The 121256-nt window shown below is 45.0% G+C and overlaps 2 protein-coding genes across 2 annotated transcripts; one reads left to right on the top strand and one right to left on the bottom strand.

Annotated features, from left to right (window-relative positions):
• Positions 1–4152: 4152 nt before the first annotated feature.
• On the bottom strand, positions 4153–70476 carry LOC139226157 (myeloperoxidase-like). The gene is made up of 15 exons (XM_070856797.1): positions 70404–70476; positions 67580–67673; positions 57974–58149; positions 57552–57684; positions 54595–54724; positions 52702–52908; positions 44107–44461; positions 43076–43236; positions 40098–40356; positions 35883–36053; positions 28319–28556; positions 18854–19059; positions 17295–17456; positions 9601–9619; positions 4153–4279 (listed from the first exon to the last, which is right to left on the bottom strand). The coding sequence occupies exons 1-15, from the start codon at positions 70474–70476 to the stop codon at positions 4153–4155; spliced, it is 2511 nt and encodes an 836-aa protein (XP_070712898.1).
• Positions 70477–74629: 4153 nt separating this feature from the next.
• On the top strand, positions 74630–80989 carry LOC139226156 (putative nuclease HARBI1). The gene is made up of 3 exons (XM_070856796.1): positions 74630–74766; positions 79960–80413; positions 80495–80989. Exons 1-3 carry the CDS (start codon positions 74630–74632, stop codon positions 80987–80989), a joined length of 1086 nt encoding a protein of 361 aa, XP_070712897.1.
• Positions 80990–121256: the final 40267 nt, after the last annotated feature.

Genomic DNA, 121256 nt, shown 5'->3' with positions numbered 1-121256 from the left:
GTTATTGCCCAGGGCAGCTGCAGGGGGCGAAGGCCAATTTCAGGGCTGGGCGATGCACATGGAAATGTTGTCATGATCTTGGGGCACAGAAGATCGGGGCACAACACCGTAGTGCCACCGCTAAACTCCCGCCGAATATGGCCAGAGTCGTGCCCGGGCGGTAAGGCATTTGCAATCCCTGGGGGCACTAAAGGGAGGTGCAAATGCACTGAATTTCTAGTATTTATCTTTCTAATGTTAAACAGCAGCTGGGGTGTAAATCCTGTAAGAAATTGTGAATTGGAAGAGATAACTTGAGACCAAAAAGTCTTTTCAGACTGGTGATAGAATGGAAGGGTTAATTCCATGGTACAATAGCTAAAGCTACTTGAACAGTGTGAACATAAATAACTTAATAGGCAGCTCCAAACATCTGAAGGCCAAGAATAGCATGTCTGTCTCCAACTTGGGAGGAATAACAGGAAAAACACGAGAAGAGGAGGGTTTCACCTAAGAGTTGAGACAAAGAACTTGACATATCATAGGTTTAATGATCCTGTCCATATCCGATAACGGGCCCACCCCTAAAAAGATAATAAAAGAAAGACCTAGAAAACATTTCAGGGCAGACAGTGAAGATAAGAACTGTTCGTGCCTGTAATCGTCTCTCCGATTGGGACTAATAACAGCTACTTGTCATGGTCGTATGTGTACTATGTCTATCCTGATTGTGTGTTGTGTTTGACTATATTTGAACTACTGCTCCTTAAAATGCTTTATGACTCCTAAGACCCTTTGGGTATCTGGGTAACTGTGTGTGATCTGTAATTCTAATGTTACAGTGGTGTCAAAAATGGGAAGCACAGTGTTAGGAAACGTTTTGGGTATCTGTGTGTGACCTGTGATCCATTTGAACAGTGGTGTCAGAAGTGGGATTCACAGTATTAGGAGTTGCAGGCTTCCGGTTTAGTGGTGGACCGGAGAGACTTAGTCAACCGCTCCTTAATCGGCGCTTAGACTGAGTAGTTTACTCCCTGAAAGAAGGAAGAGGGTGGGAGCGTGTCAGGTAAAACCTAACACAAAATGGAGGGAGCTTATTATCGAGAAAATGTCGCAAACATAGAAAATGTCGCAAACTAGGCCATTCCGCCCTTCGTGCCTGCACCACCATTCAATAAGATCATGGCTGATCACTCCCTCAGTACCCCTTTCCTGCTTTCTCTCCATTCCCCTTGATACCCTTAGCCATAAGGGCCATATCTAACTTCCTCTTGAATATATCCAACGAACTGGCATCAACAACTCCCTGCGGTAGGGAATTCCACAGGTTAACAACTCTCTGAGTGAAGAAGTTTCTCCTCATCTCAGTCCTAAATGGCTTACCCCTTATCCTTAGACTATGTCCCTTGGTTCTGGACTTCCCCAACATCGGGAACATTCTTCCTGCATCTAACCTGTGCAGTCCCGTCAGAATTTTATATGTTTCTATGAGATCCCCTCTCATCCTTCTAAACTCCAGTGAATAAAGGCCCAGTCGATCCAGTCTTTCCTCATATGTCAGTCCAGCCATCCCAGGAATCAGTCTGGTAAACCTTCGCTGCATTCCCTCAATAGCAAGAACGACCTTCCTCAGATTAGGAGACCAAAACAGAACACAATATTCCAGGTGAGGCCTCACCAAGGCCCTTCTAAACGAGCAGGAGAGACGAGTTGGAGATAACGAGGGAAAAGATCTATGCTGCATGTTACACCATCTGAGAACTCAGCAAAGGAAGGAAAAAAACTGGGAATTAGAGAATAAGTTGCTGAGACGACAATCAGAAAAAAAAGAAAATGAAACCGGCACAGAAATTTGTGCCGAGAAAAATAAAGCACAAGATTTGCTGAGTGAAAGGAACCTTAAAATTGGATTACGGTAAAAAAAATGCGTGGTCTAATTTTAAATCAGTTTGAATGTTTAAAAATCACTGTCTTAAGTGTAGTGTCCCTTTTTTTAAAAAAAAGCCTGTATGAATGTTTCGAAGCTACAAGCTAAGGGAAGCTCCGCTGTCTTTCCTTTTGTGTAGAATCATGATGTTTGTTGCATTGTGAAAACTAAGTTTTCTCCAGGTATATTCAGGTTTTTTTACAGTCTAATAACAGCTACTTGTCACGGACGTATGTCCAGTATGTCTATGGCTGATTGTGTGTTGTGTTTGACTATATTTGAATTGCCGCTCCTTAAAATGCCTTATCCCTAAGACCTTTTGTGACCTGTGATCCTAATCTTACAACCCTCTCGGATTTATTATCTGGCCATAATGTTCAGTTGCTGACAACATATGATTGAGGCTGAATGTCCTGTGGATGCAGAGAATCTGATTATAGCAGATACAACAACCGACCATTGTGTCCTGATATGAATATCAGAGATTCACTTCTATGAAAGCCTCTATGCACGATCAGAATTAGTTATTCTGCTACAGATCAATGAAATACAAAATCATTCTTGTTCTCATTTTGTAAAACAGAACTATCCTTACTGTTCACAGTCTGCTCTTGAAGCTAATGATCAGAGTGCAGTTTGTGATTGACAGTATTCACAGTACAGCAATTCAGCAATTCCTGTACAGGGAGGTTATAAGACATGAATTTACATACATGGTAAATTCTATCTATGTGTGTGTAGAATTGCATTCTCAAGACAATAAGGTCCCATTGCCTCACCCTTAGGTAACCAGCTTTGAAGAGATTAAAATGATATTGGATCAATTTGCTAAAGTTCTATAGTTTGGCCCAGGTGTGAACTATTGAGATAAAGTTGTCAGGAGCCAAAGTTAAAATTTTTGACACTAAAGTAGGAGGAGTAGATGAGACAGAGAATGCATCAAAAGATTCAGAGAAAATTGGCAAGTCAGTCAGGCAGACAAATGGCAAATGAGTTTTATCAATGACAAAGTTTGCACAATGGCTAAAAAAACACATGAATGCAGTGAATGGGACTCAATTGGCAGAGGGGGCGTTAAGAAGCTTTAAGAAACATTAGAAATAATTTCTTCACTGAGAGCGATAATCATTGGGACCAATTTGTCAGGCAGTGTAGTAGGGCCAAGTTGGGAATATTCAAAATGCTGCTGGGTATTTTATAATGGGAGAGTTACAATGTTAATAGAGAGGAGCTTCAATACAAAAGTTCAAATATTAAAGAGATGGGTGACAGTGGGAGAGTTAGTGTGAAAGAGATGGGCTTCAGTGGGGGCTGAGAGGCCTTTGCTCAACCCCTAACATTTTGTTCAGTTTGAGTAGCAGAAAGCTGCTCAGTGCCTTGCCTGGGGTGCTACTGTGGATTGTTCCTTTAACGTACCTTCAATGGGGAAGATATTGGAGGGAGATAAAGCAAACTATAAGGGAAAATGTCCAGAGAGTGAATTGAGGGAATCATGTTTGCTGTGTGGTTTGGAAATTGTTCCAAATTCAGGTCTGAAAATCTCTCTTAGAAATGGTTATTATGAAAATGTAAGTCACAGAACGACTGGTAAAATTTCAGCTATTTGGATAAATGACTCCTGATCCCCCTGGTGTAATGATTGTGGAGAGGAGTTTGAGACTGAGCCAGGTAATGGGATCAGACCTCTCAACTGAGACTAGGTTTGCTCTTCATGTTAGCAGCGTCAAGTATAAAAGCAGCTTTTGTGTTGAAAAGACACCATCAGTGGCTCCTAGTTTCCCTGCTCAGGTTACTAAGGAAACCCAGGAGCAGATCCCTCTAACATTCTACTGGTAAAGATTACTGTGTGCATCTGGAAATAAAGGAAACGTATTAAACTGTAAAGAGTAAGTGCCCCAGAAAATAACTGAGATTGGTTATGCCAACTTTCGAAAACAAAACCTCTAACCAAATTTGATCACCAGCAGCTAGCTGAAGGATTGTGCTTCCTGATAAAATATTTATCCCGTTTCTGATAGTCTGCTTTGAGATAACCACTGTAGCACCATTTTTTTTAAGAAACACAATTGTAGCTCTGCTTGTTCCACAGTAATATGAAAATTGATATACCCCAGGTATACGACAAGTGAATTTTCCTGTTTGGCGATTGTAATGTCCCTGGCCATTGTAGATCTCATGTCCACATGGAATTGGTACCCCAGGTTTCAGAAATTTTGCTGTAAGTTGTACAGAAAAGGCTGACTTCTTCAGGTCACATTGCTTGCAATCTCCTTTAGGTCCTGGTGGTCCAGTGTCACCTTTATCTCCAATGCCTCCTGGAAGTTCTTGATCTGAAAAAACTGCAAGAGTAGATCATCATGTTTATCTGTAGATCTAAAGATGTAAGACTTATTTACCAACGTTACTTGCATCATCTGGAGCCAAGGCTAAAATCTATCCAGGAGGAGAAGAACAATGTGAGACAAGAGGGCCGATTTTAACTCAGGGCAGAAATGGGCGAGCAGGGGCAGAGGCGGGCGGGAAATCATGCTGACCTTGGCAGTGTGAGAACTGGGTGATTTTAACTCCCAGGCCTCATCTGCGAGCATCTGGTCAGTTTCTTGTCCAAAACTATCGGGAAGCATTCACTGGCCAACAGGCATGAGAGGAATGTCAGATGGCAGGAGGCTGCTACTGGGGATCGAAGGAACGGTTTCAACTGGCAGTGCCTCTCCAGTAGTTTAGGTTCTCAGTTAAGGGGGGTAGGGGCGGGGAGGGGTGGTGGCGGTGGTTCTGGGAGTTTAAGTTAAGCAGCGAATATCAAGGCTTCGAAATTAAAGAACATAAGAATTAGAAGCAGGAGTAGGTATTTGGCCCCTTGAGCCATTCAATGAGATCATAGCTGATCTTCAACCCCAGCTCCAATTTCCTGCAATATCCCCCATTTCCCTTAGTCCTCTTAATATTCAAAAATCTATTATCTCTGTCTTAAATATACTCAATGACTGAGCATCCACAGCCCTCTTGGGTAGAGAATTCCAAAGATTTACCACCCTCTGAGTGAAGAAATTTCTCTTCATCTCAGCCCTAAATGACCGACCTCGTATTCTGAGACTTATGCCTGGTTCTAAACTCCCCTGCTAGGGGAAACATCTTCCCTGCATCTACCCTGTCAAGCCCTGTAAGAATTTTTATGTTTCAATGAGATCACCTTTCATTCTTCTAAACTATAGAAAATATAGGCCTGGTCTACTCAATTTCTCCTCATAGGACAATCACTCCATCCCAGGAATCAGTCTGTGAACCTTCATTGCACTCCCTCTATGACAAATATATAATTCCTTAGGTAAGGAGACCAAAACTATACACAATACTCCAGGTGTGATCTCACCAGGGCACTATATAATTGCAGTAAGACATCTTAGGACCAAAATTGCCTCTCTTGCATAGGCCCGTTAGAACTTCAAATCAGCGGCCACGCTGCGGAGTGCAGTGGCCACCAAGCTCCCATTAAATGGCCACCGATATCGGTATTCCCCTGACATGGTCTTGCAGCGTTATGCAGCACCACACACCTTCCCCCACACTTCCGTGGCGGTGATTGACAACACTCTTAAGTGTGTCATCACTGCGTGCACCGCCAAGGTCCCAGGAAGCAATCGAGATACCCCTTCAAAGGTCATGCGGCTGCTCGATGGTTCCAAGAGTTGCTTTTTTCGGGTGTTGTACCGTTGCAGATGCATAGCGCCGAAGGATCTTAAAGATTTATTGATTTAATAGGATTTCGTGTTTGGCGACTTTTTTGTGCTGTTAGACTTGCAGTGCAAGGTTTCAATGTGCACTGCTTGCCGAGTGCTGGAGGTGCCTTCCAGCTGTAGAAGAGGGAGGCCACTTCAAGGAGGCTGCGCTTGTAGAGGGTCTTACATAAGAACATAAGAAATAGAAACAGGAGTAGGCCATATGGCCCCTCGAGCCTGCTCCGCCATTCAATAAGATCATGGCTGATCTGATCATGGACTGAGCTCCACTTCCCCGCCCGCTTCCCATAACTCCTTATCCCCATATCTTTTAAAAAAACTATTTCTGTCTATTTCTGTCTTAAATTTATTCAATGGCACCCCACTAGTTACTGGTTGCCAACCAGAGAATGAACCATTTAACCCGACTCTCTGTTTTCTGTTAGTAAGCCAATTCTCTAGCCATGCTAATATATTACCCCCAACCCCGTGAACTTTTATCTTGTGCAGTAACCTTTTATGTCATAGGACATAGACAGGCTATGTGGGCAAAAATTTGGCAGATGGAATATAACATTGGAAAGTGTGAGGTCATGCACTTTGGCAGAAAAAAATCAAAGAGCAAGTTATTATTTAAATGGAGAAAGATTGCAAACTGCTGCAGTACAGCGGGACCTGGGGTACTTGTACATGAAACACAAAAGGATAGTATGCAGGTACAGCAAGTGATCAGGAAGGCCAATGGTATCTTGGCCTTTATTGCAAAGGAGATGAAGTATAAAAGCAGGGACATCTTGCTACAGCTATACAGGGTATTGGTGAGGCCACACCTGGAATACTGTGTGCAGTTTTGGTTTCCATATTTACGAAAGGATATATTTGCTTTGGAGGGAGTTCAGAGAAGGTTCACTAGGTTGATTCCGGAGATGAGGGGGTTGACTGATGAGGAAAGGTTGAGTAGGTTGGGCCTCTACTCATCGGAATTCAGAAGAATGAGGGGTGACCTTATTGAAACGTATAAGATTATGAGGGGGCTTGACAAGTTGGATGCAGAAAGGATGTTTCCACTGATGGGAGCGACGAGAACTAGAGGGCATGATCTTAGAATAAGGGGCCGCCCATTTAAAATAGAGATGAGGAGAAATTTCTTCTCTCCGAGGATTGTAAATCTGTGGAATTCGCTGCCTCAGAGAGCTGTGGAAGCTGAGACATTGAATAAATTTAAGACAGAAATAGATAGTTTCTTAAACGATAAGGGGATAATGGGTTATGGGGAGCGGGTGGAGAAGTGGAGCTGAATCCCTGATCAGATCAGCCATGATCTTATTAAATGGCGGAGCAGGCTCGAGGAGCCGTATGGCCTACTCCTGTTCCTATTTCTTATGTTCTTATGTGGCACCTTGTCAAATGCCTTCTGGAAGTCCAAATACACCCCATTCACTGGTTCCCCTTTATCCACCGTGTTTGTTACATCCTCAAAGAACTCCAGAAAATTTGTCAAACATGACTTCCCTTTCATAAATCCATGCTAATGAATTTTGTTTTTCCAAATGTCTTGCTACTGCTTCTTTAATAACGGACTTCAACATTTTCCCAACCACAGATTTTAGGCTAACTGATCTATAGTTTCCTGCTTTTTGTCTGCCTCCTTTTTTAAATAGGAACGTTACATTTGCAGTTTCCCATTCTGCTGCGACCTCCCCGGAATCCAGGGAATTTTGGTAAATTACAACCAATGCATCCACAATCTCTGCCTCTACTTCTCTTAAGACCCTAGGATGCAAATCATCAGGTCCAGGGGATTTATCTGCCTTTAGTACCATTATCTTACTGAGTACCACCTCCTTAATGATTGTGATTGTGTTAAATTCTTCCCCCCCACCTCCATAGCCCCTAGACTATCCACTGTTGGAATATTGTTAGTGTCCTCTACTGTAAAGTCTGATACAAAATATTTGTTCAGAGTTTCTGCTATCTCCATGTCCCCCATTTATAATTCCCCGGTCTTGTCCTCTAAGGGACCAGCATTTACTTTAGCCACTCTTTTCCTTTTTATATACCTATAGAAACTCTTGCTATCTGTTTTTATATTTTGTGTGAGATTACTTTCATAGTCTATCTTCCCTTTCTTAATCATTTTTTTAGTCGTTCTTTGCTGGTTTTCAAAAGCTTCCCAGTCTTCTGTCCTCCCACTAGTTTTGGCCACTTTGTATGCCCTTGTTTTTAATTGGATACTGTCCTTAATTTCCTTAGTTAGCCACTTTTCTCTTACACCCTTTCCTCCTCACTGGAATATATTTTTCTTGAGAGTTGTGAAATATCTCCTTAACTCTACACCACTGTTCATCAACCATCCTACACTTTAATCTGTTTTCCCAGTCCACTTTACCCAACTCTGCCCCTTCATAGTCTCCTTTATTTAAGCTTAGTACGCTGGTTAGAGATCCAACTTTCTCACCCTCCATCTGGATTTGAAATTCAATCGTGCTATGGTCATTCATTCCGAGGGGATCCTTTACTGGGAGATTGTTTATTAATCCAGTCTCATTACATAGGACCAGATCTAAGATAGCCTGCCCCTTGGCTGGTTATGTTACATACTGCTCAAGGAACCTGTCCCTTATGCATTCTATGAACTCCTCCTCAAGGTTACCCTGACCAATTTGATTTGTCCAATCAATATGGAGGTTAAAATCACCCATGATTATTGCTGTTCCCTTTTTACAAGCCCCCACTATTTCCTGGTTTATGCTCCAACCAACAGAGTTGCTACTGTTAGGGGGCCTGGAGACTACGCCCAACAGTGACTTTTTCCCTTTATTGTTCCTTATCTCCACTGTGGAAATGTATTTTTATCTAAGCTGTACCACACGGTATTTTTGTGCCTTTTTTAATATATAACAAAATGGAGTCCTGGTCCTTCCAGAAATTTCTGCATAAAGCAGTCGGCTTGCATAAACAGCTAAACCTGGCTTGAAATGGCTGATAGCCACCAGACAGCTAGGAGACAAGTCCCGCTGAAGACAAATACCACCCATGGTGCTCTCCTATTGTCTATACGACACCAGTTCCACTCTACCCCACCCTTTTGGAAGTACTCAAACCACCAGCCATTATCTCTTGTAGAGACCTCATCCATTTGATGCAAAAAGATAACTGACCAGGAAACTGGACTATCCTGACACAATGCAAGGCAGGTAATAGCTTATTACCACACTCTCATCGAGTAATGACCGGCTGGCCAACTAATAACCCTGACAAAAGGAAATATCTGGAAACCATGTCAGGATAAGGATGTAGTAATTAACTCTTTATCTGTATTCACTGACTGCGAGACAGAGCCAATACACAGGGAGAGGCCATAACTTGAGTTTTACTGTATAAATATCTCGTGAAATTGTACCATTAGAAAGGTGTTCACTTAGCCATTGACTGAGTGTGACCTTTCCCTTGCTAGCAAGTAAATTAAAGAAACTTCTGCCGGAGCTGAAGGTGTCTGAGTCGTTTATCGGAGGTCGAGATTTCAACACCACCCAAACTGTTTCAACATGCTTATCATTTGAGCCAATATCGATTCTTACTATTGCAGTGATTCCATCCTTTTATCAATAGAGCTACCCCACCTCCTTTTCCTTTCTGTCTGTCCTTCCAGATTGTCAAGTACTCCTGAATATTTAATTCCCAGTCCTGGTCACCTTGCAACCACGTCTCTGTAATGGCTATCAAATCATACCCATTTGTCTCAATTTGTGCCGTCAACTCATCTATTTTATTACAAATGCTACGTGCATTTAGACAAATTGCCTTTTAAGTTTTTTTTTCCCTTTTTTCCTGCTTGTTTCCTACTCCTTCAAACTCACATTCTTTAATTTTGCTTTCTAATTCCAGCTTTACTCCCCTCCTTACTGAATCTATTTTCAGGTTCCCATCCCCCTGGAAAGCTAGTTTAAACAGCGCTAGCAAACCCCCCCCCCCCACGAGGATATTGGTCTCGGCTCTGTTGAGGTGCAACCCGTCCAGCTTGTGCAGGTCCCACCTCCCCCAGAAGCGGTCCCAATGCCTCAGGAATCTAAAGCCCTCCTGCCCGCACCATCTCTCCAGCCAAGTATTCATCTGCTCTATCCTCCTATTTCTGTACTCACTAGCTTGTGGCAGTGGGATTAGTCCAGAGATTACAACTTTGAGATAGGGGAAGTGCTTGCAGTCCAACGCCTCCTGCGCATTGTGCGTGCCGCCGAGGCACGGAGGAGGAGGAGGCGCCGGAGGCAATGCTGCAGAAGCAGCAGGCATCATAGCAGACCAGCGTGGAGAGGGCCAGGGAGATGGCCACAGAGGGCAAGCAAGAGAGGTCCCACACGAATGCCCTCAGCCAGGAGGAGAGTCTGGTACGCCACCCCCCTCCACCAGCTAATGGGCGAGCAGCCCAAGAGGCAACTTGTACAGAAGCCAGATGCTTGGCAGCAGCAGCCTGCAGAGTTGGAGGAGGCAGAACAGCAGCAGGGAGCAGCCAATGAGCCACCTCGCATGCCAAGAAGTGGGGGCGAGACAGCATAATGCGGAAGGGTCTTCCACCATCAACTGGCATACACACATATGAGTGATGATCAGTGCCTTCGCACACTGAGATTCCGGAAAGATGACGTCACTGTAATCTCCTGTAGCCGGAATTGGAACCACAGACAAGGGTGAGTTCAGCCCTGAGCGTGGCATCGAAGATCACTATAGCCCTCAAAATGTATCGTGTCCACGTCAGCCGACCCAGAGCTATCCAGCCTAATCCCATTTTCCAGCTCTTGGCCCGTAGCCCTGTAGGTTACGGCACTTTAAGTGCACATCCAAGTATCTTTTAAATGTGAGGCTTTCTGCCTCTATCACCCTTTCAGGCAGTGAGTTCCTGACCCTCACCATCCTCTGGGTGAAAACATTTCCCCTCATATCTCATCTAAACCTCCCCCCAATTACTTTAAGTATATGCCCCCTGGTTGTTGACCCCTCTGCCAAGGGAAACAAGTCCTTCCTATCTATTCTATGCAGGCCCCTCATAATTTTATACACCTCAATCAGGTCTCCCTTTAGCCTCCTCTGTTCCAAAGAAAACAGACCCAGCATCTCCAATCTTTCCTCATAGCCAAAATGTTCCAATCCAGGCAACATTCTTGTGAATCTCCTTTGCACCCTTTCCAGTGCAATCACATCTTTCCTGTAATGTGGTGACCAGAACTGCACATAGTACTCCAGCTGCGGCCTAACCAGTGTTTTATACAGTTCAAGCATAACCGCCTTGCTTTTGTATTCCATGCCTCGACTTATAGAGGCAAGTATTCCATATGCCTTCTTAACCACTTTATCAACTGGCCTGTTACCTTCAGGGATCTGTGGACCTGCACTCCAAGGTCCCTTTGTTCCTCTACACTTCTCAGTGACCTACCATTTAATGTGTATTCCCTTGCCTTGTTAGACCTCCCCAAATGCATTACCTCACGCTTATCCGGATTGAATTCCATTTGCCACTGTTCTGCCCATCTGACCAGTACATTGATATCTTCCCGCAGTCTGCAGTTTTCTTGTTCATTATCAACCACACAGCCTATTTTACTGTCATCTGCAAACTTCTGAATCATACCCCCAACATTTAAGTCCAAGTCATTGATATATACCACAAAAAGCAAGGGTCCTAGTACTGAGCCCTGCGGAACCCCACTGGATACAGCCTTCCAGTCACACTAACACCCATCAACCATTACCCTTAGCTTACTGCCTCCAAGCCAATTTTGGATCCAACTTGCCACTTTGCCTTGGATCCCATGGGCTATTACTTTTGTGACCAGTCTGCCATGTGGGACTTTATCAAAAGCTTTGCTAATATCCATATACACTACATCATATGCACTCCCTCATCGACCCTCCTGTTTACCTCCTCAAAAAATTCAATCAAGTTAGTCAGACACGACCTTCCCTTGACAAATCCATGCTGACTGTCCTTGATTAATCCATGTCTTTCCAAATGAAGATTTATCCTGTCCCTCGGCATTTTTTCCAATAATTTTCCCATCACCGAAGTTAGGCTGACTGACCTGCAATTACTCGGTCTATCCATTTCTCCTTTTTAAAATAAAGGTACAACATTAGCAGTCCTCCAGTCCTCTGGCACCGCAGCTGTAGCCAGAGAGGATTGGAAAATGATAGTCAGAGTCTCTGCTATTTCTGCTTTTGCTTCTCTTAACAGCCTGGGATATATTTAATCTAGGCCTGGGGATTTATCCACTTTCAAAGCTACTAAGCCCCTTAAGCATCAACTGGATAAGAGGGGAATTTCACAGTGCAAACACAACACCACAGTCACACCACTGAAAACAGCATTACCACCGGGAATTAAGACTCCGCTCCATTTATGACAAAAAAAGGGAAGTTTTGATCTTGTTACCACCACAATCGTATCGGCAGTAATGGACGGCCAACAGTGGTGCGACCACCCCGTTTCGGGCGGAGGGCAATTTCAGGCCCCTTTACTCTTATACTCAAATCCTCTTTTAATAAAGGCCAGCATACCATTGAATTCTTAATTGCTTGCTGTACCTGCAGGTTATCTTTCAGTGATTCATCTACAATTGATTCGTAAGCTTTGTGCTGCTGATGATTAGCATGATTGTAGCATAATGCACTGCTGAGCGGCTGAAAGCTCAGCAGGGGGCCCAAGTTCGCATGAGGCTAGCTCCAATTAAAGCTAACCTGCACTACACAAAGGCAGAGTGCTCCTCTTAAATAGGAGATGCCTTCTGCCTGCAACTGGAACATAGGAACATAGTAACAGGAGTAGGCCATTCAGCCCCTCAAGCCTGTTCTGCCATTCAATAAGATCATGGCTTATCATACTGTGATCTAACTCCATGTACCCGTCTTTGGCCCATATCCCTCAATACCTTTGTTTAACAAAAAGCTATCAATCTCCGATTTAATATCCAGCATCAATTGCCATTTGTGGAAGAGAGTTCTAAACGTCTACCACCCTTTGTGTGTAGATGTGTATCCTAATTTCAATCCTGAAAAAATACTCTAATTTTTAGTCCTAGAATCCCCAACCAGCATAAATAGTTTTTCTCTATCTATCCGATCTGTTCCCCTTAATATCTTGAAAACTTCAATCAGATCACTCCTTAACCTTCTAAATTCTAGGGAATATAACCCTAATTTGTTTAATCTCTGCTCATAATTTAACCCTTGAAGTTCGGATATCATTCTGGTAAACCTATGCTGCAAGGCCAATAGATCCTTCCAAAGGTGTGATGCCCAGAACTGCTCGCAGTACTCCAGATGTGGTCTAACCAGAGTTTTATACGGCTGCAGCATAACTTCTACCCCTTTGTACTCTCGTCCTCTAGATATAAAGGTCTGCATTCCATTAACTGTTTTGATTATTTTCTGTACCTGTTCATGACATTTTAATGATCTATGTACCTGAACACCCAAGTCTCTTTGGACATCCAATGTTTTTAGCTCTTCACCATTTAGAAAGTATCCTATTCTATCCTTTTTAGGTCCAAAGTGGATGAGTTCACATTTTCTTACACTGAATTCCATTTGCCATGGTTTTGCCAGGTGATTGAGCAGCTGATTGAAGTGGCTGGGAAGACAGTTTTCACCAAAGTTATAATGATGACACAACGGAGAGAGAACATGCACCAAGATTTTACGATGCAGCACTGGAGGCCTTGGTCCAGGAGGCCCTCCAGGCAACAGCCCAGAGTGCAGTTGGAGCAGACAGCCACTGTGATAAATACCAGCAGTGTAGCCCTGAGGGTGGGACACAGTGCAGAAAGGAGTTTAATGACCTCACAGAAGTTAAGGTCAGTGAATTCACCTTCAAATGCTACTAGCCTCACACACTGCTCATTGCACCACCCACTATCACTCACCTACCAACAATCTTTACCAAACACAACTCACACCTTGCATTCATAGCTTTATCTCACCCGCACATGCTTACTGCTGCTGCAAGCCTCACACCTACATCTTGCAGCTTGAACATACTGTCAGCTATTCAACCATGACAGCCACATCCCCAAAACATATTACACTCACTGACACACTTCCCTTTCTCTTACAGGAAAGGTGGTGCATAACCGATGCCAGAAGAATTTAAACGGCAGGGGACAGGCTTGCCAGTATGACCTCACCCCTATGGAGGAGATGGTACTGGCAATTCTTGGGCAGTGGTGGGGCTGAAATTATACAAGATGCCAGTATCCTCATACATATCCTCCTCGCATCCCACTTCCCCCTCATCCCACAATCTCTTCTGATTTGCAGTGTGCACATGGTGTAAGCATGTACCTCTTGCTTTCCCCCATCCCTTCCCGCACCACAACCCACCCTTGTGCCTTTCTCACCAAAGAAATCCAGCCTGCCCAGCCAGTGCTTCAACATGAAGGAGAGGAGAGTGAAGAAGAAGAAACACCATCACTCGATTTCACACACCTAGCCACCAGCTCAGATACTGACACTTGTTGTACTTGAGGATAGGTTAGACATGGGATGTGCATGTTGTGAGACACCAGGCACGAGTTGGCTACCGCTAGGGCGTGACAAAAGTGTAGTGCAGGTGCCACCTATCCAAAGGAAGTGGTTGCACATGAGTTCTGCTGCACAGTACTCGGATGAAGACTTCGATGAGGAGGCCTACAGAATAGTGCTGATGGATATGCACAATTAAATGGTTAGTGCATTGGCAGACCTGCCAGAAAGCCTGAATGCAATGTCAAGGAGCATGGAGGAGACCAACTCCAGCCTTGCACAGGGCTTTGGCTGAGCTTGGAGCCCATCCTTTCCAGCATGGAAGGGATGGACAGATCCATGAATGCAATTGTAGACCCAACCATCATGAAGCGTCTGATGGCTGAAGTCTCAGCTTCCATTGCATGGCTGAAGTCTCAGTTTCCATTGCAGCATAAGCAGAAGCCACCAACGTCTGAGTGCCATAATGGAATCTCAGACTGAAATCATGCAAGCTCAACTTGCTGCCACACAAGTACAAACTACTGCCATCACGGCTGGGTTCTCTAGTGTTTAAAGGGGCTTGCAGGATGTCACAGCAGTTTTGCAATCTATCCTCCAACAGATTACTAGGATTGCTGCAGCATTTCCCCAGAGGAGTGGCAATGGATCCGTGGAGGCCAAATCTGCTGTCCTCTCTCAGGATGACAATATTCGTACTTCCACCACTGCCACTCTGCCAGTGCCCTTGCTGTTGCCTGTCAGCCAGCCAGACCAGACGCTGCTGCTCATGCCGACATTCTGCAGTCTACAGCCAGGCCTTCTAAGCCCAGAGCTGCCACAAGATGTCCTGCAGCACCATCTACAGTTTCTGACCTGAAAGTCAGCAGCCTTCCGCCAGCACTGCTGCAATCTCTGGGGTAGCATTGCCTAGGAGCACTAGGATAGGCAAAGTCACACACATGACAGGCACTAAGTGATGGAACAAAGGCGATGAGTTAAATTTTTGATATAATATTGAATGGATAGGTGTATGAAATTGGATTGGAGTATGTGCTTTTTGGTGGCTTTTATTTCGGCATTGTGGCCAATGGGATGCTATGATGGTTAGTAACAGAGGGAACATAAGGCGTGGAACTAATGTTGAATGGGGAATTGGCACTGTGTTCACTGGTACTACAGGCGGATGATTCAATCCCGGATATCTCGGCCAGAAAGGGGCTGTCCCCCTTCCTTCTGCCTATCCATTCGCTTCCTCCTCTTCCATTTCCTCATCCTCCTGCTCCTGAGCTCATGGCCGTATCCCTGGTGGCAAGGACTGTGCCCTTATAATGGCCATTTTGTGGATGATACAGCAGATTATCACGAATCGGGACACACTCTCGAATGAGTACTGTAGGGTTCCTCCAGAGCGGTCCAGGCATGGGAACTGATGCTTCAGCACCCCGATGGTCTGTTCTGATTTTTAGTGTGGCTCTCGTTGTATGCATGTTGACCATGTCTGGTTGGATTGGGGAACAGAGTCATGAGCAAGGTGGTCAAGGGTTAGCCCTTGTCACCCAGCAGTCAGTCTCTGGTTTGTCTTGGTGGCTCAAAGACTGAGAGAACAGTGGACTGGCACTGAATAAAAGCATTGTGACTGCTGCCAGGATACTGGGCATTCACCATCATGAAATGGTGAGCATAGTTGCACACCAACTGTACACTCAGAGAGTGGAAACATTTGCGGTTGTGGTACATCTCAGCATTTAGAAGCGGTGCCCGCAAAGACACATGCATACAGTTGATGGCACCCACTATCCTGGCAAAACCACGTGTATGCTCTGCCTTCTTCTCTCTGTTCAGAGAGAAGACAATGAAGCCACCTCCCCTGCCATAAAGAGCTTCTGTCACCTCTCATGCAGCAGTGTACCGTGAACTGTGAGATGTTAAAATGTCGCTTGCTCCAGCCTGTAAGGAAACCGGCACAAAGAAATTCAGGGCCACAGTCCCCTGATAGTGTTGTCCTTGCCCTGATGTGAAGCTGCAGGTCTGTTTGCAAGAGGAGGCAGAGTTCTGTGAGTACCTCCTTCATAAAGTGCAAATGCCGCACACACTGCTTCTGGTTCAGGTCGAGGTAAAGAATTGCTCTCTGAAGACCAGAGGTGGGTAAGGTCTCCTATTGAGAGCCCTTCACCCCCTCAACTTACTCCCTCTGCGAGCAGCTTGTCCCCTTCTTCACTGTCTCTGCTCTCTCTCCCTGCCTTGCTGCAGGCCAAGGGGTATGACAACTAGAGCACCAATGACTGGGAGCAAGTGGTCTGACCAGAACCCTTGAATTCAGAAGCAAGACCTTCTCCACTTGTAGCACCACTACTTGTCACCTCGCCAAATGTAACCAACTTAAACAGAGTCGGTACAAATTCATCAGCACTTGACCCGAGAGTGTTTGATGTTCCCTTTAAATATTGCTGGTAGAGGATCTTTGCAGCTGCTGAATGCATGTTCAGTCATGCAAGGTTAAAACAGGGCATTGAGGATTAAAATGGCATCAAATCAGCTTGATGTCAAGATTTGCCTACTCTACGTACTTCTGCCGCACATTCCCAGTGCAACTCACCAAGCGCGGCCCATACCGGAATTGTGCATGGGTTGTTTTGCATGCGATTTTTGAACCAAAACAGCACGTGTACCTCCCAAACCACAATTGGACTTTTAGGCCATATTACGTGAAAGAAAAACACATAGAAATTATTGCTCCTTGAAAGCGTGAGATAGAGGTATATTTTAATGACAAATTATATACTGAGGGATAAAGAGACTGTAAGGCCCAATTGTGGAGTATTTTGCTGTCATATTCGGGTGTAGTAGATATGGAGAGTAGTGTCAAATAGAATTTCATGCTGTAAAATATGATGACAGAGTTGCAAGTCTCTGAGAAGTTGATAAAGTGTTTATGGGCGAAATACAATAAAATGTTTTGGGTTGGTTTTCACCATCACTGCCTGGGTGATAATCTGGTGGAACGCATTGCTCCCCTGTTGTTGATTTCAGTGGGATGAGGATTAGACGGGTGATCCGCTCTCCCAGATTAGCACTCAGATGATGAAGGTGAAAATTACCGCCTTTGTGTTTATATTCAAACCTTTAACACTCAAAGTAAAACAATAGCACTCACTCAGGCTTTGGATTTCAGCTCTTACCTTTACAGCTAGGTGGTACAGAGTTCCACTGTCCATCGCTCACACATGTTATCGTAGTCTCTCCCACCAGCTTGAATCCAGACTTACAGGTGTACCTGACCGAGGATTTACAGATTGAGAAATGGCCGTGAGTGACAACAGGAATGGTGCCACAGGGGGTCACTGTAAAGGGAACAAGTAGACACTGATAGAGTTACTGGGAATATTTGAAGAAGTGTTGTGTACATCACAGCACAATGCTCGGACTACTCGAAAATAAAACAGGACAATTAGTGCGAACAGACAAATGTAAAGTGAATCTCTGTGGTATGGAAGGTGTGGAATATGGAGACAGCTTCAATTCTACAGCATATTTGGCACGTGTAAGAACAGAAGTTAAAGTGAAATGAGTAAAGCCCATCCAGCCAATCACTTGAGAGAGAAGGATTTGTTGTGTCATGGAGCAAGCCCACAGCCATTCAATCACCTGAGAGACAACCAAATACAGGGAAGAACAGAGTGGCAGTTCTCCTTGACGCATTAAGGTAGTGAAACAAATCTCCAGGATATTAATCTACTTGTATAACCCACATTAGCAACACTGAGCAGTTACAGTCGACAGATGATTCATCCATGGTTCCAGCAGAATAGGAACCTTCTTTTATAATATCAACCATCTCTGTCCATTCTTACATGATATGCATCCCTGGAAAGAAAGTACTTATCAATACTTTTTAAATCTATCTCCAGGGAGAGTGGCAAACACTACCATCTATGCCGTGGGAGGCTATCAAACACTATCATCTATGCCGAGGCAAACACTACCATCTATGCCAAGGGAGGTTATCAAACACTACCATCTATGCAGAGGAAGATTTACAAACATTATCATTTAACTCCGAAGACTCCCAACTTCAAGTGTCAACCATGGCTCAGTTGGAAGCACTCTCGCCTCTGTGTCAGAAGGTTGTGGGTTCAAGTCTTATTCTGGAGATTTGAGTACAAAAATCTAGGCTAACACTCAGAGGTGCTGTATTTTGGATGAGATGTTAAACCGAAGGTGGTTGAAGAGATCAAATACGAAAGGCCACAAACTACAAATTAAGAGCAAATAGGCTAACAGAATTGTGGAATAAATTATCAGGAAAAGGACATCAAAGTAGATAGCATAAATGGTTTCAGGAGGCAGTTAGACTTGCTGCTGGGGAGAGACATGATTGAGGGATTGGGTGAGAAGATGAAGGATAGGGTGAGAAGATGAGTAGGTGGGGTTGAGTGATATGATGAGGAGGTGGCTATGTTAACGGGTCTAAATTTGTCCTTAACTCCATTGGTCCTTCATTTTTGCGGACTTCGGAACACTAGAGCAGATAGAAAAAGTTGCAGCAGACAATAAACACTTCTGAATAAAAAGTTTCAATCACTAAAAGAGAGAAATGTTAATGGAGTTCAGAGTCCCAGCTCTCAGATTCTCTTTGCCCGTTTCTTACACCAGCAGATTTGCTTAGGTTTTATACTCAAACATAAATGAACCTTAATGTCAGGTTTGTGGAAGCTGGGCCCAGCCAGAGATACCATACCTTTCACATCCTCCTTCCAGGCACTTAGGTCAACTTGTGGTATCTGGTTGCAGTGTACATATCCTTGTGGGTACGGTTTGAATCCAAATGCATCCCGAGGAAGAAATTGAATCCTGGTATTATCACAGATTATCCTGGACATGGAGATTTGGGCAAGAGCCTGACGCTGGCTACCAGTAAAAACTCCTTCATTTTCCCACCAGAATCTAAAGAACAAAGAGAAACATCATTGTGAAGTCACTGAAACGGACAAATCTGACCTAACTTGTTGACTGCAAACAATCCGTAGAGAACAATCTGCATTCACTGAGCTGAGTATAGCAGCTGGATGACGGGGAATACTGGGAGGAGACAGGACTTTCACTGATCCTACATTTAGCAGGTGTATGATGAGAGGGAGCGGGTGGACTTTCTTCAATTTGAGGAACAGATTCAGTTTCACACTCTGAAGATTTAACTAGGATTGTCCATTGTGTTCACTGTACAGGATGAAATCCACGGCACGGCCTTGGACAATGTGGACCATTTTCCATACCTCATGAGCCTACTATCAGCAAGGGCAGACATCGACAACAAGATCCAACGCCACCTCCAGTGTGTCAGCACAGTCTGAGGAAGAGAGTGTTCGAAGACCAGGACCTCAAATCTGGCACCAAACTTATGGTCTACAGAGCTGTAGTGACACCCACCCTCCTATATGGCTCAGAGATGTGGACCATATACAGTAGACACCTCAAAGCACTGGAGAAATACCACCAATGCTGCCTCCGCAAGATCCTGCAAATCCCCTGGGAGGATAGACGCACCAACGTCAGTGTTCTCGATCAGTCCAACATCCCCAGCATCGAAGCACTGACCACACTCGACCAGCTCCATTGGGCAGGGCACATCGTCTGCATGCCTGACACGAGACTTCCAAAGAAAGTGCTCTATTCGGAACTCCTACACGGCAGGTGAGCCCCAGGTGGGCAGAGGAAATGTTTCAAGGACACCCTCAAAGCCTCCTTGATAAAGTACAACATCTCCACTGGCACCTGGGAATCCCTGGCCCTACGTGGAGGAAGAGCATCCGGGAGGACGCTGAGCACCTTGAGTCTCGTCGCTGAGAGCATGCGGAGGACAAACGCAGACAGTAGAAGGAGCATGCGGTAAACCAGACTCCCCACCCACCCTTTCCTTCAACCACTGTGAAAAAGGAACGGCAGTAGTCATGGGGGATTTTAACCTACATATCGATTGGTCAACTCAAATCGCACGGGGTAGCCTGGAGGAGGAATTCATAGAATGCATACGGGATTGTTTCTTAGAACAGTATGTAACAGAACTTACAAAGGAGCAAGCGATCTTAGATCTGGTCCTGCGTAATGAGACAGGAAAAATAAACGATCTGCCAGTAAAAGATCCTCTCGGAATGAGTGATCACAGTATGGTTGAATTTGTAATACAGATTGAGGGTGAGGAAGTTGTGTCAGAAACGAGCGTACTATGCTTAAACAAAGGGGAGTACAGTGGGATGAGGGCAGAGTTGGCTAAATTAGACTGGAAACACAGACTAAACGGTGGCACAATTGAGGAACAGTGGAGGACTTTTAAGGAGCTCTTTCATAGTGCGCAACAAAAATATATTCCAGTGAAAAAGAAGGGCGGTAAGAGAAGGGATAACCAGCCGTGGATAACCAAGGAAATAAAGGAGAGTATCAAATTAAAGACCAATGTGTATAAGGTGGCCAAGGTTAGTGGGAAACTAGAAGATTGGGAAAATTTTAAACAACAGCAAAGAATGACTAAAAAAAGCAATAAAGAAAGGAAAGATAGATTACGAAGGTAAACTTGCGCAAAACATAAAAACAGACAGTGAAAGCTTTTACAGATATATAAAACGGAAAAGAGTGAATAAAGTAAATGTTGGTCCCTCAGAAGATGAGAAGGGGGATTTAATAATGGGAAATGTGGAAATGGCTGAGACCTTAAACAATTATTTTGCTTCGGTCTTCACAGTGGAAGACACAAAAACCATGCCAAAAATTGCTGGTCACGGGAATGTGGGAAGGGAGGACCTTGAGACAATCACTATCACTAGGGGGGTAGTGCTGGACAGGCTAATGGGACTCAAGGTAGACAAGTCCCCTGGTTCTGATGAAATGCATCCCAGGGTATTAAAAGAGATGGCGGAAGTTATAGCAGATGCATTCGTTATAATCTACCAAAATTCTCTGGACTCTGGGGAGGTACCAGCGGATTGGAAAGCAGCTAATGTAACGCCTCTGTTTAAAAAAGGGGGCAGACAAAAGGCAGGTAACTATAGGCCAGTTAGTTTAACATCTGTAGTGGGGAAAATGCTTGAAACTATCATTAAGGAAGAAATAGCGGGACATCTAGATAGGAATAGTGCAATCAAGCAGACGCAGCATGGATTCATGAAGGGGAAATCATGTTTAACTAATTTACTGGAATTCTTTGAGGATATAACGAGCATGGTGGATAGAGGTGTACCGATGGATGTGGTGTATTTAGATTTCCAAAAGGCATTCGATAAGGTGCCACACAAAAGGTTACTGCAGAAGATAGAGGTACGCGGAGTCAGAGGAAATGTATTAGCATGGATAGAGAATTGGCTGGCGAACAGAAAGCAGAGAGTCGGGATAAATGGATCCTTTTCGGGTTGGAAATCGGTGGTTAGTGGTGTGCCACAGGGATCGGTGCTGGGACCACAACTGTTTACAATATACATAGATGACCTGGAAGAGGGGACAGAGTGTAGTGTAACAAAATTTGCAAATGACACTAAGATTAGTGGGAAAGCGGGTTGTGTAGAGGACACAGAGAGGCTGCAAAGAGATTTGGATAGGTTAAGCGAATGGGCTAAGGTTTGGCAGATGGAATACAATGTCGGAAATTGTGAGGTCATCCACCTTGGGGAAAAAAACAGTAACAGGGAATATTATTTGAATGGGGAGAAATTACAACATGCTGAGATGCAGAGGGACCTGGGGGTCCTTGTGCATGAATCCCAAAAAGTTAGTTTGCAGGTGCAGCAGGTAATCAGGAAGGCGAATGAAATATTGGCCTTCATTGCGAGAGGGATGGAGTACAAAAGCAGGGAGGTCCTGCTGCAACTGTATCGGGTATTGGTAAGGCTGCACCTGGAGTACTGCGTGCAGTTTTGGTCACCTTACTTAAGGAAGGATATACTGGCTTTGGAGAGGGTACAGAGACGATTCACTAGGCTGATTCCGGAGATGAGGGGGTTACCTTATGATGATAGATTGAGTAGACTGGGTCTTTACTCGTTGGAGTTCAGAAGGATGAGGGGTGATCTTATGGAAACATTTAAAATCATGAAAGGGATGGACAAGATAGAGGCAGAGAGGTTGTTTCCACTGGTAGGGGAGGCTAGAACTAGAGGGCACAGCCTCAAAATACGGGGGAGCCAATTTAAAACCGAGTTCAGAAGGAATTTCTTCTCCCAGAGGGTGGTGAATCTGTGGAATTCTCTGCCCAAGGAAGCAGTTGAGGCTAGCTCATTGAATGTATTCAAGTCACAGATAGATAGATTTTTAACCAATAAGGGAATTAAGGGGAGAGGGCGGGTAAGTGGAGCTGAGTCCATGGCCAGATCAGCCATGATCTTATTGAATGGCGGAGCAGGCTCGAGGGGCTAGATGGCCTACTCCTGTTCCTAATTCTTATGTTCTTTATGTTCTTATGTTCACTGTCTGTCCTACCTGTGACAGAGACTGTAATTCCCATTTTGGACTGTACAGTCACCTAAGAACTCATTTTTAGAGTGGAAGCAAGTCTTCCTCGATTTTGAGAGACTGCCTATGATGATGATGATGATGATGACAGGATGGATAGCATTTTTGCCTCCTTTTGTCTTACATCATTACCACTTCTGTCATTTAATCATCTCCTGTCCTTTACATAATCATATACCATTGGGGCATAAATTTGTCTTGGTCAGTAGTGCAAAGCTAGCAATAATGAATTAGCTGTCCGCTTTGCAATACCACCCAAGTCAAATTTAAACCCCATTTTTATTTTCTCTCTGCCCCCATTTCCTTTCATCTGCAACACTTTCTGATTCTGACTACGTTTCATCGACCTGGAACGTTAACCCTACCTTCCTCACTGCACAAATATTGCCTAACCTGCTGAATGCTTCAGCAAATGTCTGGTCACCATGTTTGCAAGCTGATATCTGTGGTTAGACACTGACTCCCAAGTGTCATCCCCTTGTGTGCTTATGTCCCATGGTTCCTAGATGGGCCCTGAAACCATTGCCTTCCAGACCAAAGCCAGAGCTGTACTAACTGCATCTCCTAATTAAATGGGGTAGATTTTAACTCACGACATGGAAGGATCAGACAGCAGATAGAATGCTCATCCATTCCTGCAGACAGAATGGTTGAGCCATGTCAAGAGCCGTCGGCAAGCTGCACACCCAGACCAGATGTCCCACTGCAGCTCAGCAACCATCGGGTGACACAGTCATAGTCAGTGGGGATGCAGGCAAGCAGTTTCAAAGGGGATCTGCTCGCAGGGAATGGGGAGGCAGATGTCCGGTATAGCAGCAGCCCAGGGTATTTTGATGAAATGGAGAGGAGTACTCCTGTTCCCTCTAACCACCATAAAAATAATTCCAAACTTCCCTTTTCTGCTTCACTGCCCAGTACAACTGGGTGGAGTGTGCACGGTGCACGCGCCACTCTTGAAATTGCATCGGGGTCCGTATGTCACAGGGTCATGATTCACACCGAGTACTGAGGCTCACGGCTGAATCGCAGGTATGCCTGGACTTTCCTTGAGAAGTTCCTGGGCAAAATGAGGGTGGGTGAGTTTCAAGCGAGAATGGGGCCATAACGGCAGTACTGTGATTTTAGGGCCACTGCTGCCCCATTTCCGCAGGCAGGCTGAGTTAAAACCGGCGTTAACGTCAATGTTTGGTATTTATATCATGGAAAGATCTCACTATATTTCTATTTATTTATTGTTCCACTGATGTTTGACACAACCATTTACTGTAATGTTGTTTCCACTTTTGTTTATCTTTAAGCTTCCTCAGGAGGCTGAGTGATTAAGGCTGGCTTTGGCTCTTCATGGTCTCAGTTGGTCTCCAATTGATTGATTGACTGATCAAATGAGGCCATATGGGTTGAATTGAAGAACAAAAAAAGGGCGATCATACTGCTGGGAATGTAGCATAGACCCCAAACAATCAGAGGGAGATAGAAAAGCAAATATGTAGGCATGTTTCTCAGAAGTGTAAAAACTGTAGGACAGTAATAGGGGATTTCAACCACCCTAATATTAACTGGGATAAAATAAGTGTGAAAGGTATAGAGGGTACGGAATTCCTAAAATGCATTCAGGAGAACTTTTTTGGCCAGTACATAGCAAGCCCAACAAGGGATCTGGACTTAGTTTTATGGAATGAAGCTGGGTAGGTGGAAGGGGTATCAGTGGGAGAGCATTTTGCTGCTCGTGATCATAATTCAGTTAGATTTAGGTAGTTATGGAAAAGAACAAAGATAGATCAGGAATAAAAGTTCTGAATTGGTGAAAAGCCAATTTTGCTGAGCTGAGATGGGATTTAGCCAAAGTGGACTTGAAACTGCTCATGTAGTAACCTTGTTTAAGAAGGGAGAAAGGGATAGACAAGTAATTACAGGCCTGTCAGCCTAACCTCAGTGGTGGGAAAATTATTGGAAAAAATCCTGAAAGACAGGATAAATCTACATTTGGAAAAGCAAGGATTAATTAGGAACAGTCAACACGGATTTGTTAAGGGAAGATCGTGTTTGACTAACCTGATTGAATTTTTTGAGGAAGTAACCAAGGAGGGTTGATGAGGGTAGTGTGTATGGACTTTAGCAAAGCTTTTGATAAGGTCCCACATGGTAGACTGGTCATGAAGGTTAAAGCTCATGGGATCCAGGCAAAGTAGCAAGTTGGATCCAAACTTGGCTTAGAGGTAGGAAGCAAAGGGTAATGGTTGATGGATGTTTTTGTGACTGGAAGGATGTTTCCAGTGGGGTTCCGCAGGGCTCAGTACTGGGTCCCTTGCTTTTTGTGGTATATATTAACGATTTAGATTTGAATATAGGGAGTATGATTAAAAAGTTTGCAGACAACACTAAAATTGGCTGTGTGGTTGATAATGAAGAGGAAAGTCATGGGCTGCAGGAAAATATCAATCTACTGGTTAGGTGGGCAGAGCAGTGGCAAATGGAAATTAATTCAGAGAAGTGTGAGGTAATGCAATTTGGGAGGGCTAATAAGGAAAGGGTATATAGATTAAGCGGTAGGCCACTTAATAGAGTAGTTGAACAAAGGGACCTTGGAGTGCTTGTCCACAGATCTCTGAAAGTAGCAGGCCAGCCGGATAAAGTGGTTAAGAAAGCATACGGAATGCTTGCCTTTATTGGCCGAAACATAGAATATAAGAGCAGGGAGGTTATGCTTAAATTGTATAATACTTTGGTTAGGCCACAGCTGGAGTACTGCATGAAGTTCTGGTCGCCGTATTATCGGAAGGACTAGAGAGCACTAGAGAGGGTGCAGAGGAGATTTACTAGGATGCTGCCTGGAATGGAGAATCTTAGTTATGAGGACAGATTGGATAGGCTGGGTTTGTTCTCATTGGAACGGAGGAGGTTGAGAGGAGATCTCATTGAAGTGTACAAAATATTGAGGGGCCTGGACATAGTGGATAGTACGGGCCTATTTCCATTGCTGGAGGGGTCTATTACGAGGGGGCATAGTTTTAAGGTGGTTGGTGGAAGGTTTAGAGGGGATTTGAGGGACGGCTTCTTTACGCAGAGCGTTGTGGGGACCGGGAACTCATTGCCTGGAAGAGTGGTGGATGCAGAAACCCTCACCAAGAGATGGTTGGATGGGCATAACCTGCCGTAACCTGCAGGGTTACGGACCGAAAGCTGGTAATTGGGATTAGACTTGATAACCTCTTGTTGGCCGGCACAGATATAATGGTAAGTACTGCAGGGAATCGAATATGGCCAGGGTGATCTCCTGGACTAGTTTCGATCGCTTGGATGGGTCGGAGAGGAATTTTCCCAGATTTTTTTTTCTCCTAAATTGGCCTGTATTTTTATCTGGTTTTTGCCTTTCCCAGGAGATCCGGTTGGAGTGGAGTATAGAATGTTTTAGTGTATGGGGTAATGCAGTTGTGTGGGGCGGACCTGTTGGGCTGGGTGCTCTTTCATAGGTTTATATGTAACTTTCAGGGCTGTTGACCGAGGGCCGTGCGACTCTTTGTCGGTTGGCGCGGACATGATGGGCCAAAATGGCCTCCTACTGCACTGTAAATTTCTATGTTTCTATGAAACAGCTACTTGAAGGTAAATCAGTGTCAGAGTAATGGGAGGCATTTAAACAGCAGATCCTGAGGGTTCAGAGCAAGTATGTTCTCTTTAAAAAAAAGGGTGGGACTAACAACTCTAGAGCCCCCTGGATGTCAATGGAAATACAGGGTAGGATAAAGAAAAAAAGGAAGGTTTATGACAGATACCGAGGGCTCAATACTGCAGAAACTCTAGAGGAGTATATAAAGTGCAGGGGTGCAATTAAAAAGGAAATTAGGAATGCAAAGAGAGAGCAGGAAAACATTTTGGCAAGTAAAATCAAGGAAAACCCAAGATGTTTTATAAATATATTAAGAGCAAGAGCATAACTAAAGAAAGAGTAGGGCCTCTTCGAGACCATAAAAGTACTCTGTGTGGAGGTGAAAGACAGGTATGGTTGTTAATGAATACTTTGCATCTGTTTACACAAAAGAGAGGGGCGATGCAGACACTGCAATCAGAAAGGAGGAGTGTGAAATATTAGATGACATAAACATAGTGAGAGAGGCTAAGCAGTTTTGAAAGACACAGATTAATCAAGGACAGTCAGCATGGATTTGTTCATAAAAGGTCATGTCTGACTAACTTGATTACATTTTTTGAGGAGGTAACAAGGAGGGTCGATGAGGGTAGTGCGTTTGATGTAGTGTATATGGATTTCAGCAAGGCTTTTGATAAGGTCCCACATGGCAGACAGGTCACGGAAGTAAAAGCCCATGGGATTCAGGACAAAGTGGCAAGTTGGATCCAAAGTTGGCTCAGAGGCAGGAAAAAAAGGGTAATGGTTGATGGGTGTTTTTGTGACTGGAAGGATGTTTCCAGTAGGGTTCCGCAGGGCTCAGTACTAGGACTCCTTGCTTTTTGTGGTATATATCAATAATTTAGACTTGAATATAGGGGTTATGCTTAAGAAGTTTGCAGATGTTACTAAAATCGGCTGTGTGGTTGATAATGAAGAAGAAAGCTGTAGACTGCAGGAAGATATCAATCAACTGGTCAGGTGGGCACAACAGTGGCAAATGGAATTCAATCCGGAGAAGTGTGTGGTAATGCATTTGGGGAGGGCTAACAAGGAAAGGGAATACACATTAAATGGTAGGACACTGAGAAGTGTAGAGCAACAAAGGAACCTGTGAGTGCACGTCCACAGGTCCCTGAAGGTAGCAGGCCGGGTAGATAAGATGCTTAAGAAGGCATATGGAATACTTGCTTTTATTAGCCGAGGCATAGAATACAAGAGCAGGGAATTTATGCTTGAACTGTATCAAACACTGTATCAACTCACAGCTAGAGTACTGTGTAGTTCTGTCACCACATTACACAAAAGATGTGATTGCCCTAGAGAGGGTACAGAGGAGATTTATGAGGGTGATACCTGGACTGGAGAATTTTAGCGATGAGGAAAGATTGGATAGGCTGGGTTTATTTTCTTTGGAACATAGGAGGCTGAGGGGAGACCTTATTGAGGTGTATAACATTACAAGGGGCCTAGATAGAGTGGATAGGAAGGACCTATTTCCCTTAGCAGGGAGGTCAACCAACAGGAGGCATAGATTTAAAGTAATTGGTAGTTGGTTTAGAAGGGATTTGAGGGGAAATTTCTTCACCTGGAGGATGGTGGCAGTCTGGAATGCACTGCCTGAAAGGGTGGTAGAGGCAGAAACTCACCACATTTAAAAAGATCTTGCATGTGCACTTGAAGTGCCATAATGTACAAGGCTACGGACCAGGAGCTGGAAAGTGGGATTAGGCTGGAAAGCTCTTGTCGGTCGGCGGTGACACGATGGGCCGAAATGACCTCCTTCCGTGCTGTAAATTTTTATGATTGACACAAGACTCGTTTATGGAGAGGAAAAGCCCAGTGACATAATCTTCACAGTTTTCTGCACAGAGATGGAAAACCATCACCACAATCTCAACATGCTCTACCCAGCAAGACAACTAAGGACTGACTGAACCCATCACAAACCAGGCTGGCAGATTGGAGTGTCAGGAAGTCCTGGGTCTCTGATCTGAAATCCCTTGATTTGAAGTGGAAACCCACAACTCAATGAATGTGAAAGCTTTCAGGTGTTTTTGTTCTGGTAATATTGCCCATTACCTGTCTCCATCTCTCAGGTGCTTGAATTGCTTTCCGATTAAACAGGCGAACAAAGGGCCCAACTTTCCACCTTCCTTGAAGGGTTCAGAGATTCCCCCCACCCACACGTCAATGTTGTCTGGGGTACCGTACAGGTCGAGGAGTTTTCTTGCTAATCGTGTATTTTTGAGGACTGTAGAAAGTTCATCCTGATTTTTGGGTTGTGAAAGACCACAGAATTTCCGCCAAGCATTGTAACCTGTGACATTGAGAGAGAAAAAGGTAAAGTACACCTGTAAACTAATGTGTGTTAGTTGCACTAGAAAAAGTACACAATGAACTCTGTTTTATGGCCACACAATATCCCGAGCTTAGAAAGGCTGATGTGTGATCTGCTGCTAGGACTCCGACAGTACCTTTTTGAAGCTAACCAAGGTTTGTGGAATGGTATTTTATCTTGTTATAACTTGTGGGAGATTTGGTGGGTGGGGGGAATTTGGTGGGGGAGCGGTTGCGAGTGTCGAACAGCTTCTACTTGGTGTCTCCCTCCAGAAGCACTGCCTGAGATTAAGCACTCAACAGATAAAAAGGGTGTGCACAGGAGTATTAAGACTTCATATACCACAGACTACGCCACCACAACCCACAAACCTATTTTTGATGTCCATTAGAACTCACATCAGCCTTTTAATCACTGTAATTTTACACAACTGGAAGATGATTCCTTCATTGGGCACCCTGTGAAACATGTGATGCAAATGCTGTGTAGCAAAGTAACCACAGAACCTATAGTAATTAGTCTGCAGTCATTGCAGAATATGTAAAAGTTAATCTGCAGTAATGATCAAACACATAATAATTAATCAGCAGTAATAAAAGAATATGTAGTTATTTTTCTGTAATAAATACTCCGCAGTCATTCTTCTGCAGTAATCATAGAATATGCAATGATCACTCTGCAGCAATTATATGATAAGCGGTAATCATGATATCGCACTCACCGAAGTAATCACATAATTTACATTCTCTGGGCTCAAGTTTAGGCCTGAGTTGCTCCTATTTTTTTGGAGCAACTAATTTAGAATGGAGCATCTTAGAAATTGCAATTCTCGGCATTAGTTTGCTCCAGTTCTAGTGAGTTAGAACAGTTTCATTTCAGAACAGATTTTTTTTTTCAAAAGTGGGTGTGTCCAGCCACTTACGCCTGTTTTGCAAGTTTAGCAGCGAAAACTTACTCCAAACTAACTTAGAATAGAGTAAGTGTAGATTTTTGTACGCTCAGAAAAACCTTGCCTACACTTAGAAATCAGATGTAGGGAACGAGAGATGGGGGGGTGGGGGGGTGGGGGGGGTGGCGGAGTTTACAAACATAAAACACTTCACTTTTACAAATAAAGAGCCATCATCAATAATAAATGATAAATAAATCAATAAATCAACCAATAAATCAATCCAAAAAAATTAATTTAAAAAAAAAATCAATAAATAAAAAATTAAGTTTCTACTCACCGACTGCAGCACCGGGAGCCCTCCAATAGCTTGCTGGGATGGGGCCCCCCCAGTGTCTCTCTCTCTGTCTCTGTCAGTGTCTCTCTCTCTCTGTCAGTGTCTCTCTGTCAGTGCCAGTGTCTCTCTGTGTTTCTGACAGCGAGGGGTGGGGGGAGGGAGGGGGGAGGGGAGAAGAGGAGGGGGAGGGAGGGAAGAGGGAAGGGGAAAGAGGAGGGAGGGAGAGAGGGGGAGAGGAGAGAGAGGAGAGGAGGGGGAGGAGGGTCGTGGGGGAAAGGAGAGAGGGGAGAGAGGAGAGGAGAGGGGGAGGGAGGGAAGAGGAGGGGGAGGGAGGGGAGAGGAGGGAGAGGAGAGGGAGGGAGGGATGAGGGGAGGGAGGGAGGGGGAGAGGAGAGGAGGAGGGGAGGAGAGGAGGAGGGGAGGGAAGAGGAGAGGGGGGAGAGAGGAGAGGAGGGAGGGGAGGGGGGGGGGAGAGCCGGAGCAGGACCTGAATGGGTGGGGGGTGAGCCGGAGCGGGACCTGAACGGAAGGGGGGTTGGGGGGGTGCGGAGACGGAGTGGGACATGAACGGGAGGGAGGGAGCGGGAGCTGAAGCTGAAGCTGAAGAGGATGGGGGCACGAGTCCAACCTTCGCCACCCTGGTGAGCCCATTCGGCCAGGGCTAGGGCGGCGCGCACTGAAAACAGTGCCAGGATCTCTGCACATCTCTAGCGCGCATGTGCAGAGATCCCGACACTATTTTCAGCGCCGGGACCTGACTCCGCCCCCGATCACTTGTGCTGCGCCACGCCGAGCACGAAAATGTCCTGAGGAGACCGGAGAATCACAAGGTAAGTTTTCGGCGCCCTTTATCTTCCAGAAAGTCGGCGCACCTTATCGAGATGCACCATTTTTCTAGAGGACGGAAACTTGGGCCCATTATTCTGTAGTTATCCTATCTATAAAATAATCACTTTGCAGTAATTATATAATATGCAGTAATTACTCTGAAGTGATAATGGATTATGCACCCTCACTTCTTAGTTGGAAGACTGGTTTCAATCTCCACTGCAAAGATTTGAACATATAGGCTATGACTTCAGTGCAGGAATGAAGGAGTATTGGAGCTGTCATGCTTTGGATGAGATGTTAAACCGAGGCCCTTTCAGGTGGATGTAAAAGATCCCATTGCACTATTCAGAGAAGAGCAGGGGTGTTCTCCCTGGTGTCCTGGCCAATATTTATTCCGCAACCAATATCAATAAAACAAATTATCTGGTAATTTATCTCATTGCTGTTTATGAGACCTTACTGTGTGCAAATTTCTTGCCACCTTTTCCATGCATTATAACAGTGACTAAACTTCAAAAGTACATCATTGGTTGTAAAATACTTTGGAGCTTCCTGAGGTTGTGAAAAATGCTACATAAATGAAAATACCTCCTGGCAATTATTCACTACTGAATATCCTCCAGCAAATACACCCTAGTAAATACTCCCTCTGTAAATATTCTCCAGTTAATGATCCCAGTTATGTGCTGTCTGGTAAAGGCTCCCTGCTAAACACTTCCTGGTAAATGCTCCCTGGTATTCCAGAGGGATCAGCCAATTGAACGAAGACAACCTGAGAATAGATTCATTAGGGAGGGAAGTAAAGCTGGCATTGTAAAGCTAAAATGTAGAAAGTGAATTTGAATGACAGAGGAAACAAGGGAAAGAAGTCAACAAGGAGGATTGGCTGTATTCAATGCAAGAAGTATAGCAAATAAGGCAGATGAACTGAGAACACAGGTAGACACTTGGGAATGTGATATTATAGCTATTACAGAGACATGGCTAAAAGCAGCTCAACATTCCTGGTTACAGGATTTTCAGACGGGATAGAGAGAGGAGTAAAAAGGGATGGGGAGCCGCGGTATTGATTAAAGAAGCTATTATAGCTGTTAGGAGGGATGATATGTTAGAGGTATCATCAAACGAGGTCATAGGGGTCAAACTGAAAAACAAAAAAAAGGGGCAATCACACTGCTGGGAGTGTACTATAGATTCCCAAACAGTGAAAGGGAGATAGAGGAGCAAATATGTAGGCAAATTTCTGAGTAGTGCAAAAACTATAGGGCGGTAATAGTAGGGGATTTCAACTACCCTAATATTAACTGGGATAAAATTAGTGTGAAGGGTATAGAGGGTACGGAATTCCTAAAATGCATTCAGGAGAACTTTTTTAGCCAGTATGTGGCAAGCCCAACACAGGAGGGGGCTTTCTGGATTTAGTTTTAGGGAATGAAGCTGGGCAGGTGGAAGAGTATTTAGGTGCTAGTGACCATAATTTAGTTAGATTTAAGGTAGTTATGGAAAAGGACAAGGATAGACCAGGAATAAAAGTTCTAAATTGGGGAAAAGCCAAATTTGCTAAGGTGAGAGGTGATTTAGCCATAGTGGACTGGAAACAGCTACTTGAAGAAAAAAGAGTGTCAGAGCAGTGGAAGAGATCCGAATGGTTCAGACCACATATGTGCCCTTAAAGAAAAAGGGTGGTACAAACAAATTTAGAGCCCCCTAGATGTCTGGGGACATACAGGTAGGATAAAAAAAAAAGGGAGGCTTATGACAGATACCGAAGGCTCAATACTGCAGAATCTCCAGAAGAGTATAGAAAGTGCAGGGGTGAAATTAAAAAGGATATTAGGAAAGCAAAGAGAGAGCATGAAAAATTCTTGGCAAGTAAAATCAAGGAAAACCCAAAAATGTTTTATAAATATATTAAGATCAAGAGGATAACTAAAGAAAAGGTAGGCCTATTGGAGACCATGAGGGTAATCTGAGTGTGGAGGCGGGAGATGTGGGTATGGTTCTTAATGAATACCTTGCGTCTATTTTCACAAAAGAGAGGGGCGATGCAGACACTGCTATTGGGGAGGAGGAGTGTGAAATATTAGATGAAATAAACATAGAGAGGAGGTATTAAGGGATTTAGCAGCTTTGAAAGTGGATAAATCCCCAAGCCCGAATGAAATGTATCCCAAGCAGTTAAGCGAAGCAAGAGAGGAAACAGCAGAGGCTTTGACCATCATTTTCCAATCCTCTCTGGCTTCAGGTGTGGTGCCAGAGGACTGGAGGACTCCTAATGTGGTACCTTTGGTTAAGAAGGGAGAAAGCGAAAGACTGAGTAATTATATCCCAGTCAGCCTAACCTCGGTGGTGGGAAAATTATTGCAAAAAATTCTGAAGTACAGAATAAATCTTAATTTAGAAAGACACGGATTAATCAAGGATAATCAGCACGGATTTGTTAAAGGAAGGTTGTGTCTGACTAAATTGATTTAAGTTTTTGATCAGGTAACGTGGGGTGATGAGGGTAGTGCATTTGATGTATTGTATATGGATTTTAGCAAGGCATTTGATAAGGTCCCACTTGGCAGACTGGTCATGAAAGTAAAAACCCATGGGATCCAGGGCAAAGTGGCAAGTTGGATCCAAAATTGGCCCAAAGACAGGAAGCAGAGGGTAATGGGTGGGATTGGTGTTTTTGTGACTGGAAGGCTGTTTCCAGAGGGGTTCTGCAGGGCTCAGTACTAGGTCCCTTGCTTTCTGTGGTATACATCAATGATCTAGACTTGAATATAGGGGGTATGATTAAGAAGTTTGTAGATGATACTAAAATCGGCCGTGTGGTTGATAATGAAGAAGAAAGCTGTCGACTGCAGGAAGATATCAATCAACTTGCTGGAATTCTTTGAGGATGTAACAAACAGGATGGATAAAGGGGAACCAGTGGATGTGGTGTATTTGGACTTCCAGAAGGCATTTGACAAGGTGCCACATAAAAGGTTACTGCACAAGATAAAAGTTCACGGGGTTGGGGGTAATATATTAGCATGGATAGAGGATTGGCTAACTAACAGAAGTCGGGATAAATGGTTCATTCTCTGGGTGGCAACTAGTAACTAGTGGGGTGCCGCAGGGATCAGTGCTGGGCCCCCAACTATTTACAATCTATATTAATGACTTGGAAGAAGGGACTGAATGTAATGTAGCCAAGTTTGCTGACGATACAAAGATGGGAGGAAAAGCAATGTGTGAGGAGGACACAAAAAATCTGCAAAAGGACATAGACAGGCTAAGTGAGTGGGCAAAAATTTGGCAGATGGAGTATAATGCTGGAAAGTGTGAGGTCATGCATTTTGGCAGAAAAAAAATCAAAGAGCAAGTTATTATTTAAATGGAGAAAGATTGCAAAGTCCTGCAGTACAGCGGGACCTAGGGGTACTTGTGTATGAAACACAAAAGGATAGTATGCAGGTACAGCAAGTTATCAGGAAGGCCAATGGAATCTTGACCTTTATTGCAAAGGGGATGGAGTATAAAAGCAGGGAAGTCTTGCTACAGCTATACAGGGTATTGGTGAGGCCACACCTGGAATGCTGCGTGCAGTTTTAGTTTCCATATTTATGAAAGGAAATACATGCTTTGGAGGCAGTTCAGAGAAGGTTCACTAGGTTGATTCCGGGGATGAGGGGATTGACTTATGAGGACAGGTTGAGTAGGTTGGGCCTCTATTCATTGGAATTTAGAAGAATGAGAGGTGATCTTATCGAAACATATAAAATTATGATGGGGCTTGACAAGGTGGATGCAGAGAGAATGTTTCCACTGATGGGGGAGACTAGAACTAGAGAGCATGACCTTAGAATAAGGGGCCGCCCATTTAAAACAGAGCTGTGGAGACATTTCTTCTCTCCGAGGGTTGTAATTCTGTGGAATTCGCTGCCTCAGAGAGCTGTGGAAGCTGGGACATTGAATACATTTAAGACAGAAATAGACAGTTTCTTAAATGATAAGGGGTTATGGGGAACGGGCAGGGAGGTGGAGCTGAGTCCATGATCAGATCAGCCATGATCTTATTGAATGGCGGAGTAGGGTCGCGGGACCGTATGGCCTACTCCTTTTCCTATTTCTTATGTTCTTAACTGGTCAGGTGGGAAGAACAGTGATAAATGGAATTCAATCTGGAGAAGTATGAGGTAATATATTTGGGGAGGGGTAACAAGGAAAGGCAATACATATTAAATGGTAGGACACTGAGAAGTGTAGTGAAACAAAGGGACCTTGGAGTGCATGTCCACAGATCACTAAAAGTAGCAGACCAGGTAGATAAAGATAAGATGGTTAAGAAGGCATATGGAATGCTTGCCTTTATTAGCCGAGGCATAGAATGCAAGAGCAGGGGGGTTAGGCCACAGCTGGAGTATTGTATGCGGTTCTGGTCACCGCATTACAGGAAGGATGTGATTGCACTGGGGAGAGTATAGAGGAGATTTACGAGGATGTTGCCAGGAGTGGAGAATCTTAGCTAGGAGGACAGATTGGATAGGCTGTGTTTGTTTTTCTTGGAACGGAGGAGGCTGAGGGGAGACCTTATTGAGGTGTATAAAATTATGAGGGGCCTAGATATAATGGATAGAACGGGCCTATTTACCTTAGCAGAGGGGTCAACAACCAGGGGGCATGAATTTAAAGTAATTAGTAGAAGATTTAGAGGGGATTTGAGGGGAAATTTCATCACCCAGAGGGTTGTGGGAGTCTGGAACTCACTGCCTGAAAGGGTGGTAGAGGCAGAAACCCTCACCACATTTAAAAAGTACTTGGATGTGCACCTGAAGTACCGTAACCTACAGGGCTATGGATAATGGCTGGAAAGTGGGATTAGACTGGATAGCCTCTTGATGGGCCGAAAAGGCCTCCTTCCGTGCTCTAAATTTCGATGATTTCTGAACAGGTGAGATACCCAGAGGTGTGATTCAGATCAGATTTCTGCACTCTCTGGTTAATGAAAAATGATCCCACGGATTGTTTCCCAGCTCCTCAGCCACTGCCTGCCCTCTGGTACCTTATACTGGGCACCAATATTCACATCAGCTTTTCCACACCTTTTCCAATCAGCACTGGGATGAACCAGCTGTTCTCTGTGAGTGAACCCAATATTTTGCTGCTGGCTTTATGCTAATGTGACTCGAGATAATGAAATTGTTGGATTAATGACATTTTAGCAACATGTTTTTCTGAGTTATACTCTACACTGTGTTTGCCTTCCTGTTACCTGGGATTCCATGATCTCGGGAGCGCTGCATATTCAAAGAAGCCAGGTCCAGCGCTAAATGAGTGGTCATCTTAAACAGCTTCTCCCGCAGTTCGTCTGGCATCATATTTTTCCCCGTTTGCAGTTTTGCAGGTTTGCCCAATAATCCTCGCATGATGGGTTCGACTCCACCTAACACACACACACACACACAGTGTAAAACTCACTTTGTTAATCTATTTCCTAGTTTTTCATTCCACTCTCCAACCTGCAGCTGGTGGTAGAGTGACCGACTGTTAAAGATCTCCAACCATGCAGCACAGCAATGTCTGTGACAATGATTATTACCCAAGAAAAACACAGTTGAAACAAGCTACTCAAGATGTGCCATGTTCCCCAATGGATTCATATTTCTAAAGCAACATTGATATAAGACAGAACAGCACAACAGATCAACCCTTCCTCTTGACAGGCAGGAGTCAGAGGATAGACCGTGGCTCATTGCATTACAGCTGTAAACTGTAACTGTCTCTTATCAGGTAGCGTCCTGTATCAAAGCCTAAGGTGAATCTGAATGGTGGGAGCTAGGATTTCACTCGAAATGAACTCCTCAGTTCTGACTGTGCTGAATATTCACAATAAATAATAACTTGCAGCGCAGTAGAATTGAGATTCGAGGCTTCTACGCAACTTAACCCAGAACAGAATTCTTTCTTTATCTGAGTTGAAGAAGTGAGTCATTGATGGATTTATGATGCCCAATATTTATTACAATACAAACAAAGCAGATCAAAGCCAACCCACCCAACCCAATAACAGCAGGTGTTTGGCCTGCTCCATGAGAAACATGAACTCAAAAACCAAACCAGACTGTATGAACAGTGTGAGAGACTGGTCAAAATTCAGACTACATTCTTGAAGGCATGGTGGAGGAAACCAGATCCAACACAGAGCAAATGAAAAGCACCTGAACTTCAAGAAACTGAGAGTGGGTTAAAATCCTCTTGTTATTGTCATGTATGTATGCTTGGGCCACCAGGTGGCGCCACTGTCGAAGGTCATTGGGCTGTACGCACGTGCGTGTATAAAAGGCAAGCCATCTTGTAATGTAATCACTTTCGGCCCTAATAAAGCAGAGCCAGGTTTGTACCTGTGTTAATTTGCAGTATTCAGTCTATCGAGTTATTACATACGTAACAGTTAATAAACATAAAAGAGTGTCCTGAACTGTTGATATCCCACGGGCTGCAATGTTCAAAATGAAACATGCAGGATCTTGCTTTGTGTTTGAGCATGATGGGCCGGTATTTTTCTGACCTTGTTGGTAAAATGAGAGACTGGGATATCTGTCCATTTACATGATCTCACTAGCACCTGACCGTGGATTGTGAAAAAATATCATCAGCCTAGATTAAACTGTGTACCTCTGGTCTTCTATCAAGCCCCACATTAAATTTGTGCCGGGGCAGTGTAGACTGAGAATAAATGCATCATTACTATTCCAGGTAGCTTCTTGTTGATGAAGCTGATGGGACTTTTAGACAGGGGCCTTTATAGGCACAGGGGTGGAATCAATGACATCCTGCATTTGCGTGAAATCGGAACAGTGTACTTTGAGTGTGCTGCTCCTGCCTACTGCTGGGGCAGAGAGGGCCAGGAGAAACACATTGCAATATTCAGCTCTGTTTCGTACATCTTATTCACTTACAGCTAGAATCTAGTTACTGCAAACACCACGCTTTGTGCCCTTTAATGAAGTCCAACAGTGCTCGCAATATCAGTCCAATGTCTCAGGTTGACGATGCTGCATACAAATATAGACATAGAAAATAGGTGCAGGAGTAGGCCATTCGGCCCTTCGAGCCTGCACCACCATTCAATAAGATCATGGCTGATCATTCACCTCAGTACGCCTTTCCTGCTTTCTCTCCATACCCCTTGATCCCTTTAGCCGTTAGGGTCATATCTAACTCCCTCTTGAATATATCCAATGAACTGGCATCAACAACTCTCTGCGGTAGGGAATTCCACAGGTCAACAACTCTCTGAGTGAAGAAGTTTCTCCTCATCTCAGTCCTAAATGGCTTATCCCTTATTCTTAGACTATGTCCTCTGGTTGGACTTCCCCAACATCGGGAACATTCTTCCTGCATCTAAACTGTCCGCTCTCGTCAGAATTTTATATGTTTCTATTAAATCCCCTCTCATCCTTCTAAATTCCAGTGAATACAGGCCCAGTCAATCCAGTCTCTCCTCATATGTCAGTCCTGCCATCCCGGGGATCAGTCTGGTGAACCTTCGCTGCACTCTCTCAATAGCAAGAACGTCCTTCCTCAGATTAGGAGACCAAAACTGAACACAATATTCCAGGTGAGGCCTCACTAAGGCCCTGTTCAACTGCAGTAAGACCTCCCTGCTGCTATACTCAAATCCCCTAGCTATGAAGGCCAACATACCATTTGCCTTCTTCACCACCTGCTGTACCTGCATGCCAGCTTTCAATGACTGATGTACCATGACACCCAGGTCTCGTTACACCTCCCCTTTTCCTAATCTGCCGCCATTCAGATAATATTCTGCCTTCGTGTTTTTGCCACCAAAGTGGATAAACTCATATTTATCCACATTATACTGCATCTGCCACTTGTTTGCCCACTCACCTAACCTGTCCAAGTCACCCTGCAGCCTTTTAGCATCCTCCTCACAGCTCACACCGTCACCCAGCTTAGTGTCATCTGCAAACTTGGAGATATTACACTCAATTCCCTCATCCAAATCATTAATGTATATTGTAAATAGCTGGGGTCCCAGCACTGAGCCCTGCGACACCGCACTAGTCACTGCCTGCCATTCTGAAAAGGACCCATTTATCCCAACTCTCTGCTTCCTGTCTGCCAACCAGTTCTCTATCCACGTCAGTACATTATCCCCAATACCATGTGCTTTAATTTTGCACACCAATCTCTTGTGTGGGACCTTGTCAAAAGCCTTTTGAAAGTCCAAATACGCCACATCCACTGTTTCACCCCCATCCACTCTACCAGTTACATCCTCAAAAAATTCTAAAAGATTTGTCAAGCAGAATTTCCCTTTCATAAATCCATGCTGACTTGGACCGATCCCGTCACTGCTTTTCAAATGTGCTGCTATTTCATCTTTAATAATTGATTCCAACATTTTCCCCATGACTGATGTCAGGCTAACCGGTCTATAATTACCTGTTTTCTCTCTCCCTCCTTTCTTAAAAAGTGGTGTTACATTAGCTACCCTCCAGTCCATAGGAACCGATCCAGAGTCGATAGACTGTTGGAAAATGATCACCAATGCATCCACTATTTCTAGGGATACTTCCTTAAGTACTCTGGGATGCAGACTATCAGGAGCCGGGGATTTATCGGCCTTCAATCCCATCAATTTCCCTAACACAATTTCCCGCCTAATAAGGATTTCCTTTAGTTCCTCCTACTCACTAGACCCTCGGTCCCTTAGTATTTCTGGAAGATTATTTGTGTCTTCCTTCGTGAAGATAGAACCAAAGTATTTGTTTAACTGGTCCGCCATTTCTTTGTTCCCCATTATAAATTCATCTGAATCTGATTGCAAGGGACCTACGTTTGTTTTCACTAATCTTTTTCTCTTCATACATCTATAGAAGCTTTAGCAGTCAGTTTTTGTGTTCCCAGCAAGCTTCCTCTCATACTCTATTTTCCCCCTCCTAATCAAACCCTTTGTCCTTCTCTGAATTCTAAATTTCTCCCAGTCCTTAGGTTTGCTGCATTTTTTGGCCAATTTATATGCCTCTTCCCTGGATCTAACACTATCCTTAATTTCCCTTGTTAGCCAAGGTTGAGCCACCTTCCCCATTTTATTTTTACTCCAGACAGGGATGTACAATTGTTGAAGTTCATCCATGTGATCTTTAAATGTTTGCCATTGCCTATCCACTGTCAACCCTTTAAGTATCACTCGCCAATTCACGTCTCATACCATCGAAGTTACCTTTCCTTAAGTTCAGGAACCTAGTCTCTGAATTAACTGTGTCACTCTCCATCTTAATAAAGAATTCTAGCATATTATGGTCACTCCTTCCCAAGGTTGCTAATTAGTCCTTTTTCATTACACATCACCCAATCTAGGATGACCAGCCCTTTAGTTGGCTCCTCGACATATTGGTCTAGAAAACCATCCCTAATACACTCCAGAAAATCCTGCAGTAATATTAAAGGTTTTACTTACCTTCCTTTATCAGTCTCCAGGGAGTGAAGAAAGTCTCATGCAAGAGCAGGGTTTTGTACTCGGGGTGCTCCTGGTAGTTTTCATCTAAGCGGAACAGTTTTGGCTGAATGGTGAGATGTCCGAAACGGAAAGCTGCCGTTGAGAAAACATTGGCAATACTGGGATCTACAAACTCATCATAGCCTGCGTATTCTGGTAGATATTTCTGCATTGCATCCTTCCCGATTATCAGGGGAACATAGTCTCTGTGATTTAATATCTGCCGCAGTGAGAAAAGTCATTGTTCAGTGTAACTTGATCAAAAAACAATAAACTGAAAAAGGGTCAATAAGTGTCGTGTTAGAAAAAGATCTCTTCACCTCTGCATTGGCTACAAGTGTGGCCCAGACAGAGAGATTCAAGGATTCTGCTATTGCTGGGTCTAGGAGTGCGTGAGACACAAATTTGCGCTTTTACCCTGGGACTTGGGCTAGTATTGGAGTTCAGAAAGCATTAACAGCTACCACATATCACAATTAATAGATTCTCTCCATTCATACCCCGGTAGGTGCATCTCATGTCGGCGACCCATTTACCTCAGCAAGAAGAAATCACCTGAATTCAACAGGCCTCCTGACCCCAGAACAGGGGCACCCCACTGTCTGACCCCAGAACAGGGGCACCCCACTGTCTGACCCCAGAACAGGGGCACCCCACTGTCTGACCCCAGAACAGGGGCACCCCACTGTCTGAGCCCAGAACAGGGGCACTCCACTGACCCCAGAACAGGTGAACCCCAATATCGACTTCAATGTTGTTCCTTGGTAGCTGAAGCCACAACTCCATTAATCTTTTCGCAAATGCAAATGCAGTGAAACCAATCTCAGTCACTGTGTAAAGCCTATTCTCTATTTACAATCTATATTAACGACTTGGAACAAGGAACTGATGTAACGTAGCCAAGTTTGCTGACGGTACAAAGATGGGAGGAAAAGCAATGTGTGAGGGGAACACAAAAAATCTGCAAAAGGACATAGGCGAAGTGAGTGGGCAAAAAATTGGCAGATGGAGTATAAAGTTGGAAAGTGTGAGATCATGCACTTTGACAGAAAAAAAATCAAAGAGCAAGTTACTATTTAAATGGAGAGAGATTGCAAAGTGCAGCAATACAGCGGGACCTAGGGGTACTTGTGCATGGAACACAAAAGGGTAGTATGCAGGTATAGCAAGTGATCAGGAAGGCCAATGGTATCTTGGCCTTTATTGCAAAGGGGATGGAGTATAAAAGCAGGGAAGTCTTACTACAGCTATGTAAGGTATTGGTGAGGCCACACCTGGAATACTGTGTGCAGTTTTGGTTTCCATATTTACGAAAGGATATACTTGCTTTGGAGGCAGTTCAGAGAAGGTTCACTAGGTTGATTCTGGAGATGAGGGGATTGACTTATGGGTCAAGGTTGAGTAGGTTGGGCCTCTACTCATTGGAATTCAGAAGAATGAGAGGTGATCTTATTGAAACGTATAAGATTATGAGGGGGCTTGACAAGGTGGATGCAGAGAGGATGTTTCCACTGATGGGGGAGACGAGAACTAGAGGGCATGATCTTAGAATAAGGGGCCGCCCATTTCAAACAGAGCTGTGGAGAAATTTCTTCTCTCCGAGGGTTGTAAATCTGTGGAATTCGCTGCCTCAGAGAGCTGTGGAAGCTGGGATATTGAATAAATTTAAGACAGAAATAGACAGTTTCTTAAACGATAAGGGGATAAGGGGTTATGGGGAGCGGGCGGGGAAGTGGAGCTGGGTCCATGATCAGATCAGCCATGATCTTATTGAATGGCGGAGCAGGCTCAAGGAGCTGTATGGCCTGCTCCTGTTCCTATTTCTTATGTTCTTATATTTCGGCTTATTTGTTCTTGGGGTGTGGGTAATACTGGCAAGGCATTATTTATTGTTAAACCCTAGTTTCCCTGAGGTCAACTACATAGGCCAGAAATTTGAGGAGGGTGGCAGGTTGGGGTCTGGGGTGCTCCGAGGTGGTTGGGAAACATGTGAGGTCTCCGTTTCCTGCTTGCAGCCAGCCAGATTGAGGGCTGGCTGGCTGTGGCAGGTAGGTCTAGGGGTGCACAGAGGAAAGAAGAAGGGCTTGCTTGGGGTCCGAGCCGATAATTGGATGGATTGGGAGGGTGGGTAGAGGATCGGGGGTTGGGCTGGACGTTAAATGGATCAGGAGGTCTGGCAATGTATCGGAGGGAAGGGAGGATCAGGGAGGATCAGGGCTGGATTATCGGTTGGCGCCGGGGGGAAGGGGGTGGGCGGTGCAGCGGTTAAGGAAAGATCGTGGCCACCTCAACATCATTGCTGTGTGAGGGGGGTGGGGAAGAGGTGGTGATCGGAGGCATCATGATGGGATCTCCGATCGGGGGGGAGGCTTAGGCAGGGAACCTTGATCCAGGAGGTAGATATAAAGGCACTTACCTCTTGGATCCAGCAGTCCCTGCCTTGCTGTAACTGCCGGGTTTCACATATTGTGTGTAACCCGTCCACATGAAGTTAATAACAAAATGGTGGTTAAAAAAAGAGGCATCCTGCTCCTTATATTTAAATTGACATTCTGCCCCCTGGGCATGGATTGGTCTCCCGTCCTATCCCGTCCCCCCACCCCCGTTCCACCTCCATTAAAACAGGAAGTGGGTGGGTTGGAGGTGGATCAGATCGGAAATCCCATTTATAACAATTTAACTACACCCATGCTCCAAATCCACTCTTTTTTAAGGTTAAAATTCCCCCCCATAGTGTGAGATTGATGTCACATGTAGGCCAGTCCTGGTCACGGTGACTGGACCCTTTCCTGAAGGTTGGGTTATTTTTTTAAAAATCTGTTATTTGCCTCAAATGACCAGATTTATTAAATTCCATTTCACAACTTGCTATGGTGGGATTTGAACGTTTGTCGGCCAGTCGCATAACCACTAGTTTACCAATGACATTTTCTCTCTACCTGTTGAAAAGCTCCCAAGATTTTTCTCGCTTCTTGGTAGGTTGTATTTCCACTCCAGTGTGGGTTCAGTATCTTCAGCTCTCTCGCTAAGCGATTGTGTTCCCGTAGAAATAGTGTGTGGAATGTTAACAGCCCCAGCTGTTCGTTCACACGTACATCACCTGTGGTGAAGATGTTTGGTGTTGACAAGAGTTACCTTTGTACTGTTAATGAAGGAGGACAAACACGCAGAGAAATACCCGATAGAACAGGCACCTGAGCATAGATTACAGGGTGCAGTAAAATTGGGAGATTCCGTGGCTTCGTGCAGCACGAGGGTGAAGCTCAGCGAGGATTAAAGATCACATCTGAACAACGAGATAGAGCCACCCCATCAATAATAAAACAGTGGATCATCCTTGGCATTGCTTATGGTGAGTCGATGCACCTGTTCTCTTATAATGGGACTTGCTAAAGTCCAACACCAAACATGGCTCCTCCTCCAGAAGAGTTAGAAATCCTCTCTTCCAAATGGGCAACATTGCAGCTTTCCCCCTCTTTCCTCCTGCTCAGAGTCTTTCTTCCTCCTTCTATTTTGCCCCTCCTCTGCCTAATTTGATTTCACTCTCTCTGTTTATCTCTTTCTTCCTGCACCAACACAGGGTGATGTCCTATTTTTTTGTGCCCCCCCTCAAGATGGTCCCCGTCCCCACACCTCTCCAGGGGGTCACTCTCTTTCTGGTTTACCTGCTCAATATTTTCTGTCTATCAATTACTTTTCATTCTCCTCATAAAGGTATATATGCTCCCATTTCTCCATAATACTTATTGTCATTGGATTCCAGCACAGAATGTGCACTCAACCCGCCACATTGGATGCTTTGTCACCCGGTTTAAGTCTGTCAACCAATTTCCATGTTGCCCCTAACACCTTTCAATCTCAGTTCTTTGGATGTGTCTTAAACAATAGCGGGGTGCAGCTGTGTATGTGAAAGGAATGACCCGTTTGGGGGTGGCGCGTGACAGGATTTCTTTATCCAGCCGTTACTCACCAGCTATAAAACACGGAGTTGAATTTTGACTGGTGACACAGCTTTCCCCCATTCCTCCACAAAGGTTGCTTGAAATGGTGTTAAAAGGTAAATATTCTAGTCCATTGTCAGAGAATTCTTCATTGACAGCTAACAGGCCGAGTTCGTCGGTGAGGTTTCTGAGTTTATTGGCCAGACACTCTGAGCTGGCATAAACTTCATTCACATCGAGGAAAGTGGTGACAGAGTTGATCTGCTGACGAGTGTTAACATCTCCAAACATTGAGCCCAGCTCACCACTGCCACACGCAGGAGCCGATCGGAAGAAAGGCATGCACATCTTAGTATCCTTGATCCTGGTGTCATCTTGAGGTATCTGTCAGTGAGGGTCCAAAACATGTTTAGAAATAGTTAGTCATAAACAGTTCTACAAACACTAACAGGAGGAAGATAAAGAAGATTAAGACTCAACAGAATAGAAGCAGGTTCGCTGGTTAGACTGTAAGCTGGTTTAGGAGTAGAATACGGATGGTAACTGGAAGAAGCTCTGTCAGGAGTCAGTGGGTGAGAAGGTCGGCCTTGCAGCTCTAGTTTTTCAGGCACTAAGCCTCCAATATGGTGAGCAGGAAGCGTGTGCTTAATCCTAGCCGGAGGTGCGCTGCCCACCATATTAGTAAAGGTTAATGAATCGGTGTGCAGTGCCCTTGCCTGATATATTGCATATACAAATATGTGGCACGACACATGCTTGAGGCTCCCTCTGCAAAATGAGTCTGCCCTGAGGCAGCCGGCGCCAGCTGCACTCAGGAAAACCAGGCCTACATGCGGCCTTCAAGACTGCTGAAAGGGACCACCTATTAAGCTGCAAACAACAAGGTAAGTTTTTAAAATATAATTTACTCAATGTGGAGCAAGGAGAAGCTGCTCCCAATGCCACATTCAAAGATCGCTGGCTGCTGACGAACACCGACTTCACCCCACCAATCAGTGACGATCCCCACAGCTCTCCCTTCCTGATGAACTCTGATCCAATTGGAGCCCCATCTGCCAGATCAGGTGGATGTAAAAGATTCAGTGGCACTATTTTGAGAAGAACAGGGAGTTTTCTTGCTGTCCTGTAAATTAGCTCCCGCTTCCTTTTTTTTGGGGATGTGGGAAGTAGGCGTCACTGGCAATGCCAGTATTTATTGCTTAACCCTACTTGTCCTTGAAAAGGTGGTGGTGCACCGCCTTCTTAAACAGCTGCAGTCCGTGTGGTGAACGTAATCTCACAGTGCTGTTAGGGAAGCGACGATGAAGGAATGGCGATATCCTTCCAAGTCAGGATGATGTGTGACTTGGAGGGGAATGTGGAGGTGGTGTTGTTCCAATGCGCCTGCTGCTCTTGTCTTTCTATGTGGTAGGCGGGTTCGGGAGTTGCTGCCAAAGAAGCTTTGGTGAATTGCTGTCATGCATTTTGTAGATGGGACACGCAGCTGCCACGGTACGCTGGTGGTGGAGGGAGTGAGTGTTTAACCACATGAAGAATTTTTAGCCTATCCTGGGAACACAAGCTCTCAATGAACACACCAAGACAATTAATAGTCGCTTATTAATTTCTTGTTTGTCCTTTTTGTACAATAGCATATGGATAGATTTATGATTCAGGATTTGTATCGTACTATTCGGGGAACACTACACCAAAAACTTAAACATTACGTCAGAATGAAACAGAATGGAGGTCTCGCATAACTCGCAACATTTCATAACGAGCAACAAAAATATATCCCAATGAGAAAGAAAGACTGTAAGAGAAGGGATCATCCGTGGCTAACGAAGGAAATAAGGGAGGGTATCAAATTGAAAACTAAGGCATTCAATGTGGCCAAGACTATTGGAGGCCAGAGGATTGGGAAATTTTTAAAAGCCAGCAGAGAACTTTAATCATCAAAAAATAATTAAGAGAGGGAAGATAGATTATGAAAGTAAACTAGCACGAAATATAAAAACAGTAAGTTTCTACAGGTACATAAAAAGGAAAAGAGTTGTTAAGTCCTGACTCTAATGTACTGACTTACATGAGGCACATGCTGAAGTCAAGGTCACTCAGGACCTGCACCTTTAATTCCAGCTCTCCAGTGCTGCACTTGCCTGAGACCTCCCTTTGTATACCAGTCGGACAGGTATGGAGTGTCTCCTGCAAGTACACCCCTGGTGGTGAGGTATGCTTATTGTTACAGGTCATATCCAGTTACAGTCATGTATAGCATGGTAAGATACAGTTACATACAGTAATGTGAGATACATGACATCACCCTCCCCCAAGGTCTTCTTGCCTTTATAGATTCAGTCTCTCAGGTGGTCTGGGCTCTCACGTGGAGTGTCTTAGTTGTGGTTCAGTTGTTTGCCTTGGTGCCTGTTTTTTGTTCGGTGTGATTGCTGGTATCTCGCCTGGGCTGTCTGTTTCGTTCGGTGTGATTGCTGGTATCTTGCCTGGGCTGTCTGTTGAGACTGCCCTTTCCTCAGGTTGTTCCACCTGTATGTCCACCAGGTGTGGTGTGAGTTCCACATTGTAGTCTGCCTCTGGTTCTTCAGTGTTATCAGTGAATCTACTTTTCACTTGGTCTACATGCCTCCGGCAGGTTTGGCCATTGTCCATTTGTACAACCAGTAGCCTGTTTCCCTCATTGTCTGTTACTGTCCATGCAAGTCATTTGGAACCCCTGCCATAGTTTAGCACAAACGCTTTGTCCCCTATCTCATTCCACCTCCCCGTCGAATTTCGGTAATGGTACTCAGTTAGCTTTTGACGCTTTGTCTCAACAATTTCATGCATGTCTGGGAGGATTAACGAGAGCCTGGTGTTTTAAGGTTCATTTCATCAATAGTTGCGCGGGGGGAACCCCAGTCAACGAATGCGGACGAGATCTGTATGCCAGCAGCAGTTGCGACAGGCGGCTCTGCAGCGTGGGACCTTGGATTCTGAGCATGCCTTGTTTAATGATCTGCACTGCTCACTCCGCCTAGCCATTGGAGGCCGGCTTGAAAGGTATTGTCTTAACGTGATTTATACCTTGGTCAACTATAAAATCATGAAATTCTGCGCTGGTGAAGCACGGACCATTATCACTGACCAATATTTCAGGAATGCCGTGCGTTGCAAACATGGTTCTAAGGCTCTCCACAGTGGTGGAGGTGGTGCTCAAGTTTAAAATGGTGCACTCGATCCATTTTGAAAATGCATCAATGACTACGAGGAATATTTTGCCCATGAATGGGCCCGCATAGTCTACATGCACCCGCGACCACGGTTTGGTGGGCCAGGGCCAGGGGTTTAGGTGGGCCTCCCCGGAGGCATTACTGAGTTGGGCACAAATGGTGCACTGACGGACGCAGAGCTCCAAGTCCGCGTCAATGCCAGGCCACCAGACATGAGATCTGGCTATGGCCTTCATAAGGACGATCCCCGGGTGCTCGCGATGGAGCTCCCGGACAAACGCCTCCCTGCCTCGTAAGGGCATAACTACTCAGCTGCCCCACATCAAGCAGTCTGCCTGTAGTGAGAGTTCATGCATGCGCCTATGGAAGGGTTTGACCTCCTCGGGGCCGGCATCGTGAGCCTCTGCCCAGTCACCGGTTAAAACGCATCTTTTAACTAGAGATAACGTGGGGTCGCTGGTCGTCCAGGCTCTGATTTGGCGAGCCGTCGTGGGCGAACCTGTGGATTGAAAGGCATTGATTGCCATGACCATCTCATAGTCCTGTTCGTCGGACCCTTCCGTGGTCGCCAGGGGTAGCCTGCTAAGCGCGTCGGCACAGTTGTCTGTGCCTGGTCTGTGCCTTATCGTGTAGTCGTAAGCCGCCAGCATGAGTGCCCACCGCTGAATGCGCGCCGAGGCATTGGCGTTGATTGTCTTGAACTCGGATAGTAGGGACGTGAGGGATTTGTGGTCGGTTTCTAACGCGAACTTGGCCCCGAAAAGGTATTGGTGCATCTTTTTCACACCGTACACGCACGCGAGCGCCTCCTTCTCAAGCATACCGTACTCATGCTCCGCCCGTGAAAGTGACCTGGAGGCATAAGCAACGGGCTGCAATTTACCTGCATCATTGACGTGCTGTAAGATGCACCCGACCCCGTACGCTGATGCATCACACGTAAGGACTAACTTTTTATCTGGGTCAAAAAAGGCTAAAACACTCTTGGAACATAGAAGGTTGCGTGCCTTATTGAAAGCGCGTTCTTGGGTGTCCCCCCAAAACCAATCGCACCCCTTTCTGAGTAGCACGCGGAGAGGCTCCAGCAGCGTGCTCAAGTTCTGCATAAAGTTCCCAAAGTAATTGAGTAGCCCGAGAAAGGCGCGCAGTTCCGAGACATTCCGGGGCCTGGGTGCCAGGCGAATCGCTTCGGTTTTGGATTCTATTGGGCAGATTCCATCAGTGGCAATCCTTCTGCCCAAAAATTCAACCTCGGGCGCGAGAAACAGACATTTGGATTTCTTAACTCTTAGGCCTATCCGATCGAATCGACTTGGTACTTTCTCCAAATTGCAGAGATGGGATTCGGTGTCCCTGCCCGTGATGAGTATGTCATCTTGATACACAACCGTCCCCGGGATGGACTTGAGCAGACTCTCCATGTTGCGCTGGAATATAGCAGCTGCCGACCTGATGCCGAATGGCCTCGATGTGTGTTGATGGTGGTGAGTAGCTTAGACTCTTCGGTTAGTTCTTGCGTCATATACGCAGATGTGAGGTCAAGTTTCGAGAAAGGTTTTCCTCCAGCCAACGTGGCAAATAGGTCCTCCGCTCTGGGCAGCGGGTATTGGTCCTGTAGGGAGACTCTGTTTATGGTAGATTTGTAATCCCCACAGATTCGCACGGATCCATCAGGCTTCATGACGGGGACGATGGGGCTTGTCCAGTCGCTGAATTCCACGGGAGAACTTATGCCTTCCCGCAGAAGCCGGTCCAGTTCGTTTTCAATCTTTTCCCTCATCACATAAGGCACAGCTCTAGCCTTTTGATGGACCAGTCTGGCATTCTGTGTGATGTAGATTCTAACTTTAGCCCCTTTGAAGGTGCCCACACCTGGCTGAAAGAGATGCTCAAAACGGCTTAGAACTGTTGAGCAGGAGGTCCGTTCCTCTGACGACATGGTGTGAACATCATCCCATTTCCAATTGAGTTCTGCTAGCCAGCTTCTCCCCAACAGGGCTGGGAGATCCCCGGGGACAATCCACAGGGAAAGTCAGTGCAACATCCCTTTGTGTGTGACTGAGAGCATGGCACTGCCAAGGACCGGGACAATTTCTTTAGTATAGGTCCTTAGTTTGGTGTCGATCTTTGTGAGTTTTGGTCTGTTGCTTTTGTGCGGTCACAGCTGTTCAAATTGTTGAACGCTCATGAGGGATTGACTGGCCCCCGTGTCCAGTTCCATGTTGACGGGTATCCCTTTGAGTAGAATCCTCATCATAATTGGAGGCGTCTTGGTGTAAGAACAGTGGACATTGATCGTGTTAACCCGCTGTACCTCGGCGTCCCGTGCACTGTTCCAACCATCTTCTGGTCCGCTTTCCGACCCTTCCGATTCGTATACCAGCCGAGCTGCTGTTTTTCTGCACATGCGAGCCAGATGCCCTGTGTAGTTGCAGTTTCTGCAAACGTCATGCTGAAATCGACACACCCTGGTTGAGTGCCTTCCCCCACGTCTGCAGCACAGACCGTTTCCATTGTTTCCGAAGGATGAGCTGCGTCTGGCTGATCTCCCTTGAGCTTCTCTCAATCTGTTGTTGATTGCTCGCATTGTGGGTTGATGAGGTGTGATCGGCCGTTCATGTGGCCCTTGATTTTGATGGGTTCTGGCGCCACTAGCTGCTGTTGAAGGCCTGCTCTCCTGCCTTTGTCTGTGTGTGGGGCTAGCGGTTTGTTTCACAATGTGAACCCCTTGTTCTGATGCCTCATTGGTTGTCGTACCCGAAGTATAGATCAGCCTTGTTTCTTCTTCGCCTGCCAAGAACGTCTGTGCGACCAGTGCTGCTGCCTCTAGAGACAAGTTCTTAGTCTCTATAAGCTTTTGGAATATGCATGTGTGGCCTATTCCTTCAATAAAAAAGTCTCTCAGTACCTCTCTTCTTAGTTCATCGGGGAATTCACATGAGCTAGCCAACCTCCGAAGTTCCACCACGTCAGGTATGCTTTGGCCCACACAGCATCTGTAGTTGTAGAACCTGTGTCTGGCCATGTGTAGGCTGCTCGCTGGCTTCAGGTGGTCTCTCACCAGTGTGCTCAACTCCTCAAATGACTTACTTGCTGGTTTCTCGGGTGCCAGCAGGTCTTTCATTAAAGCGTATGTTTTCGAGCCACAGCTGGTCAAGAGATGGGCTCTTCTCTTGTCTGCCTTATCGTCGCCCAGCCAGTCTTTGGTCACAAAGCTTTGCTGGAGCCTTTCTATAAAGTCATCCCAATTGTCTCCAGCATTGTATTTCTCATCTGAGCTGTTGGTAGCCATTCTGTGGATTCTGTGATCCTGTAACTCGTCGCCACTGTTAAGTCCTGACTTGAATGTACTGACTTACATGAGGCACATGCTGAAGTCAAGGTCACTCAGGACCTGCAACTTTAATTCCTGCTCTCCAGTGCTGCACTTGCCTGAGACCTCCCTTTATATACCACAGTCGGACAGGTATGGAATGTCTCCTGCAAGTGCACCCCTGGTGGTGAGGTATGCTTATTGTTACAGGTCATATCCAGTTACAGTCATGTATAGCATGGTAAGATACAGTTATATACAGTAATGTGAGATACATGACAAGAGTGGCTAAAGTAAATGTTGGTCCCCTGGATGATGAGACTGGGGAATTAATAATGGAGAACATGGAAATGGCAGAGATGTAGAACAAATATTTTGTATCGGTCTTCACGGTAGAAGACACTAAAAACATCCCAATAGTGGATAATCGAGGGGCTATGGGGAGGGAGGAACATAATACTATCACTATCACTAATGAAGTAGTATAAGGTAAAATAATGGGACTAAAGGTGGACAAGTTCCCTGGACCTGATGGCTTACATCCTAGGGTCTTAAGAGAAGTGGCAGCAAAGATAGTGGATGCATTGGTTGTAATCTACCAAAATTCCCTGGAATCTGGGGCGGTCCCAGCGGATTGGAAAACCACAAATGCAACACCCCTATTTAAAAAAGGAGGCAGACAAAAAGCAGGAAACTATAGACCAGTTAGCTTAACATCGGATGTTGGTAAAATGCTGGAGTCCATTATTAAGGAAGCAGTAGCGGGACTTTTGGAAAAGCATGATTCAATCAAGCAGATTTAACATGGTTTTATGAAAGGGAAATCTTGTTTGACAAATTTGCTGGAGTTCTTCGAGGATGTAGCGAACAGGGTGGATAAGGGGTAACCAGTGGATGTGGTGTAGTTGGATTTCCAGAAGGCATTCGATAAGGTGCCACATAAGAGGTTACTGCACAAGATAAAAGCTCATGGGGTTGGGGGTAATATATTAGCATGGATAGAGGATTGGCTAACTAACGGAAAACAGAGAGTCGGGATAAATGTGTCATTTTCTGGTTGGCAAACAGTGACTAGTGGGGTGCCGCAAGGATCGGTGCTGGATCCTCAACTATTTACAATCTATATTAAGACTTGGATGAAGGGACCGAGTGTAATGTAGCCAAGTTTGCTGATGATACAAAGGTGGGTTGGAAAGCAAATTGTGAGGAGAACACAAAAAATCTGCAAAAGGATATAGACAGGCTAAGTGAGTGGGCAAAAATTTGGCAGATGGGGTATAATGTGGGAAAATGTGAGCTTATCCACTTTGGCAGAAATAATAGAAAAGCAAATTATAATTTAAATGGAGAAAAATTGCAAAGTGTTGCAGAACAGAGGGACCTGGGGTCCTTGTGCATGAAACACAAAAAGTTAGTATGCAGATACAGCAAGTAATCAGGAAGGCAAATGGAGTGTTGGCCTTTATTGCAAGGGGGATGGAGTATAAAAGCAGAGAAGTCCTGCTACAACTGTACAGGGTATTGGTGAGGTCACACCTGGAGTACTGCATACAGATTTGGTCTCTGTATTTAAGGGAGGATTTACTTGCATTGGAGGTTGTTCAGAGAAGGTTCACTAGTTTGATTCCAGAGACAAGGGGGTTGACTTATGACAATAGGTTGAGTAGGTTGGACCTATACACATTGGAGTTCAGAAGAATGAGAGGTGATCTTATTGAAACTTAGAAGATAATGAGGGGGCTCGACCAGGTGGATGCGGAGAGGATATTTCCACTCTTAGGGGAAATTAAACTAGGGGACATAGTCTTAGAATAAGGGGCTGCCCATTTAAAACTGAAATGAGGAAAAATTTATTTTCTTAGAGGGTTGTAAATCTATGGAATTCTCCGCCCCAGAGAGTTGTGGAGGCAGGGTCATTGAATATATTTAGTGCGGAGATAGACAGATTTTTGAACGATAAGGGAGTCAAAGGTAATAGGGAGCGGGCAGGGAAGTGGAGCTGAGTCCATGATCAGATTAGCCTTGTTCTTATTGAATGGCGGAGCAGGCTTGAGGGGCCAAATGGCCTACTCCTGCTCCTATGTCTTATGTTCTTATGTTCTCACCTTAATTGGGAAACAAGGACTTTTCTGAATACAAGTTTTTTCACAGTTGATGCCATCATTGAAGGTTTGGAGGCTGCCAGATACAGGGCTTAAACTCATGTCGTGATCAATCCACTGACCCCACTGCATAAATAACTGGCTTGTTTCTAAATCCAAGGGCACGTTTTTATCATGTGTTTTTAAGATTTTGTTGGACACATCTCGGACCTGGAGTAGAAATATAAAACATTAATTACATGAAAACAAGACAAGGCTTATTCATCATTGACCCATCTTTGTTGCACTCTCACCTGCTCTTCTGTGACATGTTAGCACTTAGGGGACACTGAGTAAGGCTGAAGACATCTTAAATGAGGCTGTCAACTTAAAGCCAATTACCACCACATTATGGAGCGGTTTTGTGCTGTGAGCCTGCAACCACTAGAAACTGGGTTGATTCTGTGCAAAAATAACCTATAAAGGAATTTTACAGGATGAAGAGAGAGCAGAGAGCTTCATCCCCCCTGACTGGGCTGGATTTAACTCTAGGTGAAAGTAAACTGTACTAATGCCAGTCCCCGATATTGTGGGGTTCAGTACAGATAATCAGAAACCTATTTTCTCACCACAGTGAATCTGATTTGTTTCTAAGAACATAAGAACTAGGAGCAGGATTAGGTCATATGGCACCTCGAGCCTGCTCCATTACTCAATATGATCATGGATGATCATTGACCTCAACTTCACTTTCCCACTCGATCCTCATATCCCTTGATTCCCTTAGAGTCCAAAAATCTATCGATCTCAACTTGAATATACTCAACAACTGAGCATCTCTCTGTGAAGAAATTTCTCCTCATCTCAGTCCTAAAAGCCGACCCCTTATCCTGAGACTTTGCCCTGTTGTTCTAGACTCTCCACCCAGGAGAAACAGCTTCTGAACATCTATCCCGTGAAGCCCTATCAGAATATTAAGGGGTCGAAATTCAGTACTGCCGTTTTTGAGGCGGTGTCATTGCATGAGTGCTGACTTTACCGCCAGGCATTAAGTGCAGACTCAAACTGCCAAATTCAGTTTTTACGCTCAAAGATGAGAGAGCAGCGCTGAAAAGTGGCATTGCGCACTCATTCTCGGGCTGCTGCCTTACTAGCTGAACAACAGGAAGATAAGGGGAAAAAAAAAAAAATTCTCCTACCCACACACAAACTTCCCCATTGTTACAACTAATGAAAAAAATGAAAAAATAAAGAAAAAAAACTTACCTTGCTCTCTGGCCAATTCCGCCCGAGTTCCGTTGCTTATTCACCACTTTTTTCAAGCTGTAAGAACGCCTGCCGGGAAGGCCGGCGTTCAAACGAAATATCACAACAGAGACGTCAAGGAGGCATTGCACGCTGGATGATGTCACCACGCGAGTGACATTAGGTGGCGCAGCATTAGCTCTTGGCACCTCTGTCAAAGAGCCTACTGAAATTCTGCGGAGGCGTGGACACCGCTTACCATCGAAGGTAGGCCTTTGCCGCCCGTTAGCCATCTCCCGCTGACGGTAACAGATGGCGGTATAAATTGAATTTTGGCCACAATAGATGATGATGGAACCACCAATCACTATGCAGTATTCTCATTGATAAAAATGGGAGCTCTGTTTGTACGGACTCCCATTACTATCAATGAGAAAACCCCCTAAAACACCGAAACACAGCATAATAAATAAATAAAACCCCTCACATATTTAATTAGATCATCTCTCATTCTTCGAAACTCTAAGAGTATAGGCCCATTCTACTCAATCTCAATCCTCTCATCCCAGGAATCGATTGAGTGAATGTTCATTGCACCGCCTCTAAGGCAAGTGTATCCTTCCTTAGGTACGGAGACCAAAACTTGTTTCTGACTGATGTGTGAACAGTTACCAGTGGCAGACGGTATCCAGAATATAATTTGCTTGGAGTCCATCCCAGTGGAATTGAAACTCCATCCTCATAGCGAGCTGGGAGCCATCGGGTGACCGGTGTGTTGGACGCTCCCAGGCGAGGCTTCCTCCTGCAAATCAGGAAAACAGAACATTGATTTCTTTTCCCCCAATGCATCAGTTTCTTATATCAGAAGTGTCAATGGTGTTTTCTTTGAGATTGTGAGGTTTGATGGTAGATTTGCAAAGGTTCCCTCTCCTCAGGCTCTGGCCCACTCCTTTACAAAATAGCTAAATCACCTCTCCTCAAAAAACATACCGTAAACCCCTCTGTCCTTGCAAACTAGCACCCACTTCCAAAATCTTGAATATGTGTTGTTATTTGGTTTAAGAACTGTTGTTGGTTTTAGTCCAGTGTGAGTAAATTATGTAGGTGCAGGTGTATCGCTGTTACCTTTGGGTACAGTGTGTGGATTGTATTGCATTTGCTAGAAGAGTTTCATTCTAACTCCATTCATGTAGCGAATTTATTACACATAATATATTATGAAATCTCAGCCAACATACGCTGATTATGGAATCTGCTTAAATCTTCATTCATTTATGAGCTACACTCAATATTCATTTATTAGAGTTCATTAATCAAATCTTCAATCGTTTGATTGGTTGGCGCAATTTTAGGCACTGGTGCCCATCCTAACTTCATTAAGGATCGAAGTCCATCCTTCGTTCATTGGTGAGGACTCAGGCTAACCTTCATTTGTGCCTGGAAGCCTGGACGATGTTCTAATCGTCACATGATAGAAAGCTATTGACAATGTCACAGAGACTAGAACACTTTCACTTTATTTATTCAGAAGTGTACATATTGGGGGGATATTGCGGTTGGAGGCTTCCTTTGTATGAATGACTTCGACCCAAAAAAATTCGACAAAAGTACATGGTGGTCCCTGAGGAATGTAGGATCCTGGTCGGAGGCCTAGATTTGCTGCGCAGCTCATGGAAAGATGTCTTTCGGGTAAGTATGTAAATGCTGGAGTCTCGTGGGCCTGGACCACCAACAGGGCTGCATCATCGCACAACCCTCTTCTCAATCTTCCTCGCTGCCATGCTCCACCTCACAGTCAACAAGCTCCCCGCTGGAGTGGAACTAAACTACAGAACCATGGGAACCTATTCAACCTTCGTCGTCTCCAGGCCAGGTCCAAGACCTCCCCAACCTCTGTCGTCGAGCTACAGTATGCGGACGATGTCTGCGCACATACAGAGGCTGAACTCCAAGTCATAGTCAACGTATTTACTGAGGGTACAAAAGCATGGGCCTTACGCTAAACATCTGTAAGACAAAGGTCCTCCACCAGCCTGTCCACGCTGCTCAACATTGTCCCCAGTCATCAAGATCCACGGCGTGGCCCTGGACAATGTGAACATTTCCCATACCTCGGGAGCCTCTTATCAACAAGAGCAGACATTAATAACGAGATTTAACACTGCCTCCAGTGTGCCAGTTAAGCCTTTGACCGCCTGAGGAAAAGAGTGTTTGAAGACCAGCTCCTCAAATCTGCCACCGAGTTCAAGGTCTACAGGACTGTAGCACTACCCTCCCTCCTGTATAGCTCAGAGACATGGACTATGTACAGTAGACACCTCAAGTCGCTGGAGAAATACCACCAACGATGTCTCCGCAAGATCCTACAAATCCCCTGGGAGGACAGATGCACCAATGTTAGCATCCTCAACCAGGCCAACATCTCCAGCATTGAAGAACTGACCATACTTGATCAGCTTCGCTGGGCAGACCACATTGTTCGCATGCCAGACACGAGACTCCCAAAGCAAGTGCTCCACTTGGAACTCCTTCACGGCAAATGAGCCAAAGGTGGGCAGAGGAAATGTTACAAGGACACCTCTAAGCCTCCCTGATAAAGTATCCCCACTGACACCTGGGAGTCCCTGGCCAAAGTCCACCCTAAGTGGAGGAAGTGCATTCGGGAGCATCGCCGAGAGCATGCAGAAATCAAGCGCAGGCAGCGGAAAGAGCATGCGGCAAACCTGTCCCACCCACCCTTTCCCTCAACGACTATCTGTCCCAACTTTGACAGGGACTGTGGTTCTCATATTGGACTGTTCAGCCACCTAAGGACTCATTTTTAGAGTGGAAGTAAGTCTTCCTCGATTCTGTGGGACTGCCTATGATGATTGGACCACCAATCACTATGCAGTATTCTCATTGATAAAAATGGGAGCTCTGTTTGTGCGGACTCCCATATTATCAATGAGAAAACCCCCTAAAACACCAAAGCACAGCATAATAAATAAATAAAACCCCTCACATATTCAAAATTAATTGAAATTAAATGTAATAGAAAATAAATATATTTAAAAAACATTTTTTTCATGTGTTTTAATAGTGTTGAAAATAAACTTATCCTAATGGACAGGGTTTTTAATATAAAAATTATTGTTTAAATTAAATTTTTATATGTTTTAAAACTCTTACACTGGTAAAAGTAAGCTATGCGCCTGGTTTTACCAAGTGTAAAAGTTTGAAAGACATTTACTGGGCAAGAGTTGGGCAAATCGCCCAATCTCTCCCGCGCGGATATCCTTCTCCCGAGGATGCGGAGGATCTGTCTAGAGAAATCTTGACAAATTGGAAAAGTTGTTTTTCGGTGTATGTGCATTGCGCCCCGAAAACCGGCTTTTGCGAGGTCTCGCCAGGTCCGTGCGCACTTCGTACGGATCTGGAGAGGTCGGAATTTTCAGCCCCATGGACTTTTTTCCACTCGATTCTTCAAACAGAATTGACTGACTACTACTGTAAACACGGCCCACACTTTACCATTAATAAATATTAATCAGACTGAAGATAGAAGCATTTAGTGAATGGCGATATTTGTGTAGTATTAAATCACTGAAGTGGAGTAGACAATGCTCACCAAACTAGCCAATTCCTACCTGTTGTTGCACTCGGAGGTGAAGGTCCTATATCGGTTTGACCAACAGTCATCTTTACAGACTGGGGGCTGACGTATGGCTAGACAGCCTGTGCCACGTGCAATGGTATCCAGGTCAATTGCTGCTAACAAATCTGCAAGATACATACACTCATTATCAGTTCTAATCACTTACAAAGTCACACACAAGTTGCACCAGTTAAACCACAATCTCACTTTCTGATACTGCAGAAGTACCACAGCTACGGTTGTGAATGGAACTTATCTTCACATGGCTTAGTTTGTTGCACATCTGAAAATTCACAGCAATATCCAGCACAAACCCATCCAAAAAAGACGTCGGTGGTAATGAGTCAGGGAGACTGAGTCGACAAAATCAGTAAGTGTTTCCTGTAGATTTCCCTCATCTGTTTCTAAACTGACCTGATGCATTTAATGAGCGTTTGTGGACTCGGTCAACATTGTGTTGGATGAGGCTCAGTGCAGTTTCCATGTACTCCGCAGATCGCACTGCAATCCTGGTCTCTGCCAGAGGGTGCTTGAAGAAGCGCAGTAGGTCACTTGGATTCAAGGATCTTTTGCTCAGCTGCTCTTTTTGGCTGGAAGAGGATAGGCTCAGATTAGATGGAGATATCAGTCAGAAATTCAGTTCATGAAAATAAACTGAAGATACACTGACACGGTGTTACAATAAACAGTTCAGTTATACAGGCCCCACATACTGATCAATGACTTAGATGAGGGAACCGAATGTAATATATCCAAGTTTGCTGATAATTCAAAGCTAATTCGGAAAGTAAGCGGCGAGGAGGAAGCAAAGAAGCTGCAAAGGGTTAAGTGATTGGGCAAGAAGGTAGCAGATGGAGTACAATGTGGGGAAATGTGAAATTATCCAGATTGGCAGGAAGAATGGAAAAGAATATTTTTAAAAACATGAGAGACTAGAAAATGTGGTATTCAGAGGGATTTGGTGTCTCTGTGCACAAATCACAGAACGTTATCATATGAGCACAGCCAGCAATTAGGAAAGCAAATGGTATGTTAACCTTTATTGCAAGGGGATTGGAGTATAAGAGTAAAGAATTCTTGCTGCAATTATGTAGGGCTTTGGTGAGACCATACCTGGAGATCTGTGTATAGTTTTAGTCTCGTTACCTAAGGAAAAATATACTTGTCTTAGAGGGGGTACAACAAAGGTTCACTAGATTGATTCCTGGGAATGGGAGGGTTGTCCTATGAGGAGAGATTGAGTAGAATAAGTTTATATTCTCTGGAGTTTAGAAGAATGCGAGGTGATCTCATTGAAACATACAAAATTCTTAGGTGACTTGACAGGGTAAATGTGAGAGGTTGTTTTTTCTTGTTTGAGAGTCTAGAACTAGGGGTCATAGACTAAAATTAAGGGTTCGGCCATTTAGAACTGAGATGAAGAGAAATTTCTTCACTCAGAGGGTTGTGAATCTTTGGAATTCTCTACCTTAGAGGGTTGTGAATACTCAGTCTTTGATATATTGAAGACTGAGATCAAGAGATTGGATACTAAGGGAATAATGGGATATGGGGATAGGGCAGGAAAGTGGAGTTGAGGTAGAAGTTTAGACATGATCTTATTGAATGTCAGAGCTGGCTCGTGGGGCTGTATAGCCGACTTCTGCTCCTATTGATGAGCAACTCCATCATAAGAGGCACACATTAGGATATATGTGCCTGGGCTTTCCGCGGGGATTCTCCATTTACATGATAAACAGCAAACAGAGTCTATTTTAAAATTCTCTATCAACCACAGCAAAATCACCTGATAAAAGCAAAACACAGTGAGTAGAGGATAGTTGTACCTCAACAGAGCTAGTGCTGTTGGGGAGGGTTTAAACTAGCTTGGCAGGGGGGATGGGAACCTGAGAATAGATTCAGGGAGGGGAGTAAAGCTGGAATTGGAAAGCAAAAATGTAGAAAGTGAATTTGAAGGACAGAGGAAACAAGGGCTAGAAAGTAGTCAACAAGGAGGTCCAACTGTACTAAATGGTATATACTTCAAACTAAGGAGTAAAGCGAATCGGGCAGATGAGCTGAGCACACAGGTAGACACTTGGGAGTATCGCTATAACAGAGACATGGTTAAAAGAGGGGCAGGTATGGCAGCGTAACATTCCTGGTTACAGGATCTTCAGACGAGATAGAGAGGAGAGTAAAAGGGGAGTTGGGGGTGGGGGGGAGTCGTGGTATTGATTGAAGAAACTATTACACTAGAGGAATCATCAAACAAGGCCATATGGGGCAAAATGAAAAACAAAAATGTGATGCTCTCACTGCAGGGAGTGTACTATAGACCCCCAAACATTGAGAGTGAGATAGAAGAGCAATACGTAGATATATTTCTGACAAGTGCAAAAATTATAGGGCGGTAATAGTAGGGGTTTCAACTACCCTAATATTAACTGGGATAAAATTAGTGTGAAGGGTATAGAGGATACGGAATTCCTAAAATGCATTCAGAACTTTTTTAGCCAGTATGTTGCAAGCCCAACATGCGAGGGGGAAGTTCTGGATTTAGTTTTAGGGAATGAAGCTGGGCAGGTGGAAGGGATATCAGTGGGACAGCATTTAGGTGCGAGTGACCATAATTCAGTTAGATTTAAGGTATTATGGAAAAGGACAAGGATAGACCAGGAATAAATGTTCTAAATTGGGGAAAAGCCAATTTTGCTAAGCTGAGGTCATTTAGCGATACTGGACTGGAAACAGCTATATGAAGGTAAATCAATGTCAGAGCAGTGGAAGGCATTCAAGGAGGAGATCCGGAGGGTTCAGACCACATATGTGCCCTTAAAGAAAAAGGGTGGTACTAACAAATTTAGAGCGGCCTGGATGTCTAGTGAGATACAGGGTAGGATAAAGGAAAAAAGGGAGGCTTATGACAGATATCGAGGGCTAAATACTGCAGAATCTCCAGAGGTGTATAGAAAGTCCAGGGATGAAAATTAAAAAGGATATTAGGAAAGCAGAGAGAGAGCATGAAACATTCTTGGCTAGTAAAATCAAGGAAAACCCGAAGATGTTTTATCAATATATTAAGAGCAAGAGGATAACTAAAGAAAGGGTAGGGCCGATTAGAGACCATGAGGGTAATCTGTGTGTGGAGGCGGAAGATGTGGGTATGGTTCTTAATGAATACTTTGCGTCTATTTTCACAAAAGAGATGGGCGATGCAGACACCGCTATCGGGGAGGAGGAGTGTGAAATATTAGAGGAAATAAACATAGAGCGGAGGTATTAAGGGGCTTAGCAGCTTTGAAAGTGGATAAGTCCCCATGGCCCGGATGAAATGTATCCCAGGCTGTTAAGCGAAGCAAAAGAGAAAATCCAATGATGTTTTACAAATATTTAAGAGCAAGAGGATAACTAAATAAAGCAGAGGCTTTGACCATCATTTTCCAATTCTCTCTGGCTTCAGGTGAGGTGCCAGAGGACTGTAGGACTGCTAATGTGGTACCTTTGTTGAAGAAGGGAGAAAGAGATAGACAGCCTTACCTCAGTGGTGGGAAAATTATTGCAAAAAATCCTGAAGTACAGGATAAATCTTCACTTAGAAACACACAGATTAATCAAGGACAGTCAGCACAGATTTGTTGAGGGAAGGTTATGTCAGACTAACTTGATTTAATTTTTCAAGGAGGTAACCAGGAGGGTCAATGAGGGCAAAGCATATGGTGTAGTGTATATGGATTTTAGCAGTGCTTTTGGTAAGGTTCTACATGGCAGACTTGTCACAAAAGTAAAAGCCCATGGGATCCAGGGCAAAGTGGCAAATTGGATCCAAAATTGGCTCAGAGGCAGGAAGCAAAGGGTAATGGTTGATGGGTGTTTTTGTGACTGGAAGGATGTTTCCAGTGGGTTCCGCAGGTCTCAGTACTAGGTCTGTAAAGTCGTGACCCTGCATTACAGACTTACACGAGGCACATGCTGAAGTCAAGGTCACTCTGGACCTGCACCTTTATTTCACAGCTCTCGAGTGCCGCACTTGCCTGAGACCTGCCTTTATATACCTGTGTGGAACAGGTATGCAGTGTCTCCTGCAAGTGCACCCCTGGTGGTAAAGTATGCTTGTGGCTACAGGTCATATCTAGTTACAGTCATGTATAGCATGGTAAGATACAGTTATATACAGTAATGTGAAATACATGACATCACCCTCCCCCAAGGTCTTATTGTCTTTATAGATTCAGTCTCTCAGGTGGTCTATGCTCTCGCGTGGAGCGTCTTAGTTGTGGTTCAGTTGTTTGCCTTGGTGCCTGTTTTTCTTTCGGTGTGATTGCTGGTATCTTGCCTGGACTGTCTGTTTTGTTCAGTATGATTGCTGGTATCTCGCCTGGGCTGTCTGTTGAGGCTACCCTTTCCTCAGGTTGTTCCCTCTGTCTGTCCACCAGGTGTGGTGTGAGTTCCACATTGTAGTCTGCCTCTGGTTCTGCAGTGTTGTTGGTGAATCTATTTTTTACTTGGTCTACATGCCTCCGGCAGGTTTGGCCATTGTCCATTTGTACAACCAGTAGCCTGTTTCCTTCCTTGCCTGTTACTGTCCCTGCAAGCCATTTGGGACCCCTGCCATAGTTTAGCACAAACACTTTGTCCCCTATCTCTTTCCACCTCCCCCTCAAATTTCGGTCATGGTACTCAGTTAGCTTCCGACGCTTTGCCTCAACAATTTCTGTATGCCAGCAGCAGTTGCAACAGGCGGCTCTGCAGCGTGGGACCTTGGATTTTGAGCATGCCTTGTTTAACGATTTGCACTGCTCTCTCCGCCTGGCCATTGGAGGCCGGCTTCAACGGTGCCGTCTTAACGTGATTTATGCCGTGGTCAACTATAAAATCGTGAAATTCTGCGCTGATGAAGCATGGACCATTATCACTGACCAATATGTCAGGAATTCCGTGCGTTGCAAACATGGTTGCGAGGCTCTCCACAGTGGTGGAGGTGGTGCTCGAGTTTAAAATGGTGCACTCGATCCACTTTGAAAATGCATCGATGATTACGAGGAACATTTTGCCCATGAATCGGCCCGCATAGTCTACATACACCCGCGACCACGGTTTGGTGGGCCCGGGCCAGGGGCTTAGGGGGACCTCCCTGGGGGCATTACTGAGTTGGGCACAAATGGTGCACCACCGGATGCAGAGCTCCAAGTCCACGTCAATGCCAGGCCACCAGACGTGGGATCTGGCTATGGCCTTCATAAGGACGATCCCCGTGTGCTCGCGGTGGAGCTCCTGGACAAATGCCTCTCTGCCTCGCAAGGGCATAACGACTCGTCTGCCCCACATCAGGCAGTCTGCCTGTAGTGATAGTTCATGTATGCGCCTATGGAAAGGTTTGATCTCCTCGGGGCAGGCATCGCGAGCCTCTGCCCAGTCACCAGTTAAAACACATCTTTTGACTAAGGATAACGTGGGGTCGCTGGTCGTCCAGGCTCTGATTTGGCGAGCCGTCATGGGCGAACCTGTGGATTCAAAGGCATCGATTGCCATGACCATCTCACAGTCCTGTTCGTCGGACCCTTCTGTGGTCGCCAGGGTTAGCCTGCTAAGCGTGTCGGCACAGTTGACTGTGCCTGGTCTGTGCCTTATTGTGTAGTCGTAAGACGCCAGCATGAGTGCCCACCATTGAATGCGCGCCGATGCGTTGGCGTTTATTGCCTTGCAATCAGATAGCAGGGAGGTGAGGGATTTGTGGTCGGTTTCTAACGCGAACTTGGCCCCGAAAAGGTATTGGTGCATCTTTTTCACACCGTACATGCACGCGAGCGCCTCCTTCTCAACCATACCGTACCTGCGCTCCACCCGCGAAAGTGACCTGGAGGCATAAGCAATGTGTTGTAATTTACCCGCATCATTGACATGCTGTAAAACATACCCGACCCCGTCACATGTAAGAACTAGCTTTTTACCTGGGTCAAAAAAGGCTAAAACACTGTTGGAACATAGAAAGTTGCATGCCTTATTGAAGGCACGTTCTTGGGTGTCCCCACAAAACCAATCACACCCCTTTCTGAGTAGCATGTGGAGAGGCTCCAGCAGCGTGCTCAAGTTCTGCATAAAGTTCCCAAAGTAATTGAATAGCCTGAGAAAGGCGCACAGTTATGAGACATTCCGAGGCCTGGGTGCCAGACGAATTGCTTCGGTTTTGGATTCTGTTGGGCGGATTCCATCAGCGGCAATCCTTCTGCCCAAAAATTCAACCTCGGGCGCGAGAAACAGACACTTGGATTTCTTAACTCTTAGGCCTATCCGATCGAACCGACTTGGTACTTCCTCCAAATTGCAGAGATGGGATTCGGTGTCCCTGCCCGTGATGAGTATGCCATCTTGAAACACAACCGTCCCCGGGATGGACTTGAGCAGACTCTCCATGTTGCGCTGGAATATAGCAGCTGCCGACTTGATGCCGAATGGGCATTGATTGTACATAAAAAGGCCTCGACGTGTGTTGATGGTGGTGAGTAGCTTAGACTCTTCGGTCAGTTCTTGCGTCATATACGCAGATGTGAGATCTAGTTTCGAGAAAAGTTTTCCTCCAGCCAATGTGGCAAATAGGTCCACCGCTCTGGGCAGCGGGTATTGGTCCTGTAGGGAGACTCTGTTTATGGTAGACTTGTAATCCCCACAGATTCGGACGGATCCATCAGGCTTCATGACGGGGACGATGGGACTTGCCCAGTCGCTAAATTCCACGGGTGAGATAATGCCTTTCCGCAGAAGCCGGTCCAGTTCGAGTTCAATCTTTTCCCTCATCACATAAGGCATAGCTCTGGCCTTGTGATGGCATCCTGTGTGATGTAGATTTTAACTTTGGCCCCTTTGAAGGTGCCCACACCTGGCTGAAAGAGATGTTCAAAACGACTTTGAACTGTTGAGCAGGAGGTCCATGTCTCTGATGACATGGCGTGATCATCATTCCATTTCCAATTTAGTTTTGTCAGCCAGCTTCTCCCCAACAGTACTGGGAGATCTCCGGGGACAATCCACAGGGGAAGTCGGTTCACCGACCCTTTGTGTGTGACTGAGAGCATGGCGCTGCCAAAGACTGGGATGATTTCTTTGGTATACGTCCTTACTTTGGTGTCGATCCTTGTGAGTTTTGGTCTGTTGCTTTTTGCGGCCACAGCTGTTCAAATTGTTGGACGCTCATGAGAGATTGACTAGCTCCCGTGTCCAGTTCCATGTTGATGGGTATCCCGTTGAGTAGGACCCTCATCATTATTGGAGGCGTCTTGTTGTAAGAACAGTGGACATTGATTGATTGCAGTGTCCCCACCATCTTCTGGTCCGCTTTCCGACCCTTCCGATTCATATACCAGCCGAGCTGCTGTTTTTCTGCACATGCGAGCCAGATGCCCTGTATAGTTGAAGTTTCTGCAAACAGCATGCTGAAATCGACACCCCTTTGTTGAGTGCCTTCCCCCACATCTCCAGCACAGACCGCTTCCATTTTTTCTGAAGGATGAGCTGCGCTCGGCTGATCTCTCTTGAGCGTCTCTCAGTCTGTAGTTGATTGCTCGCATTGTAGGTTGATGAGGTGTGAACGGCCGTTCATGTGGCCCTTGATGGCTTCTGGTGCCACTGCCTGCTTTTGAAGGCCTGCTCTCCTGCCTTTGTCTGTGTGTGGGGGTAGCGGCTTGTTTCACGCTGTGAACCCCTTGTTCCGATGTTTCGTTAGTTGTCGTACCCGCAGTATAGATCAACCTTGTTTCTTCTTCACCTGCCAAGAATGTCTGTGCGACCAGTGCTGCTGGTTCTAGAATCAAGTTCTTGGTCTCTATAAGATTTTGGAATATGTCTGCGAGGCCTATTCCTTCAATAAAACAGTCTCTCAGTACTTCTCTCCTTAGTTTATCAGAGAACTCACATAAACTAGCCAGCCCAAGTGCCGCACTTGCCTGAGACCTGCCTTTATATACCTGTGTGGAACAGGTATGCAGTGTCTCCTGCAAGTGCACCCCTGGTGGTAAAGTATGCTTGTGGTTACAGGTCATATCTAGTTACAGTCATGTATAGCATGGTAAGATACAGTTATATACAGTAGTGTGAGATACATGACAAGGTCCCTTGCTTTTGTGATGTACATCAATGATCTAGGCTTGAATATAGGGGGTATGATTAAGAAGTTTGCAGACAACACTAAAATCGGCTGTGTGGTTGATAATGAAGAAGAAAGATGCAAACTGCAGGAAGATATTAATCAGGTGGGCAGAACAGTGGCAAGTGGATTTTAATCCAGAGAAGTGTGAGGTAATGCATTTGGGGAGGGCTAACACGGAAAAGGAATACACATTAAATGGTAGGGCACTGAAAAGTGTAGAGGAACAAAGGGACCTTGGAGTGCATGTCCACAGATACCTGAAAGTAGCAGGCCAGGTAGAAAAGGTGGTTAAAAAGGCAGTTGCAATGCTTGCCTTTATTAGCTGAGGCATAGAATACAAGAGCAGTGGGGTTAGGCTTGAACTGTATAAAACACTGGTTAGGCCACAGCTGGAGTACTGCATGCAGTTCTGGTCACCGCATTACAGGAAGGACATGATTGCACTGGAGAGGGTTCAGAGGAGATTTACGAGGATGTTGCCGGGAGTGGAGAATCTTAGCTATGAGGACAGATTGTATAGGCTGGATTTGTTTACCTTGGAACAGAGGCTGGGGGGAGACCTCATTGAGGTGTATAAAATTATGAGGGGCCTAGATATAATGGATAGAAAGGGCCTATTTCCCTTAGCAGAGGGGTCAATAACTAGGAGGCATGAATTTAAATTAATTGGTAGAAAGCTTAGAGAGGATTTGAGGGGAAATTTCTTCAAGCAGAGGGTTGTGGGGTCTGGAACTCACTGCCTGAAAGGGTGGTAGAGGCAGAAACCCTCACCCCATTTTAAAAGTACTTGGATGTGTACTTGAAGTGCCGTAACCTGCAAGGTTACGGACCTAGAGCTGGAAAGTGGGATTAGACTGGATAGCGTCTTGTTGGCCGGCAAGGACACAATGGGCCGAAATGGCCTCCTTCTGTGCTGTAACTTTCTATGATTCTATAGTTACATAATACAAACAATATGTAAAATCAATCCCAGTCACTTACAGCAGTGTGGTCTCCAGGCATGATTGACAGGGGAATTACCCAATCATCTCCATTCTACCGGGAATACTGGTGTCATTAAATGTAGCCGTAAATATTTAAAGAGCACAAGGAGAAGTCAGAGTGGATTTAGCAGTAACTGGGTTGCGGAGGCTCACCTAATGTGAACACGGATTGAGAATCTGGTGAGGAGGTCAGTGTGTCTGATTTATCGTGCTGCATTGCTGGAAATTCAGGAATGGTGTAAATCCGGCATGCTGACCTCCTCGGATGATGCATCACCTTTTAATGCTGCAAAATCACCCAAACCACCCTACTTTATTCACCCAGCCTTCTCCACACCCTTCCACTGTTATGCTGGTGCATAATTCTGTGCTCATTATCTGGTAGCTCAGAACAAGAGAGCTTTCTTATGTAAGTGTAGACAGTGAGTGTGAGCAGACTGTTCAACAATGGCAGGCATCTCTTCGGATCAGTACTGACCCAGAATCCTCACATTCCCACTTTCTGACAGGAAGCACTGAGGAGTAATCAGAAGTGGGAATACTGGCTGATTTATATCCTCCCTAAATCTGGGCTACTGGGGCCTATTGTATTTCCCCCACTGCAATATCAGCGATCCATCCTGGGATCTTCCTGGTCTGGATAGTTTAGAACCACACAATGCAGGGAAAGACCCTTAGGAGCTTATTCTCTGCAATCTCCCCAACTCTACGGCAATGCTACTTTAATTTTTTGACTGTATAAATATAAAGTGAAGGACCTTAAGAGTGCATCTCACCAGGTCTGCTAATGAACTAACACAAAGCAAAAGCCGTTCTTCTCATTCTGAATGTGATAGTCCTTATTTTACAATAATTCAAGTAGCTGTGCCCTTCATAAAGAGCCCAGTCTGACAATGTTAGAGATAAAGAACCTACCGATCTCTGGTCTCCTTATACGCCTTGTTCACCAGTTCAATGGCTTCACGTACAGCCCTTTGTACGAATGGACTGCCCAGGGGACTATTATCATCTACAACAGAGACAAAACTTTAAGGCACACATCCTGAGAAAGGCCAAGCTGCTTCAATCGGGAATTTATTTTACTTTGCGCAGATGGTGTGAATGGAATCAAGAGACACATAGATAGATTTCTGGAGATAGAATGAATTGAAGGATTGAGGGAGAAGGTGATTACATGGAGCTGATCTGTTAAAGAGGGACTCACTGCCTTTTACTCTTCTGAAACATTTTTACCTTCTTCCTTATGTATAGGTTTTGAAAATGAGACAATGCAACTCAGTGACAGGTTCCATCACTCAAGAAAATAGAAGAGGACACCTTCGGCATCATAGGCAAACAGACTATGGGAGGCAGTGGGTGAGAGTTAATTAAGGTGACACGTAACATTTATAAAGATTGAGCTAGATCTATCATTGGTAGTCTCAGCTTCATGCACTCTCTCAAAGTATTGCCCTACACTAACAACAACTATTTGTTTAAGGGAAAATGTCATAGTTTGCACAACCAAACAAGCTCTTCTGCATTTCACATAATGGCGTGTGCCTGGCAGGAAGATGCCAGCGTCTTCAATGACATTCAGGAACATCCAGATCCACCAGCCTCTGACACTTGTTTACTAACTTCGTCCTGGCACGCACGTGCGCAAGCATCAACCTGGAGATACCCACTTGGGAGGAAGTAGGTATTGAGTCAGCAGGGGTGACACTGCATTAAGCACGGAATGCTAGTTAGAATGAGAACCTGGGATTGCTGTTCCTCCATGGAGGGTGAAAAATAACTGCCCATGCTGAGGATAGATAGGCCTCTCTCTTTGTTTACCTAGTTCCTGAGGGAAGATATGATTTCTGCAGGTCTCCATATGCAGTGGTGAACTGTTGCCTGATTAATATGGCAAATTACCAGATGCTGCCTGGAAGGATCCAGTTGCGAAGTAATTCAACTGGTGACTTTGACTGGTACAGGCAGTGCTGTTCTCCTAGTTGAAATTAAATGTAGGTCTTCAGACAACAGATGACATGTTTCCCCCATCAGTCGCCAGGGAAAGTACAGCCTTCTGATGTACTTATAGGGAAGAGATGTCTCCCTCAGTCTAAGACCATACAACCTAGGTACTACCATGTTCTCATCATTTTCCTCTTCACAGCACAAGAACAGAAGGATTCCCATTGGGAAATCCAGGTTCCCACCAGGAGAAGGGCTCTGTCTACACCACTCAAAGACACACATGAATTTCTTTGCAATTTCTTCACCTCCCCACAGCCAATTACCCCTCCTCTCCCTCCCCACTGTAAATTACCCCTCCTCCCCCTTCCCACTGTAAATTACCCCTCCTCCCCCCCTCCCCACTATAAAGTTACCCCTCCTCCCCCTCCCCACTGTAAATTACCCCTCCTCCCCCCCTCCCCACTATAAGTTACCCCTCCTCCCCCTCCCCACTGTAAATTACCCCTCCTCCCCCCCTCCCCACTATAAGTTATCCCTCCTCCCCCTCCCCACTGTAAATTACCCCTCCTCCATCTCCCCACTGTAAATTACCCCTCCTCCCCCTCCCCACTGTAAATTACCCCTCCTTCCCCTCTCCACTGTAAATTACCCCTCCTCCATCTCTCCACTGTAAATTACCCCTCCTCCCCCTCCCCACTGTAAATTACCCCTCCTCCCCCTCCCCACTGTAAATTACCCCTCCTCCCCCCCACTATAAATTACCCCACCTCCCCCTCCCCACTGTAAATTACCCCTCCTCCCCCCCACTATAAATTACCCCTCCTCCCCCTCCCCACTGTAAATTACCCCTCCTCCCTCTCCCTCCTCCCCCTCCCCACTGTAAATTACCCCTCCTCCCCCCCACTATAAATTACCCCACCTCCCCCTCCCCACTGTAAATTACCCCTCCTCCCCCTCCCCACTGTAAATTACCCCTCCTCCCTCTCCCTCCTCCCCCTCCCCACTGTAAATTACCCCTCCTCCCCCCCACTATAAATTACCCCTCCTCCCCTCCCCACTGTAAATTACCCCTCCTCCCCTCCCCACTGTAAATTACCCCTCCACCCCCTCCCCTATGTAAATTGTGACTCCGCCCCCTTCCTGTTGTAGTTACAGTGAAGGTGCTCTCTCTCCCCACTGACCCCCAGTTAATTGAAGCCATTGACCCAGGTCTGTTTCCCCTGCTGCCAGCAATACTTTACATTCAGTTAAAATTAATTTCAATTCAGTTAATTGATCTGTCCTTGGTTTGTCAGACCTGTGACCAGCTGTCAATTGAAGCCTCACAGATGTGCCCTACTAACTGAGTTCCCATTATTATGAATGAGAATACTTTGCCTCGATTGGCTGTCCAGTGCCACATGACTCCAGCATCTCCCTGCACCATCGGCAAGATGTGAACGCGCTCCGATGCGCAGGGAGAGGAGGCCTCCGACCGGGATCGCTGGAGGGTGCAGCAGCAAAAGGTGCGGATCGTTTTTATTATTTTCTGGCGAGCGCCTGCGGGAAGCCCAGCCCCGGGATTTCAGGCTCGTTGTGTCTCACAAAATCTGCCATGTATCTGAACGAGACCGACCTGAGAGCCAGGCTCGGGATATTCTACTCTTAAGACGAAGTGAGACAGATCTGGAGAGTTGGGCTCAATCTCTAGTACTCCACAAGATTACACGAGAGAGTTTTGCATTTTCGGGCTCAGTGTCTCCTGCTCGGTGAATTTACGGAAGACAGATCTGGGGAGTCAGGTTCAGTCCCTTACCTGTGTGAACTCCACCAGTCTGAAGCAGGAACAGTCCCGTGAAGAGCATGCCCAGGGACCACACAGGCTCCATTCTGAAAAAACGCATTCAGTATGTAAGTCAGGGATTGGGCAGACAGATCAGAGACATATTAAAGTTAGAAGACTTAAACAGCTAAACATCAAAGGTGTACACCGACAAGGACAGATACTCACGTACAGATACAGGCGGACATATACTTAGACATACAAAAGCACACACTGTCACTCACATGCAGAGATACATGAATGAACAAGCACAAACACACGTGTCCAAACAGAGACACATGCACAGTTTCATTTTTCTCTATTATTCTCCAGAAATAGAAAATGGAATGTGCTGATTTCACAAACTAACCACATCTTAAAGATTGTGTTAACAGTGAGGTTCAGAAAAACAGTCGTGGGACTATCGTCAAAATCAGAGGAATGGACCTAATGCAAAACCCATGCTATTACAGGAGAAAAAGCATTAAATCTGAACTGTATAACAAGGCTAACAATGGGATTTATATACAAAATGTGCCAATAAAGACAGTGTGATCTATATACAAACTACGCTGACAGAGGCTGTAGGATTTAAGTACACACTGTGCAATTAGAGACAGTGTGATTTACAGACAAACTACTAATAGAGACAGTGTGTTTTATATACAAATAACTAATAGTGACAGTGGCCCTGAAATTCCTGTCGGGGGCCTCTTTCCACGCGCTTCGCAGCGCGTCCACGTCTTCTAGATACAGATAGAGAAGTTGAAGTCACGTGGGCCTGAACAATCAATCACGGTACATCATCATCATCATAGGCAGTCCCTCGGAATCGAGGAAGACTTGCTTTCACTCTTAAAGCCACAGACTCTGTCACAAGTGGGACAGATAGTCGTTGAGGGAAGGGGTGGGTGGGACTGGTTTGCCGCACGCTCTTTCCGCTGTCTGCGATTGATTTCTGCATGCTGTTGCCGATGAGACTCGAGGTACTCAGCGCACTTCCTCCACTTAGGGTGGTTTGATTTATATACAAAGTGTGCTGATGGAAACAGTGAGATTTATAAACAAACTGTGCTAATAGAGACAGAGTGATTCATATACAAATTGTGTTAACAGGGACAATGTGATTCATATACAAACTCCCAGGTGTCAGTGGGGATGTCGCACTTTATCAGGGAGGCTTTGAGGGTGTCCTTGAGGGTTTCCTCTGCCCACCTTTGGCTTGTTTGCCGTGAAGGAGTTCCGAGTTGAGCGCTTGCTTTGGGAGTCTCGTGTCTGGCATGTGAACTATGTGGCCTGCCCAGCAGAGCTGATCAAGTGTGCTTCAATGCTGGGGATGTTGGCCTGGTCGAGGACGCTAATGTTGGTGCGTCTGTCCTCCCAGGGGATTTGTAGGATCTTGCAGAGACATCGTTGGTGGTATTTCTCCAGTGACTTGAGGTGTCTACTGAACATGGTCCATGTCTCTGAGCCATACAGGAGGGCGAGTATTACTACAGCCCTGTAAACCATGAGCTTGGTGGCAGTTTTGAGTGTTTGGTCTTCAAACACTCTTTTCCTCTGGTGGCCGAAGGCTGCACTGGCGCACTGGAGGCGGTGTTGGATCTCGTCGTCAATGCCTGCTCTTGTTGATAAGAGGCTCCCGAGGTATGGGAAATGGTCCACGCTGTCTAGGGCCGCGTTGTGGATCTTAATGACTGGGGGCAGTGCTGTGCAGAGAGGACAGGCTGGTGGAAGATCTTTGTCTTATGGATGTTTAGCGTAAGGCCCATGCTTTCGTATGCCTCAGTAAATACCATCAGTCATGGTACAATATTCTCATGGATAGTAATGGGAACTCCAATTTTATGAGTTCCCATTACTATCAATGAGAATAACACCCTAAAACGCAACATAATAAATATATTTAAAAAACATCACACATATTTAAAGTTAATTAAAATTAAAATTAATTAAGTGTTTTAGAAAAATAAATATTTTGGGGATTTAAAAAAAATGTTTAAATTGGGTTTAAAATAAACTTACCTTCGTGGACAGGGTTTGTACTATAAAAATGTGTATTTAAATTTTATTTTTAAATGTTTTAAAACTCTTACGCTGGTAAAAGTGGCTTTTGCAAGGCCTCGCCCGGTCCGTGTATATTCCGTTCAGACCCGGCGAGGCTGGAGTTTCAGGGCGATTGTGATTTATGTACAAACTGTGCTCATAGAGACAGTGGGCTAGATTTTCCATTTAAATTGCCCCCGCCCGATCCTTAGCGGTGTTCCGGCGGTTGCGCCTTTTTCAACCGCCGGAATGCCACTGGTGTGCGCTCCCGTGATTTTCGGCTGCTCCATGTTGGCGACGAAGCGGTGCGGGAGCGAAGTAGAGCGGGCAGCCAAAGCGGGCCCTAAGTCGCCGATCATCTTTCCTGTATAAAGGAACCGCTGGCTGAAAGGAGTTGGAACTGTGGTCTGCGCATGCGCGACCATTCTCCCATGTTTGCGGGGTCAAGGGTGACCCTGCACATGCTCAGACAACAGAAGGACTGCAATCAGAAGGACTTGTCAGTTGAAGCTGCAGAGGTTAGTGGGAGAGGAGCTATGAGGGTTGGGTTAGTTTTTTTGAGTATTCAATATTTTGAGAAGTATATATTATAAAACAAAATAATTAATCACAAAAGTAATATTAAAATAATAAATCTGAAAAAAAATATAATAATAAATAAATTATTTACATTGAAACTTTTACATATATATATATATATATACATACACACACACACACACATCAGCATACATTGCAAAGAATGGAGAGTCAACCAATGCAAGTGGAGAGGGAGTTAGGTGGGGGAAAAAGGGCCACTCGTTTTTCGGAGGAAGCCCCAGGAGGCATTGCTGGGTGAAGTGGAGGCGTGTTGGCATCAGCCAACATGGGGTGGGCGAGGTAAACCGTCACCGTTTGTCTATCAGCTCTTATGACGAGAGATTGCTGAGGCGGTGTCCTCCGTTGCGCCCGTGATGCAGGGGCCGAACCAGTGCCGCAAACGGTGAAATGACATCGTTGGATCTGCTAGAGTAAGTGATAACTTTTATCATGCATTGACGATTTACTCTTGAATAGTGGCACGTTTTATGATGTAGTAAAGATTGGTGTAATTTTTATTTCCCATCATCGATCTCATTGTGTTAGTGCTCTGTATGTTAAAATGTTCATCATGCAACATTTGCATGCTAACAAAACTTAAATCATGCAGTCGTTGATGAAAAGACTAGGGGACGGTTAATTGGGGATGTGTACCAATATATTGTGTATGTATGTATGTATGTATGTATGTATGTGTGTGTTCTGTATTAGTAGCTGTCAAATTAATTCATACATTTTTCCTCACCTTTGCAGAAGAAAGTAGCCAGCAATAGGGCGGAGCACCGCAGAACGGGTAGTGGTCTGCCCAACACTATTCCTCTCACGGACCTGGAACAATGCGCTGCAACCCTCACGGGGGGGGTACAATCGCAGCGCTACGTGTGTTGCTGCCGAACCAGTTCTCCCGGAGGGTAAGTCTGCATAATCCCTGGAATGTACTGCGGTCATCTAATTCAATCTTATGGCTATTTAATGTAGAATGTAATGTAATGGTGGGAGCAAGAAATGTTGTTAGTTCTGAAATGATTTTTGGTTTGATCACACTGCCACTTGGAAACCAAACTGTTTGGGACTCAAGTTTTGTTATGTCATGTACTTTTTCTATTCTTTGCTTTTGATACTTTGATGTAATGATTCTCAGTAAAAAATATTTGTTCTCTATATAAGCCTGCACAACGTGAATTGCTCTGATGTTACCTCTGACCACTCCCCTCCCCAACCATTAATGTTATGTTTTTACAGTTACACAGGTGGAGCCGGCTGCCGCTCCCAGAGAGGAGTCGTTACAGGGGAGATCAAATGTACAGATGGTGGTGGAGGAGACGGAGGAGATGGTGCTGGAGGAGCTCCAGGAGAACACTTCTCAAAGTGTTGTAATACTATTGTGCAATGAGGAGGGAGGGGTGGCGGGACGTTAAGGGTCCTTTCTACCTGCGGCCACCGGTTCCTCAGCGGAATCCAACTTTCTTGGATTCCAGTTCGAGGAAGCGGGACCAAGCAGACTGCAACAGCGCACACCGACCCCTTTGGTGAATTCGCGGCGGCCGATCGCGTGACAGGCAGATGCTAGCCTGGACATGGTGGGACTGTCCGGGATGAGCATCGAATTGATTCGAGAGCTCCTCCAGTCGCAAAACGTCACGGTTTTAGCAGCCCACCAATCGGAGGACATGGCGGAACTGATTGCCGCGGTGAAGGAGAACACCCAGACCGCCAATGCCAATGCAATGCGGCAATCGGTGGTTGTGGGACATGGCACTGCACCCCAAGTTGCCATACCACCAATAGTGACAGCACCTGATAGCTGGGAGGAAGCACTTTCTTCTGACTATGAAGATGGGTCCTTAGCACCTCCATCTTCTCCAGGACGCCCAAACATAGCATTGCCATTCTCGCCCCCCCTTCAGCAGTCACACTCAATGTGCTCTGCTGGTGCAGAACGTTCTGGTCCCAACGTGGGCAGGACCAGGGGTCTTGTTAGCAGGAAGAGCAAGAAGGGGTCAGGGCCGAGGGTGAGGGGGGAATCGAGGAGGAGAGCCGTTGGGAAAGGTGGCCGCAGGTAAAATTGTAGGGGGTGCAGGATCTTTTCAGGATGTTGTTGTTGCTGTTCTTTATAATGCTTGTTGTTAAAATTTTTATTCATCAAAAATATGTTAGTTTATTACATTGTTAACGATTAAAAAAATTACTACTTTTATATAAAATTTTATTCAACTAAACCATAATTGTACTGTGTCTCACTCACGCGCGCGCGGCTGTCAAGCTCCAGCCCCCAAGAGGCATCGACGAGAGGCCAGAGACTGCCTGCCTGAGATCGCTGTGGGGGAGGGGGAGTGAGATCGTTGTGTGGGGGGTGGGGGGGGGAAGAGAATGAGATCGCTGTGGGGGAGGGGTGGTAAAGAGAGTGAGATCGCTGTGGGGGGGTGGGAGGAAGAGATCGCTGTGGGGGGGGGTGGGGAAAGAGAGTGAGATCGCTGTGTGGGAGGAGGAGAGATCACTATGGAGAGGGTGAGATCATTGTAGGGGGTGAGACAGACTGGGAGGTGAGATAGACTGGGGCGGGGGGGGAAAAGACTGGGGGGGGGCGGTGAGAGAGACTAGGGGTGGGGGGAGAGGCACTGGGGGGGTGAGCAAGACTAGGGGAATGAGAGAGACTGGGGGGAGGGGAGAGACTGGGGGAGGGGGAGAGACTGCCGGGGGGAGGGGGACTGGGAAGTGAGATAGACTGGAGTGGGGGGGAAGTGACTGGGAGGGTGAGAGAGACTGGGGGGGGTGGGTGGGTGGGGAGAGGGGCTGGGAGGTGAGATAGACTGGAGGGGGTGGGGGAAGAGACTGGGGGGATAAGAGAGACTAGTGAGTGAAACTAGTGAGTGAGAGACTAAAGGAGTAAATAAGGCTTTATTAGACCATTTATATTATTGCCTAACACTAGAAAATACTACAATCCATTGAAAAATATATCAAACTGTGGAGAACTATAAAGATCTGTGTAATATCAAACGAACCTGTTAGATCTGTGTCCATACCGCCCACTTAAGATCCAGTAAGACCTGCTTTTTCACAGTGGTATTAAGGTCCGGTGGTAAACGGATCTTAAATGCTGAAACTTCCATTTTGGGCGGTATTTGGGTGGTAATATATGGGTGGACAGTATCAAATACCGCCCGGCGGTAATGACTGTGGAATTTACCGCCGGGTGGTAAGTGGGCGGTAAATGGGTGGTTTGAGAGGAAGCTTGCATTTCTGGGTGGTAAATGGGCGGTAAGTGGGCAGTAAATGGGTGGTTTGAGAGGAAACTCTAGCCCAGTGTGATTTATATACAAACTATTAAAAGAGACAGTGTGATTTATATACAAACTGTGCTATTAGAGACAGTGTGATTTCTATACAAATTGTACTAATAGAGACAGTGTGATTTATTTACAAACTGTGCTGATAAAGACGATGAGATTTTATGTACAAACTGAGCTAATAGAGACTGTGTGATTTATATAGAAACTGCACTAATAGAGACTATGGGCTAGAACCTCACTTTTTTTGCATACTTAATGCCCATTTTACCGCTGAAATGACGTATAACGCTCAGATATCACCCATTTAGCCACAAAATGGAAACTGACGGGCATTTTTAGGAAACTTATCGCCGAGCGTTACTTTCTCCATGTGCTTAATGCCGGGGAAAAAATACCACCCGCCCACTTTTTTTGGGCAGAATCATCAGAATGGGCGAAATCAATGCCCATAATATCGCCCAGCATTAATTTCCGCACTGATTTAACGCGAAGATTCAATAATACCGCCCGCCCTCTCTTTTTTTGTCGTAAAGAGCATATTTACCAAAACTAGCAGCCAGCATCACTTTCACCACCTCACACACATATTGCCCACAATATCGCTTGCCCAAAAAAAGGCGCAGAAAAAGTGGAACTAATCACGCGTTATGGACGCCATGTTCTACATCACATGTCACATCCTTTAAAAGGTTGCTGTGCTTCAACCTCGGGGGAGTTCGGATGTACTCTACAGGTTGTTGGAGTTGATGTGAACATCTCTACAAACATCTTGACCATACTGTGACCGATTGGAATTTAATGGGTGTCTTCGTTGGGACATTCATTCTTTGTGACCAATCGGTGGAAAACAGAGAGCTACTGCAATGGGCCTGTCCTTTCTCACCCTCTCGGTGACTAATTGCATGCAGCAGACTCGAGATCGATGAAGGTACGCTCCACAGCATTATTAGCCCAATGTAAGACGTGACAGATTGATGAGGAGGACCAAACGTTACACCCCCCGCAAGTACAGGGAAAAGCAGTCTTACCTCGACTTGCCCGACACCACCTGCCTTCGGAGACTGCGCTTCCACAAAGAGGTTATCACTGAGGTATGCCAGCTGATAAGGGGAGATCTGCAGCCAGCCAGCATCATCAGTACTGCACTGTCCGTCGAGGCCAAAATCACCGCGGCACTGTCGTTCTATGCCTCGGGTTCTTTTCAGGCCACAGCTGGTGACATTTGTTGACTTTCTCAGCATGCCACACATTGTTACATTAGACAGGTCACCGAAGCCCTGTACGCACGCAGGAGGGACTTGATCAGCTTCCCTATGACCAGGGAGGCACAGATTGAGAGGGCTCTAGGATTCTCCAGAATTGCAAACTTCCCCAAGGTGCAGGGAGCAATAGACTGTACGCCCATCATGATGCCGGCACCTTTTTGTGGATGCTGAGGTATTCAGGAACCGTAAGGGATTCTACTCCCTGAATGTCCAACTGGTTGTCGACCACCAGCAAATTATACTGACAGTGAATGCTCAATTTCCGGGCAGCATCCATGATGCTCACATCCTGCGTGAGAGCACTGTATCTGACTTGTTTAACATCAGCCACAAGGTCAATGCTGGATGCTTGGTGACAAAGGATGTGGCATCGCCACCTGGTTGATGACCTGCCCTGCGTGACACCCACACCGAAGCCGAGAGGTGATACAATAAGAGCCACAGAGCAACTCGCAATATCGTGGAGAAAAACATAGGAGTGCTTAAGCGCCTGGACCACTCAGGAAGTGAGCTCCAATCTCATCCTGAGCAGGTAGCTCAATTCGTGGTGGTGTGCTCCATGCTGCACAACTTGGCTATCAGGAGGGGACAAGAATTGCCTGATGAGTCTGACAGTCCACCTCACCAGAGAGAGGACGAGGAGGCGGATGCTGACATCGACCCAGACAATCAGGCTGATGCTGAAGCCAAGTCCCTGCCCCCCTGTAGACCACATGAAAGGGCCCGTGGTGGCATGATAGCTGCAAGAGCTTTACGTCAGGAGCTCATCAATGAGCACTTTGACTGAAAGAACGTTGGTGTTATTCACAAGGCTGACACACTGCTGGGTGTGCAGGTCATACATCAGTGGTGGACATCACCTTGGTGACAGTTAAAGTTTAAGTTGATTGAAGTTAAGTGTAATTATGATGTTAAGGAATCACCCGCGTATAACGGTGCAGCTATCTGAGCCAATGCGCAACAAGGTTTTGTTAAATAAAAATCATTTAAACTGAACATTTGTCTGAAATCATCAGTATATCTGTAAAAATCATCCCTCCCCGCCCCCTCCCCCCCGCTTCTCCTCCCCACCTCTACCCCTTCACCTAACCCTCCTGACTCCAAGCCGCCTGGTCGAGGAGCTCCTCAGGTGATGTTTCATTGGCGGGCAGAGGGATGACGGCCGAACCGCTGCTTGGACGGTCCCGAGGTGGGAACATGCTCCGAGCCAGAAGCAAGATGCTTCTGCTGGCTCTCATGTGTGGTTAGCAATGGGGGTGCGGCACCTTGGGGTGCAGTGCCGTACTCGGGGACCACTGGGAGCCCTCTGCCACCAGTGTTCCTGGCTACCAGCTCCAGGGCCTCCTCCATCCCTTCCATGTTATATCTTATTTGTTGGACAAAAACTCGGTGCCAACTATGTTCTTGGTGATAAGTAGGCTTTTTGCTGCTGGTGAATCTCCCTCATGCCTCCCACAACAGCCAAACAAGCACACACCACAGCCACACATGCATTCAGTCCCTCTGAGCTCCCCCTCTCTTTGTCTCCTCTTCTGCGCATGTCATGATGACCCTTGATCTCCTGAATTGCGGGAATCGAGCGTTGCCATGCCATTGCAAAGGACGGCGACACTTTACGGCAGAAAGTCAAAAAAGTTTATCGCTAACGCCCATTTCATATCACTCGTGGTAACGCCCATTTTCAAAAATGGAGACTAGGGGCTTGACTTTCCACTTCACATCGCTCATATATCACCTGAAACAGCCGGCTATTGCCCATTTTGAACAAAAAGTGGAAACTCAGGCTGGAACATCGCAAGAAAATTAAGCCCTCAAGTTTCGGTTCACATCGCCGAGCTGATCACTGAGGTGATTGGTCGCACATCGCTGAGTGGAACTTTCGGCACAGCGCCGGCACATCAGCAGGTTGATCGATCGCCGAGAACATTGCTGGATAATAGTTGCTTTTCCTGAGCCTTCCTCACTGAACTGGGCACTATGGATGCCATTTTGAAATTTGGAGGAAGGGAGGAGGCAGCTAAAAAACTCGAGCTTATATATTGTGAGTTATTTAAGGGTCTTTTACAGGTAGCTCCACTCACATTTGTACTTATATTTAATGATACTAATATTAGCTTAGTAGATTAAGCATTTTTTTTAACTAAAAAATGCATTTATAGCAAGTGAAAATAATTATTGATAGTGATGGGGGCCTATGGTTTCTCTGCCATTACTCGTAACTGCTCACACGCTGGTTTCTGAAAGGATCAATCGAAGAGGTGGCAGAGTAATGTGGAGTCAGAGGAGACAGAGGAGGCGAGCATACAGCTAACGAAGGTACAAAGAAAAACAATCTTACCTCAACTTGACTGAAGACACATGTCTTAGGAGGCTGCGCTTCCAGAAGGAGGTCATTGATGAGATTTGCCAGCTCATCAAGGGGGATCTGCAGCCTTCCAGCACCATCAGAACCGCACTGCCCATTGAGATAAAGGTTACCGTGGCACTATCCTTCAACGCATCTGGATCCTTTCAGGCTTCAGCTGGCGACATCTGTGGTATTGCTCAGCACGCCATACACTGCTCCATTCATCAGGTGACTGAAGCCCTTTATGCTCGCAGGATGCACTTTATAAACTTCCCTATGACCAGGGAGGCACAGACCAGGAGAGCTTTGGTTTTCTCGAGAATAGCAAACTTCCCCAATGTGCAGGGAGCAATAGACTGCACGCACATAGCCCAGAAAGTCCCTTTACAGAACCCGGAGGTGTTTCGTAATAGAAAGGGATTCCACTCCCTGAATGTGCAGCTCATTGTCGACCACAACCAAATTATTATGACAGTAAATGCTACATTTCCTGACAGCATCCATGATGTGCACATCCTGCGTGAGAGTGCTATCCCTGACCTGTTTGTCAATCAGCCAGAAGGTCATGGTTGGATGCTGAGGGATAAAAGATATGGCCTTGCCAGCTGGCTCATGTCTCCCCTGCGTAATCCCATTACTGAAGCCGAGAAACGTTACAACGAAAGCCACATAGCTATACGCAACATCGTCAAAAAGGCAATTGGAGTCCTAAAGCAGCGCTTCAAATGCCTGGATCACTCTAGTGGCAGCTTACTGTATCACCCTAACCAGGTCCCTGAGTTTATTGTGGTGTGTTGCATGTTGCATAACCTAGCTATAAGGAGAGGACATCAAATGCCAGATGGGTCTGCAGCTCTACCTCCAGAAGGAGGAGAGGCGGAAGAGCCAGAAGGTGAGGAGCAAGAGGAGGAGGAGGCTTGGGAGGACAATCAGCCTGGTGATGAAGCCATGGTCCCACAACCCCCCCACAAAAGACCAGAGATACCCCGTGAGAGTTATGCGACTGCAAAGCTGTTGTGTCAGCAGCACATAAATGAATGCTTTGCATGAACTTACATTGAGGACAGTCACATTTACAGTTACAGATGTGGTTAAACAAAGGTTGAATTTGCGTTGAGTTACGTTGAGTTATGTTTTAGCCATGCCTGCACTGGCCTGGCCTGTCCATTGTTGTACAACATTTGCATTAATGCTTAACTGAACTAAACTTATGTTATTGTAAGACAATGCACAACAATTGTTAAATTCAATAAAAAAATTTATTGCAACAAAGAATTAAAAATTTTTTTTTATCAACACCCCTTACCGCCGCCCCCCCTACCTGCGGCCATGTTTCCCTCCAGATCCTTTCCCCCCCGTGTCTTAGCCCCACCCACCCGTTTTGGTCCCTGGAGACTGAGACGACGCTGGCATGCAGCGGGCACCGGAAAGACTTCCTGCCGTTCTGGAGGTGTTGGAGCAGAAGACGAAGCTGGTGGTTTGTCTTCCGAGTCAGGGGGAAGTGGTTCCTCCGTAATCGCTTGAGTGCACGTGGTGATACTCTGACCCAACATGACACCTTGGGGTGCAGCGCCATTTTCAGCCAGCAGTGCATGCCAAAGGGCATTTGTTGCGGCGTACTGTTCACGTATCCCTTCCAGGGTTTGCTGTGCTACCGCCAGTAGCTCGACTTGCACAGCAGACACCTGTGAAAAGTCACACGCAAACTGAGAAAACCCCTGGAGAATCTTGTGCCCTATTGCGACCGTCTCCGAGCACATGGAGATCAAGCCCTCCAACTGATCGTCCGAGGGAGGCGATTTCTTGCCTCGCTGACCCGGCCTCCGTGGGGCCGGTGTGCGCAATATAATGCACCTTGGTGTTGCCGGTTGCACGTCACTTAGTCCCAGTGCCTCTTCACTCTCAAATGAGATGACCGCAGATTTATCCCCCTCAACAATTGTCTACTGCTGCTGCTGCCTCTGGTGCTCCTCTTCCTCCTCCTCCTCTTCCTCCTCGGGCTCAGTGGTGGTGTCGTGCTCCTCCTCCTCCTCCTCCTCCTGTTTACCAGGTGCTGGTGTAGGTGCTGGTTGCACCTCGACCTGCGTCTCAGGATGACCTTAAAAGCACATTTGAGCTTATTACAGAGCTTATTAGAACATAACGGCGCACATTAACGAGAGACATTACATATCAATACATTTCACTATCCCAGAAAGCTGTAGCAGCTGCATCCCCTGCTCTTATTGCTTCTTATGCACAAAGGCTGCATGCATGCATGACATGACATGACATCATTCGTATATTGCATATTGCGTTTTAATTATAATTGCAGGATGCTACATTACTTTTTAATACTTTTTAATGCTGTTTGACACATTATTCACGAGACGCATTGCTGGGCTTCCCTGGCCCACCAGCGTGGCTGCACGCTCCTCCAGGTCGGTTAAAGGTTGAAGCTGAGCAGAGACCCCTCCGGTGCACCTCTGCTCAGCGAGGTTGTTAGATATCTTCTTCTGCAAATGAGAAAAGAGCATGGCATAAGCTAATTGACTAAATAGTATCATGGAGTTACAACAGTTTAAAATGTTACATATTACAGCTTGACACATATACTGCAGCAGCCAGAGAGACTTCCATCCCATCAAACACTCCCAGGGCAGGTACAACACGGGTTCAATACAGATTAAAGCTCCCTCTCCACTGTCCCATCAAACACTTCCAGGGCAGGTACAGCATGGGGTTATTTACAGAGTAAAGCTCCCTCTACATCGTCCCAGGTTCAGAGTCCTGTTCGGATCTTAACATGGAGTTTATGTAATACATGTATGAATAACAAACTTAAATTCAATCCAGGCGATTCATTATTATAATTACTATTTGCATCAGTACAATATAAAATGCAACTTACTCTTGCTGCAGCTACCAAGCTGTTCCAGCGTTTCCGGCATTGGTCTGACCCCCTCGCCTCATGGGAAGCCGAGGACACCACGCCTGTGATCTCCACTCAAATTTTCCGATATACACGGGGTAGGGGTTTCCCCTGAGCACCCCGAGTCAATTGGCCTCACCGGGACTGTACCTCATCAACAAAGGCTGCATTGGCTTCATCGCTGAAAGGTTTTGCCCTCTTTCTCTCCCCTTCAGCATCATGATGCATTTCAGACATAATATAACTTCTAACTATATGTTATAATGTATAAAGTATATTGTGAAATCTGTCAACTATCTTAAACCTCTGTAAAACTCTCTTTTCCTTCTCTCCTTCAATTCACTGCCTTCATGGTATCTCTCCTCTCTCTCTTTCTCTCTGCCCCTCCCTGTGCCTTCTGCGCATGTGTGGATGATCCCTGACCTCCCGAAACGTGGGAAAACCAGTCACCAAGAAAAAAAAAATTGCATGCGCGGAAGGCCGTTGCTAGGGAAGCTTTTGCCTTCCACATCGCTGGCCGTTCGCTGGCACACGTCACATCGCTGACCTTTCGCATCACCCATTTTACATTGCTGGCCTATCGCCGAGTGGAAAATTGTGATCCAAAAATGGGAGATGTTCCAGTGATCGGTAAGGCTGAGACATCAATCATCACTGGAACATCGGCCATTTTTTGCCGATAGCCAGCAAAGTGAAAAGTCTAGCCCTAGGTGCTTTGAGAATGGACGAGAAGCCGGAGATCTGAAAACCCTTTTTTACCCTCACGCCAAAAATAATGCCTATTTTTGGCGATATGCAGAAAAGTGGAAAATCTAGCCAATTGTGATCTATATACCTACCACCGATAGAGACAGTGTGACTTATATACAAACTGTCCTAATAGAGACAGTGTGATTTTTTTATACACACTGTGTTAATAGAGACAGTGTGATTTATATACAAACTACTAATACAGACAGTGTGATTTATATACACACTGTGCTAATAGAGACAGTGTGATTTATATACACACTGTGCTAATAGAGACAGTGTGATTTATATACAAACTGTGCTAATAGAGACAGTGTGATTTATATACAAACTGTGCAAATAGAGACAGTGTGATTTATATACACACTGTGCTAATAGAGACAGTGCGATTTATATACAAACTGTGCTAATAGAGATAGTGCGATTTATATACACACTGTGCTAATGGAGACAGTGTGATTTATATACACACTGTGCTAATAGAGACAGTGTGATTTATATACACACTGGTGCTAATAGAGACAGTGTGATTTATGTACACACTGTGCTAATAGAGACAGTGTGATTTATATACACACTGTGCTAATAGAGACAGTGTGATTTATATACACACTGTGCTAATAGAGAGTGTGATTTATATACACACTGTGCTAATAGAGACAGTGTGATTTATATACAAACTGTGCTAATAGAGACAGTGTGATTTATATACAAACTGGTGCTAATAGAGACAGTGTGATTTATATACAAACTGTGCTAATAGAGACAGTGTGATTTATATACACACTGGCTAATAGAGACAGTGCGATTTATATACACACTGTGCTAATAGAGACAGTGTGATTTATATACACACTGTACTAATAGAGACAGTGCGATTTATATACACACTGGTGCTAATAGAGACAGTGTGATTTATATACACACTGTGCTAATAGAGACAGTGTGATTTATATACAAACTGTGCTAATAGAGACAGTGTGATTTATATACAAACTGTGCTAATAGAGACAGTGTGATTTATATACACACTGTGCTAATAGAGACAGTGTGATTTATATACAAACTAGTGCTAATAGAGACAGTGTGATTTATATACAAACTGGTGCTTATAGAGACAGTGTGATTTATATACAAACTGGTGCTAATAGAGACATTATGATTTATATGCAAACTGTGCTAATAGAGACAGTGTGATTTATATACAAATAATGCTAATAGAGACAGTGTGATTTATATACAAACTGGTGCTAATAGAGACAGTGTGACTTATATACAAACTGTGCTAATAGAGACAGTGTGATTTATATACAATCTGTGCTAATAGAGACAATGTGATTTATATACACACTGTGCTAATAGAGACAGTGTGATTTATATACACACTGTGCTAATAGAGACAGTGTGATTTATATACACACTGTGCTAATAGAGACAGTGTGATTTATATACACACTGTGCTAATAGAGACAGTGTGATTTATATACACACTGTGCTAATAGAGACAGTGTGATTTATATACAAACTGTGCTAATAGAGACAGTGTGATTTATATACACACTGTGCTAATAGAGACAGTGTGATTTATATACAAACTGTGCTAATAGAGATAGTGCGACATATATACACACTGTACTAATAGAGACAGTGTGATTTATATACACACTGGTGCTAATAGAGACAGTGTGATTTATATACACACTGTGCTAATAGAGACAGTGTGATTTATATACAAACTGTGCTAATAGAGACAGTGTGATTTATATACACACTGTGCTAATAGAGACAGTGTGATTTATATACACACTGTGCTAATAGAGACAGTGTGGTTTATATACAAACTGTGCTAATAGAGACAGTGTGATTTATATACAAACTGTGCTAATAGAGACAGTGTGATTTATATACACACTGTGCTAATAGAGACAGTGTGATTTATATACAAACTGGTGCTAATAGAGACAGTGTGATTTATATACACACTGTGCTAATAGAGACAGTGTGGTTTATATACAAACTGTGCTAATAGAGACAGTGTGATTTATATACACACTGTGCTGATAGAGACAGTGTGATTTATATACAAACTGTGCTAATAGAGACAGTGTGATTTATATACACACTGTGCTAATAGAGACAGTGTGATTTATATACAAACTGTACTAATAGAGACAGTGTGATTTATATACACACTGTGCGAATAGAGACAGTGTGATTTATATACAAACTGTGCTAATAGAGACAGTGTGATTTGTATACACACTGTGCTAATAGAGACAGTGTGATTTATATACACACTGTGCTAATAGAGACAGTGTGATTTATATACAAACTGTGCTAATAGAGACAGTGTGATTTATATACAAACTGTACTAATAGAGACAGTGTGATTTATATACACACTGTGCTAATAGAGACAGTGTGATTTATATACAAACTGTGCTAATAGAGACAGTGTGATTTATATACACACTGTGCTAATAGAGACAGTGTGATTTATATACACACTGTGCTAATAGAGACAGTGTGATTTATATACAAACTGTGCTAATAGAGACAGTGTGATTTATATACACACTGTGCTAATAGAGACAGTGTGATTTATATACACACTGTGCTAATAGAGACAGTGTGATTTATATACAAACTAGTGCTAATAGAGACAGTGTGATTTATATACACACTGGTGCTAATAGAGACAGTGTGATTTATATACACACTGTGCTAATAGAGACAGTGTGATTTATATACACACTGTGCTAATAGAGACAGTGTGATTTATATACAAACTGTACTAATAGAGACAGTGTGATTTATATACACACTGTGCTAATAGAGATAGTGTGATTTATATACAAACTGTGCTAATAGAGACAGTGTGATTTATATACACACTGTGCTAATAGAGACAGTGTAATTTATATACACACTGTGCTAATAGAGACAGTGTGATTTATATACAAAATGTGCTAATAGAGACAGTGCGATTTATATACAAACTGTGCTAATAGAGACAGTGTGATTTATATACACACTGTGCTAATAGAGACAGTGTGATTTATATACAAACTAGTGCTAATAGAGACAGTGTGATTTATATACAAACTGGTGCTTATAGAGACAGTGTGATTTATATACAAACTGGTGCTAATAGAGACATTATGATTTATATGCAAACTGTGCTAATAGAGACAGTGTGATTTATATACAAATAATGCTAATAGAGACAGTGTGATTTATATACAAACTGGTGCTAATAGAGACAGTGTGACTTATATACAAACTGTGCTAATAGAGACAGTGTGATTTATATACAATCTGTGCTAATAGAGACAATGTGATTTATATACACACTGTGCTAATAGAGACAGTGTGATTTATATACACACTGTGCTAATAGAGACAGTGTGATTTATATACACACTGTGCTAATAGAGACAGTGTGATTTATATACACACTGTGCTAATAGAGACAGTGTGATTTATATACACACTGTGCTAATAGAGACAGTGTGATTTATATACAAACTGTGCTAATAGAGACAGTGTGATTTATATACACACTGTGCTAATAGAGACAGTGTGATTTATATACAAACTGTGCTAATAGAGATAGTGCGACATATATACACACTGTACTAATAGAGACAGTGTGATTTATATACACACTGGTGCTAATAGAGACAGTGTGATTTATATACACACTGTGCTAATAGAGACAGTGTGATTTATATACAAACTGTGCTAATAGAGACAGTGTGATTTATATACACACTGTGCTAATAGAGACAGTGTGATTTATATACACACTGTGCTAATAGAGACAGTGTGGTTTATATACAAACTGTGCTAATAGAGACAGTGTGATTTATATACAAACTGTGCTAATAGAGACAGTGTGATTTATATACACACTGTGCTAATAGAGACAGTGTGATTTATATACAAACTGGTGCTAATAGAGACAGTGTGATTTATATACACACTGTGCTAATAGAGACAGTGTGGTTTATATACAAACTGTGCTAATAGAGACAGTGTGATTTATATACACACTGTGCTGATAGAGACAGTGTGATTTATATACAAACTGTGCTAATAGAGACAGTGTGATTTATATACACACTGTGCTAATAGAGACAGTGTGATTTATATACACACAGTGCTGATAGAGACAGTGTGATTTATATACAAACTGTGCTAATAGAGACAGTGTGATTTATATACACACTGTGCTAATAGAGACAGTGTGATTTATATACACACTGTGCTAATAGAGACAGTGTGATTTATATACACACTGTACTAATAGAGACAGTGTGATTTATATACAAACTGTGCTAATAGAGACAGTGTGATTTATATACACACTGTGCTAATAGAGACAGTGTGATTTATATACACACTGTGCTAATAGAGACAGTGTGATTTATATACAAACTGTGCTAATAGAGACAGTGTGATTTATATACACACTGTGCTAATAGAGACAGTGTGATTTATATACACACTGTGCTAATAGAGACAGTGTGATTTATATACACACTGTGCTAATAGAGACAGTGTGATTTATATACACACTGTGCTAATAGAGACAGTGTGATTTATATACACACTGTGCTAATAGAGACAGTGTGATTTATATACAAACTGGTGCTAATAGAGACAGTGTGATTTATATACAAACTGGTGCTAATAGAGACAGTGTGATTTATATACACACTGTGCTAATAGAGACAGTGTGATTTATATACACACTGTGCTAATAGAGACAGTGTGATTTATATACAAAATGTGCTAATAGAGACAGTGCGATTTATATACAAACTGGTGCTTATAGAGACAGTGTGATTTATATACAAACTGGTGCTAATAGAGACATTATGATTTATATGCAAACTGTGCTAATAGAGACAGTGTGATTTATATACAAATAATGCTAATAGAGACAGTGTGATTTATATACAAACTGGTGCTAATCGAGACAGTGTGACTTATATACAAACTGTGCTAATAGAGACAGTGTGATTTATATACAAACTGTGCTAATAGAGACAGTGTGATTTATATACACACTGGTGCTAATAGAGACAGTGTGATTTATATACACACTGTGCTAATAGAGACAGTGTGATTTATATACACTCTGTGCTAATAGAGACAGTGTGATTTATATACAAACTGTGCTAATAGAGACAGTGTGATTTATATGCAAACTGTGCTAATAGAGACAGTGTGATTTATATACAAACTGTGCTAATAGAGACAGTGCGATTTATATACACACTGTGCTAATAGAGACAGTGTGATTTATATACAAACTGGTGCTAATAGAGACAGTATGATTTATATACAAACTGTGCTAATAGAGACAGTGTGATTTATATACAAACTGTGCTAATAGAGACAGTGTGATTTATATACAAACTAGTGCTAATAGAGACAGTGTGATTTATATACAAACTGGTGCTAATAGAGACAGTGTGACTTATATACAAACTGTGCTAATAGAGACAGTGTGATTTATATACAAACTGTGCTAATAGAGACAGTGTGATTTATATACACACTGTGCTAATAGAGACAGTGTGATTTATATACAAACTGTGCTAATAGAGATAGTGCGATTTATATACACACTGTGCTAATAGAGACAGTGTGATTTATATACACACTGTGCTAATAGAGACAGTGTGATTTATATACAAACTGTGCTAATAGAGACAGTGTGATTTATATACACACTGCTAATAGAGACAGTGTGATTTATATACAAACTGTGCTAATAGAGACAGTGCGATTTATATACACACTGTGCTAATAGAGACAGTGTGATTTATATACACCCTGTGCTAATAGAGACAGTGTGATTTATATGCAAACTAGTGCTAATAGAGACAGTGTGATTTATATACAAACTGGTGCTAATAGAGACAGTGTGATTTATATACACACTGTGCTAATAGAGACAGTGTGATTTATATACAAACTAGTGCTAATAGAGACAGTGTGACTTATATACAAACTGTGCTAATAGAGACAGTGTGATTTATATAGTAGAATTTTATCGTGTTGGAGAGAGAGGATTCCCTTGAGGGGCTAAGGACGGAATCTTGTATGGCTACAATTAAGAAATAATAGAGGTGCCATTACATTATCAGGTGTATTCTACAGGCCACCAACTGGTGGGAAAAATATGGAAAGAAATTACAGAATGATGGAAGAATTAGAGAGTAGTGATAATGGGGTACTTCAACTATCCTAATATTGACTGCTATAGTAATAGGGTAAAGGGCAGAGGGGGAAGAATTTCCTAAGTTTATTATGGAGAATTTTCTTAATTAGTATGTTTCCTGCCCAACGAAGAAGGAGGCTTTACTGGATCTGGTTCTGGTTCTTGCGAATGAGATAAGTTAACTGGAGCAAGTTTCAGTAGATGATCATTTCGGGAACAATGATTGTAATATCATGAGGTTTAGATTAGCTATGGAACATAAGAACATCAGAAATAGGAACAGGAGTAGGCCATTTGGCCCCTCGAGCCTGCTCCGCCATTCAATACGATCATGGCTGATCTCATCATGGACTCAGCTCCACTTCCCTGCCCGCTCCCCATAACCCTTTATGCCCTTATCACTCAAAAATCTATTGCCGAGTTAAATATATTCAATGAGCCAGCCTCCACAGCTCTCTGTGGCAGAGAATTCCACAGATTTACAACTGTCTGAGAGAAGAAATTCCTCATATCAGTTTTAAGTGGCTCCATGTTCAAAGACTATGCCCCTTGGCTTTTGTTTCCTCTATGAGTGGAAATATCGTCTCTGCATCCACCTTGTCGAGCCCCCTCAGGGGTCAGGGAGCAATCTAGATTAAAAATACTTGATTGGAGGAAGGCCAATTCCAATGGGATAAGAATGGATCTGGCCTGGGTAAATTGGAATCAAAGATCGGCAGACTGTAGTGGAACAATGAGCTACTTTTAAAGAGGAAATAATTTGGCTGCAGTTGAGGTACATTCCCACTAGGGGGAAATGTAGAACAACTAAAGTCAGAGCTCCCTGGATGACAACGGAGATAGAGAGTAAGATTCAGCAGAAAAAGATGTCAGGTCGAGAATACATGTGAGAATCAGGCTAAATACGGAAAGTTCAGAGGAGAAGTGAAAAAGAAGAGGGGCAAATAGAAGGTATGAGAATAGAATGGCAGCTAACATAAAAGATAATCTTCCAATCCTCCTCAGAAACTGGGGTGATGCCAAAGGACTGGAGAATTGCAAATGTTACACCCTTGTTCAAAAAAGGGTGTAAAGATAAACCTAGCAACTACAGGCCAATCAGTTTAACCTCGATAGTGGGGAAGTTTTCAGAAACAATAATCAGGGACAAAATTAACAGTCACTTGGACTAGTGTGAATTAATTAAGGAAAGCCAGCACGGATTTGTTAAAGGCAAATCATGTTTAACCAACTTGATTGAGTTTTTTGATGAGGTAACAGAGAGTGTTGATGAGGGCAATGCAGTTGACGTGGTGTACGTGGTTTTCCAAAAGGCGTTTGAAAAGTACCATATAATAGGCTTGCCCACAAAGTTGAACCCATAGAATAAAAAGGGACAGTGGCAGCATGGATCTGCAATTGGCTAAGTGACAGGAAACAGAGTAGTGGTGAACGGTTGTTTTTTGGACTGGAGTAAGGTATACAGTGGTGTTCCCCGGGGTATGTTCTAGGACCACTGCTTTTCTTGATATATGTTAATGACTTGGATGTGGGTGTACAGGGCACAATTTTGAAATTTGATGATGACAGAAAACTTGGAAGTATAGTGAACAGTGAGGAGGATAGTGATAGACTTCAAAAGGACATAGACAGGTCGGTGGAATGGGCATGTGGCCGATGAAATTTAACACAGAAAAGTGCAATGTTGGTAGAAAGAATAAGGAGAGGAAATAAAAACTAAAGGGTACAATCCTGAAGCGGGTGCAAGAACAGAGAGACCTGGGGGTATATGTGCACAAATCATTGAAGGTGGCAGGGCAAGTTGAGAAAGCTATTAAATAAGCATACGGGATCCTGGGCTTCATGTATAGAGGTATAGAGTACAAAAGCCCGGAAATTATGATAGAAACATAGAAACATAGAAAATAGGTGCAGGAGTAGGCCATTCGGCCCTTCTAGCCTGCACCGCCATTCAATGAGTTCATGGCTGAACATTCAACTTCAGTACCCCATTCCTGCTTTCTCGCCATACCCCTTGATTCCCCTAGTAGTAAGGACCTCATCTAACTCCTTTTTGAATATATTTAGTGAATTGGCCTCAACAACTTTCTGTGGTGGAGAATTCCACAGGTTCACCACTCTCTGGGTGAAGAAGTTCCTCCGCATCTCGGTCCTAAATGGCTTACCCCTTATCCTTAGACTGTGACCTCTGGTTCTGGACTTCCCCAACATTGGGAACATTCTTCCTGCATCTAACCTGTCTAACCCCGTCAGAATTTTAAATGTTTCTATGAGGTCCCCTCTCATTCTTCTGAACTCCAGTGAATACAAGCCCAGTTGATCCAGTCTTTCTTGATAGGTCAGTCCCGCCATCCCGGGAATCAGTCTGGTGAACCTTCGCTGCACTCCCTCAATAGCAAGAATGTCCTTCCTCAGGTTAGGAGACCAAAACTGTACACAATACTCCAGGTGTGGCCTCACCAATGCCCTGTACAACTGTAGCAACACCTCCCTGCCCCTGTACTCAAATCCCCTTGCTATGAAGGCCAACATGCCATTTGCTTTCTTAACCACCTGCTGCACCTGCATGCCAACCTTCAATGACTGATGTACCATGACACCCAGGTCTCTTTGCACCTGCCCTTTTCCTAATCTGTCACCATTCAGATAATAGTCTGTCTCTCTGTTTTTACCACCAAAGTGGATAACCTCACATTTATCCACATTATACTTCATCTGCCATGCATTTGCCCACTCACCTAACCTATCCAAGTCGCTCTGCAGCCTCACAGCATCCTCCTCGCAGCTCACACTGCCACCCAACTTAGTGTCATCCGCAAATTTGGAGATACTACATTTAATCCCCTCATCTAAATCATTAATGTACAGTGTAAACAGCTGGGGCCCCAGCACAAAACCTTGCGGTACCCCACTAGTCACTGCCTGCCATTCTGAAAAGTACCCATTTACTCCTACTCTTTGCTTCCTGTCTGACAACCAGTTCTCAATCCATGTCAGTACACTACCCCCAATCCCATGTGCTCTAACTTTGCACATCAATCTCTTGTGTGGGACCTTGTCGAACGCCTTCTGAAAGTCCAAATATACCACATCAACTGGTTCTCCCTTATCCACTCTACTGGAAACATCCTCAAAAAATTCCAGAAGATTTGTCAAGCATGATTTCCCTTTCACAAATCCATGCTGACTTGGACCTATCATGTCACCTCTTTCCAAATGCACTGCTATGACATCCTTAATAATTGATTCCATCATTTTACCCACTACCGATGTCAGGCTGACCGGTCTATAATTCCCTGTTTTCTCTCTCCCTCCTTTTTTAAAAAGTGGGGTTACATTGGCTACCCTCCACTCCATAGGAACTGATCCAGAGTCAATGGAATGTTGGAAAATGACTGTCAACGCATCCACTATTTCCAAGGCTACCTCCTTAAGTACTCTGGGATGCAGTCCATCAGGCCCTGGGGATTTATCGGCCTTCAATCCCATCAATTTCCCCAACACAATTTCCCGGCTAATAAGGATTTCCCTCAGTTCCTCCTCCTTACTAGACCCCCCGACCCCTTTTATAACCGGAAGGTTGTTCATGTCCTCCTTCGTGAATACCGAACCAAAGTACTTGTTCAATTGGTCCGCCATTTCTTTGTTCCCCGTTATGACTTCCCCTGATTCTGACTGCAGGGGACCTACGTTTGTCTTTACTAACCTTTTTCTCTTTACATATCTATAGAAACTTTTGCAATCCGTCTTAATGTTCCCTGCAAACTTCTTCTCATACTCCATTTTCCCTGCCCTAATCAAACCCTTTGTCCTCCTCTGCTGAGTTCTAAATTTCTTCCAGTCCCCAGGTTCGCTGCTATTTCTGGCCAATTTGTATGCCACTTCTTGGCTTTAATACTATCCCTGATTTCCCTTGATAGCCACGGTTGAGCCACCTTCCCTTTTTTATTTTTATGCCAGACAGGAATGTACAATTGTTGTAGTTCATCCATGCGGTCTCTAAATGTCTGCCATTGCCCATCCACAGTCAACCCCTTAAGTATCATTCGCCAATCCATCCCAGCCAATTCACGCCTCATACCTTCAAAGTTAGCCTTCTTTAAGTTCTGGATCATGGTCTCTGAATTAACTGTTTCATTCTCCATCCCAATGCAGAATTCCACCATATTATGGTCACTCTTCCCCAAGGGGCCTCGCACAACGAGATTGCTAATTAATCCTCTCTCATTACATAACACCCAGTCTAAGATGGCCTCCTCCCTAGTTGGTTCCTCGACATATTGGTCTAAAAAACCATCCCTTATGCACTCCAGGAAATCCTCCTCCACCGTATTGCTTCCAGTTTGGTTAGCCCAATCTATGTGCATATTAAAGTCACCCATTATAACTGCTGCACCTTTATTGCACGCACCCCTAATTTCATGTTTGATGCCCTCCCCAACATCACTACTACTGTTTGGAGGTCTGTACACAACTCCCACTGACGTTGTTTGCCCTTTGGTGTTCTGCAGCTCTACCCATATAGATTCCACATCATCCAAGCTAATGTGTTTCCTAACTATTGCCTTAATCTCCTCCTTCACCAGCAATGCTACCCCACCTCCTTTTCCTTTTATTCTATCCTTCCTGAATGTTGAATACCCCTGGATATTGAGTTCCCAGCCCTGATCATCCTGGAGCCACGTCTCCGTAATCCCAATCACATCATATTTGTTAACATCTATTTGCACAGTTAATTCATCCACTTTATTGCGGATACTCCTTGCATTAAGACACAAAGCCTTTTGGCTTGTTTTTTTAACACCCTCTGTCCTTTTAGAATTTTGCTGTACAATGGCCCTTTTTGTTCTTTGCCTTGGGTTTCTCTGCCCTCCACTTTTCCTCATCTCCTTTCTGTCTTTTGTTTTTGCCTCCTCGATGAACCTGTATAAAACACTGGTTCGGCCTCAACTGGAGTATTGTGTCAAATTCTGGGCACTGCACTTTAGGTAGGATGTGAAGGCCTTAGAGAGGGTGCAGAAAAGATTTAGGAGAATGATTCCAGAGATGAGGGAATTCAGTTATGTGTATAGACTGGAGAAGCTGGGGTTGTTCTCCTTAGAGCAGAGAAGAATGAGAGAAGATTTGATAGAGGTGTTCAAAATCATGAGGGGTCTGACAGAGTAGAGAGAGAGAAACTGTTCCCATTAGCAGAAGGGTCGAGAACCAGAGGACACAGATTTAAGATGATTGACAAAAAAAACCAAAGGTGATTTAGGAAGTAACCTTTTAACGCAGCGAGTGGTTATGATCTGGAATGCATTGCCTGAAAGGGTGGTGGAGACAGACTCAATCACAGATTTCAAAAGGGAGTTGGATAGGTGGCTGAAAGAAAAAAATTTGCAGAGCTACGGGGAAAGGACGATGGAGTGGGACTAGCTGAGGTGCTCTTCACGGGCGTGACGGGCTGAATGGCCTTCTGTGCTGTAACCATTCTATGGGCCCAAGTTTCCACACGAAAAAAAATGGGCGCCCCTCCGAGCTGGGCGCCCGTTTTTCGCGCCTAAAACGGCGTCTAAAAAAAAATGAGCTATTCTCGAGCGCCCTGCAGCTCCTTGCCTGCCTGGCGCGGCGTGCAGGGGGGCGGAGCCTACACTCACACCGATTTTGTAAGTGGGAGGGGGCGGGTACTATTTAAATTAGTTTTTTTCCTGCCGGCAACGCTGCGCGTGCGCGTTGGAGCGTTCGTGCACGCGCAGTGTGAAGGAAACATTGGCACTCAGCCATTTTTGTAGTTCTTTGTAGCTGTTTAATTTTTGAACATTTTTTAATAAAAGCACATTGCCATCAGCACTGAGGCTTCTTGCAACCTTCTCACTGTCTCCTTCCCCCCCCCCGGGAACGAACGGCTGTTTCCTTCCCCCCCCCCCCCCACTCAGCGGCAACGAACGGCTATCTCTTCCTCCGCCCCCCTCCCGCACAGCGGCAACGAACGGCTATCTCTTCCTCCGCCCCCCTCCCGCTCAGCGGCAACGAACGGCTTTCTCCTCCCCGCCCCCCCTCCCGCTCAGCGACAATGAACGGCTGTCTCTTCCTCCGCCCCCCTCCCGCACAGCGGCAACGAACGGCTGTCTCTTCCTCCCCCCCCCTCCCGCTCAGCGACAATGAACGGCTGCAGAATTCTCCCTGGCTGAAGCACTTTCACACAGGTAGGAAGATGGTTTATTTAATCTTTTCTTTGCTTATAAATGTTTAATCAGGTTGGATTTATTTGTATAATATTTGTAGAAGTATAAATAAGGATTTATTGTAGAATTTAATGAGTTCCCTTTCCCTGCCTCCCCCTCTTTCCCCCCCCCCCCCCCCCACCTCGTTCTGGACGCCTAATTTGTAACCTGCGCCTGATTTTTTAATGTGTAGAACAGGTTTTTTCAGTTCTACAAAAATCTTCACTTGCTCCATTCTAACTTAGTTTGGAGTACGTTTTCACTGTGGAAACTTTGAAATCAGGCGTCAGTGGCCGGACACGCCCCCTTTTGAAGAAAAAATTCTGTTCCAAAGTAGAACTGTTCTACCTGACTAGAACTGCAGAAAAAAAAATGTGGAGAATTGCGATTTCTAAGATAGTCCGTTCTCCACCAATTGCTCCTAAAAATCAGGCGCAAATCATGTGGAAACTTGGGCCCAATTATTCTATGATTAATATACAAACTTTGCTAATTATCAGGTATATAACATTAAAAGGCCAAAATTCAAAGAACTGAATGTACCTCTTTAAAAAAAAGATTGGAGATGTGGCTTAACGGTAAATGGAATACCTTTAAACATATAATTAACCAAGACAACTGGAGACCAGCTCTACTGCACGGACCTAGTACACACACATATCGCAATGTGGGCTGGTCCATGCTACCCCTGGACCCTTGCCTCTGCTGGGCCCCGAACTCACGCCTTTCCTGGGCCTACATTGTTCCACGATCTCCTGCCGCTCCTCCACCCCTTCACTCTCTCACTCATTATAAACTCACTATCTCACTCATTATCTGACTCACTCTTTCATTCACTATTTCACTCACTCACTAACTATCTCACTCACTACCTCACTCACGATCTCACTCACGATCTCACTCACTCATTATAAGAACATAAGAACATAAGAAATAGGAGTAGGAGTAGGCCATACGGCCCCTTGAGCCTGCTCCGCCATTTAATATGATCATGGCTGATCCGATCATGGACTCAGGTCCACTTCCCTGCTCCCCATGACCCCTTATTCCCTTATCGGTCGAGAAACTGTCTATCTCCGTCTTAAATTTATTCAATGACTCAGCTTCCACAGCGCTCTGAGACAGTGAATTCCACAGATTTACAACCCTCTGAGAGAAGAACTTCCTCCTCATCTCAGTTTTAAATAGGCGGCCCCTTATTCTAAGATTATTCCCCCTAGTTCTAATCTCCCCTATCAGTGGAAACATCCTCTCTGCATCCACCTTGTCAAGCCCCCTCATAATCTTATACGTTTTGATAAGATCACCTCTCATTCTTCTGAATTCCAATGAGTAGAGGCCCAACCTACTCAACCTTTCCTCATAAGTCAACCCCCTCATTTTCAGAATCAACCTAGTGAACCTACTCTGAACTGCCTCCAAAGCAATTATATCCTTTCTTAAATATGGAAACCAAAACTGCATGCAGTATTCCAGGTGTGGCCTCACCAATACCCTGTATAACTGTAGCAAGACTTCCCTGCTTTTATACTCCATCCCCTTTGCAATAAAGGCCAAGATTCCATTGGCCTTCCTGATCATTTGCTATACCTGCATACTACCTTTTGTGTCTCATGAACAAGTACCCCCAGATCCCGCTGTACTGCAGGACTTTGCAATTTTTCTCCATTTAAGTAGTAACTTACTCTTTGATTCTTTCTACCAAAGTGCATAACCTCACACTTTCCAACATTATACTCTGCCAAATTTTTGCCCACTCACTTAGCTCGTCTATGTCCTTTTGCAGATGTCTTGAGTCCTCGTCACACATTGCTTTTCCCTCCATCTTTGTATCATCAGCAAACTTGGCTGTGTTTCACTCGGTCCCTTCTTCCAAGTCATTAATATAGATTGTAAATAGTTGGGGTCCCAGCACTGATCCCTGCGGCACCCCGCTAGTTACTGATTGCCAACCCGAGAATGAACCATTTATCCCGACTCTCTGATATCTGTTAGTTAGCCAATCCTCTCTCCATGGTAATATATTACCCCCAATCCCGTGAACTTTTATCTTGTGCAGTAACCTTTTATGTGGCACCTTGTCAAATGGTTCCTCCTCACTGGAATATATTTTTCTTGAGAGTTGTGAAATATCTCCTTAAATATCCGCCAATGTTCATCAACCATCCTACACTTTAATCTATTTTCCCAGTCCACTAGAAGATTGTTTATTAATCCTGTCTCATTACACAGGACCAGATCTAATATAGCCTGCCCCCTGGTTGGTTCTGTTACATACTGCTCAAGGAACCTGTCCCTTATGCACTCTATGAACTCTTCCTCAAGGCTACCCTGACCAATTTGATTTGTCCAATCAATATGGAGGTTAAAATCAACCATGATTATTGCTGTTCCCTTTTTACAAGTCCCCACTATTTCTTGGTTTATACTCTGACCAACAGAGTTGCTATTGTTAGGGGGCCTATAGGCTACACCCACCAGTGACTTCTTCCCCTTATTATTCCTTATCTCCACCCAAACTGTTTCAACATCCTGATCATTTGAGTCAATGTCGTTTCTCACTATTGCAGTGATTCCATCCTTTATCAACAGAGCTACCCCACCTCCTTTTCCTATCTGTCTGTCCTTCCGAATTGTCAAATACCCTTGAATATTTAGTTCCCAGTCCTGGTCACCTTGCAGCCACGTCTCTGTAATGACTATCAGATCATACCCATTTGCATCTATTTGTGCCGTCAACTCATCTATTTTGTTACGAATGTTACGTGCATTTCGACAAAGAGCCTTTAAATTTGTTTTGTTTCCCTTTTTTCCTGCTTGTTTCCTCTCTCCAAACTCACTTTCTTTATTTTTACTTTCTAATTCCAGCTTAACTCCTCTCCCTACTGAATCTATTTTCAGGTCCCTATCCCCCTGCCAAGCTAGTTTAAATCCTCCCCAACAGCACTAGCAAACGCACCCGCGAGGATATTGGTCCCGGCTCTGTTGAGGTGCAACCCATCCAGCTTATATAGGTCCCACCTCCCCCAGAAGCGGTCTTAATGCCTCAGGAAACTAAAGCCCTCCCTCCTGCACCATCTCTCCAGCCACGCATTCATCTGCTCTATCCTCCTGTTTCTGTACTCACTAGCTCGTGGCACCGGGAGTAATCCGGAGATTACTACCTTTGAGGTTCTGCTTTTTAATCTCTCTCCTAGCTCCCTAAACTCTGCCTGCAGGACCTCATCCCTCTTTCTACCTATGTCATTGGTCCCAATATGGACCACGACCTCTGGCTGTTCACCTTCTCCCCCCAGAATGCCCTGCAGCTGCTCAGTGACATCCTTGACCCTGGCACCAGGGAGGCAACATACCATCCTGGAGTCACGTCTGGGGCTGCACTCACTCACTCACTAATTATCTCACTCACTCATCTCACACACTCACTATCTCACTCACTAACTCATCTTGGTTAATCCTTGCCACTGAACCAAGCCCTCGCTCTGTCAAGCCCGTGTGGTGGCTGGTGTGCAACGGCCACTGCACGTGAAAAAAATCCACGCATAGGCATCTTCCACCCTTCAATTGCAGTTCGGGCCCTAGAATATTAGGTCCTTCATTTAAACCCCTATGAACTCATCCCTTTTTGGCATGGAAGCAAGTCATCCTCGATACGAGGGACCGCCTATGATGGTGAAACATATAATGCTGATTATGCAGGATAAATAACATTTGTAAACAAATAAGTTCAAAATATGGTCCGAAATAGATAAACAAATTAAAAGAGAAATAAAGAACAAAATTGACCTCTACAAATCCAGGAGGGAGAAAATGGAAAGACTTAACTGGGCCGATTACAAGAGTGTACAGAAGCACATTAAATGGGTGATCAGAAGAGCAAAGCGGAACATAGAAAAAAATCACAACAGCAGGGACTAAACAGAATAACAAATTCTTTCAGTGCTACAACAGTAAGAGAGCAGACAAATGAAAATTAAACCCCCAAAAGATGCAAAGGGCTTGAAACTGAGATGAACACAAAATATTGTGAATGTTAGTTCCTCCAAATATTCAAAAGGGAAGAGATGAGTGACATGTCCTCCTCAAACAGAGCTAACTGAAGAAAATCAAACTGTCACTCACCTTACGATCTCTACCACCGTCTGTAAGAATGCTTCAGAAACTCAGGCTTAAATATAATTCACGTCGTTTACATATTTGCATAAAATGTTGCTATTTTCCAGTTTAACTGGATTCTAAGTAAACTTACTAATCAAGTCAAGTTACCAAGCAGTAGAATGGTTGACATTGTGAGGAATGAGGGTGTTTGTAATTTAAATAGATGCAATATTTGGGAACAAATATTGTAGAGGAAAATTCACGCAAGTATTCACATTTATTTTTAACACTTTCAGCACCAGAACCTGGCATCTGCCATCTCCGGTTAAAAGAGCGATTGTCTTCATAGAATCATAGAAGTTTACAGCACGGTACAAGGCCATTTCAGCCCATCGTATATGCGCCAGTCGACAAAGAGCTATCCAACCTAAACCCACTTTCCACCTTATGGTCCATAACCTTGTAGGTTACAGCACTTCACGTGCACATCCAAGTACCCTTTAGATGTGGTAAGGGTTTCTGCCTCTACCATCTTTTCAGGCAGTGAGTTCCAAACCCCTACCATCCTGTATGTGAAAAAATTCCCCTCAAATCCCCTCTAAACCTCCTACCAATTATTTTAAATCTATGCCTCCTGGTTGTTGACCCCTCTACTAAGGGAAATAGGTCCTTCCTATTCACTCTATCTAGGCCCCTCATAATTTTATACACCTCAAAATGGTCTCCCCTCAGCCTACCATGTTCCAAAGAAAACAAATCCAGCCTACATAAACTTTCCTCACAGCTAAAATTCTACAGTCCAGGCAACAACCTCGTAAATCTCCTCTGTACCCTCTCTAGTGCAATAACATCTTTCCTGTAATAAATATGATTAAGTATGGAAGAGCTCCACAGGAAGAGTACCGTGAGCTAAAACTGAAGTGACCTTAGTCTCTTTAATACAACTTCAGAGTGCCTAAGCAGGATGGCAGCCAACCTTTTATATTCCCTTGCACGAGGTGTGCACGTGACCCTTGGGCCTCCAACAGTTGCGCCCTCTGGTGGCAAGTCTTACACAGTTACAATGTTTACATACATAACAAATATACAATGGGATTGAAGTTCCTCAGGATGCAATCTCTCTGGTTATGTGAGGATCATGCCCTCTGGGTACCCTCCAGTGCTACTATGGCGTTAAGTTTATGGGTTATTGGGAGAGCACCTAATTAGCATGGGGAAAGTGGGCATAGGCACCTTCTGGCTGCACATCTGGTGCTAGGTTGCCCATTCCAGCCTGAAACTTTGGCCATCTCTTGTCATTGCAGGGGGTGGCGGGCCGGATGTCCAGGCCTCCCTCTAAATCATGGCAGACCGCAGAACCCCCAACCTAATTCGTTTTTGTTTCCATTTGTTTATAAATGTGCTTTCTGATGAGACTTAAACCAAGGCCCTGTCTGCCATTTCGGTAGATGTAAAACATCCCATGGCACTAAGTTGTTGACACTTTCCAGTTTAACTGGATTCTAAGTAAAAATAGAAATCAAATCAAGTTAACAAGAAGTAGTATTATTGGCGTTGTAAGGAATAATCAGATTAAGTGAACAGATTAAACAGGTGCTATTTTGGGGAACAAATATTGTCGAGGGGAATTCGTGCAAGTATTCACAATAATCTTTAACACTTTCAGCAACAGAACCTGGCAACTTTCACCTCAGGTTAAAAGGGCAACTGTCTTAATATAATGGGGTTGAAGTTCCTCAAGATGCAATCTTGCAGGCTATGTGAGGATCATGCCCTCTGGGCTCTGGGTATACTGCAGTGCAGCTATGGCTTAACGTTATGGGGTTATTGGGAGAGCACCTAATTAGCATGGGGAAAATGGGCACAAGCACCTTCTGGCTGCACATCTGCTGCGAGGCTGCCCATTCTAGCCCGAAACTCTGGCCTTCGCCTCATTGCAGGGTGTGGCAGGGGGGATGTCCAGGCCTTCCCCTAAATCACAGCGACATGCTCCTCACCGCCCTGAATAATGGGGTTGATTGTGAAGTTTTTAAATAAAGATTATTTTGGAGTTCTTCTGAAACCAAGGCTGCTGCACTGGCCTGGACCCTACTGGTCAGGGACACATCTGCTCTTGTGGAGATCAGCATGTCTCCACTCACTCGCCCAAAAATCTTAATGTGTGGGGACTCCTATCATTGGGTGTCAAATGTTCCAGCTCTTACAATGTAAAAAGAAGACTCCTGGAAACAGTGGATACCTGGCTGAAAAGGGTCTTTGTCATTTTGCAAAGGGCTCTGCCAGTCACCCGGGAGGTACAGAGTAGACCGCAGATCCCCCAATCCAATGGGGGTTTCTTTTGTTTGTTTATAAATGTGCATTAAAGATGTCAGCGATGGCTGAGTCAGTAGCACTTTCACCTCTGAATCAAAGGGTTTTGGGTTCAAAACAGTGCAGCCAGCTGCAGACTACCTGCTCCTGGCTGACACACCAATGCAGTGCTGAGGGAGTGCTACACTGTTGGAGGTGCCGTCTTTTGGATGAGACTTAAACACTTCATAGGATTACATAGAATATATGGCATATAAGCAAGCCATTCAGCCCAACTAGTCCATGCCAGTGTTTATGTTCCACTCAAGCTTCCTCCCATCTTTCCTCATCTAACTCTGTCAGCATAACTCTCTATTCCCTTCTTCCTCGTATGCTTATCCAGCGTCCCCTTAAATGCATCTATACTATTTGTCTCAACTACTCCCTGTGATAGCGAGTTCCACACTCTCACCACTCTCTGGGTAAAGAAATTTCTTCTCAATTCCCTATTTGAGTTCTTGGTGACTATCTTGTATTGATGGCCTCTAGTTATGCTCTTTCCCACAAGTGGAAACACTCTCTCTGTATCTACTCTATCAAAACATTTCATAATTTTCAAGACCTCAATTAGGTCAACTCTCAACCTTCTTTCTTCAAGCAACCCAACCAATTCATCCATTCCTGAGGTATAACCTCACATTTCTGGTATCAGCTGTAAATCTTCTCTGCACCCTCTCCAGTACTTCATTAGCTATACAGAACTTTAAGACATTCTGAGGTTGTGAAAGGTTTAAATAATTGCAAGTTCTTTCCTGCTTTATTTGTAACAAGATTGTAAAGCTGCTGTTCATTAACAGTTGTATAATTTTGTTACTTTTGTGCACAGACTTAGATTCCCCCATGGTAAGGTAATAATGAGGTAAGTTTACTCAAACCCATCAGATTGTCTCACTTTTATATAACGTAATTATCAGATTGTCGTAAAAACTCAACTGGTTCATTAATGTGCTTTAGGGAAGAAAGCCTGCTGTTTACCTGGTCTGCCTTATATGTGACTCCAGTCTCACACTAATGTGGTTGACTCTTAACTGCCCTCTGAAGTGGCCTAGCAAGCTATTCAGACAAGGCAATAAATTCCGGCCTTGCCAGTGACACCCACACCCCAAGAATGAACAATAAAAATAAAATTGTGATGAAAATGACACAAGACACTTATGCTTCTTATTCTTCCCTCAAAACGAAAGACTGGTCTAACACTACAGTACTGCACCATGTGTAACATTGTGTGTATCATAGCACAGTGGTTATGTTACTGGACTAGTAATCCAGAGGCTTAGACTAAAATGAGTTCAATTCTCCCATGGCAGTTTGTGAATTTTAATTTAATTTAAAAGTTGTTAAAGTGTAAAGAGAGCGGGCAATGATAGCCGGCTCAGCGCATCAGCACAGTTTTCAGTGCCTGGTCTGTGGCGGATGATGTAATCATAAGCGGATAATGTCAGTGCCCATCTTTGGATGTGGGACGAGGCATTGATGTTTTACCTTTGCTCTCAGAAAACAATGAAATGAGCGGCTTGTGGTCTGTTTCAACCTCAAACCGAAGCCCAAACAGGTAATGGTGCATTTTCCTAACCCCATATACGCATGCTAAAGCCTCTTTCTCTATCATACTATAGGCTCTTTCAGCCTTAGACAGACTTCTGGACGTGTATGCAACTGGTTGGAGTTTGCCTGATACATTCGCTTGCTGGAGCACACAACCGACCCCATATGATAAGGTGCCATAGGCCAGCACTAACTGCTTACATGGGTCATAGTGTACCAGTAATTTATTGGAACGTAGCAGGTTCCTGGCCTTTTCAAAGGCTCTGTCTTGAGATTTGCCCCAAACCCAGTCATTACCCTTTCTCAGCAACATGTGCAAGGGCTCTAGCAATGTGCTCAAACTAGGTAGAATGTTACCAAAATAGTTGAGAAGACCCAGGAACAAACGCAGCTCCGTCACACTCTGGGGTCTTGGTGCATTCTTGATGGCCTCTCTCTTCGAGGCCTGATGCCGTCTGCTGCAATCTTTCTCCTCGGGAATTCGACTTCTGGTGCCATGAAAACGCACTTGGAGCGTTTTAGCCTGAGTCCCACTCTGTCTTGACGACGTAGAATCTCTTCCAGATTGTGCAGGTGTTTTGTGGCGTCATGACCGGTGAACAGGATGTCATCTTGGAACACGACGGTTCTTGGGACGGACTTCAGCAAACTCTCCATGTTTCTCTGAAATATGGCTGCTGCCGAGCAAATTTCGAAAGGGCATCTGTGGTATATTTGTGTGTGTTGATGCACGTCAGTTTTTTCGAAGATGCGACCAGCGCCTGTGTTATGTAAGCGGAGGTCAGGTCCAATTTGGTGAATGGCTTCTCCCCTGCTAGCATTGCAAACAGGTTATCAGCCTTGGGTAACGGGTACTGATCCTGTATCGAGACTCGGTTGATCGTTACCTTGTAGCCGCCGCAAATCCTGACCGTACCATCATTTTGCAACACTGGGACAATTGGACTGGCCCATTCGCTGAACTCGACTGGTGATATGATTCCTTCCCGTTGAAGTCTGTCCAGTTCGATCTCGACCTTCTCCCTCATCATATATGGAACTGCCTCAGCCTTGTGATGGACGGGTCTTGCATCCGGGCCGAGGTGGATCTGCACCTTGGCTCCCGTGAAGTTGCCGATGCCTGGTTTGAACAACGAGGGAAACTTGCTCAGCACTTGAGCACACCAAGCGTCATGCACTGATAAGGCTTTAATATCGTTCCAGTTCCATTTAATTTTCTCAAGCCAACTCCTGCTGAACAGCGTTGGATCATTGCCTGGAATAATCCACAACGATAAATCATGCACAGCTCCATCATACAATACCTTTACTGCCGCGCTGCCAACGACTGGTATGAGCTCTTTGATGTAGGTACGCAGCTTCGCATTGATTGGCCTCAGTTTGGGTCTTTTTGCCTTAGTGTCCCACAGCTTTTTGAAAGCCCTCTGGCTCATTATTGACTGACTCGCACCCGTGTCCAATTCCATGGATACTGGAACCCCATTTAATTTAACTTCCAGCATTATCATACGACTTTTAGTAAAAGAATGTACCCCATACACTTCTTCGTCCTGCACCTCAGGTTGAGTTGCCTGTGCCGCTTGATCCACGCTGGATCGATTATCCTCAGCCACATGGTGTGTCACAGCACGCTTGCTTGGTTGCAAACACATTCGCTGAAGGTGCCCTATTGTTCACAGCTTTTGCACATGTATTGCTTGAATCAGCATTGATGGGCCCGATGATAGCCCCCGCAACGCCAACAAGGCAAGATTTGATTCACCTCCGATGGCGGACTTTAAGCAGTTACAGGTCATACGAACGCGGACGAGTAGGCCGTGCCATGTGCAGCTCTGCCTGCCGACGATATTATTTTACGCATAGTACTTGACGGTGAGTTTTGATGCTGGGAAGATATTGGTTTCGGGTTTTCACCGTGGACATGCATGCCTGGGCGATCGTGATGGTCCTGCTCAGGTCTACAAATTTAGCAGCCAACAGCTTTCGAAGGATGACCTCGTGGGCAATGCCAAGCACGGAAAAGTTCCGCAGCATTTCATCCAACGCAGCTCCGAAGTTGCTCGGCCCAGCAAGAAGTCTCAGGTCGGTGACAAATTCTGCCACGTCCTGGCCCTCAGAGCGATTGTGCATATAGAAACGATACCTCGCCATGATGATGCTTTACTTCGGTTTAAAGTGGTTCCGAACCAGCGTACACAATTCATCATAAGTCATATCCGCTGGTCGAGTCGGAGAGAGTAGATTCTTGATAAGGCCATAAATTTTTGACCCACAAACGGTGAGGAGAACCGCCCTGCGCTTAATTGCTTATCGGTTCCTTCCAATCCATTGGCTACGAAGTACTGGTCGAGGCGATCAGTGAAATCCCCCCAGTCTTGCCCTTCCACGAATCTCTCTAAAATTCCAACAGACATGGTTGCGTGAAAGTTCGTATTTTTAACTCGTCGCCAATTATTAAGTATCGACTAACTCCATGAGGCTAAGTACGGTGAGCTAGTTCAGGCATGACCTTACTCCAGTTTTTTTACTCTCAAAGTGAGGATTCAACATGGCTGCCAACATTATATACATGCTTGCACGAGTCTGCCAGTGACCATTAGGACTCCGACAGTTGCGCCCTCCGGTGGCAGGTAAAACCCAGTTAACATACATAACAAGCATCAGTTCTCAATAAGACAAGAAAGGAAAAAGGTCAGATTTTTATAATTCTAATCAGTGTGTTATGCATCAATGACAGTGAATGATGTATGGACTTACTGTGTAAAGTGCAGACTCTCTGCTCCGCACACATTTTTATTCTTGACGTAAATATGTGTATCAAGAAACATAGAAACATAGAAAATAGGTGCAGGAGTAGGCCATTCAGCCATTCGAGCCTGCACCGCCATTCAGTAAGATCATGGCTGATCATTCCCTCAGTACCTCTTTCCTGCTTTCTCTCCATATCCCTTGATCCCCTTAGCCGTAAGGGCCATATCTAACTCCCTCTTGAATATATCCAATGAACTGGCATCAACAACTCTCTGCGGCAGGGAATTCCACAGGTTAACAACTCTGAGTGAAGACGTTTCTCCTCATCTCAGTCCTAAATGGCCTACCTCTTATCCTAAAACTATATCCCCTGGTTCTGGACTTCCCCAACATCGGAAACATTCTTCCCGCATCTAACCTGTCCAGTCCCGTCAGAATCTTATACGTTTCTATGAGATCCCCTCTCATCCTTCTAAACTCCAGTGAATAAAGGCCCAGTTGATCCAGTCTCTCCTCATATGACAGTCCAGCTGTCCCTGGAATCAGTCTGGTGAACCTTCACTGCACTCCCTTAATAGTAAGAACGTCCTTCCTCAGATTAGGAGACCAAAACTGAACACAATATTCCAGGTGAGGCCTCACTAAGGCCCTGTACAACTGCAGTAAGACTTCCCTGCTCCTATACTCAAATCCCCTAGCTATGAAGGCTAACATACCATTTGCCTTCTTCATCGCCTGCTGTACCTGCATGCCAACTTTCAATGACTGATGAACCATGGCACCCAGGTCTCATTGCATCTCCCCTTTTCCTAATCTGCCGCCATTCAGATAATATTCTGCCTTCGTGTTTTTGCCCGCAAAATGGATAACCTCACATTTATCCACATTATACTGCATCTGCCATGCATTTGCCCACTCACCTAACCTGTCCAAGTCACCCTGCAGCCTCTTAGCATCCTCTTCACAGCTCACACCACCACCCAGTTTAGTGTCAGCTGCAAACTTGGAGATATTACACTCAATTCCTTCATCTAAATCGTTAATGTATATTGTAAAGAGCTGGGGTCCCAGCACTGAGCCCTGCGGCACTCCACTAGTCACTGCCTGCCATTCTGAAAAGGACCCATTTATCCCGACTCTCTGCTTCCTGTCTGCCAACCAGTTCCCCATCCACATCAGTACATTACCCCAATACCATGCGCTTTGATTTTGCACAGCAATCTCTTGTGCGGGACCTTATCAAAACCACATCCACTGGTTCTCCCTTGTCCACTCTGCTAGTTACATCCTCAAAAAATTCCAGAAGATTCGTAAAGCATGATTTCCCTTTCATAAATCCATGCTGACTTGGACCGCTCCTGACACTGCTTTCCAAATGCGCTGCTATTTCATCCTTAATGATTGATTCCAACATTTTCCCCACTACTGATGTCAGGCTAACCGGTCTATAATTACCTGTTTTCTCTCTCCCTCCCTTTTTAAAAAGTGGTGTAATATATTAGCTACCCTCCAGTTCATAGGAACTGATCCAGAGTTGATAGACTGTTGGAAAATGATCACCAATGCATCCACTATTTCTAGGTCCACTTCCTTAAGTACTCTGGGATGCAGACTATCAGGCCCCGGGGACTTATCGGCCTTCAATCCAATCAATTCTCATCACACAATTTCCCGCCTATAAGGATATCCTTCAGTTCCTCCTTCTCACTAGACCCACTGTCCCCTAGTACATCCGGAAGGTTAATTTGTGTCTTCCTTCGTGAAGACAGAACCAAAGTATTTGTTCAATTGGTCTGCCATTTCTTTGTTCCCCATTAGAAATTCACCTGAATCCGACTGCAAGGGACCTACGTTTGTCTTCACTAATCTTTTTCTCTTCACATATTTATAGGAGCATTTACAATCAGTTTTTATGTTCCCGGCAAGCTTCCTCTCGTACTCTATTTTCCCCCTCTTAATTAAACCCTTAGTCCTCCTCTGTTGAATTCTAAATTTCTCCCAGTCCTCAGGTTTGTTGCTTTTTCTAGCCAATTTATATGCCTCTTCCTTGGTTTTAAAACTATCCTTAATTTCCCTTGTTATCCACGGTTGAGCCACCTTCCCCGTTTTATTTTTACTTCAGACGGGGATGTACAATTGCTGAAGTTCATCCATGTGATCTTTAAATATTTGCCTTTGCTTATCTACCATCAACCGTTTAAGTATCTTTTGCCAGTCTATTCTAGCCAATTGACGCCTCATACCGTCGAAGTTACCTTTCCTTAAGTTCAGGACCCTAGTTTCCGAATTAACTATGTCACTCTCCATCTTAAGAAAGAATTCTACCATCTTATGGTCACTCTTCCCCAAGGAGCCTCGCACAACAAGATTGCTAATTAGTCCCTTCTCATTACACATCACCCAGTCTAGGATGGCCAGCTCTCTAGTTGGTTCCTTGACATATTGGTCTCGAAAACCATCCCTAATACACTCCAGGAAATCCTCCTCCATCGCATTGCTACCAGTTTGGTTAGCCCAATCAGTATGTAGAATGCGAGCTTGCACTGCCCTGTTCCCAACTGCTGGGTCTTCTCTTTCATGCTATTGTTGGAATCCACTAATAGCATCAAAGATAACAGCTGTTAGCTGCCATACCTGCAGAATTCAATGTGGTGGAACTGGTGGAACAAGAACTCGAGCACACGGGCGGCACCGTGTGTGCGGCAGAGCAGAAAGACGGCCGGGTAACAGCAGCCAATTCCAGCGAGCAGTCTCCTGTCCGCTCCCCACCCCTGTGTTTGTGCCTCATTGTCTCTGCTCTTCACTGCTGGGAAGCCAGCTCAGTTCTTAAAAAAACACACACAATTTAGCTTGTTGTTTTTGTTCAGCGATGAGAAGCAAAACAGACAGGATAAGTTGAAGCTTTGAAAAGGGGCAGGGACATTAAGGGGAGGTGAGGGGTAAAAGGGAGAAGTGAAGGGAAAGGAAGATGAAGGGTGGCAGGAGGTGGAAAGAAGGGGAAGATGAGAATATAAAGTGAAAGGGTGAAGAGATTGCAAGAGGTGCAGAGGTTATGGGGAACACTGCTGCCCATCCGAGAATGAAGAGTGGAAGTGGCAAACAGGATGGGACAGAGTGATAGGAGCTGGTGATGGTAACTCTGATATGCTTGGTCAAGCACATTCCTAGGTGCTGGTGACAAAGACCTCCTAACAATTTGGACATGAATTTATGTGGAATAACTACTCTTGCACTCCACATGATACAATCTTTATCCACTGATAATTCATTCCTATGAACAAAGTAGGAATGAATATATTTCTCTGATACCTGGTTTGGCCAGCCATTTGCTATGTAATCATACACCTTTGACATAACTGGGTCACGCTTGGTTTCTCTACCAGACGGGGCACTGGGAAATTTTACTCCCCTTGCATTTATATAGCGTCTTTCATGACTTCAGGACATCCCAAATTGCTATACGGCCAATGAAGTACTTTTGAAGTGCAGTTGTGTTGTAATGTAGGAAACATGGCAGTCAATGTGTGCACAGCAAGCTCCCACAAACAGTAACGTGGTAATGACCAGTTAATCTATTTTAGTGATGTTGATTGAGGGATAAATATTGGCCAGGTCACCTGGGATAACTCCATTGCTCTTCATCAAAATAGTGCCTAAAAACCACCTCAGGGGGCAGAATTGCCTCGGTTTAACATTTCATCCAATAGATGTCACCTGTGACAGAGCAGAAAAACATAGAAACATAGAAAATAGGTGCAGGAGTAGGCCATTCGGCCCTTGGAGCGTGCACCGCCATTCAATAAGATCATTGCTGATCATTCCCTCAGTACCCCTTTCCTGCTTTCTCTCCATACCCCTTGATCCCTTTAGCTGTAAGTGCCATATCTCCCTCAGTATTGCACTGGAGTGTCAGCCTAGATTTTTGTGCTCAAGTCTCTGGAATGGAACTTGAACTCAGAACATTCTGATTCAGAGGCGAGAATGCTACCCACTCGGAATCGAGGAGGACTTGCTTCCACTCCCAAAGTGAGTTCTTTGATGGCTGAACAGTCCGATCCGAGAGCCACAGACCCTGTTACAGGTGGGACAGACATTCGTCGGGGGAGGGGGTCGGTAGGGCTGGTTTGCCGCGCGCTCCTTCCGCTGCCTGCACTTGGCCTCTTCATGCTCTTTGCGTTGAGCCCTCCCGGATGGACTTTCTCCACCTTGGGCGGTCTGCGGCCAGGGTCTCCTAGGTGTCAGTGGTGATGTCGCACTTTACCAGGGAGGCTTTGAGGGTGTCCTTATAACGTTTCCGCTGTCCTCCTTTGGCTCGTTTACCATGAAGGAGCTCCGCATAAAGCATTTGCTTAGGGAGTCTCGTATCTTGCATGCGAACTATGTGGCCTGCCCAGCGAAGCTGATCGAATGTGGTCAGTGCTTCAATACTGGGGATGTTAGCCTAGTCGAGGACACTGATGTTGGTGCACCTGTCCTCCCAGGGGACATCGTTGGTGATATATCTCCAGCGACTTGAGGTGCCTTCTATACATCGTCCATGTCTCAGATCCATACAGGAGGGCGGGTATTACTACAGCCCTGTAGACCATGAGTTTGGTGGTAGATTTGAGGGCCTGTTCTTCAAACACTCTTTTCCTCAAACGGCCGAAGGCTGCGCTGGCGCACTGGAGGTGGTGCTGAATCGCTGCATCAATGTCTGCCTTTGTTGATAAGATGCTCCCGAGATATGGGAAATGGTCCACGTTGTCCAGGGCCGTGCCGTGGATCTTGATGATTGGGGGCAGTGCTGTGCAGCGGTGACAGGCTGGTGGAGGACCTTTGTCTTACGGATGTTAAGTGTAAGGCCCATGCTTTCATATGCCTCAGTGAATACATTGACTATATCCTGGAGTTCAGCCTCTGAATGTGCACAGACGCAGGCGTCGTCCGCATACTGCAGCTCAACGACAGAGGTTGGGGTGATCTTGGACCTGACCTGGAGGCGGCGTAGGTTAAACAGCTTCCCACTGGTTCTGTAGTTTAGTTCCACTCCAGCGGGGAGCTTGTTGATTTTGTGGTGGAACATGGTGGCGAGGAAGATTGAGAAGAGGGTTGCAGTGATAACGCAGCCCTGTTTGACCCCGGTCCGGACGTGGATTGGGTCTGTGATGGATCCATTGGTAAGGATCACGGAAGCAGGCGAAGGATGTTGACAAACTTTTGGGGGCATCCGAAACGGAGGAGGACACTCCATAGACCCTCTCGGTTGACAGTGTCAAAGGCCTTTATAAGATCAAAAAAAGCCATGTATAAGGGCTGGCGCTGCATCCTGCATTTTTCCTGCAACAGGAGCGCTGCAATGATCATGTCTGTTGTGCCCCATAGGGGACGAAATCCGCATTGTGATTCCGGGAGGAGCTCCTTGGCCACAGGGAGGAGATGATTGAGGAGAACTTAAGCGACAACTTTCCCAGTGGCTGAAAGCAGGGAGATTCCCCTGTAGTTGCCGCAGTCGGACTTGTCCCCCCTTTTAAAAATGGTCACAATCACTGCATCTCTGAGATCTCCTGTCATGCTCTCCTCCCTCCAGATGAGAGAGATGAGGTCATGTATCCACGCCAACAGCGCCTCTCCGCCATATTTTAGTGCCTCAGCAGGGATTCTATCTGCACCAGTAGCCTTGTTATTCTTGAGCTGTTTTATGGCTTTGCCTACCTCGTGCAACGTTGGAGTTTCACTGAGTTGATGGCTGGTCGTATGCTGTGGGATGGAATCGAGAACACTCGAATCAAAGGCAGAGTCTCGATTGAGGAGATCTTCAAAGTGCTCCTTCCATCAGTCCCTGACAGCCTCGGTGTCCTTGATGAGTGTTTCCCCGTTCTTGGCCAGGAGTGGGGTGGGGCCTTGGGAGTTTGGACCGTAGGTGGCCTTGACTGCAGCAAAGAGTCCTCTATATCGTGGCTGTTGATCAGTTGTTGTATCTCCTGTGCTTTCTCCATCCACCACCTGTTCTTTAGGTCCCGAGTTTTTTGTTGGACCTGAGCCTGGAGCCATCTGTAATGTTGTTTTGCAGCTCCCGAGTTGGGCTGTTGCTTGAGGCTCAGAAATGCTTTGTGCTTGCGATCTATTAGTTCTTCGATCTCCTGATCATTTTCATCAAACCAGTCCTGGTGTTTTCTGGTTGAGTGACCAAGTGTCACTTCACAGGCACTGGTTATAGAGGCCTGGAGGGCAGACCAAACGCGATGGGGATTCAGCATCTCAGGGTCATCAAGGCACGCCAGCTTGGCTGTGAGGCATTGGCTGTATAGGGCTCTCTTAGCTGGGTCTCTAAGTGCCCTGGCATTAACTTTTTTGCAGAGCTGCTTCTGCTGTTCCCTCTGCTTTGGGGCAATGGTAATGTTGATGGTGGATCGGATTAGGCGGTGATCCGTCCAGCAGTCATCAGCTCCTGCCATGGTACGGGTGATGCACACATCCTTGCAATCCCTGGCTCAGACGATGATATGGTCAAGCAGGTGCCAGTGTTTGGGGCGAGGGTGTTGCCACGATGCCTTGTATTTGTCCCTCTGGCGGAACAGGGTGTTGGTGATGAGGAGTTCATGTTCTAGACATTTTGTCAGGAGTAGGGTACCACTGGAGTTGGCTTTCCCTACCCCGTCTCTGCCAATCACGCCTCCCCAGAGGGCTGTGTCTTTGCCAACCCTGGCATTAAAATCATCCAGGAGGATCAATTTGTCGCCTGTGGGGACGTGGGACAAGGATGTCTTGAGGTTGGAATAAAAACCCTCTTTAGCCTCACCCGTTACATTGAGTGTGGGGGCGTACGCACTGATGACTGTGGCACATTAGTTCCGAGATAGGGTGATACGGAGAGTCATGAGGCGTTCGTTAACCCCACAGGGGGAGCCTCAAAGAAAGGCTACCGACTAAACCACAGCTGACATGGCAGATTGAAACTGAGAAATAAAAAGAGGGAATGAGACCCAGCAACACAAAGATGCTGTGCTGGTAAGACAGAAAATGTATCCTTGGATTTACTAAAAGTTTGAGATCCCCCAGAGGTCTTGATCTTGTGCCTTTCATGGTGGCTTACATTTTGGGAATTTTGCCTCGTTTTGGGAGAGAGAGGAAATGTTGCAGAATTTTCTTGGAAAACTAAAGGGTTGAAACTGGTCCATGAGATGGAGTGAATTAGGCATTCTCAAGTCTAGCTTTAGCTGCTTGGATAAATCTGGTGGAGCCCTGCAGTACAGCCCAACCAGAATCATTGCAGTTTGCTGCATACTATTTAATATCTGACTCGAAATGCGTTGTGCTTCCAGAGTTAATGATGATGATGATGATGATGAAGAGGGGCAGATGTGCCTCTGCAGTGTATTTGATTCATGGGTTCTTTGCTTAAGAATTCATAGCTATATATTTGCTGTAAAAGACTAGCTGGTTTAACAACAAAACTGAACACTGTCAGTTCGTCCACCAGCCCACCTTATCATTGAGAACCCGAACTCAATTAACTGTGGTTTTATTGTACCTTGTGAACATCATGTGACTGGGTAAGTCACTCACAGGTGCATACATTACACTGTGTCCCCTTTTTTTTAGAAGCAAGATATTTATTGTTGTAGTTATTTGTACAATATTTCAAAAGATTACTTATCTACATTACGATTACAATTTTACAAATTCAACTGCTGGGCCCGAGTATCTTGTTGTAAGCTTTTGGCTTCCTCCCACACAGACTTCTATTTCTTTGCATTTAGCTGGCCATGCCCGTTTTCTATACTCTCCTTTGGCTCAGGAGACCGACTTGAGGACTTTCTGTTTTCAGGGCTTGTGGCCCAGGATTCCTGACCTCTATCTTCCCATGTCCTCTTGAGTTTCCTTGAAACCCATACATCAGTCCTAGTGTTAGCTTTCTTCCGAAGATTTTGATATTCCCAGTTATTAAAGTCCTGTTTAGTTGGTTTGCGTTTTCTCATTGATCTTCTTTACTGAACCCTAACTCCACCTCCCCCCTCAGAAGATATGGAGTCGCTGTGAACTTGTCCCACACCCGTAGAATTGTCTTCAGTCGGCTCCATCTGAGTCGGTGGGGATATGGATGTTGTGTTCATTGGAATACAGGAACAGCATCGAGAATCCAGAGTTCTGGAATCTGGGATGATCAGTGGCAGGGTCGCCTGGAACTCCTAAAATGTTCCGGAATCCGGACTCGATGATCCTGCTGACCTCGGGCCTCACCCCGCCACCATTCGCCTCACCGCCGCTCGGTGCCTCGTCGACGGCCCGCCCGATGACCTCCTTGGTGGGGCCCGCCCGATGCTAACAGATCCTCGGCGGGGCCGGCCCGACGACATCCTCCTCGGCAGGACCCTGCCCGACGACATTCTTTTCGGCAGGGCCGGCCTGACATCATTCTCGGCGGGGCCGGACAGCTCGAACAGCTCCTCGGCGGTGTCGTGTATGTAGACCATGCATGCTAACTGTATAGTTACATAAGGTGTGCCACCAAGCGCACTGCGATGGGAGACCTGAGGGTCACCTGCATAGGTGTGCAGGGCCCAGTATAAAAGACTGCCCACCATGCTTGTGCCTCACTCTGGAGTTACAATAAATGGGACTAAGGTCACAACAGCTCAAGTACAATACTAGACCTCGTGGAGTCATTCATGAGTATTAAAGACATAACAACTGGCGACGAGATTACGAACTTTCATGCAAAAATGACTAATGTTGGTGCATTAGAAAAGTTCTCAGAGGGTGAAGATTGGGAAGCCTTTACGGAGCAGCTCGACCAATATTTCGTAGCAAACGGCCTGGTAGGCGATGATCCGGCCACGCTGGCAGATAAGCGCAGAGCTATCCTGTTGATCAGTTATGGGCCTGCGGTCTATGGCCTCGTCAGGGACTTGCTTGCACCAGAAAAAATAATGACCAAGTCATACGAGGAGCTGAAAGTGCTAATTTGGGACCAACTCAAACTGAAGGAGAGCATTCTCACGGCCAGGCATCGATTTTATACACACCACCGCCCCGAGGGCCAGGAAATCGTGAAGTATGCTGCCAACCTTAGGAGACTGGCAGGACCGTGTGAATTCGGTGCAATCCTCGCCAATGTGTTGCGGGATGTCTTCGTAATTGGCATCGGTCATGAGGCCCTTCTTCACAGGCTACTGTCTGCCGAAACCACCGTCACTCTGCAGAGGGCCATCAGCATCAGCCAGGCATTCATGACCTCAAGCTGCAGCTCCAAGCAATGATGACTCACTCTCAGGACTCAAACCCGGCAAGTACTGTAAATAGAATGGCGCCTTTCACAGGCAGAACTGTTGAAAGTGAATCTGCCCAGGGCAGAGTGTACAGACCTCCGAGTCCTTTAACTCAGAGTCCGCGAGGGGTGCAAACGTAAGTCGAGTAGCACCATGCTGGCATTGCGGAGGTAATCACAGGCTCATCAGTGTCGGTTCAGAGATTATGTGTTCAAAGGCTGCAGCACAAAGGGCCACCTCCAGCGAATGTGCAAAAGAGCTGTGACTCACCACGTGGAAGAGGAGTCAGCAGATGGCTGTGGATCCAGCGTGGATTACGAGGAGATGGCGAGAGAGGCAGCTCAGTCCCAGGACGAAGTGTATGGAGTATATACCTGCACCACAGATTGCCCTCCAGTGATAATGGAAGTCGAGATAAATGCCGTTCCAGTCTTCATGGAAGTGGACACGGGGGCGAGTCAGTCAGTAATGAGCCAGGAAACCTTTTGAGAGGCTATGAAATGATCAAGCTCAACGATCCAAGCTGGTCCCGGTTCAGGCAAAGCTGCGCACCTACACCAAGGAACTGATATCAGTTGTTGGTAGTGCGGATGTAAGTGTACCCCATGATTGCGCGGTGCACAATTTACCATTGTGGATTGTTTCAGGTGATGGACCAACGCTACTTGGAAGAAGATGGTGGGGAAGATTCATTGGAACTGGGAAGACTTCATCCCTCCAGCGATCGACGTCCCCCGTGCTCAGAAGCAGAGCAAGCCCCCACCTTTGGTTGGACCAGGCACCGGAGAGCAGATCCACGCAGCCCCTGAGACACAGACCGCTCATCACGACTGTGTGGCGATGATCCGGCCGAGACGACCTGAACGCACCTTCCTGGTTTCAGTGGCAGGACTCCTGGGGAGGAAGATTGGATCCGAGGGCGCCTTCCCAGCTTCAGTGGCAGAATCCCTGGGAAAGAAGATCGTGGCAGTCGACACCATGGACAGGGAAAAGATGCCGTCCAAACCATGAGGTGCAGCGCTAATGGAGCAACGACACGTGGTTCCACGCAAGGAAGACGATTGGGGTAAAAGTAGTAAGGCCATTTTAAAGGAGGCCAGCAACCCGCCATTTTTGAATAAACTGCTTGAAATTGGTGACCAATGTAAAAGTCCAGCTGTAACGTGCAAAATGTTGTTGAGTGATGTTGGATGCAAATTGCAATCACCCAATGTAGCGGGCGAATACCTAACGGTCGTATACAGGTCCAACGGGCTACCCAATGCTGTAGCCTGCGTCCCCGGGACCAGAACGATGTATCATAAAGTGTCCCCACAGCTGACAGAAGTAGACAAGCCACAGAGTAAATGATCCCCGGAGAGCAGAGCCACTGCTAGCGATACCCTGCCTCAGATCGGTTTAATATTGCAGGCACCCAGTGACATGAACCGCCACGGGCCAGAAACAGGAAACTGCACCTATGCTCGCAGTCGGCTACCGTCGCCCACCACCCGGGTGGAAAAGGCGCAGCCTACAAACCCACTCGCCACCATGGCAATCCCCAAGAGCGAAAGGTCACCCGCAACGGCTCCTCCGAATGGGACCTGGACCAGCCAGGATCCCAAACTAGAGAGTGCTCACAACGGTGCCCTCAAGGAAAGCGAGTCAGCAGTCCCCTGCGAACTGCTGGACAAGACGAGGCAGCCCCACCATCGCTTAGACGAAATGCTCACTCGCTCAAACCGCTTCCCAGGGAGCAGCAGTGACACTGTGCAGACGAAAAGGACAGGGAGATCACAGACACATCAGCTGTCTTTGGGCCTGCCCGACACTAGGAGTAACGGCAAGAGCCCTGAGCTCCGGCAACTCGAGCAAAATGAGCTAACCTCGCCCACAGACCCACTAGCATGGGGCGCTGCGCCGCCACCAGACGACCCGGATCTCATCCGGCCGTGCTGGAACTAGACTGTCCTTGTGTACCTTCACTGATATACCTGCTCTGATCATGTAAATGTACCACACAAGAAGAAACGCAACTGTAATCCACCCAACAAATGTACCAAGATGTAAATGTAAAACCCATCTGATGAACTTGAATGCGACTTGCATGTAATGGGCCATTAGCATGATCTCTGTGTGGGGGGAGAATGCAGTAGCCATGGACTCATAACTAGAAATCACCGGGACCTCCACTGGCAACAAATCTCACTACCAACCTACCCAAGCTAGAAGCGACCCTCCAATGGTCAACCAGGAAGAGCAAAGCCCAGGTCACCGCCAATGTATGAGTCAATTTGCATTAAAGACTTGGAGAGAAGTGATGTCATGTATGTAGACTATGTATACTAACTGTATTGTCACATAAGGTGTGCCACCAGAGAGCACTGCGGTGGGAGACCTGAGGGTCACCTGCATAGGTGTGCAGGGCCCAGTATAAAAGGCTGCTCACCATGCTTGTACCTCACTTTGGAGTTACAATAAATGGGATTAAGGTCACAACAGCTCAAGCACAATACTAAACCTTATGGAGGCACTCATAAGAGTATTAAAGACATAACAGGCGGGACCCCCCCCCCCCCATTTCTGACGTACCGAAATCCAGAAATACTCGAACGTGGGCTTGGGTGTTTCTGGATTCGTGAAGTCAGAAAGCAAATCGAGAGTCCGGAAAAGCCCGAATCCAGAATGACCTCGGTCCTGAGGGTTTCGGATTTTAGGCGCTGTACCTGTACTTGGACCTGCCAAAGCACTCTGATCATCATCCAAGTCAGACTCAGAATCATATACACATGGTACTGAAGGTGCATCACTCGCTAGAAACCTTCCTGATGTAGCCACCAATTTTGACCAATGTCCCATGTGTGTGGATCTGCTCTTTTTGACTGATTGAGAACTCTGACCTGCTCATCTTTCTGAAAGCACCAATTGTGCCTTCTCTACCTTAAACTGAGGTGCAATAAACTGAGATGCATCCTCAGTCTACGCTTCATCAATAATTCAGCAGGTGTGTACCCTGTTGTGGAATGGGACGTAATTTTGTATTTGAAAAGAAAATTCATTAACCGATGTTTCATGGTCACTGATGATCCAGCCTGTAGAACTTGTTTGCGCAAAGCCTCCTTGACAATCCTGACTGGCCTTTCAGCTGCACCATTCAAAGCAGGATGATATAGTGCTACCAACATGTATTTGATACTATTGTGTCTGGCAAAATTCGCAAATTGCGTTGGCTGAAAATACAGCCCATTATCCGACACCATTTCCTCGGCAAGCCATGGTATGCAAAAAGTCTCACAATTCATCCGATCTATTGTCTAGATGACCCCATATGCCCTATTTCCAGCCATTTCAAATGACTATCGATTAGACCCAGAAAATGATCATTGTCCCTCACAAAAATCAATATGTATTCTTTGGAATGGTCTCATTGGTCAACTCCATGTTTGCAGCGGCATTTTAGCTGGCATAGCCCTGCAGTCTTGACAGATAGTACACCTGCTTACTAACAATTCTAAGTCATTATACAACCCAGGCCAATAAACAAAACTTTGGGCCAACGCTTTCATGCCCACAATGCCAGTATGCTCACCGTGAAGTTCCGTCAAAACTTTGCCCCGTAGTGCACTGGGAATAACTACTCTCAGGCCTCATTTTAGACATCCCTGCTCACCTGTTAATTCATGCCGACGATAATAAAAGGGTTTCAGCTCCTCATTTAAATGCTTCTGATCTTCAGGCCACCCTCACAGGGTGTGCTCATAGGCTTGAGTAATGTGGCATCTTTCTGTGTGTGCTTTGCAATAACAGAGGCGGTGACTGAAAAGTCCTCATCAATTACATCTAGGAGTAAAGATTGACTGTTCGCAGCCAATTTCAGAATCTTCTGTTTCACCGCACATACTTGATTCTGTAATCGTACTGAGTCAATAAAATAGCCCATCTTTGCATCCTGTAAGCCGCCATAGATGGAATTGCCATGTTTGGGCCTAAGATTTTTAAGCCTAACTGTTTGTGATCGGTTACTAGCATGGCATCCCAAAAGAAACTGGTGAAAGTTTTTAATACCAAATATAATTGCCAATGCCTCTTTCTTAATCTGGGCATAATTTTGTTCACTTTTGTTGAGTGGTTTCATAACTTTCCCTCCGACTAGGACTCATCCTCTTCTGCGTTTCTATAGCCCAGTGGCTGCGAACTGCTACTACTGCCGGCATTGGGTGAAATTCCTTAATATTTTTCTCTGCCATCTCCATGGAGGTGGCTATTTTGCATGCTATCTAAAAAAAGAGAGATCATCCATACCTAACAATTTTGATTGTATGCATTCATCTGTTAGTCCACATACAAATTTATCTCAAAGAGCCCTATCTAGGAATCCTCCAAAATTATATTGTAGAGATAATTTTCTTATGCCAACAATGTAATCACTGATGGTTTCATCAGGCCGTTGGTTTCTCATTGCAAACTTATAGCTCTCCACTATTTCTAAAGGCTACAGACCAAAATGATTCTCCAATATTCGTAGTATGTTGAAGAATGAGGCATCCTTAACCTTTCTTGGGGATAACTGATTCATTAAGATATTATAATTTTCTGTTCCAATCATAACTGACAAAATAGCTTTCATTTTCTCCTGAACTGCTTGATTGCTTGATTGCGAACCTGCCACACCTGCTAAGACTTCATTGATGTCATTAGTTTTAAAAAAACATTTCCAATCTTTCACTGTAGGATCTAAATGATTTCTTATTCTTGTCAAAAGCTCACAAATTACTGACATAACTCATTGCACATCCATGTTGCCTTCTTAGCTTAATAGCCATTAATCACTCAATAATTTTGAATTGCTTGCCAATGACTCTAAATGGCTTTTCTCAAGCTCTTTTTATCAGTTCAACACTGTCAATACTCACCAAAAAAATGATACTGCCAGACTCTCATTTGGGAACCACACTGCCGATATATCTTCACACTATGCTCCACTTGCAGTTGCCGCCTCATCAAAGGAAATTCCACCACAATTTCTTCATGAAGAAAATCTCATCCTCGTTGCCAATTTTGTAGTGCATTTCCTTCATGGGTTCTTTGCATAAGAATTCATAGCCATACATTTGCTGTAAAGAACTAGCTGGTTTATTAGCAAACCATTAACAATGATACTGAACTCTAAAAGTTCATCCACAAGGCTCACAACAGCCCAAATCATCGTGAAGAACCTGAACTCAATTAACCAGGGTTTTAT

The sequence above is a fragment of the Pristiophorus japonicus genome, chromosome 16 (assembly GCF_044704955.1).
Source record: "Pristiophorus japonicus isolate sPriJap1 chromosome 16, sPriJap1.hap1, whole genome shotgun sequence".
Taxonomy (NCBI): Eukaryota; Metazoa; Chordata; class Chondrichthyes; family Pristiophoridae; genus Pristiophorus; species Pristiophorus japonicus.
This window is presented reverse-complemented; position numbering and strand designations above follow the sequence as displayed.

What these genes read in the sequence shown, in the direction of transcription:
- LOC139226157 (XM_070856797.1), bottom strand. Translation starts at nt 70,476, where the DNA reads ATGGAGCCTGTGTGGTCCCTGGGCATGCTCTTCACGGGACTGTTCCTG. An exon ending in GTCCTTGTTTCCCAATTAAG is followed by an intron (nt 44,462 to 52,701) that starts GTGAGAACATAA and finishes CCTCACTGACAG; the next exon opens with ATACCTCAAGATGACACCAG. An exon ending in CCGAGATCATGGAATCCCAG is followed by an intron (nt 28,557 to 35,882) that starts GTAACAGGAAGG and finishes TCAATGTCACAG; the next exon opens with GTTACAATGCTTGGCGGAAA.
- LOC139226156 (XM_070856796.1), top strand. Translation starts at nt 74,630, where the DNA reads ATGAGCATCGAATTGATTCGAGAGCTCCTCCAGTCGCAAAACGTCACG. An exon ending in GCCAATGCCAATGCAATGCG is followed by an intron (nt 74,767 to 79,959) that starts GCAATCGGTGGT and finishes CACATGTCTTAG; the next exon opens with GAGGCTGCGCTTCCAGAAGG. An exon ending in ACAACCAAATTATTATGACA is followed by an intron (nt 80,414 to 80,494) that starts GTAAATGCTACA and finishes TTTGTCAATCAG; the next exon opens with CCAGAAGGTCATGGTTGGAT.